Source organism: Takifugu rubripes, chromosome 2 (genome assembly GCF_901000725.2).
Source record: "Takifugu rubripes chromosome 2, fTakRub1.2, whole genome shotgun sequence".
Lineage (NCBI taxonomy): Eukaryota > Metazoa > Chordata > Actinopteri > Tetraodontiformes > Tetraodontidae > Takifugu > Takifugu rubripes.
The window spans coordinates 6157080-6296809 of record NC_042286.1 but is presented as its reverse complement, the minus strand read 5'-3'; the positions used below and the strand labels follow the sequence as shown (position 1 = coordinate 6296809).

At 46.0% G+C, this 139730-nt stretch overlaps 3 protein-coding genes and 1 long non-coding RNA gene across 10 annotated transcripts; 1 reads left to right on the top strand and 3 right to left on the bottom strand.

Moving 5' to 3' along the window:
- Window positions 1-51614: 51614 nt before the first annotated feature.
- On the bottom strand, window positions 51615-81472 carry stxbp6 (syntaxin binding protein 6 (amisyn)). Of its 3 annotated transcripts, none has more exons than XM_029832569.1 (7): window positions 81127-81472; window positions 76375-76593; window positions 60528-60658; window positions 60266-60431; window positions 57996-58079; window positions 54570-54727; window positions 51615-52791 (listed from the first exon to the last, which is right to left on the bottom strand). In XM_029832569.1, the coding sequence occupies exons 2-7, from the start codon at window positions 76526-76528 to the stop codon at window positions 52768-52770; spliced, it is 717 nt and encodes a 238-aa protein (XP_029688429.1). In that variant the 5' UTR covers window positions 76529-76593; window positions 81127-81472; the 3' UTR covers window positions 51615-52767. The 3 variants fall into 3 exon arrangements, with proteins under 3 accessions (XP_029688429.1, XP_029688425.1, XP_029688432.1); XM_029832565.1 differs by having other exon boundaries at window positions 81218-81471; XM_029832572.1 differs by lacking the exon at window positions 57996-58079 and having other exon boundaries at window positions 81218-81468.
- Window positions 81473-89132: 7660 nt separating this feature from the next.
- Window positions 89133-90532, top strand: LOC115248417 (uncharacterized). The gene is made up of 2 exons (XR_003887310.1): window positions 89133-89501; window positions 89638-90532. It is a non-coding gene; the product is annotated as an uncharacterized lncRNA (long non-coding RNA).
- fermt2 (FERM domain containing kindlin 2) lies at window positions 90152-116140 on the bottom strand. 4 transcript variants are annotated; one of them, XM_029832112.1, is made up of 17 exons: window positions 115902-116140; window positions 114324-114481; window positions 106645-106878; window positions 101981-102109; window positions 100070-100102; window positions 98398-98623; window positions 98179-98281; window positions 97887-97994; window positions 96417-96551; window positions 95949-95998; window positions 95398-95522; window positions 95201-95307; window positions 94911-95129; window positions 92958-92978; window positions 92128-92252; window positions 91902-92043; window positions 90152-91816 (listed from the first exon to the last, which is right to left on the bottom strand). In XM_029832112.1, exons 2-17 carry the CDS (start codon window positions 114478-114480, stop codon window positions 91643-91645), a joined length of 2088 nt encoding a protein of 695 aa, XP_029687972.1. In that variant the 5' UTR covers window position 114481; window positions 115902-116140; the 3' UTR covers window positions 90152-91642. The 4 variants fall into 4 exon arrangements, with proteins under 4 accessions (XP_029687972.1, XP_029687978.1, XP_011616942.1 ...); XM_029832118.1 differs by lacking the exon at window positions 92958-92978 and having other exon boundaries at window positions 115902-116139; XM_011618640.2 differs by lacking the exon at window positions 100070-100102 and having other exon boundaries at window positions 115902-116139.
- A 2025-nt stretch (window positions 116141-118165) lies between these two features.
- Window positions 118166-132355, bottom strand: ddhd1a (DDHD domain containing 1a). 2 transcript variants are annotated; one of them, XM_011618649.2, is made up of 14 exons: window positions 131160-132355; window positions 130020-130196; window positions 127310-127411; window positions 124985-125113; window positions 124256-124403; window positions 123052-123161; window positions 122775-122881; window positions 122435-122697; window positions 122054-122129; window positions 121839-121988; window positions 121580-121644; window positions 121321-121493; window positions 120534-120731; window positions 118166-120459 (listed from the first exon to the last, which is right to left on the bottom strand). In XM_011618649.2, exons 1-14 carry the CDS (start codon window positions 131935-131937, stop codon window positions 120263-120265), a joined length of 2673 nt encoding a protein of 890 aa, XP_011616951.2. In that variant the 5' UTR covers window positions 131938-132355; the 3' UTR covers window positions 118166-120262. The 2 variants fall into 2 exon arrangements, with proteins under 2 accessions (XP_011616951.2, XP_029688564.1); XM_029832704.1 differs by lacking the exon at window positions 127310-127411.
- Between the last annotated feature and the right edge of the window lie 7375 nt (window positions 132356-139730).

The window sequence follows — 139730 nt, the reverse complement described above, 5'->3', positions numbered from 1 at the left end:
GAAGTAGGGCGCTCCCAGCACGGAGCAGAAATACACCAGTTTATCTTTGGAGAGTTTAAAAAAAGAATTTAAATATATAAATATTGCTGTCCATGCTGTCTATGGACATGTCTCCGGTGGCAGGACGTGTCCCTGGAGACCAATTACAGGACACAAAAACTCAAACACATGCAAATTCTTACGATGTGTCTCACATGTGATTTAAACAAAAGGAAAAAAAACCCGGCGCTGCATAGGAAATACAGCGACACGTATAAGGACACGTGTTGCTGTTTCTGAGGTGTAAATTAGACTGAGAAATATCATCTTAGATCCTATTTCCGAGACACCAATTTACACATATACACCAGAAAGCCCTGACTGTGCGCCAGAGGATGACTAAGCTAGCCACCGAATGTGAATGCATGGAATTCCACTTGACTGTAAGAGATCAATTGTGCTCTGAATGCCGTTAATGGTGCAAATGTGTGACTTGGATGGGACGGCGGCGGCCCCGGCTCTGGCATGAATCAAGTGTTGATTGTGTTAATTACTCTCTCCTTTCTCATGCCAGCTCGTCTCTGCAACCAAAACGTGAAACGGACACAAAATTATACTGCAACATGCTGGCTGGAGCAACACAAATTGTACCTGAACAGTAATTAGATAACTGAAGGTTAGTAAGGGATAAAAATAGAGTCTGAGGAATCGTGAACTATCTCTTCACTAATGCATGTTAGGCCACTTTGGCTCCTACAGAAGTATCAGATAGCATTTAGCCAAAAACAATACAACAGTGATGGCCTCAACATGCACTTTTATGGCAACAGCAGACGAGCTCTGAAGCCCCCGTACATACAGTTATTATTCATGCACTGATGCAGCTGCAACACGTTTAAACTCTCAGAATTCGGGGGGGTTTATTCATTAATATTAAAAGCTGGTTCCTAATGAGCAGCAAGTCATAAATCACAGTGGCAGGGCTGGTGTAGATGTCCAAGAGGACAGCGAGGGTGAAGGAAGGTGCTGCAGCTTCAGGATGCTGATGCGGTGGAATCCTTAAAGAAAAGCCTTAATGGTATTCAGGGATCAATAAGGCAGCAGTGAACAGATGGTCTCTACCTGCTGAACCTGCAGCAGTCCAAGGATGGCCCGAGGATGACAGAATGTCTACAAGTCCAAACCTGTATGAAATCGATTGAACTCACCGCCACAAAAATCATCCAATTGTTACAACACCCTTTCCCCCCCCTAACTAAAAAGCTCGGTTCAGTCCAGAGATATCCATATCGATTGGCTGCAAGAATACATTTTGCATTGTGTGCTCAGTTAAACGAGGGTGGCTCGATTCAGGCGACGGCAGCACTTTGGTAAACGTTGAGAAAAGGGGCTGACCCGAACGCTTCAAAGCCTCGGATGCTCCGCCGGTGCTTTGATATGTTAATGCATGTCCACGTCCATGTGTGCATGCGTTGCCTTTTGTTCAAGAAACATGCATCGGCATTTTCAAAGGCAATGAACGCAACAAATCTACATTAAAGGAGTTACGAGCAGACGATATGAGCACGTGCAAAAGCTCTGCTGTGCTGGATAAATGGGTGGAAGCGCTGAAGTCCTCAGGACGGTCTCCTCCTGTCCCCTCACACGTGTTTTACGGCTGGTTGTAGACTGGCTTCCTTTTATCCTTATTGATATTGATGTTAAATATAGCAGCAGAATGGAGGCTCAGCACAGTCTCACTCGTCTGTGAGTAACAAAGGTGAAAAGGGTTCCAGAGGCTGCAGGCTTGTCTTTCTAGTGGCACGTTAGAGAGCTTTGGTGCCATAGTCCTGCAGTGCCACCTCCTCAGGCAGGAGCCGGAGCGGGAGCTCCCCATGGCCTGAGGAGGTGCGACTGGAGACAAGCTGGTCTCTTTCCAAACAGAGATTTGGGTTCACATGACCTGAGCGAGCAGCTGTCCCTCCAGGGGCGCCCCTGCAGCCTCGTGCACGGCCGTGCAAGGCATGATTTCAGGAAGCATGCCCAGAAGTGCAACCCGGAACAGCTCTGAATATTCAGACTCCCCAAACTCTGCAAATGAAGGTATGATATAAAGCAAGACGTGCTAAATTTGTCATGATGTGACTTCCAGTCTGTGTTTTGACATTTTATCGCTTCCCTTGCAATTCCATTCTGTCTGACACGCTCTTCAAATCAGAGGAAAAGAAAATGGCTCAAAAAAAAACAGCCACACAATACACCGAGCGTTCCCCGAGATTGTCTGAAATCAATACAACAGCATATTTGTACCAGCCAGTTTGTTGTCAGGGGGGGATCTAATAAACAACGCGGCAATAGCGGTGAAGGGGGGGGACATCTCCGCCGACTCTGATCTGTGTGACACTCCGAACCTCGGCTGCCAATCTGCCTCACGGCCACACCGTCTGCATTTTAGAGACAGGAGCCATCAATCGTGCTCCTGAATCCGGCTACAGTATTCTCGTCTCTGCTGAAGGCGTGTGCACGTGTGGCGGCAGGACCTGGTTGTTCATCAAAACTGCCTCACTACCCCACTGCTCTCTCTCCCTCTCTTCAAATGGGCATAGGGGAGGGTTTTAATTACATTTTGTTTTATGAAAAGGATTAATCCTGAAGCACGGCGCTGCCAGGGACCCCCCCCCCCCCCCCCTCCATGAGATGCTGCACATCTGGCAAAGTCAGCTTGATTATCATCTCTCTCTCTGGGATATTGGGGCTCCGTACCCCCCCTTTTAAACTACGACTATGGTAATTTAATGACATGCTGCCTGTGTACTCCGCAATGTTGGGCTTTGCTCTTAAAACACCCGATTTCATCACTGTAATTAATACTTTAGTATGTAAGAAAGTGTGTCAAGGGCAGCTGACTAATATATACGACATATTAATCCATCACGTGAGAATTCATTTAGATTAATCCCTTTCCAGAAACACTCACTCACCCATATTCCATAATTGTAACTGATATATAAATAAATCATAACAATACAAATAAACAAAAATATAGAACTGTGTTGGGGGCGCGCTGTGGTTCAGTAGCCAGAAGGCTGCTGGTCTGATTCTTCCTGGAGCTTCTCTTGCCATGTGTAGTTCACATGTTCTTCCTATTGGTTTTCTCCAGGTTTCCCTCTCAGGAGAGACAAAAACACACACTTCTGGTTGATGGGAGAACCTAAATTGCTCCTCGGTGCGAGCAAATTTGCAGCCTTCCACACCTTCATATATTATTTTACTGGTTTGGCTGGCAGCACACGGAAGAGACACCCGCACGTGATGCCTTTTACACACAAACAAACGCTCCTCTGTTGTTCGTTACGCTCGGTCAATCTCGGCTCCACGCTGGCCTTTCACATGACTGAAGTAGAGTGTGAAATTTCAGCTCAAACATTCATGAGAGCAGACCTGCATTACATCACCTCTGTGCCACATCACGGGCGCCAGGAATGAGAACGAGGAGTCGGGGGCGGGCTATTGCACTTCGGCAGTGGCGGGAAGCAGAACAGCGAAAGAAATTGAGAAAATGGTAAGTCAGGGGAGCAGAGGGTGAGGATGCGTCTCTCCCAGACTGCTGTCTCTTCCAGCTAGCCAGACGTGACTTCACTGCGGCTTCCCGGCACGCAGATGTGACCTCACCCGTGCAGACGGAGACCGCGCCATCCAGCATTAGCTGCTGTCCTGCTCAGCGGGGAACCTGCCGCAGTCATACAAGCTGTTTCCAGACTTTGATAAATCATGCAGTGTTTACCACCGCACGCAGAGCAGATGAGAGGCCCAAATCCTCCCCCACAAAATGACGAGGGTGATCTGCGGCTGTGTACTTCATCAGAGCCAGAGGAGCAACCGTTGGCTGCACAGCTAGAGATTGGAAAATGTCTGCGTCTGATCAAATATTTGGGATTTGATATTTTCTGTATGATTCTTTATTTAAAAAAAAGCCCCAAAATTCTAAAGTCACCTCACAAAACTTTGACTGTAGTTTTCATGGTGACACACTTTCGGTGACCTCGTTTATCGACCCCATTCTACGTCTTTTGCCATTCTGGTTGCCTCCTCTCCTCCACCTCTGGGTGCCCGCATCTGCCAACCGACCAAACATTCCATGTCACTCATTTTTTCCCCACTAAATAGACGGCGCTCCCTCTAGACTCATATCGCCCATCGGCCAGCCAGTTTGGTCTTTCGTGCCTGACATCTGAGTGTACAGATTCCATTTGAGTCTCTTGGCCAGAGGAAACAATGGAGCGGAGGGAGAGCTGTTTAGTCATCAGGACAGACCGTGTCTGATGCAGGAGGTCCTGATGTGCATACTGGTGGACACCAGGACGGACGGATGAGAAACATGAGCAGGTAAGCAGACGCAGAGACATCAGCTGTCAGCTTGGTCCCATAAGTGATGATTTCAAGGCCAGTTCGGCTGAGGGGTCCAGGGCGCCGCTGCTGACTCACCCCACTGCTCATCGACTTTTGATTCCACCACTTTCAAAAGTGGGCCAGCAGAGAACTTCTGTGAGTTTATGTGAATGGTCTGTTTGAGTGCACCGGCGCTCTGTTTAAGCACAGTCATTTTTGAATTTCTATCTGCATAATGCATCACGAGGAGGCAGCGGCGGCCTGCTTGCCCAGATGTGTTCAGGGAACATAAACTAGGTTGATAACCTGAAGATAACCATCAATACATTCTCTGTAAACTTCTCCCGGACTTTCAGATGACATGAGAGATGCTGCAGTTTTAGTGTGGATGATGCTGCATTGGAGCCACACATGTCTTCATACATGTAATAACGCTGTGTGTTACACTGTAAAGCTCCTATGAACCAGGAGACCCAGGATCCTGTGTTTATGCTAGAATATTTCTTGAATTCCAACCTGATTAATTTGCCTGACACGTTAAAAATGAGCAGTGTGTACAGGCCACACCTCTGGACACCAATAGCTGCTGGACTGTGTGGCTCCTTAGCTCATTCTGGAGGCTTTTATCACCTCCTGCATCATTTAGAACTCTACACATTCGAGAGACGTTAACACATGTCGTGCACGGTGGCCTTTGTACTTCAGCCTGGTGTTGTTAAAGGTAGTAAAATGGCTTCTGTGTTGATAAAGATGGCACTTTTCAGGAGCTGCTGGCCTGTTTTTCTCACATCAACCGACTCACACATCAACCGACTGAAAGAGGAGATTTCTGCTGTATCCTGCCACCGCATAAACACTTCAGGAATGCAAACACACACTCACATCATCAGTCCTGACAGCTGTCTCATACGGCGTCATGCCAGTCGGCCACCAAAGTCGGCACCATAAATCTGATAGACGAACAGAGCGTTAACCAATGAGGGCGCGCTGCAGACAGCCTTTGTTTCTATAAATCTAGAGCATCTCCCCTTCTTCTTGTCTCCTTCGATTACTTATTTCTTCATCAGTGGCAGAGCTCAGCTGCCGCTGATGTGCTGTACTCGTCTCTCGTCTCCAACACCCTTCCTTGGAGATGCCGTAGGCTGTTCGGGATGAAAGTACACTACAAAAACATACATGGAGCACGCTGCCGTGCAGACATGCAAATGCAGCTACGGATTCGTGGGTGACATACACCAGACAGACAACACATGTCCAGAGACCCAGCAAAGACAAAGATGGACGGGGATCTGCTGATTTAGACATAACAGACATGTCCAATTTCATAGTACCCACGATTTAAATAAAATAAATAAAAATGACCATGAAGATATTTTGGATTATATTTAGATTTAAATCCTTAGATACAAATTAGACGACTGAATCCGGATCTGATGCTTGATATAAAGACTTCACTATGATTCCCACCCTGCTCGCTCTAATTTCCCGGTAGTGTATAATCTGTCAGCGTTAACCATCCATAGCTGATGTTTATGGTTTGAAGTCAGGGAAAATTAAAATAATCGTACCAGCACCTTCCCCCCAATGAAGGATCCAGCCTGCAAGACAGGCTGATCGACTATCAGACATGAACTACCCAACATGTGTTATAACTTATGATTGGGATATTAAGAGATAATCTGATGCAGCTCTGCTGCCAGGTTGTTCCCCCATGTTTCTTCTTTAGCCTGAACAAACTTCATTTCCAGTTTCTATGCTAAATTTTAAATACCTCTGTAACATCGAATCATGGGATCAGTCTGATTCGCACCCCTTCAGCCACTGGTGTCTGGATTCTTGTAATGAGAGTAACTGACATCTTAAAAAAAAAGAGGGAAAATAAGGAAGGATTAACAGAACAACTAGAATCCTAACTGGGATAAACTGTTTGCTTCCCGATGATGCCAGTGTGATTCATCAGTTGCCATTATAGCTGCGATGTGAGAGCCAATCTCTGCACTCACAGGAAATTGAGGTGGTTTTTATTTAATAAAGTTTTTTCACCACTTCATGTTTATTTCCCCTCTGCACTGTTTGTGCTCGGGCACCTGCTGAAAACTGAGACCGTTTTGAAGGTGGCGCGGCTCCATTTCCATCAGCAAATACAGATTTGTGTGCTCTACCGATCTCAGTTTCTCTTCCCCATACTCCCCTCCAACCGCAGCAAAGTCCAACAACGTTTGCACAAACCCATCTGACACCTTTTTCCTGGATCAGAATTACACCTGGACGGTCTGGGGTCGATCCCCATCCGACATGCTCTGCTTTGTCCTTCCGGTGCCCTCACATCCTAATGCAGTCATTGGCATTCCGGCCAGCAGCCCTTGAATTCGGCATAATACCGACGTGTCATTCAGCTTCACACCTCATTCTCAAACATTACCATACAAATATAGCAAAGAGAACTACAGGATCACAACTGGTGCTGGGTATAAATCTAAGTAACAGCCAGAGCAAACCCCTTGCACCCCAGGCCTGCCGAGGATTCCAATAAAAGTAATGAAAAAGCTGCCCATTACCAACACAGAGGTTGGGAAATGGGATAAACTAACATGATAAATAATTCCATTTCATTGATAAGCACATTCACTGAGGGAATTAAATAGACAAACTGCATCGGCGCGTATTTCCAGGCTTCGTGTTGAGATTCCAGGTTCAAGAGTTCAGGAGTTTATAACAGAATAAAACAAACAAAAAAATGTTATACAAGCATGCTCAGTGGTCTGGATATGCTTCTGATGTAGTGTTTGCATAGATAAGGGGCTGTATAGAAATAACAGCTATGCCCCATTCATGTGCAGCTCTCTCAGTCAGTTGTGAGATTAAGGACTCGATCCGAGTTCTGCTGCCTTCAGGGAATCAATACGAAACATATTGCAATCTGTATTTTGAAATCAATGACTTTGATTCCAGCGGGCAGATATTAAATCGCCATGAAGAACAGTGGTTGTCATGACAGCAGGTATTATGAAAAGAAACGATGCCCAACTAGCAGAGCTATTTCTGACAGATTAGTTCCCAAATGCCTTCAAAGAAATCTCATCATTGTAATAATAATGATGTTTTTTGAAGATTATAGCAGCAGACAGGCCAGGATAACACCTCTCAAACCCATCCAGTTGCTGTGAATTCCTCTATTGTACCGCTTGGCAGATTTCTGTATTTTCTTAGCAAAAAGATCTAAAAAAAAAAAAAAAAATAGAGAAAAGGACCCAGCTGTTTTCAAAAGGGGTCTGGATTCTTTGTTTTTCCCTCACTGATGTTGGAGATCAGTAATTCATGAGGATTATTTTTGTCCAAAATGCTAAAATCCAGCACTCCAAAAGAAGGAAACACAAAAGACAGAGAATTTGCAGCTATTTTGACTTTAAAGAGCTGCAACATTTTGGGATTCATCACACACGCGGAAAAAGACAACGACCCCGAAATGTTTGATCCGCACGTCTCCCCCTCCTCATTTGGAGCTGGGCTTAAGCGCGCTGAATGAAAAGCAGCGCTATCTCATTGTCTCGAAAGCAGATTATCTGTGACTTGGAAACTCCTACTTTAGGCTGTGCAACACATCGCTGCGCTGCATCCGAGCCGTTACCCTGTTTCACTGCCTGAACGGAGTCGCGTTAATCTGCCTCTCAGTGCAAACCCACTGGAGGACGGTGGGATCTGCCCGTTTGGATGTTCTGCAGTGGTGCAGACTCATCTCTGTTCCCAGTGAGAGCTGGGCCGCCGTTCACGCATGCACCCGCCCACCGCCCACCGCCTGACCGCGTCCTCATCGTCCACATGTACAGGAGAGGGTGGTGGAGAAGGTGAATACGCAGGGGCTCATCAGCCATGGTTACCCTGTCCACCTACATATAAATGAGCTGTTTCTGCCCTCAGATGCACCATTTTGTTGCATTTTTAATGCTTTGTATGTCTGTAAATGTTAAGAAAAGGTGAATGTGTTATAAAGGAAAGAGGCAGGATTTTCAAAGTGTAAAAAGGGAAAACTGTTGGTTGGATCTGAGGAGAAGAGCAGCGGTCATGTGTGTGAAAATGTGTGCATCCCACGGACCTCCTCCCCCCGCGACAGCCCTCCCTGATGAAAACAGCACATCCACCTGAACAGAAGACAGCCCCAGAGGGAGGAGGAGAACACTGTTAATTCATGATCCACCACTGCTCAGCTTCCACATTACCGTCTGTGCATTTTAGAGACTCTTAACCACAGGCGAGAATGTTTATTCTCCCCTTTGAGACTTCAAAACCGCCTCATACTTGTTAGAATTTCTTTATTCCTCCATTGTAGATTATCTGACAGAATACTGCAGAGTTCTGCTGTATCACTCTGGCTGAGGGCTGCAGGCGCTGCCGTGCCTCAGTAACAGATGTATCTTATTTAGAACTGGTCTTGTACCAGTGAGGATGGGGGGGGGGGATGTCAAACCGGGCCTCTCTGCTCTGATTCCTCTCTCTCCAGGTGCCGTCTGGATATTCCAATGGAAATCTTGCCTTTTTCTCCACGTCTTTCATGATGGCACATTTATGTAAACGCAGTTATTATTGAAGCGTGGACGGAGTGATGGATGGTGCTTTGTCAGAGAGCCATAATTGTGCTAATTTATGAGCCATGGTAATTTCATTAATTAACATGTCGGTGTGAGGTAATAAAAAAGACAAGAACATACCAGGCCGGGCTAATTGGGAAGCTGACATTAAGGGTTTGAGATTTATAACGCCTGCCGGGTTTTGACAGGGATCACACTTCAACTGAGACAAAGGAGGAGCTGTAAGTCGGTTTTCACGTTTAACTGTCAAACAAAGGCGGTCAATCCAATCCCGTGCGTTTGGATACAAATCCTTACACGGTGCAGTTAAACTCCAACCTTTAATCAGGACGTTTCTCTGAACCTCTGCACATGCTGAGCAGATTGCCGTGCTCCGCTAATCCCACTGGATGATCCTGTCTTCTTGTTAGACTCAAACAAACTGGAATGACACCCCAATGACCTTCTGTTTACCTGGCCAATATCAAAGTCCTTGTTATCCTGCGGTCCTGGACAAGGACGCACCCATCAGTGTTATTCTGGTGAACTTGCAACGACTTTCCGTCTGATAAGCACGGAAGGAAGATTCCAGTTATTATCAAACTGATTATGGAGTTAAGATGTGTGCAAATTCATTCGTGTTCTTGCATATTTGTGGCTGCACCAGGGGACAAATGGGAGATGCTAGGAAGTGTTGGCAGGATATCGACTGTAAAATTGAAATTCATAAGAATATTTAAAATTACTAAGCATCGAACATAAAGTCCCGGTTAAATGAACAAATTATTCAGACGTCTTTGTCTTTTTCAGCTCTCCTACTAGCTTCTCCTGGAGGCAGGCTCTCGCCTGAGTGTGGTCTGTTACCCCACACTCAATTGTTGCATGTTAATTGAATGTCTAATTTTATCCTCTCCGAGGACAGCACTGGGGGGGAAAGGAAGTCAGGGTGTAATGAACATATGGCCGTCATACAGTAGCTCCTGCTATCTGTCTCCCAGCTCACTCTACAGTGAAGCTTCCTCCTCTGGATTGGAGGAGAAGCGCCGCCTGCATGTCAATGAGCCTGATTCCCTGTTTAACTGGCGGAGTGCACGGGGGTCTCTTGTCTCGCGAGCACGCACCAGCCGCCATCTGCACCCTGAATGGGATGCTCGCAGGGCGTGCGCAGCCGCATGTGCGCGAGGGTGGAGGCGAGAGGGCTTCTGGCAGGCCTGGGCTGCAGTTGGTGCTGTACACGCGCCTGTCTTCCAGCCTGCTGCTTTGAGGAGCTGAGAGATCATTGAGAAAAAGATCTATTTTTAGACACAGAACAGGGAGGGGATCAGCATTCGCTGTGCACACAAAGACATGGGTGTGTGTGTGTGTGTGTGTGTGTGTGTGTAGCTGTTGATAGTCTATGTTTGATAGTGATAATCTTGCAGAAGAGGCACCAGCTATCTGAAACTGCACACACAATCCCATAAGATCCACATCTTAAACAAATACGCACAAACAAATCTGATGCGATCCTGTTGTGCCTGGAGGTGGGCCTGACAGCGGTGTTGGACTTACATCACACACACACACACACACACGCACACACACACACACTCCATAGCAACAGGGAACGTGATGCTGGTATTGTGGCCCAACCTTTTCACGTTCTCTCTCACTGGCTCCCTCCCTTTGTCTCTATAATCCATGTCTCTCATCGTGACAGGTGCCAGTGGCGGCTGAACCAGGCTGCAGATTGATGATTAGAGTGGGCAGAACGCAAACGTGGACCCGCTCCAATCTGAGGTCACGTCTGCTGGTGAGGAACAGTTTGGTGATGGCAATCCAGAGGTAAGGTTCATCTTCTGGTCATGCAGAGATGATAAGGTAATAACGCAGGGAAATGGAGAAATTTCACTGCGTTATTTTTTCTTTTTTTAAGCAGTACTCATTAATATGGTGCCGGACTGCCACGGCTATTAGTGGAGGCTCTATAGGATGCTTTAAAACCAAAGATGAATAATATCATGCATCTAGAACAAAGTGAATATTTAAAACAGCAGCTGGAAACATAAAACATGCAGCTTTTTCGACCATGCAGAGCAACAGCTAATTATTTAGCCCGTCCTAGTCCATGGCGATGGCTTTCCACTCGAGCAGTGGAAGAGTCCATTCCTCTGGATAATTCTTTCTGGAGTTCATCTGACATACACATAGAAAAAAAAGCCTCATTAAGGTAAAAGACTGATTATTATGGTTTCTACAGTATATCAGTGATTTACTGAAAGGTTGTGAACCGTAACGATGGACTAATAATATCAATTCAAGCTTATTAATCAGCCCCTTTTTCAGCTATTCAATATTAATTACGCTTTAAAAAAAAGGGGAAAATTTAAGTTAATTGGTGTAAACCACAGTCACCGAGTACCATCATGCAGCCTGCAAATATGCAAATCATCTTAGCCAAAGCACAAAGCTCATATCAACACACAGGCAAACGCACCAACACACCCCCATCTGCATCCATATGAATAACAAGGCTCACATAGAAACCACAACAATTGCTGCGGAGGGAATGATTTCAAACACTGATATCAGTTCCCACTCCCCTTCTACACATGACCTCCAGCCCCCCCACATTCATCCCCACCTTCGAAATAGCGTCGTCCTGTGTCCTGACCTTTCTGACTGATTGTGTGCTGACCCGGTGAAAAAGCAAAAGGCATTCTTTCTGTATTAATTATTCATGTGCGATGAGAGGCTCTGGCTTCTCTCCACCGCCAGCCGAGAAACAGCAAACGACTCTTTGTGTGCTGATGCAGCTACAGTCTAATTAGCACCAGGGTGCTTTTTTATAAGCAGAATTCAGAATCTGCGCCATTTGAGACTCATTCGCACGAAGCTGGCTGTGATTTGGAGTTATAATTCAAAGAGTATCCCTGTTAGCAACGTTCCTGATTGCTGTGAATAACAGGTGATGGTGCAGCAGCAGCACAGTCACACAGCAACATCAAATATTGGATGCTTGGTCAATAGCTGAGTGTATGTAAACACACTCTCCAATATGACTAAAACACCAAAAGTGTTTCCAAGAGTCTCACTAAATGCTTCGTCTGAATGAAGCTCTTCTCCCGTCTCTGAGTCTCAAGTGATGCTCCGCCGCCGTGCTCCCCCCCCCACCCCACCACTGACAGGTCTGCATGACACCTCCAGGAGAGTCCCGAATTTAAACTCCTTACTGCCTCGCCATTAGGCTGACAAACGAAATGGGGGCTTTAAGTCGGCAGAGCCGGCCTCAAAAGCTGGTACAGAGTGGATGGAAGGAGATTATACACAGCCCTCATCTCGCTGTTACAGGAATCGCTGACAGTCGGGGCGATGCGGAGCGTCACGCCTCTGATGTAGAAAGTGTGGAAGTTCATTACCCCGCATATCATCACCGAGCACACTGCAGAGCCCGCAGCTCTCTGCGCTCCTCGTTTCTCTCGCCTCTCGTTCTGTCTCTCGCCCTCTGTTGCTGGAGCTGATGAACGTCTGGGGAGCGCGGTCTCCCTCACACACCTGAAACCCCTAAATGTGTCACTGTTTGGTCTGTCGGGCTAAATAGCTATCTCAGACTGCAGAAGAACGTCGTGGTGAATAAATCCACCCATCCGTGCGTCTTATTTAACCGTTGCTCGTTCCTAATCAGGGTCACGGGAGTCCACGACAACTGTCGCTAGGGGACAGGCAGGAATACACCCTGGAAAAGTCACACACTCTGGAGCCTCCAATCAATCTAATGGGCATGTTCTTGGTCTGTGGGAGGCAACTGGAGGTGGAAACGTGCAAAATCAGAGAAATGTCCCACTCTCTTCAATCACACCCAAAGGAGTGTGTGTGTGTGTATGTGTGTGTGTGTGTGTGTGTGTGTGTGTGTGTGTGTGTGTGTGTGTGTGTGTGTGGACATGCAGGAGAAAACAGAGAAAAAAAATCCCACCAGCTCTGGAATAAAGGTGTGTGATGATTAATAGTGTTGAAACCAAAGTGGTATTGATTTAGCTCAACCAAACCTGGGTCTGAAACATGCCTGACTGAATTTAATCCAGTGTTAGAAGCTGCAGTTCAACAGGGGCAACGCAGAGCAGTTCAAAAGCCTCTTTAAGGTTACATAAAAGTCACTTCCAAGTGTTTAATCACCAGCCGGAACTGCACTTTCATATAAAGCTGACAATGCTGCTACGTTGTTTATAATTTGATGTGAAAGCTGAGCCATAAATGCTGATGATATGAGACCACGTGACCTCACGCTGCACTTCAAGCCCTCATACTATCCACCAAGCGGCCGCCGTTCCGACAGTAACGACGTTCGGTCTACTCATGTGAAAAGTTCCCGCGGACGCCACCGTTAATCCTCCTCAGCTCACACCTGTGTGGCACCGTTGAGTCAGACCGTTCGCCTCAGCATCTCCATGGTGACTCCAGTCCTCTCGCCAGGCAATGGGGTCACCCACTCAGGCGAGCTCATTAGGGGCTGTTGTCACACTGGCCATGCTGCCCTTGGGTGTGTTTAAAGATGACACTGCGTGCGTGTGTGTGTGTTGGGGAGTCTAATCAGATATAGTGAGACAGCAGTGTGTTGTTAGCAGTAGCTCCCTGTCACATATTCATATTTAATGCTACCTTTTATAAACAAGCAGAGATATGGAGCTACACTGGGGGAATCTTCAGCTCCAGACGCCCTGCACACAGATGCAGAGGCAGCCAATGGGCAGGCCTGATTTTCAGTCCTTATGCTAATGTTGACAAGTGACAGCAAATGAGACAAACAAAAGCCGAAACTCTCCAAAGGAAAAGTGCAACTTTGGAAGACTTTGGTCTGGTTGTAATGAGATTGTTTCCCCGTCATTTGCTCAGAGCTCGCCTCAGCCTCAGGGGTCTTGTCTTTACCTATTAATCAGCGATGACTTTCTCAGAGTGTGGCAGAGCTTTCAATAATAGATTGGAAGGGATGTCACGTGACTCATCCACGCAGCTGTTCAGACGAGAAGGAGAAAAGATTCGGGCTCCCACTCCCACCAACATGATGATATTACATGAAGGCCCGCGGGAGCTGCTCTTATTCCAGCCTGTCCTCACACTCGGGCCTGTGAGGTAATCTAGTAATCTTCAGAGTGAGATTGGATGAGAGCCTCGCCTCACTTTCCCCCGAAAAATCAGACATCATTCCATTTCTTTCAATTATATCTGCCTTCGACCTGTCATTTTTTGACCTGCAGGTCTCTTGTCTTGGCTGTAATGTCACTATTTTTTCACATTTTTCACAGAAAAACTTAATAATTAAGAATGAATTGGGAATCAAATATGCAAGGCTCGCTGTTTAATTATACACACATAGTATAAAAGCAAGTCTGGGTATCATATGTGTTGATAATGGGCAAACCAGCAAGCTATGATGTGCTATAAACTCAAGAAATAGCTAAATGAATGCCAATAATATATTCTTTTTGGCAAATGAATTGAAAGTATATTCTCAGCATGTTCACAAAATGTGTATTTATTTTTTCTTAAAAAAAGGAAATCCCTGCAACTATGGCAAAAAAATGTAGCCCAAGGGGTCAGTTAGCTTAGCCCGCGAAACTGTTGTAAACAAGGCATTACGTCACTATGTCTTGACATGTCTTGTCTTGATAATAATAATTGTCTTGACACATTAGTTTGTGTCTAATAAAAAACACTAATGTGTCTGTTAACGTACTCTCCAGCTAGAGTTGCTACCTTCCGCAGTGGAATTAACAAGATGACAGAGCTGCTCAGGCGAGCGTGCTTGGGCGCGCACCTACACCTCTGATCGATGCTGCAGCATCTGTGATCGGTCCAGTCATTTATTATGCATTTCCTCCTCCACATTTCTGTTTTATTTCATTCCTACGTGTAGAATAAACGGCCTGACTCGACGACAGGCTGATCAAATGAAAATGGACATGCAAACGCAAACAGACTCGCACAATATACTGATCTAGACGCAAACGCAGAGTGGCACGAACAAACCAGGGTGCAGCTATAAGCTATATTTACGCAATATCCAATTAACATCCCATTTCTGTTGATCTATGAGACTCAACATGATACAGATGCAAACCCTCCTTTGTTGCCTCTCTGCTCCATGAAGGGAGCAGATTGTGCCGCCCAGCCTGCCGAGTGGATTTGCTGTGACGCTGTCTCTTCGAGGGGCCTCGTGAAGGGAGGCTCAGCTCCTCTCAGAATGGCCTGGGAGCCTGTCAGTGGGCTTCCTGTCAGCACACACTCAGGCCGGGGACGTTTGATGTGCCACGCGAGGATGAAAGGGCAGACGGGAGAAAGGGATTGCAGGGACACCAAAGAGGAAGGTAAGAACAGGTGAAAACTGTTGGCACAAGAGTGGCTGGTGTTTGGAAGACGGGTTTTTATGTGACAGATGGTTTTCAAAGCAGACGAGCAGCGTTCCCACAGGAATAGATGAATAGATCAGCGGGCCTTGTCGTCATCGCACGCATCAAGATAGATGTGGTCTTGCTAATCTGACCAATGTTGAGCTGAAAAGCCTTTGTTGCATCACCTCGGTGTGAAGAAGCCATTGAAAAGGAACAATTTTACAAATCAGGGCCTGCAATGTAACACGAGAGTGCAACTGATTTAAACACAAGGTCCAACTTTATTAGGGGCCTTTTTTTGACTCAAAGCAGAGGGTAGCTGGGAATTAGACCCAAAGTCTGCAATCAAATCAGACCATTTATGTTCTCTGCGCCGCTGATTTCCATCAGAGAGGCTGCGACTATTTAAACTTTAAATAAATGAAGAAGAGAGTAGAAATAGAACCGTCTTGTGGTACTTTTAAATGCCTGCATTCCTGCTGGCCTCATTCCATGTACACAAATAGACTCACACAGTCATACTCCATCATCACCACACTGCATTGGATGGCTCATTTAAAGCCTGCTGAGAGCTTCTGTACAACAGGTCTTCTTCGGTGGTTCGCCATCGCTTCCGCCTTGCAGCGTTGCCTCGGCCACGTATTGGACTCGCTTCTTTTGAAAAGGCTCAAATCCAAACTGTTGCTGCACCAGCACAGATTTCAACATCTTATGTCTTGAAGATCAAACCTGCTTCAGCAGAAGAAAGCAGCAGATGCTGCTTCAGAACGGAACGATTGCCGCAGTCCGTAATCGGCGAGCACGCGAGGCGTTGGTGGTCTCCCCGTGAGCCCCGGTGCTTTGGGAGGGCTCCAGCCACACTCGAGGCACTGCGCCATTTGTTGACCTAATTAAGAATTCATTGGCCACTAATGATGAGTGCTGACCTCCATTTCCTGCACCTTTGTCTCCCTTACAGAGCAGTAAATCAAGCTAGAGGGGCGAACCTGACACGCACAGGCAGAAGAGCTGAAGGATAAACAGGATAGGTCGGAGGAAAGTGAAAGAATTAGGAGAAGTCAGTGAGTGAGAACGGAACTAAAAGAGTAGAAATAGCTGGGCTCCATCCAAAGCAGTCATGTAAAGATGTTGCAGGAGACTGGCATGATTCCGGAGCTTCAGGGAACGCCTCTGGGACTGACAAACACCCCCAGCCCGCTGTCTGAGCTCTGTTATCTGCTCAGCAGGACTCTATACACCATTCTTATCCCAGCGGGAAGAAAAGAACATCGCTAATCTCCCCCAGAGGGAACTTTTCCACCTTGGCATTCTGTCGGAAAGTAGATCCCAGTTATTACCACCTTCCTCCCGACACATTGAGAGAATTACTGGGCGGCGCCTGACGTTAATGTCTTGTTTTGCAACTTCACTTCTCCTTTATGATCTACCTGGATCTACATTTGCCATCACCGCTGCAACTCTTTATGCAGCAGCTGGCAGAAAATGAAGCCGTATCGTCGGCGTAAGCACATCCCAGTGCCAGAACAATGTCGAGTGACTCAAAGTGCCGCTGCTTTCCTGTCACCATGGGGAGGACGGGAGCCAGGGCCGGGCGAATATGAGCTGGACAGATTGCTCATTCATGCAACGTGGCAACACAGGCAAGATCCTTCAGAGTCTCCTCCCCTGCACGCGCACGACCCAATGCACCCCCGGTGGCATGCAGACCGGCACGCCGCAGCTCCCAACATGCGCGCGCACGGGCACGCGCGCTCTCCCACACGCAGCATGATAGATGGGAAAAGACACAAAGGTCAGCAGTCAGCAGGGCTTCACTTAGACAGGACTCGGCTTCTTTTACATCACCTTGGCTCAGGAGATGGAGCTGACCCAAACCGATCCCCCCCCCCCAACAGCCGCTGGGGTATCCAGCATGTTGTTTCAAAGCGCCCCTCCCCAGTTTCCCCGTCTTTATTCAGCCCGCATTCGGTGATTTACTGTCACAACCTGACCGGTTCCCCGCTCCCCGTCCTCCAGCTGAAGGAGGGCTCCCATGTGGCTGTGAATGACACACACATTTATCCCGTCTCCGTTTGCAGATCAGCACTCCCGTCATGGCGGCGGTATATCCTGCTGAAAAGACGCCCTCAGGGGGAGGTGATATACAGAAGGTATCATTCAAACCCACATTCCACGCAGCAATATCCCACCCCCGGGTTCACGCACAGCAGTAATAGAACCTGTAGCAGGGCAGATTTGTCGTTGAGCGCCTCTTAAATAACTTTGTCTCCACATGCACAATCGCTGCCAAGGTCCGAATAAAGCTCCTTTAATTGTCCCGACCTTGGCACAACACAAAAAATGTTGGAGGTAAGAAGATCTCCATGACAGCCAGGGCCGGTCGGAGACTTCTGAGGGAGCGCCGTGTCCATCCATTACATAGTTGGACGTGTATACACATTGTACAATACTTCAGAGTTACCCTCAGGAAACTATTTTGGTCTGGTGTGTTTTTATACTTGAATCCGGTAGCTCTGGACTCATCTGACAAAGCTACTAAAGCGGCTACACAACAGGCCCAGCTACAGAACACATCGCGGGCTCTCTGACAAACAGACCAGCTAACAATTAAAGATCCATATATTTTCCAGAGGAATTTGTGTGGATAAAAATAGAGCTGGAAGGAAAATTGGATTAGCGTGGTGCCAGGAACTCAGGCTGGAATAAGCTTCTTTTCCACCACTGGAACTTTCAACTCACTTTTCCACAACAGGAAGTCTAAAATTAGTTCCGGGGTAGCTTTTGGGACTAAAAACGGTCCCTTACAATAGTCGGTTTGCTGAGAACATTGAGCAGTGGCTCAACTCAGGAATAGTTCTGATTGGCCACATGCACCCTGGCATTTCAGCTACATCAGGAAATATTCCTTTTAAAAATGGAGCCTTGGGAATTCACAGCATGAACTTCAACAATCATGCCACTCATTTTTACAGACAGGAACTTAAATTATGTGTTGTTTAAAGAATCAACTGCCATTAATAACTATATAAATAAATTCAATTCACCAGCATAATTAAATTTGTGATCAAAGCTCAAAAAATAGTGCTGTTTTAATAAACATTCGGGGGGGGCATGAAATGGGCCAAGGTGGTCTAAATATGTGCTGGTGTGGCCTGAAATCGAGCTTGTTGTTCTTCATGCAAGTGCACAATGAATAAAAGAAAACACATGTTTCTCTGGGGGTGAGATAGAATCACGGGGCAGCTGGTCAACGTGGAAACCTGCAGGAGGAACAGCAAACACTCCTTATCTCATGGTGTACGGTTCCTTCGGGACACCTGGCAGGGAATGTGAGGCTAATGGGCAATAAGCTTGGCAACCTGCAGCCTCGGGTTGGAAAAGAAGGCTTAAAGTAAAAGGATTGAGGGAGTTTACATTCTGAACAAGGGCTAGTAAAGTGGATTACACTGTAAATGATGCGGGATCTTTTTACCAGCTTGTCTCATGTCTCATCACTCATCAGCATCTCGGGGCTGATTTGCAAGGCGTGTTACGCAACCCAGGAAGTGAACAGCTAACATGTGAACCAACTCACTCGCGTGTTTCCTGTTTCAGATCACTCACATTTTCCGCAGTAGACGAGACAGCAAGTCGCATCCACCGTATCTACAACAAATATGGAAGAAAATATTCTGGGATCCATGTTGGACTGCAGAATAATGGGATGCTCATATGTTAAAAAACACCCCAAAAAGCCTTCGGCTAAATAAAATTCAGGGAGATGGTGGTAAATATTGCCTGTTTTCACAGCTATGGAGCAGAGATGTTCTCTTATGGAATAGATGGTGCAATTAAGCCTTGGTACCAACATCGAGGGCAGATCAACTGAGAGGGAACCCGCTGAGAGAGGAAGATTCTCGCAAAACAGCTAGAGGGAGGACAGGAAAATAAGAAAGAGAGACGAGCCATAATGAGTTAGACCTCTGGGCTTCCGAGTTCTTGGTGTTGGACCTCCAGTGCTACAGTGGCCCTTTTAGGACAAGGAAGAGTCTGCTTCGACTGCAGATGCAAAAGGGACTGCCGAGGCATTACAACAACACCCATTTCCTCATGTATTATGCATGCCTGCTCAGCATATCTCTTCCAGAGAATGGCAAAGCAACAAAAGCCCGTTCGTGTGGAAGGCCCGTTTTACATGTGCAGTCGGCGCAGTTTAACTGATAATGTTCAGCGCGCGTCGAAGGAGGTTTGATCCAAATGTTCATGCTCTTGTTCATGCGAAAGCATGACAGAGCGCTTTGTCATTTTTCTGACAATGATGTAATGTGTCAGGCAGCCAATTAGACAAATCTGCTCTGCACCAGTAGGGATTTATTTTTTAAATGACAACAAAGTTGCAGAGAAAAGGAAGAGAAAAGGTGCAGTTTCACAGGTCTGAATCAAAGTGTAGTATCTGACCCGTTCTATGCAGGCTTTACGGTTGTAAGGCCGTAATGTGTTTAACTCCCAACCTAAGCACAATATCAGGACATCCTCCACATGTGGGACCGGTGGCCTTCTTCCTTCTACAGGAACCTGTGGGCCCCTGGTACCTCGCACTAGGAAGATGTATAGCCTGAGACATCTTCAAGTATTCCCTTTTTTTAGTCATAACTGAACAATACACCATTGAGTTGACCATACGGTATAGCGTGAGAACACCAGAAAAGAATGTGTTTACTGCCCTCTATAAGAAGGGGGAATTGAGGTTGACTCCCCGGAGTTCTTCACCATCGGGACCTCGAGACCTCCCTCGGACAAACTGCAGTGTTCGATTGATGCCTGACTGTTCTCTCCAATAAACATCTTTGATAACCAAGTCGGTGTCTGCGAAATTTCCTTCCTCATCAACACATCTCGGCAACCACCAGGAGAAGATTCACAACAAAAGTCCCCAGAGTTTGAATTCAACTCTTCTAATGATGTGATGCTCCTGCACAACGACCTCTCCCTAGCTCTAATGTATGCTAATTAGAGGCTAAAGTTAACAGGCTTTCAATAGCAATTTCCTTAGTTGTGGAGCTTAAAATCTCCATAAAATGAATGCACAAAGCAAGTAATAAGTCCGGTAAAATCTGGAGTGCATCCAGGGCTCCATCTTTAGGAAAGTCTACAAAAATCATGGGTGGTATATTATGTTATGTCTCTAATTTGGTGATTTGTGTTTAGTGAAATGACACTGAGCAGATGGGTGGTGCTGCAGCCCCCACTTTTGGGTGAAGCATTCTTTCAAGGCTCTTCAAAATATCCCTTTTTGCACGTGTAACTCCAAGCTGGTGGTGCTTTCTGATGTGATTTCATGGCAGCCGTCGCTACAACGCTTCAATACTAAAGATTAACGTCGTCCTAAAATCAATAAGCAAATATGAATTGAGAGGGTCCTGGGGAGCTTAATTCATTACCAGGTGACCCGGTGACCCCCCCGATCTAGATCCATCAATCCTGTTCAACCATTTGAACCACGGTAGAAAAGACAAAAAACATCCTTTATGGTTTTTCATCAATTATCAGCTGAACGGTGGTGCTTTTATGGTGATTCTTAGCATCATAAATGATTCACCAAGTCTGGTTTTGAACATTTAACTAATCACTTAAGCAATTAAGGAAGCCAGATGACTACAATCTACAGCACATGAGCTTGAAGGACTGAAAACCACCACAAATGGGTCCGACCACAAGCAAGCATTTATCAGATTTATGTGTAAAGTGCCCGTTAACTCCTAAAGAAAAACAACAATGTTGTGTACGGGAGATCACACTCATAGTGTAATAAAGACCAAAGGAATGTTTTATGAGTGTGCAGGGATGGTGAATATGAAACAAACCCATTTATCTGCTTTATCTGATGGATGAAATCAACAGATCACAGCTGTCAGAGCTCCATGGTTACTAAATCAGAGCAGCTGAAGATTTACAGTGAACAACAATCTAATTCTTCACACTGGAAATCACTAACTGGGCTGGCCAGGATCTGTGTCAGGGGTCAGGAAGTAAGGCGGCCAAAAATATGCCGTTCCAAATGAAGTAACATCACTACAAATTGAGTACTTTCTAAAAAATAAAAAATAAAATTTTTTAAACATTGGGAACATTAGCACTAACCGCTATTTGTAACCCTTGGAAATAGTTCCTAACTAAAGAAAAACCATTTTTAAAAAGTTATGTGCACTAAGGAATTTTTGAAGCGCGCTGACAACTGGAAGACATTTTTATTTTAAAACAAGCTATGACTGAAGAATATAAAACCCCATGGAGAAATCTCCTCATGTTTAAAAGCACAGGGATGATGCCAACACACCGGGGGAACACATCTGCATGAGGATTCGCCAACCATCTTTAGCGCATTTCAGCGCCACGTCAGGTTTGATGTCCATAATCTGTGTCCTGGCTGGCAGCCCACTACTTTCATCAGAGAAGGAGAAGATGCTTTTGTGTTGACGCTGTCACATCCCGCGATTCTTTAATCCATACTTCTGAAATGACAGTTTGGCAAAGGATGAAAAGGAATGATTGGGGCGCGGAGAAGCTCATGCGTACACGGCGAGATAACGGCGGCAAATGTTCAAAAAGAAACGGAAGCCTTCGTAGCTGCTGCGTACGTGTAAAAAAGATAAGATGTGCGTGGATTCAAAACAACTGGCGGAGTCAGCGGTGTAATTAATTACTGTTTTACTGTGACAAGACCAAATCCCGAACACGTGACCCGCGGTTGTAATGGGAATTTTCCAGCTCTTCCTGCATTCATTAAAGCTAGCAGTAATTAGCTGCTTCCGGAGACTGCCAAAAATACATCTCCTGAAATGAATCTCTCTCATTTTGGTCACTTCCCTGAAGTACAAAGAAAAATCCCCTCGCTTGACCGTTGCTAACGGCTACACAGAAACAAAACTAAAAAAGTTTGCACATGCACGCTAAGCCCGTGACAATTTCTGCTCCACTATCATGTAAATCTGAGAGCTCAGGAATCTTTAATGTGGCGAGAGATGCTTCAGAACCACATTAAGCTCTTCGCATCAAAGAAGAAGAGTAAATGGTTTTTTCGGGGGCTTTTCACCGAGGAGTCTGAGACAGTACGGCACAACTGCATCTCAGACACCACTATTGAGCTATCGACCTAATAATGTACAAAGGGCCCCTTGATGTACAATCTCTTTCAGCCCTCCCCTGTCAGATTCCTTTTTTGTTTCCTTTTCTCCTTTTTCTTCTCCACTCCTGCCACTTTACCAGGTCAGGAGGAGGAAGCTGGTGAAATAATGCTAATTTTTTTCCCCCGTGAGAGGCTTTCTCATCCATCAGGTGGGAGAAAAAAGCCTATTCCTGGGTCCAGGGGGAAGGAAAGAGCAGAGCGAGAAGATTATGAAGAGGCCATGAGAGAGTTTCTAAGGAAAGGCAGGAAAAGAGTCAGTGGCAAAGGTGATTACTGCTGCGGAGAACAGGCGTGACTCTCCTCACTCAGTGGGAGGAAGGACAAGCAGGTGATAAATGCAGCGGGGCGCCGTCCCAACGCCAGGAGAACCTTTGCTTACATACTTCCGCTTGTTTCTGCAGAGCTCGCAGAAAACAGCAGTCACAGCAAACACTTACCTGAGCCTCCGTTTCACAGCCACTAGCGAAGGAAGCGAAGGGCGGCGCTCAAAATGATGATGCATGAGCATGACTTATGTTTGGACTTCTACAAATTAGGCATAAAATTACAATAAATGTATAAGTGAGGAGTGGATTTGTGAAAAATTGTTCATTTATTTAAGGTTATATCGAGTCCTAATACTGAAAACAAGTCAAGGGCAGCTCTGCGCTCATGCTAATGCACCTTCTGTCAACGTTCTGTCCCTCATCGTCCTCAGAGCGGCACCGTGGGAACATACTAAACACGCCTCCTACACGTTCAAGCTGATAAAACCATGTGACTCAATCAGCGACGGCTCCCCCTTGCTGTCCACCACAGACAGGTGAAAGGCACAGCTAATGAGATTCCCACCCGCTCAGCAGGAGACGTGCAGGGGAAGATCAGAGCGCACATGCACACACGCACTCACACACACAAGGACCAGATGTGCAGAGTAAACAGGACGATGGGCAGCAATGAGGCCTGCACGAGCTAGAAAACAGTCAGCATCAATATTAGAGATTTTATATTATTAAACAACCATCTCACGTTTAAGGACCTCGGCGCTATTCAAACGTTTAAATGTTGACCTGACTTCCTCCCACACGGTCGCAGCCACAGATGCGACTTTCCGCCCTTCTTTTCATTTTAAATTACTCAGTTAATTTATGGCGCCGCCTGACGCCCGAGTCTCTTCCCATATCCATCCGCCTCAACATTGGTATTCATGTGCAGCCGACCGAGTCGGAGCGCTTGTCACACCTCCCAGTTCAGCCAGCCCAGAGCTGGCACAGGTTTGGGGGGCCAAACACCAAGATAGAGTCCTCTCGCCACGTCCCGCCAGCAGGAGCAAGGTCGGCGGTCACCAGCGTGAGGGTGACAGGTCGTCCTGCTGATGTCGGCCCTTTTTTCCCCCCCAGTTTTAGAGGTTATGACAGGACCAGAGAGATCCAGCCTTGACGTGATATATCTGACGTGACACCCCGATGTGGGGAGGGGGTGGGGAGGCCATAAAAAATTCAGCTGACACCTGCAGACGTCATCATCTGTTACACAGCATCAGCAGAGCCGGTTTCACTGGACCGTTTCTGGGTCCTCCTACTCCATGGGCCGGACTGTTCCGAGTCCTTCTCTGCATCTCTAACTTGGGAACTGCCAGATCCCCCCCCCCCAGCTCTGCTGCCTCATATTGGGCAGACATGGGTCACCGTCAACAACACTGAAGACTCGCGTTTAGGCAGCAGCTCCACCAGTTTATCATGAATGGGAGGAACGGTGGCCACTTCACGAGCGGCGCCAGCGCTCGTCCTGGAAGCCCGGACGTGGAAACCATGGATAGCTTGATTCATATGCTGCTACCCTGCACCGACGCTGCCCTTGACATGAGATTGTTTTGGTTTGTTGCATTAGTACGTGTCATTTCTAAATGCCAGCGCTAAGCACAGCAGCATTTCTTGTTTATTTCTCATTTTTGCAGCTTTTCTTTTCCCTGAGAAGGAATATAATTACTTGGCCCGAGGCCGTAAACTGTCAAAATGATTTATACATATGAGCTAAAGGTCATTCGTCAATAAATCAATGGCGTTTGTTCCTGCGGACTAACAAGCGATCTGTCAAGATGGGATTTCACAATCATTTAGATGACAAGCTCGCTTTAAACACAGGCTAAAGTTTACTCACGCGTATGATGTCATTGTTTTAGCCCATCGGCCACTCAGCTACCTGAAAAAGGCTGAAAGGCCACCACATGATAACACAGTCCCACTGTTGCTGCAACTGTTGCTGCCAAAGATTTACTCTTTACAGCCTCGCAGACAGGAACCAAGGTTAACGGCCAAGATCGGACCCTCAGGACCTTATTGGTCCCTCCAAGACCTCTAAGAGCCCGTCTCTTTGTGAAAGGGTAACCTGACCTCAGGACAGAGATCTGGGTGGGAGTCAGATGGGGAGAGGCATGAATGAAGGTCACGCACAGTCCTAATCTGTGACTCTTTATTTGTCACATCGATCAGTGCAACTCAATCCAGACTAGACCAAAGATTCCACCGAGCTCCAGCCAGCCTGGGTGATTTAAGCATCACAGAATGAAATAGATCCAAATGAAACCGCTAACTTTGTTGTTCCGTGATAACGAATGAGTTAAACGTGTTACAATTGTCCGTCATAAACATGTTTTCCCTCCTAATGTATCAGATGTCAGTAGAAGACCTTCACCTCCGCTAGTCTACAGTCTTCACGTCCTCCTGAACAAGATTCAGAACTCCAACTGAATCCAGAAGCTGCAGTTTTGTGTGGATGAGTAACTGTGAATTAACTTATATGTAAAGCACCTATAGGACTAAGAAACATCAACATAAAAACAGTCCATATACCCTGAGGCAGGGAGTGTTCAATAAATATCAGCAGCATCCCCGACGTATGGATCTATGCACACGTGCTGTATAAATAGACTGTATATAATCCACAGTTAGGGTTCCAGTTACAGTCGGTTATCTGACATGTGAGGGTCCTTACTAGCTTCATTACTTGATGAAGTGGGACAAAGAAACACTTGGAACTTGTTAGCTAATGTCCTTCCCGCCTGTCCATCAGATGATAAAAGAAAACTCCCTTTTACCAAAGGCAGAACAGTTATGTAGCACATTAAATGTGTATAATTGAAGTCACCACTCTTTGATAAGAGCGCCGCTAATGTGATAATACGACGGCCTCGCTACCCGACGGCATCACCAACGTTTCAGAGTGGAGCCTGCAGACATAGAAAAAACAAGACACTATTTTTCACTGCCCTTAGGTGTGTGTGTCAAGAATCCGTCAAGTGCCTTCATCCACGCAGCTACCGGCTCTGGATATCACAGAGCCTTTCAATACTTCCTTCCCTTTTGCTCCCAGCTCTCATTTTAATCACACCATGTCACAAATATGAGGATTATGAGATTTGCATTGTTTCCACATAAAGGGGACTGGAGGGCTTTTAGGTTCTTTTTTATAACAATGCTAAAGAAAGATGCTAAATGTTGCATGGCCAGACCAGAATTAGCTCATTTAAAACCAAGCGGAGGCTCTGGTGGGACTTCAGAGGGGATACGTGGCAGCAGCAGACCCTGCTTTGTCCGGCTAAGCTCTGCCTCATTAATAACCTCACAGAGGAAGCCAGAAGTAACTGACGCTTCTTATGATTTATAGTGCGGGAGCCTTCCTTAAGAGTGCATTTGTGCTGCAGCTTCATGAACCGGTGGTGAGTAAACCACTGATGGAGCAGTGAAAGGTCAAGGTTAGAGAGATGGAGCAGGGAGAGGGGGTGTGCCCTCCAGGCTCTCTCTGCAATGCTCTCCATTCAAACCCTGGAATGTGTTTGACTCTCTGTGCTCCTCAGTCGCTGCTATTTCCAGATCAGCGTGCTTACAGAGATCAATAGGTACCCATCGAGCATGTATCCCTCCTACTGCAGTGCAGGGAGGGGGATGAAAGGAGCGCTAAGTCATTGTGCTGGAACAGATTGTCCCTAACGTCTGTGCGGGGTTTACAAGTCTGGGGACAGTCAGGCAAAGACTTAAAAGTTGCTCCTCTTCATCTCACCATCCGTTTTAGTTGAACTCAGAGAGCCGAGGTGCTATTAAAGAGAGAGCGGCAAATGAGAATTTAGGGGGGAGATGGTGGGATAAGCGATTAAATGAGCAAGAACGCCAGTTCAACACAATGAAGATCTGAAAAAACATCCTCACTCTGGTCTGGAATTAATGGAGAATGGCTGTTAAGATGGTATAAGACCTTCAGGGAGTCTGAAAACAACTGATATGTCAATGACCGAGGAGGAGCACCAAACTGAAAGAAATGAACAATCTGGACAAAAAGGGAGCGCTGTAAAAATCAGCCCTGGGGCATGAAGGAGTGGGAAGATAAATGCAGCACATTTCAGCATCAGCACCAGAACAAAGTCGAGATTTTTTTCTGTTTGCAGCAGCAAAACTCAGCGCTATCTCGGTTCACGGGTCGGGGGAAAGATCAGCGCGCGATCGCGTCGACTTTGCGCTGCTGCTGGATTTGAAAACTTGAAATTGGTTTGGATTAAATCTCCTCGCAAAAGCTTAGCATTAATACGCCCCATCAGCCTGGAGGGTGCCTTGTATCTCCATGCACAAAGATTGGTTCATTTTTTTGGTGTAATTATCATTATTATTTTAATTATTTTCTCTTGTTTTAAATTTTTCTTGTGGAGTAAAAGCATGAGTTTGATGAGATTGTCTTGTACAAACACTTCTCCTTCAGAAACCTCTCAGCTAACAACAGAGATCGAATTAAATACAGATTAGATTCAAACAATCAGAAGCTTTAAATTAGACCTGCAGAAAACGCTGTTGTCATCAGGACGCCAGTCCAGGAAGTAACAGAGGAGTATTGATCTTTCCTCAACACACATTCACAATTATTAGCACTAATGTTGCTAATTGTGTTGTCCATTTGAGTGCCACCAAGTTTGTTTTATGGTCTGTATCACTGTGGCACGACAAAAGGAGAAAGAAATATTGCGATGGAACGTATTATTGTGAAATTCAGCTGACATAGGCCGCTCGGGGCGACGCACGGGGAAAAGGACAGGTGTCTGGCGTTTGAGGTCACACCGAGCCTCAATATCTGATGAGTTTAGAATGAGAACATGTTGGCAGGTCACTTCATTTCATCCAGTTACAACACCTCAACGCCAGGCTTTGTGACCCTCGACAGTGCTTTTTAAAGGACATCAACTACACCAGCAGAGGGGCTTTAAACAGCAAGGAGGGAACCTCAAGGAAAGAAAAGGTCCGGCAGCCCGTAAAGACCTCACAAGAGCACGCCGTCCCTTTCCTCCGACGGAGTAAACCGAATGATAGATCCTTTGTCACCTCATATTTTATTACAAGGTTAGCCAAAATGTCAGCTGCTCTCGCTGTCGTGGCATTTAGTTTTATGGCTGGAGCATAGCTACGTCAGGGTTTCTACTTCCATTTCAGAGGGGTGGCGGCAAAATGGAGTTGTGATTTCCAGAAATTGACGCTGTCGTGATAAGAAAAATGTAATCAATTCAATATCCAGGCTTTAATGTTAATTCAGAGTAAGACATGCAAATAATTACCTGATTCAAGCAAATTATGAGACCCAATTAACAAAAGACACCAAAAATAGGCACTTGGAAGTCATTAAAACTGACAAACCACACAGAGAAAACCCGACTTATCGAGCCTCCGGAATATTCCTGACCCGTTCAACCAACACGGTTGCCTCATAATTGGTTGTAGATAAATCGGATATACCGCGCAGGCAGCGTGAAGCATCATTAACCCTCTATAAAGATCCGCGGCTCACTTTATGGACCTTGTTGGCAGAAGCGTTTTCTGTGGGGGTGATTTTTCAAGGCCCCATCAATACCCCGTGGCAGCCCCGGCTCCAGAGGCAGAGGAGTGAGTGATGGGGGCATGGCCGTCACCACGCAGGGAAGGCTAACGCGGACCCGGCTCCTCTGCCTCCTTCTGCGCCGCACGCGCGATCACATGAGGAGACGTGATATCTGATGGTTCTGTTCTGTGATCAGCGCCCCCCTCATGTTCGAGCGGTAAGAGGGGAACCTCCCTTCTTTCCCATAAATGGCCCACAGGGCGTGGGTGGATGGTGTTGAGGGTGGTGGAAGACCGTGTGTTTGGGGTTGAAGGAGTCAAGGTTCCCTGGAGAGGGGAGGGTGTTACGTGGGAGGGGGGATTTCATCTCCAGATGGGTGAGGTGAGGGGCGTAGTGTCTGTATCATGCTCCTCTTCGGTGAGGCATTTCAGGATGCCCCCCCCCTCACCCACACACACATGCACACACCTTCCTCACCCTAAGCCCCTTTGGGCCATCCTTCATTCTTATTTATGAGCCTCCACACGGTCACTCTGCTGTACCATCTCTGCATCGATCCCTCAAGGTCGACAAGAAGCTCAGCAGCCGGCGGGCTGCACGCATGAAGGAGGGGGGGGGGATCTGCTGCCATTCGTGTGTGAGGGGACAGTTGCGGCTTCCGACAGGACTTCCGCCCATCCTGTCCAGGAAGGGGGATGTGCCACTGAGGGCCATTACCCCAGGGTGCCACGCCCAGTCATGCTGCAGAACCATATCAAGGTTCCCCAAGAAAATCTCTCTCCATCCTTCTATCTAATGGCAACAATGCCAGAAAGCACCTCGACGCCATTCTGACTGCAGGTCAGCTGGTAAAAGCACAAATGTTTGCACGTTAGCAGAGTGATTGTGTGGAGGAACACTCATTAGCCGCCACCCTTCCAGCTCAAAGCTTCCAGCGTCTCCTGGACGTAACCCTGCGTTCTACATGTCAGGGCAGCTGCAGCCTTCAGCCGCTGACATCCTGACTAATCCAACACAAGTTGGTCCTTCAGCACCCTCCACGCTGCGTCCGAAGCAGCAAAGTTTTCAGACGGGCTGCGAGCGAAAGTCTGCGGCGTCATCCCTCCTTTCAGAGAAGTTTATGGCCTCTGTCTGGGAGTGAGCAGCTGAAGGTCAGAGGTTAACACGGAGGGGGGGGGGGGGGGGGGCAGCGGCATTCAAGTTGACGGACAATGTCATCACTGTAGCCCTGCAGGGAGGGGATGCTGCGGGTAAGCAACTTCCTGCTCCTCCCCTAGGTGGGTGAGGGGTAAGCTCATACACCCCCTGCAGGACGGAGGCGCCGTTGCTCCGGAACATCTCGGTGGTGACTCGGTCTGAGTCACACCTGGCTTCCTGTTTACTGCAAATGTTTTCATTTCGTCTCAGGGCGTCACGGAGACGTAACATCTGCACAGAAGCATGTGACATGAGATGTTAGCATGACCTTTTATGACCTGTAGCATAAATTCCAACAGCGGTTCCCATTATTTCCATATTCCAATCTGAAGCAAGTGTACATGGAGACAGAGACACAATGGAGGCGCCCCCACTATGACAGAGTGAGGTCAGCTCATTTCACTCAAAACTCCAATATTGATTTAGATCACAATATATGCAACAGATACTAAATAATTCTCTGCTGCCCCAGTTTCTTTCTCCATTCGCCCCAAAACGCCAATGAACCATGAAGTTGCCAATCACGCCACTTTACTGGCGCGCCGATGATTGCTTTAATGCCGTTTGCGTTACGGTGCTGTTGGTGCACGAGCACGGAGGTCATTACGCAACTCCTCAGGCAGCTGGAGACAATCAAACGCTCCATTATACGAAGGGCGGCTCTGCAGTTTTGTGGTGGAAAACACAACTTCATCATGCAGTTGCTCCAATAAATGAACCACAACTAGACAAACCAAAGCAGGAGGTTTATTAATATGAATCCGTGCATTAAAACCAACACTGAAGCTCTATTTTTCCCACTTTTCTAATACTTTGCTCCACATAAACGTGGATATTTTTACTCGCTGCCTCTTCCAGCTCCTTGTTGTTAGAATTTCCTAGTTTGAAGGGAACTCCACAGATGGTGCTGTTGGAAATCACACCTGAACTGCTTCCAGCATGGAAGGCTCCCCGTCTGTAGCTGCCAAATGAAGACCTTCTGGGGATGACTTCTAAAGACACAAATGCCTGCCTCCTTCGAGACAGCAGCGCCTTCATCCACAACATTGGCCGCGCACGCGTGTACTCAGTCCCACTAATATCTTCTCTCGGTATAATCTGACCAGACAATATGCTAGCACCAAAAATGGGTTTGTTGAACCAGCATGGCCTGCATGTAGCAGTAAAAAAAAAGCTACGGTAAGCTTTAAAAGAGCTTTGCGGGGAGAATGAAAGAATGCTGAGAATAAATGTTTACTCTATAGGATGTGCCGACCACAGTGTGCTGCGCTGGTGAATAAATGATGAAGAGGAAGGAGGCCCTGCTGAGCTCGTCAGCTTTGGGTTCCTCTTTTGTGTGTGCGAACTTGACAGTATAGACGGCCAAGGTGGATTCCCACGCAGGCTTCTTTCATGAAGTCAACATTTGTGAGAGCTGGAAAAATCGGACCATTGCCGAAATGGGTCGATCCGCACCACCGACATTAGCCGAGCTTCGAAACAGTTTGGATCCGTTCACATACGAGCGTGTTGGTGCCCCATGATGCACCAGGCGTCACCTGTGTGTGTGCGGAGTTTAGCGGCAGCATTTTATTTCTGCTATCGCACTCTGCCGGCTTCCTGCTGGCTTTTTGAACGGTTTTAACCCCCACCCCCCCCACCTCCACCCCCGCTAACAAGCATCCCTGTCATGTGTGCAAATAAAGGTGGGAGGAACACCACAACAGATGCAGTAGGATTGCCACAGGCCAGGGTATAAAAGATGTAAAGAAAAAGTCAAATATGTCATATGAATGTGACATATCATGATATATATGTGATATAACACAGGGACAAGATTCAGACATTTAAGGGAACAGCTGCATGTTAAAATGAGAGGTTTGTCAGTTGTTTGTCAGTTGTTTGTCATGGTTTCGCCATGTTTTACGTGTTTCCAGACACCAGCCTGAAGCTCTGAATTACAGTGTCCTGACACTTCACTCCTATTTAAAAAAAAAGTCTCAAATATTCCTCATACATGCAACATTCCAGCTGACTGTGCAGCAAACAGTCGGTTGGCTCTTGTTTTCATGGCTTCCCTCACTGTTGGAGGGTTTCAGCCATAGCACCTGCAGCATTTTAGATGCTGCCTCCACGCCAGCACTCAAAACCAGTTTCCCACCCCCTACAGGACACCCTGGCAGCACTGGGCAGCTCCTTCAGTGAGCGGCTGCTCCACCCTCGCTGTGTGAAGGAGAGGGATCACAGATCTTTCCTGCCGGCTGCTGTCAGACTACACAACAAACAACAAACATAACGCCCGCTAGCACAACCTGAATATTATATATTCTGATATGTATATTGCATTCACCCTCTGTACTATGTACAGCTATACAGGGGCTGAGTATCCATTTACCTGGATTATTGTAAATATACATCCTCTTTGTATATTCCAAATTCTATTCTATTTTATCTTATTTGCTCTTGCTGTTGTTGCACTGTAAATTTCCCCGTGTGGGACAATAAAGGCCCTGAATCTGAATCTGAATCTGAATCTGAATCTGAATCTGAATCTGAATCTGAATCTGAATCTTCCTGTTAACAGCAGCACCTCTGGTCATCCTTGGTTGCTGTTTTGGGTTGTTTTTTGTTTTGTTTTACTTCATTTACAGCCCTCCCTCACACTGTCTTTCTGATCATCAGTCAACAACAACAGTAAACTGCCACCTGGATGGAATCCCACTGCCCCCTTTGAGGGTAACAACAGGTGTAAAACCGAATGGAAAAACACACACAACACACGACCTCTGCCCATGTCCATGGTGATTGACCTTTAGAGTACAAATACAGATGCACAGTCTTACTGGCAATACCAGTCCAATACTGGTACAGTCAAGTAACAGCTGTAAACCTGGGAGGTGCCCACAGCTGGAGATTTTATGACTCTGAGTGCAGGTATCTTGTATGAACAGCTGGAATGTTGATGACCACGAGTAAAACGCACTCCAGTCGGATACAATCGATAACAAACATGACAGAAGTGGATTGAAGCATTAAGTTGACAGCTGTCCGTCAGAGATTTACGCCTCACAAAGGATTAGTCTGTGCATTAGCAAACATGTAATTGCCCTCAACTGCTTCTCATTCTGATTCTATGAATATTTAATGCAACACAGTAATGAAACTGTGTTGAAGTAAATTTAGCACAGCGGGGCTAAATGGCTCTCCGGAGTGAAACTGCGCTAATTAAAGCACAGTATGAAACCTCCTTAATACAGGAGTTATTAAAACTTGGAGCCTTTATTGACAGCGGGGAAAAAGAACGCAACAACACTCACTCAGAAAGGGAAAAAATGATGCACATGTGCTGTTTTTCATCATTTTGTTTACCAATTATTCTGCTTACGCGCCACATAAATACCAGTAATGACTAGAACAACAATGCAGAAGGTAAACAAGTCATTTATATGCTAAACACCCCTGCAGGTCAGAGAAGGAGTTCTGGGTAACTGGGGGTGCGTCCCCTCCATCGTAGGTAACCCACGCGTGACCATAGATGCCAATTAGTGTGGTTTTGTGGAGGAATCCACGCAGGCAGGACATCAAAGGGCCTCATTCCGTGATTTCAGCTGCGTGTTCACATGCACCATCCTGGACAGATATTGATCGCCGGAGGAACCAAGAGGGGGAAACGATCGATGGCTTTTACATGAATGCACAACAAGCAGTTTTGGTGGTGAATGCAGGATCAGGGCCAAAGGGGTGAAACACACAGAAGTGCGGCGCTGCAATTAAACTGTACACACACACACACACACTCATGTTTCCACACATGCACTTTTTTTTGGCTTCCTTTTCTTGAAATAGGGACTTTGAGGGTGGATAGCTGCGCTCGAGCTGGCTACACTTTGCTGGAGAGATTGAAGAGGACGCCGGATAAAACCCGGTGATTTGGCTGTTCCAGAGAATCAGCGCTCCAGTACAGGATCCTCCCAATAGGGCCAAAATGCATCCCTCACTTCCCGCCTCACACACATCTGCAGCCTTCTCTCTCCAGATCTACTCCTGTTAGCGACTGGACGGACGTGCAGAGCAGGCACAGGAAGATGACAGACTGGGTCTAAATGGCTTCTAAACGACTTAGAGCTGATGAATGTCCAACCGGGGCAGATAGAGAGGCAGACAGACGGACAGGCAGACGCCGGTCTGCGTGGCCTCCACGGCCGAATGAACAGATCATCGGAACCACCCACAGTATCAGGCATCAGCTGCGGGTCTTGAGCGCACGACAGATGTTCATCAGAGGTTTAGGCTCCCGCTGTGCTGATGTGGAGGTTTATAATCTAATCTCTTCATTTCCAAACTATTTTTATGTCCTGTGCCTCAGATGCAGCGGTCACGGCAGCGACGTTAAAGCAGGAGAATCCTCCTTGAGCATTTTTTGAAATTTTCCAACAAAACCTTCTGCCATTGTGCAAAATGCTGAACCAGGATGACAGATAGACGGACAGCAGCAGATGGCCAAAGAAAGGGCCGCTTCCTCGTCAAATAGATTCGGAAAAAAATCCTCTCTTCCAACTTTGATTTCTGCATATACAGCGCGTATAATGTGTGCATAAATAATCCGAGCCATTCATTTTTTATTCATGTAATACAATATTTGTGTATAAATTTTGCATACGTTCCCCCTTCATACCGTATTTATGGTGCTGTTCGCTTTGTCATTTATTATTAAAAATATTGGGAGTGAGATTCCGGGAGTGTCGCCTACGAGGATCGTGGGTAATGGTGTTGTTGTTTTAAACATATGACCTTTTTTGCACGCATCAGTAGTGACCGAGCATCATTTGTTTTTGCCTGCAGCCACTTCACTATTTAAAACTTTGTCTTCCTTTTAGCTGAAACCCAAATTGAACGCTATCTTCTGAGAGTTTGCAGACGTTGGGTGTAAAGTTGGCAGAACCAGAGCTGCCATCTAAAATATTGACTGTTATCGTAGGAATAACATTGTTGTGTGGACATTTTTTTAGCAACCTCATGAAGGAACATCTACAGCCGACCAGATTCATTCCAATCCAGTCCGAGTTTCATGGCAGCTGAAAACACGAGCGTGTAAAAAGTTTTTTCCTCCTCTCGTTCTTCTGTTACTGCACATTTACCAGCATGTGTAATTATGCTCTACTCCTGTGTGGGGTTAGTCACTCCAGCCCTTTGGAACACGCACCAGCACACGTGCACACAAACAATCAACATCTTGCAGCTGGATCAGAGGTCACTAAAGGCACCCAGTGTCAAAGCAGATCACAATCGAACTCGCAGTTGATCCTGAAGGCTTGAGCCAAAGGCCCCGTCAGCTCTGGGAGCCTCTCAGCCCATCTCAAGTCGGAAGTTTCATACCGGATCGCTCCGTTTTCCTTCAAGAGGCGAGCGGCGGCGAGCGTCCGCGAGCAGCTGGAGTCTCTGCTTGGTTTGACACGTGTGCAGGAACTCACGACCCCTCAGCTCGGCGCTCACAGCCACGTTAGTCACCACGGGCACCGAAAGACTGCCCTGCCACAGCTCCGTCAGCTCGGGGAGCAGCATTACATCACATCTGAGTCAAGATTATTCCTCCGACCTTCTTCTTCCTTTGAAACAAATGAATGTGATTCGAACCAAACGCTGCGGAGAGCTCTAATTCATTATTGATGTTGCTAATTTGTTGGTGTTTTTAACGAGTGCTCGGATTTTTGTTAGTTTTGTTTTCACACTACTTGCAGAAATGGGGATTAATCGCACGAGACTGAATTCATTCATTTTGAAAATGGTAATCTGATGATTATGATGCGATACGGCGTAGCTGCGGGATTACAGGAATTGTCATAGTGACGGATGCTTCGGAATATTATCATTAGTCCAGTCTGTGAAAACACAGCAGCGGCGACACTGAAGACGGATTCACAAATGCAAATATCGGATTTGACATTATTCTCTTATCAAAATATCCTCTGGAAATAAAGAAATCTGCCTAGAGAGGAATGATTTGATGTGCTGGGGTCATCGATGGTTCTCACAGAACTGCCAGACCGGATTTATCTTAGCTAACCCTGTTTTAATGAAAGCTTACACCAAGCTTACACCTCAGATGGTGTGTTTCTGGGCTTCTCCACACACAAAAGTCAGATTCTTTTGGTCAGAGTACAATTAACCTGAAAACCACACACCTGATGGACACAGCTGAACAGGTTTGCATCACTCTTCGGTACAAAAGCAGCAGCAAAGATCCTCTCACGCCCACCGAGGCGTTATGCCCCCTCCCCAACAAAGCCTCCGATCTCCGAGCTGGAGCCTGTTCTGTTTAATACTTTCACAGATGCTGCTGAAAAAGATGGTAAATCGGGGCTGCTTTTCAGAGCGAAAGGTGATTATGAAGAGATTTGATGAAAATCACAAACCCCCGTCTGGAGCTTCGGAACGGGGACAAAGCGTCCCTGCACCTGCCAGCAAAAGGTCATGTTGGCGTTTCTGGCCAAGACATGACCTTTAGTGGTTTGTGAGGTTGAAAATGTTTTTTTTAAATGTCTACAGGAGCTCTGTATTTAAGTAACTTCATAATAATAATTAGAGATGAAACACATCCAAGTACAGTTCAGATGCAGAATCAGTGAACTCCACATTTCTGATCATTTCTCCATGATGTGATCGTTGCCCAATCAGGAAACCAAACTGCAACCTGACTCCGCCCACACGTGCACCAAAACGTCACAGCAGGTGTGAGAGGCAAACGGCCAGAAAGGTGAGTGAAGCCTGCAGCCGTGGTCGCACCGGCTCGTTTTTAAGCAGAAAGCTTGCCGACGAAGGTCAGAGAGTCCTTGAAGGGATTTGCAGTCCTGAGCTAATCCACACATCTAATGAGGAACAATCAGCTTAGACGCTAAAGGCAAGCCACCGATAGCTACCCCTGTGTCAACACAAGCTCTCCAGCAAACACAGACATACGCTATAATAACACATAATGTGGAGTGCAGGAATATGGGCTGGATACGACTTTGGCGATATGGGGATGTGCACCACAGAGAACACACGTCTTCTCTTCCCTCCTCTCTGTCTGCACCGATGCTCTGGACAACATCCATAATGCGGCACTGGATTACCCCCAGAGATACTCTTTCACCTGCTGCTCGCACACTATAACTGGATTTGTGTTTATCTCCATTAAATTGTGCGTTTATCTCTATTAAATGAGCTTGGACGACGATGACAACTTCCTCTGCTTCCCCCTTGGCGCCTTCTCCTGTACCTGAACATCCAGATAGAAAACTCGGCACCTTCCTTTCATCTTGGACCCATTTCCCCCGTTCCTCCCTCCCTGTCTGTGCGTTAATTTGCGCTCTAACACCTCATTAAATCAGCCTCAGCTCTTCGTTCCTCACTTTCCTGTGTGTCTGTTAGTGTGTTTGGGTGACCCGTCCAGCTTATCCGGGTCATCAGTTCCAGCTCCAGCCGATGAAACCTGGTCAGGTGCATCAAAAACTCAAGAAATGGCCAAAAGTGTGAGGTTCTTGACTTCCAGGAATGCGATCTTTCGGCATCTTAATGGGTTTCACTTTCCCGATCTTAAGATGAGGAATGTTTCCATGGCTCCGTCAGCGAGGAAGATCCCACCCTGATCTACTGCGACAGTCTCTGTCTTCCTGTCTGCATTCCCATCTGGTCAGCTGCCATTTTCTTATTAGTTGCATCTCTGTTTTTCCCTTTTATTTTTCTACCCCACTTTGTTTTTCCCTTCACCTTCTTCACCTTGGGGGGGGGGGGGGGGGGGGGGGGCGGTTCCTCCTCCTCCTCCTCTTATGGGAAAGTAAGCCAGTATCTGTTTCAGAGGCAGAAACAGAGAGAAGCAGCTAGTGGACAGCTAGAACCCACCCCACCCCCACCCCTCCCCCTCCCACCTCCGTGCTGTCTGGATGCGAGTGGATGAAGGTCATCCATGGCTGACTGAGAGCCAAACGTGCCGCTGCTCTTCCTCAGCAGTTCAAACAGTGACGCGCTGCCTTGTTTTTGCAGCTGTGTCGGCAAACGACATCAGTGGTCACCTGCAGTAAACTGATACGGGGGGGGGCGGGGGGGGGCGTGTGTGGGGGTTCTGGGTGCCTGTGGCTGCAGCATGTAATGGCGTAATTGATGCAGATAAAAAAAAAAGCTTCATAAAGGAACATACACATATATCCATCATCCTCAAGTTGGAATCCTCACCAGGGTCCACAAACTTCCCAGAAGGACGATCAGAGGATTCTCCAGTGGAAGAGAAGAGCTGCAGTTATCTGCATGTAATGACTGTATGGAATTACCCGGCAGCAGCGCTCCTATTCCCCTTCCAGAGAGGTGAAAAAGTAGATCGCCCCGCCCGCCGGCACAATTAATTCTTTCATTCTGTCGCATTACGCAGCTTTCTGTGCATTCATTTTCTCCCCAGAGGCTCACGGACGTCTCCGTCTCGGCCTATAGAAAGAAAATTAACAGGGCAAATCGCTCTTAATGACTCTAAATCCGCTAATAAAGAAAACGAGCCCTCCATCAGTCAACCAGGCAGTTTATGTTTCACACTCTCGCCCCCCAAACGCTCTGAAGTAATGTAAGAGAGGACCTCGGGGAAGACTTAGCAGCTCCAGAGCTCGCTGGCTGTGTTCATTCTCTCCCGTAATCCCTCTCATGTTTCAGCCTTTTCTGCAGCGCGTCAACAGGAAGCAGGCTCGGATTCTGCTCTTACTGCATGTGGCTCTGCTCCCCATTCCTACCTGGACTACATGCATTCCCTGTCACGTCCCTGCTGCACGATGACGTGATTACGTGAGGAGCAGGTTGCGTGTTCTGGCAACAGGGGTGGTGTATTGACCTGCCTTTGACGATCATCATCATTGATTGATTGTGTGTCTGACATAGCTCAATCCTTTATAGGAGGCCACCGCCACAGGTTGAGCTGCTGATCCAGAAACAGAATGACAGCAAATCCAAAGTCACACCAGGAGGATATCTGGAGGATGCACGAGAGGACTGGGATTGGGTTGTGGGTTTGAAGGCTTTTGCTCGGCTGTGGGGTGGTAGCAGGGGGTAAATAGAGCAGGAGGGGCGTTTGAGTTGTAAACTAAGCGTAAGCCTGGAATGTCTTCATCAGTGGTTGGTTCAGGGCTGCAGTGCAGCACAGACAAAGTGTTCCTAATAGGATCCCTGTGGGATTCCTCAGCAGCTTTTCACAGGGATGCAGCACGATCAGCAGTCAGCGCTGACAGAGCCGGATTCCAAACCCAAAGAGGGGGCATGTTGGTCCGTCCTGCTGTCTCTCCCCGCACTCTCACACTCATACTCACACACACACACACACACACACCTACACACACTCTCTAGCTTAATTCCCCGGCACACACAACAACCAGACATCCAAACGTATCCGTCAGCTCCCCCTGGAGCGTTTGGGGAATGTGGAGAGTCAGGTAATCTGTGATTATTTGAACTTGCTAAATGTCGGCATCCTCTCGCTCCTTCCAGAATTCTACCTCTCCCCCGCCTGACCCATGCTGGGCCATTTTGTCGTCACACACTTATTCGTGGGACAAGCGGTCGGTCCAAAACTAAAGCAGTGATGATGAAACTAAGCTTGATTCAGCTCGAACAGAATCAAACTGCCCGACCACTAAATCATCTGCTTGTCAAACATTAGCGATCGTTTGTGGGGTTTTGGGTTTGCACAGAGGACGTGGAAACATTAGCTGGCAGAATTGTTCTCCCAGTGCAACCCGACGTATCTCAGAGCCTGGAGGACGGGCTGGTCAACATTATACGAAGTAATTAACCAGCTCCTCTCTTTAGCTAATTGCAGATTGGAAGTGCGATAGTCATTACCAGCTCCCATTTTCTTGCCAATGGAGTTCAGCAAAACTAAAAAAAGGGGTGAACGGTGTGTTTGGAATTCATCTGCTGAAGCTAAATTAGACTCTCTGGATGTCATTTTACTTTTATCCCGCTTAGATGAAACTGGAAAAGCTGCTATGGGAGGTAGAGAGACAGAACCAGCAACAGAACCCGAGAACAGTCTGGTTCCGGGCTCGTTTCGAAGCTTTTTCTCCTGCTGCGGTTTGAGTGCCAAAGGTACAGAGAAAGGACACATCCTCCTTCTAAAAACAACCTGGCATTAGATCAGTGGGGCCCCGCTAAAATAGGCTGCCACCATGCCTGGGATGATTCCAGTCTGTTGCAAAGCTTCTACTTCAGGAAGGGTGGAGGCACAGTCAGTCTGGGGCTGCCATCTTTCCTCCTCATTCTCCCTGTTTGGAGACTTTCCATCAGCAAAAGCTGGATTCGAATCCCTTGTCCCATTAAATGTCTTCTCCGAATAAAATAACTATAAGAGTAAGTGTGACGCACTCTTTAACAGAACAGAACACCAACAGTTCTGTTGGGCTCACATCTGCTTGGGGATCAACACCTGCAGAACTCCGTGTGTGAGTGCGTGTGTGACAGAATTTCACGCCACCTTCACTCTTTATTTGCTGTGGCCCTTCACCTCTCCGACTGTGTCTGTTTACAGGCCAAGGACACCCACGCAGCACATTCAGCGCGTGTCATAATCCCAAAAGTGGGTGAACACGTAAAAAGTTGGCGACGTCCCGACACTCTCCGAGCATCACACAAATAAATATCTTCAAGGTCGGAAATCAGGCCAGGTGGCCGTTCAAAGAGATTAAGGACAGGGTCCTTAGAAAAAAAGGTTCCTTTGATTTATCATACCACGCCAGTTGCCATGGTGATGGCTACAGGAGAGCAGCAGTATGATGTTATTAAGAAGGGATATGGACAGCCAGGAGGTTTAGAAGGGTACTTCCAACTCAAAGAAAGACAGGAAAGAGAAGGACTGTCTGAGGGAGGGAATGTGGGAGGTGGGAGGAGAGAGAAGGAAAGAGAGGAGGCAAGAATGAGGAATAAAACCCCCACTGGTGCCCTCTGACAGATGCTAGCCAAGGCGGCGTGCCAGGGAAGCGCACTCTTAAGGTGACAGAGTGTGCTACCGTGGAAAAAAAGTGTTCACGCCATCTGGCAAGAGGGATTTGATCAGGTTGTGGTTCTTATATATAGTTTTTATACATAGTGCTGCAACAATAGAAGCCGGTACTAACGGCAAGCGCTACGCTAGTAGCACTGGGTACTGGACTAGGATACGCAGAGAGACACTGGGTGTAGATGGGATTTGTTCAAGCTGCAGATTCAAAGCTCCCTGGGTAGAAAACTGGACCGGAGGAGACATGGGGTGGGGTGAAGGGTGGGGGGAGCACGCTATTCTGTAGCAAGAAGCAATTAATTTGGTATGCGCTTCACTGGGGCCTGCGAGGTTAGCCTTAAATGGACCACAGCCAGCTACAGAGACCAGGCTTAATTGTTTGATTGATTGGACGAGACTGCGAGGCATATTTCTGCGGCACCTCTGCGCCGATCAATGAGTCAATGAGCGCCTTGCCAAACCTCACAGCTTCCCGGACTCACGATTCAATTAATGCGGAGGCCTTGGTGGCCCCCGCACGGGATCGTGTTACAGCCCTGGAGAAAAGCCCATTTCTCTCCCATTGAACCGGGGGCTTATTTCCACAGATAAAGGCAAGATGGCACGGCGCACGCCTGAGCCAAAGGGGCTGAGAGGAAGAGGCAGATGGGGGGGGGGATGTTGGCTTTATTAGATTGGTACCAGACACTACATACTGTATCGGACACAAATCGAGTTACCCTCCTAATCTGTCATTTAAACAAATTATCCCGGGTGGTGATGCATCAGCAGTATCACTCGCCTCTAGGGGGTTGAGGTGAGGAGGGATGGAGGAATGGAGGAGATGGGGGGGTTGTGATGGATAATAGAGACACAGGAGAGACCGACACTTTGTGTTGGACAGATGAGGAAAGGTGATCGCGTCTAAAGCATAAAAATTCCAGAACACATTGCCGGTATTGGTCTTAAACCTACTTATTACATTAGAATAAAGCAATAATGCAATAGTGGGGGAATCAAGGCCGGTCTCAGAGGCGTGCCGCCTCTTATTTGACCTTCCGATCCGTAACACCCCCTCAGCTGCACCTGTATCTGGCGGCAGGATGCTGAGCGAACACAATCCAGCACTGCCGCCCCCCATAGGCGCCCGATCAAAGCGCAAAAGGTCAGACTTAATACGGCGACCCCTGTGGCTCACGCTGCACCAGTGTGGGTCCCTACTGGGTCCACGGGTGCCCCATTAACTATTCATTCAATCTTTTATGTCTTTCTCAGCATGGGACAACCTCAGCTGCCTGTGGTGTGATGTACCCCCCCCAAGCGTGTAACATACATGTATATTCCTGCAGCAAATGTAGGGTCACGCACGCACCGATAACTGGGAGCAGATTTAAAGATTTTAATGTTTTTCATTAAGTGGCTAATAGATGTAGAAAGGAACAAAAAGAATATAGAAACCCATGATGCTGCGGTGGTGTTACGCTCGAGAGGACTGGCGGTCAAGTGTGGCGGAACCCCAAAGAAGGCAGACAGACACGGGAATTAAAAAAGTAAACTCTGAAGGTTTAATGAAGCAAAAAAACCAGGAGGGAAGAAACAAAATGAGAGAGGCCGAGACAAACTATAGGTGCGTGATGCGGCAGACGAACCAAGTTCGAGATCCAGGGGCGAGAGTCTGTGGGAGAGTCCAAGTGTCCAGAGGATAGGAGAAATCCGTCCGAGGAAGGGGAAGAGGAAGAGGTCAGAGGAAGAGGGGCTAGGAAGGTTGCAGAGGAGTCTCTGGAAGACGCAGGGAGACGCAGGGAGTCGCTGGGGAGCCTGGAGAGATGCTGGGTCCACGGGACGTGTTGCCAAAAACATCAGTAAGATCAAGCACAGGCCTGAGTGCATAGGGGCCTTTTATGGGTGCAGAGTCGTTTGGGCGGATTGGGTGCAGCTGCAGGAGAGGGCCCAGGTGGTGGTGGTTGAGCTGATTGCCCAGGAGGAGGTGGGGCCAGAGTAGGAGTCACAACAGTACCCCCCCCCTTACGGGAGGCACCGGACGACCGCCCAGGAGCATCCGGGTGCTCCCGGTAGAAGTCTTCGAGGAGGGAGGGGTCAGCGAGATAGGATGGGGGCACCCAGCTCCGGTCTTCGGGGCCGTAACCCACCCAATCCACCAGGTACTGGAAGCCCCTTCCCCGTCGGCGGACCGCCAGCAGCTTGTTAACGCTCCACACCGGCTCTCCGTCCGACAGGACCTGTGGGGGAGGTGGAGTCGGAGCAGGAGGGGACAGGGGGCTGGTGGAGAAGGGTTTAATGAGCGAGACGTGGAAGACCGGGTGGACCTTGAGGGCGGCAGGGAGATCCAAACGGACTGCAGAGGGGTTGACGATGCTGCAGATGGTGTATGGACCAATGTAGCGGGGGTTCAGCTTTCTGGAGGAAGTCTGCGAGGTCTGGAGGGGCAGGTCCCGGGCCAACAGCCAGACCTTCTGGCCAGGCCGGTAAGCAGGGGCCGGCCTCCTTCGCCGGTTGGCCGAACGCCGGGACTGCTCAGTGGCCCGCAAGATGGCTTTGCGGGCAGTCTTCCAGATGCGCCTACATCGGCGGAGATGGGCCCTGGTAGACGGCACTGCGATCTCCAGCTCCTGCTGGGGGAACAGAGGGGGTTGGTAGCCCAGGAAACATTGAAAGGGGGACATACCAGTAGCAGAGCTCTCCATGGCGTTGAGGGAGTATTCCACCCACGGCAGGAACTTGGACCAGGAGGCAGGATTGCTGGTGGTCACGCAGCGCAGGGCCGCCTCCAAAGCCTGGTTGGCCCGTTCGGCTTGTCCGTTGGACTGGGGGTGGTACCCAGAGGACAGGCTGACCGTGGCCCCAATCCCCTTGCAGAAGGCCTGCCACACCCTAGAAGTGAATTGGGGGCCACGGTCAGAGACCACGTCAAGGGGGATCCCATGGAGACGTACCACGTGGGAGACCAGGAGTTCAGCTGTTTCTGCAGCAGAAGGGAGTTTGGGGAGGGCGACAAAGTGGACCCCCTTGGAGAAGCGGTCCACAATGGTCAGGATGGTGTCGTTCCCCTGCGAGACGGGGAGGCCCGTCACAAAATCCAGGGCTACGTGAGACCAGGGTCGACTGGGGACGGGAAGGGGGTGCAGAAGGCCTGCTGGCGAGCGATGGGAGGCCTTGCTGCGGGCACAGACCGTGCAGGCGCCCACAAACTCCCGAACATCCTCTTGGAGGTTGGGCCACCAGAAGCGCCGCTGCACAAACTCCGCCGTCCGACGCACGCCCGGATGGCAGGCGAAACAACTGGAGTGGCCCCACTCTAGCACCTGCGGCCGGACGGAGGAAGGCACGAACATTCGGCCCTGAGGCCCGTTCCCAGGATCTGGCTCGTCTCTCTGGGCTTGCTCGACGGCCGTCTCGATCGGCCAGGAGATGACCCCTATGACCCGGGCCGGGGGAACGATGGTGTCAGGGTCCCTGGGGGCGCCGGGGAATTCCTCCGGAAACTGGCGGGAGAGGGCATCAGCCCGGATATTCTTGGAACCAGGACGGAAAGTGAGGGTGAAATCAAACCGACTGAAGAAGAGAGCCCAGCGGCCCTGTCTGGGATTGAGTCTCTTGGCCGTTCTCACATAGGTCAAGTTCTTATGGTCCGACCACACAAGGAACGGGTGCTTTGCTCCCTCCAGCCAGTGTCTCCACTCCACCAAGGCTCCATAGACCGCCAGAAGTTCCCTGTTGCCCACATCGTAATTTCGTTCAGCCGGATCAAAACGGCGGGAAAAGTAGGCACATGGGTGAATCTTCTGGTCTGCCTCGGACCGCTGGGAGAGGACTGCCCCGATGCCCGCGTCCGAAGCATCGACCTCGACGATGAACTGCCGAGCGGGGTCTGGATGGGCGAGCACCGGAGCCGTCGTGAACCTGTCCTTGAGGGCCGAGAAGGCGGTCTCAGCCTCCGGTGTCCAGGCGAAAGGGCGCGAGGTGGAGGTGAGAGCGGAGAGAGGGGCAGCCACTTGACTGAACCCTTTGATGAACCGCCGGATGAACCCGGCGAACCCAAGGAACCGGCGAAGCTGAGTGCGGTCGGTGGGGCGTGGCCACTCCACCACAGCCTGGATCTTGGCCGGATCTGCGCGCACCCGCCCCTCCTCCACGATGTAGCCGAGGTACCCCACTGAGGCGGAGTGGAAGACGCACTTCTCGGCTTTGATGAATAGTCGGTTCTCCAAAAGCCGTTGTAGGACCAGGCGAACATGCTGGTGGTGCTCCTCCATGGTGCGGGAGAAGATCAAGATGTCGTCCAAGTAGACCACCACAAAGACGTTGATCATGTCCCGGAGCACATCGTTGACCAACTCCTGGAAGACGGCGGGGGCGTTGGAGAGGCCGAAGGGCATGACCAGGTATTCGAAGTGCCCGAGGTGTGTGTTGAAGGCGGTCTTCCATTCGTCCCCTTTCCTGATCCGCACCAAGTGGTAAGCGTTGCGGAGGTCTAACTTAGTGAACACCCGGGCATGAGTGAGAGGCTCGAACGTGGAACTCATAAGGGGAAGAGGGTACTTGTTCTTAACGGTGATGTTGTTAAGTTTGCGGAAGTCGATGCAGGGCCTCAGGCCGCCATCCTTCTTGGCTACAAAGAAGAAACCTGCAGCTAAGGGGGATGACGATGGTCTTATGATCCCAGAGGCAAGGGATTCAGTGATGTAGTTGCGCATCACCTCCTTCTCTGGGATGGAGAGATTGTAAAGTCGACCCGTGGGGTAGGGAGCCCCGGGGAGGAGGTCGATGGGGCAATCATAGGGCCGGTGAGGGGGAAGGGACAGAGCATTGTCCTTACTGAACACTGGGGCTAAATCATTGTAGATAGGGGGAACACCAGTGAGATCCGGGGGAGTGAGCGCGGGCCTGGGATTACTGGATGGAGAGGGCGGACAGGGTACTGGAGGTGGTCTGGGAGGAGCTCTGGAGCTCGGAAATCTCCCCCTGGATTGTGGGGAAGGCCTTGGTTAGCTCCGACTGAAGGGAGGAGAGCTGGGCAGAGTGGGCCTCCACTCTTCTTTCGAGGGGGGAGGGTAACGTGGGGGTCCTAGGGTCGCCCGGCTGCCCCGGGGTTCCACCTTGACTCATCTTGGCTTGATCTTTCTGTTACGCTCGAGAGGACTGGCGGTCAAGTGTGGCGGAACCCCAAAGAAGGCAGACAGACACGGGAATTAAAAAAGTAAACTCTGAAGGTTTAATGAAGCAAAAAAACCAGGAGGGAAGAAACAAAATGAGAGAGGCCGAGACAAACTATAGGTGCGTGATGCGGCAGACGAACCAAGTTCGAGATCCAGGGGCGAGAGTCTGTGGGAGAGTCCAAGTGTCCAGAGGATAGGAGAAATCCGTCCGAGGAAGGGGAAGAGGAAGAGGTCAGAGGAAGAGGGGCTAGGAAGGTTGCAGAGGAGTCTCTGGAAGACGCAGGGAGACGCAGGGAGTCGCTGGGGAGCCTGGAGAGATGCTGGGTCCACGGGACGTGTTGCCAAAAACATCAGTAAGATCAAGCACAGGCCTGAGTGCATAGGGGCCTTTTATGGGTGCAGAGTCGTTTGGGCGGATTGGGTGCAGCTGCAGGAGAGGGCCCAGGTGGTGGTGGTTGAGCTGATTGCCCAGGAGGAGGTGGGGCCAGAGTAGGAGTCACAACAGGTGGAGGGGTTATAGAAGGAAAGGTTGCCCTCTGATGCTAATCTGATGCTAATCACTCATTCCCAGGCTCCCAAAAGGCCCCATCGCAAAGATCAGACTTCCTAAAGATATTGGATTTTTTTTTCTTTTGAGACAGTAAAGGTGCCAATAAATAATTAGCTCCAGAAACACGAGAATAAACAGAAACCCGAGCAACTTCACTTCCTCCTAATTGCTTCTGTGCGGCGAGGATGTGAGCAGCTTTTATGCTGTGCTGGAGAGCAGCTCGACGCTCAGTGCAGCATTCTGCTTTATTCCCTCATCAAGCGGGGGGGGCGGGGGGTCTGGCTGAATAAACGCAAGCATCATCACAACACACACACACACACACAGAGTAGAGCAGCATGGGTGTGTATAGCTGGCAAGAATTGCTGTGGATAGTTTACTTTGTGCAGGCGTGTGCACGTGTGTGTGTTGCAGTCACCCAGCCTGGGTGGCTGCTGAAATATGAATGTGTGCTGTAGCTTCCCTGCCTTCCCAAATCCAGGTCTCGTGCTGCTGCGGCCCAATAAGCCCTGACGGGGGGATTCGGGGGAGGCGCGAGTGTTCCGGGAGCATCTTGTGATGCCACTGCCGGCAAACAGTCGGTCGTCCGGTGCTGGTTTACAGAGACGCTGCATATGAGGCTTTTCTCCAGATGCAGCTCCAACTTTTTCCTCTGCACCAGTTCCGACTTTTCCTGTGCAAAATCAGCAGGAGAAAAGCCTCCATCTAACATTATATTGAGGCTGCAGACATTGTTTTGCATCTTAACTTTACTTTTCTATTTTTGAATTCCTTCCTCGGGCTTCATCTTTGTCTCTTCCTCTCTATCTCTGGTTTCATCTCCATCCTTCTATACTCGCTGAGACAGCCGTGACATGTTTCTAACATTCCCAGGCCGGACAACCCGCCAGCTCAGCTGGGACGCTGTGATCCGGATCCTGAAAGCACGGGGGCTCTTTAAACCTCCACTCGAGGCTGGATGACAGGCTAGCCCTCCCCTTCTTTCTTATCTGGGAATAAGACTAGTGCTGATATTTCAGCTGCATTGCAGTCCTCTCAGAAACAGTCATATTTCACTGGGGGGAGGAAGATGGATGGAAACAGCAAAGGCAGCTGAGGACAGTGCCCAGGCTGAGGAACGAGACAGAAAAGTACAGAAAGTGAGAAAAGGTGCCAGACAGAGTTACGAGCAAACTGTATTTGAGGGTCTGAAGGTCTTTTTCACTCTGAGTCAGAAGTTTGAAGATAAATTTTCTTTAAAGGAGCCTCTGGCTGCAGATGCAGAGCAGGAGGGAAGCTTCTGCTACACTAGCAGAGGTGGGGCCCAACACGTCGATGCCTAAACTATATGTTAAACCGGACAGCTCTTAATTTACAGGCCTGCCTTGCGTGGACAGAGGCATCATCTGGGCAGTCAGGAGGCTTTAACTGACTCTTCCTGCAAACTGAGCCGCAGCGGTGAACTCACTTCCCCGGCATCCACAGGGAGGGAATTAAATAAGATGGACCTGAAATCATCAGACAGTTGACCTATAAATCCACAAGTGGGCCAAGGGTGTGGAGCAAAGCGTGCGGAGCGCTAAAACAAATAAATGAAAATAAAGATCTGCATGGAAAATGACAAAAACGGAAAAGGAGGCAGCTGCCTGTGGAATAAAAATATTAAGGGCTTATTCCTCGCTGTTGTCGGGCAGGACAAACACGGACCCAGACAGAGAGCTGTGGCACAAGGGTGTGTCCTGTTCGGCCCACTTTTCCCCCAGCAGTCCCTGCGCTTGTCTGGCTCGTCCTGGCCCTAATCCCCTCTCTTAGACTGGCACCATTCCTGCAGTCCCCCGTGTGCAAACTCACCCCCCCTAAATCTTCTGGACTGACCAGGTTATTGAATTACATGTAAAAATGAAAGAAAATTTGATTGCATTTGGACTTTCTTGCAAATCAAAAACATGACAAACACATCTGATGATATTTGTTGTGTAAAATGGACCTAGCGGTGAAAGCTAAGCTAAGCTAATTTTTTTCTCAGGTGGGAGATGTCTACTGGGAACCCCCCAGGGAAGGAAGCTGAGGTTCCAACTGGTAGACAGGAGGGTCCAGAGGAAGACCAAAGAGTTTACACGAGTGGTGGGAGAGAAGATGTGGTGCTGATGCGTTGCTGTGGCGACCCCTGAGGAGAACAGCCGCTAGCAGAAGACACCAGGAGGCATCAGGAAAGATCAGCTGTTGATATCCCTTCCACCCCAACTTTGTAAACTATTACCAAATGAAATTAACGCCAGTCAGTTAGTTAGTTTTCTAAGTGGAGGGAGAGAAGAGAGGGAGTGAAGGCTGTGGGGGATTTGAGCTGCAAACCAGAGTGTGAGCGAGGGAGATTGTCGAGGGCCAGCAGTGGAGATCTGCAGTGTGACCATACCCAGAAAATTAGATTAACTGAATTAGAGGGATTAGATTGACTGCAGCTGGATCGGACCTGATGCCTTGAAGAAAAGAAAACAGACGGAGCAAGAGAGGGGAAGTGGGGGATATTAGGGAGAGGGGCTGGAGGACAGGGAGAGGAGGAGAGCTGGAAGTGTGAACACATAAAGAAGTTAGGGAACTGGGGGTGGGGGGGGGGGTGCTGCATCAGGGAGACAGCTCAGCAGAATGAAGCATCCCGAGTACACGTTAAGGGTCAGAACGGAGGAGCGAATTCACTCCTCAGAGGTTCTACGATCCTGCAGCACGGGGCTCATCCTGCCCTGCAGCTCCCCCTACTGGTGGATCATGACCGCAGCACGACGGGTTTCATAAGTGTATTAAAAGGAGAACACAGCAAAAAGGAAGTGTCAAATAGTAATATTTGGGAGCAAAAAATGACATGATTGCTGCTCCCCTTTACCTCTGGTGAGTTTTGGAGGATATTAGTACATAAATCACCACTTTGGCGCATCGTAGACAAACCAGAAGTGACAGATTTCATTATTATGCTGCTGGGCATTTGTGGCCATGCAGCCTGTAATGATCACTTTAAGTCAGCAGGCTCAGATTCTCAATCTCACAGTTTCTCACATAAAAATACTGAATAACGAAAGTAAAACAGCGAGTCACCACACAGCGATTAAAGAGTGCATGTACCAGCACTAAAAGCACACAACACCTGTATCAACGCAGGAGAACCAGCTCATGCCAGTACTGTATCCATGTGATCAAGCAGCAGCTCGGACCGCTTCCTGAGGACGGAGGGAATCATTGCCTGTCACAGCCTGTTTGGAGCCAATCTGTTTCTCTGGGTCGGGAATGTAGCATTGAGATGGAGTGAGAGAGCAGCTGCCGGATGAGTAATGATGCCACGCCGAGCCATAATACGCACACAGGTAAATAAGGTGGTGTTCAGAAAGGATTAACAGCACGTATGACTGAAGAATCGACAGGAAAAGGTCATCAGAATGACGATGAAGGCAGCGAGTTTTCACCTCCCCTGAGCAAGGTGATCGCGTGCTTCCGCCTCCATTCGTCTCCTGAAACCAGTCTCATATGTGGTGGGAGTGCTATGGCTACATCAGAGTAATTAATGATGCATGATCGACAGGAAGTCAGAGGCAGGAAGGAGGAGGCAGCCGTTCATCACCTCTGGACACAGCTGCCGGGTCACCAAGGCCAGGGCTGATTTTAAATTCATGCAAGTCCTCTCACAATCAGCCCCAGTCAGACACTCGGGGAAACAGAGCGCTCACTTCTGGAATCAAACACATAAAAGAACGTAACAAAGTAAACAGGAGGCGATTCTCCAAAGGTCGGCTGTATTGTCTCGTTCTGTCAGCGATGACAATAATCACCCATCAGGAGAAACTAAGAGTCAGGGTCCAAATGGAGATTGCACAGCAGCAAGCCAGGATGCCGGCTCAGCCGTTTTACAGTGTTCTCAAAGAAATAAACCCCCGCAAATCGATGCAATAACAACTTTATGGCGCATGAGCCAAATCACCAAATCACAAAACAGGTGTCCTGGAATTAAATGTTCAGAAAAAAATGTGCAGCGAGGTTACCGTCAGCACATAGAGGCAGACTTTGGCAGCTTTCTGTGATGTAAATCGGAAAAACAAAGGTGAGAGCAGCGAGTCCACAGTTACTGCCAAGTCCAAAGATTAAGACTGTGCAGAACCTGACAACACAGAAATCTTTACCCGCAATAAAGGCAGCACAATTAGTCTGTGGGCTGGCCAAAGCGCCTATAAAGTGATTTATGACTAGCATAATATTAAGCTTTACTTTCTTTTCACTGAAGATATCCATTTCTCCTGTCTGGAATTCCTAGCAACAGGAAAAATCCAGTTATAGCTCAAAGCTGTTGACTTAGCTGTGAAAAACAAAAGCAGGTTTGTGCCAGTTGGGGAACTGTTGCCGAGCTTTGTGTGTACTAATGAGAAAGAGAGATGCAGTCCCAAATCACTTGGCCTTCTCACCTGTGAGTGGTAACACTGTAATTACTCCTGTGGATCTATGGGGATGTTGGCAGATTAAAAAGGAAAAGCCCTGAGGCCGGCTGGCCGGTTATTCGGGCTGTGAACCGGGTTCTCCTGAGGTGACACTCAGCAGAATCTACCTCTCAAGGTCAGACAAGGACTGTCGTGTTCTGCTGCCTCATCTGCACATTCGGCTGTCCAGGCTATTATAGCAGTGGACAAGGTGTTAGGTGTAATTCAAACCTAGATTTTTGAAGACTTGAAATAAAGCTCATACATGAGAGTGTGTTTGCCAAAGCATAAATACGGTTCCGCCTGTCTACATTCATTTTTTCCATTTCTTGAGACTGGACAAACATGTTACAATCAGCACCAATGTATCACTAGCAGGTATAAACTAGCATCAATGTATGCATCAGACTGAAAAAATACTGTGCTAATCGGTCAATAACCAATAAACCAGTGTAAAATGTTGGCATTCGATGGTTTGCAACATTTAAAAAAAAGAAAAGAAAACACCGCCCTCTTGTGGTTTTTATGTGCAATTGCAGAACCTTCACCAACACCACACACGGAAGCTTTTAAGTGTCGCCTCCGGCTGGTCTCCCTGCTGGGCTGCCAATGTCAGAGGGCTGACTGAGGGGCCACAAAGATTTGCTAAAGGTGACAGAGTAAAAAAGGCTGTTATAATGTACTCACTCTCCACCATCATGCACCAACTACACCATCTCTGCTCCTGCACAGCAGATTGATCAGCATCATTAGTGGGGAGATTAAAATACAAGTGGGTGCAGAGGAATATAAATCCTGTACTTAATATTCTGTGATAGATGAATAATGAGAAATATTGAGGTCAGAGCTGAGTAACGGATGCAAGGCTCTGGTCACTGAAGGGTCCTGGAGACGGTTTTGGTCTGTGGGAGGAAACTAATGATACAAAAACCTTCCTGGACCTTATTGGCCTCAGCCATCACATTAAATGAGGTAACAATGATTTGCTAAAGAAAGAAAGACAAAAAAAACAGATGAGTTTGTTTCAATCAGATTTTATTTGACATCTCGCTAAGCTGAAATATTTGAAAACATTGTGATGAAATTTCACTGAGCAGGACATAAAATGACAAACCTGGCAACTACTGGCTTATACAACAATGCAAATAAAACATAAAAATGACGAACAGGACAAAGTACACTGTAAAAATTCAAAACAAAAAAACAAAAAGTACAAATTCTGATTTCTGTTAAACTACAGAAAAGTGTGAGGAAAACACGAGGACGCGGACGCACGTGGAATGTTCCAGTTCAAACTCAAGTAAAGCTGCTGCACAATCACAAAATCACTTATAAAATTTGAAATCTTAAAAAAAAAAAAAAACTGTCAAAAACAGCTTGTACGCGAGGGTAAAGAAAAGCTAGAAGAGCAGCCAGAGCGATGACATAACGTTTCTGACTGCTTCACACAGCTGCTGTTTGCAATTTAGCAATACACACTTCATTAGAACAACTATTCAAGTTATAGCAAACGCATAAAAGAGTCATTTAAAACTATTTGGAGATGAGAAATTAGCCCTGCGGCTAGAGAGAGCGGTAGTGTGTCACTTCAACGATTTTCTGACTGAGAAAAACACTTCAAGAACATTTAACTGTGTTGGCAGCTGGACTTCGTGGTCATTTCTGAGGGTTACATTTATTTAGCTAATATACAGTTTAGCACATTATGGAAAAGATACATAATACTGGTTTAATGCAGTTTGAAATGGACAGAATTACTGGTTTTAATGGAATTTTCTGGAAATAAATACTTGAAGTTAATGAAGGTCAGTGGCGCTATGCAGAAATGTATTTACGTCTGCTGTCAACATATATCACCTCCTGCTAAGGGTAAAATGACACACGTGGGTGCCACAGATCATCGCTCATAGATCAGCTGGCATCTGTCCGTGAATGAGCCCCAGACGGGCCGTTTCTGGTGTTGGACGGACGGCTGACAGACTGCTCGGTACTCTGATCGCATCAGAGCCTTCTGAAGTAGCATTCTGACCCCTCCTGTGATGCGGCATTCCAAAGACATTAAAACTGTGGCACTGTGAACAAAAGTTATTAAACCTTTTAAAAAGAAGAAAATCTGCGTCCTTCTGTACAGTGGCCAGCCGTCGGCGTCTCCCTCGTCCCTGGCAGCGGTCTAACACTTGTGCTTCATGGCGAGCTGTGGGGGGGGGGGGGGGTGGAAACGGGGGGGTTGTAAAATCATTTTAAACGATGCTTTTTAAACGGTGCTCCTTGTGTCTCAACACAAGGAGCACGTTGCGATGGAAGAGAGGAGCTAAATTCTACAGATGGAACACGAGGGGGCAGAAGAGCGCCGCACAGAAATGACAGCAGCTGGTCAGATATGGGAAAAAGGAACAGCCGCTGTCACACAGCGAGCAGGAGACGCAGGATTGCAACAGTGATCCATGGGGACGAGCTGGGCTGAAGGTGACCCGCTACACTCCTCCGTGCAGCAGCGGGACGCTCGGCTCCGGCGGAGGCGAAGACAGGAAGACTGCATTTGCTTCCGTCTGTCGGGCCTCCGTCAAATAAAATGGGTAGAATTCACAGCGGGGCTTCTTTTTTCCAATAACAGACGTTTACTGTCACTCCTTTGGATTGTCATTTTGTTTTACAGATTTTACAGTGTGAAACACCTCCGTCTCATAAAAAGGAGGAATGTTTATGTCTGCATGGAACAAATTTCATCTAAATCCAAACTGATTTCTGCCCACGTTGCCTGAGTAGCTGATGAAATGTGGAAAAACCATAAAATAAGATCCAGCTGCTGACATTTTTCCCGGGAATTAAACAGAACCGAATATTTCATTGACAGCTGTAGGAACTGGACCGGTTTTATGTTCTAGCTGCTGTTTAAAGAAACTGACAATGAAATATTGAGCATCTCTGAACTGCGGAGGTGTAAGAAGGTCAAGCTTGGCAAGAATCCAGCAGCCTGATAGAGTTTATTAAGAGGAGCAACATTTCTCTAATGTAGAGAAATCAACTTGTTGCACTGATTCATGTTCAAGCTTTTTTCTTTGATGTACTGACAGTAAATAAGATCAATAGCTCTACCAGATATGATATTGATTTTCTGGTAGCATCGATGCTAACTGGTTTGCTCCTCCAGGCACCTGGTTCAGGCTGAATGGGCATTGTTCTCTGGTGACCTGCTGTTGGCAGCACACATGATTGTGGTGGCGTATTCCCCATTAGCTTCAGCTCAAAATGTCAATGGGATTTACAGGTTAAGAGAAATTTAGCATCTCCCACCTGCTTCTCTTTTCAGTCAGTAACAATCGTCCACGCAAATGTCGATGTTATTGAATTTAGCATCGCTTAAGAATAAGTTGCACCAAAGGAAAAAAACCTTGAAATTCTGTAGGCTTAAAAGGTTTTGTGATTCAATCGAGTTGACTTCACTTGATAAGAAATCTACAAATTAGCATAATCAGCACAGCCAGTAAGGCCCTCTCTCTTCTTATGGGCTTTACTTGCCCCTGAGATGCATCTCAATGACTGTGCTGTCACTAACCACGAGTGTGTCAACACCGCAGCCCGGCAGGTTTGACGGCGGCGGCTACAGGAATCATGATAATCAGCCGCACTCATAATCCACCAATGTAATATTCTGAAGTCATTATGCTAACAGCCTCATTAAACCGGGCGCATTTAAGTTTTCCATACGAGGAGGAAATATGGAGAGGTGACTGATGGAAGCAGCAGAAAACTGCAGGGGGGGGGGGCAAATGAGTGGGAGAGAAAAAGAACATTATCTTCTCAGAGCAGAGGGCGCTCCGCTGAGAGCGTATGAAGTCAACTGTTTGATGTTTCGGCTGCGCCAATAATGACTCGGCGTTTTAAACGGAGGAGGAGGAGGCCCCGTTTACTCGCCTTTGTCTCATGGGGACAGCAACGCGTGCCGTAAGGTACCCTGAAGTATCACCTCACCTTGTGTGCGGTGACTGCGAACTGTTCGGCGCTGTTCATCATGTCAGCGGTTCGGTCCTCGGCCCGGCCCAGTCGCTCGCCGCGCTCGTTCAGGGCCTGGCTGGCCTTCTGCACGGCGCTGGTCACGCTGTCCGCAGCCGAGTGCAGTATGCTGTTACCTGCAGGCGGGGGCGGGAGGGAAAGGTTCCTGTGAATCGTTAGCACAAACCTGGAATCCAACGCCTTCGCGGGTTAATGGTGGCGGCAAAACACGCGGGACCACAGACGGCCTCATTAGAGGGGGGAGCTGCACCGCAGCTGATCCAAATCAAGGCAGGATCAGGTGATTTAAGGTCGGCTTCCAGGAAAGCATTTCAGCGCTGCTTTCCTTCAAACTTTCACTTTTCCTGCCCTCTCTTATTGCTTTCCCCTCTCCTGAAGTGTCTCATAACAAAGCGGGCCTCGGCAGGGCCGCCCCGTAGAGCCAGCGAGGATAGAAGACAGAGCTCGTCCTCCTATCGCCCCGGCAGCCCTGCGGATGCTTCCACCGACAACCCATTAATCTGCCACACGTCGGGAGTTCTGCTGCTCCGTACGACAAGCGCTCCGCTTCCTGCTGCTCGCCCCTTGTCAGCAACACAGTATTTTATATTTTAAAGGGAGGTGGGGGAGGTCAGCACCAGATTTTAAATGAGCCCATTCCTCCATCTGTGGAGTTGTGGTCAGATATGTTAATCAAAGCAACGCAAACTGAAGCCCAGCTTCACGTTTCCAACTCAAAATATTGCACTTGCTCTGCGTGGGGGGGACCCCACAAGGATAGACTTTTTTCTGCTTGCAGTCGCTCTGCCAGGACGAACCGTGAACTGATGTTGAGCCGGCCCGACAGCCATGTCTCGTCTCATGACGGCAAAATCAGTACATGCCTTAGTTACATGATGTAAACCCTTAAGCAGGCGAGAGCAACCAGCCCTCATCCGTGGCCACGGGGACGCTGGCGCCGTTATAACCAGCAACACCAATAGCCCCCAGTCTGGTCCCTGACCTACAGCGCCGCTCCGAACCAAAACATTACTAACTAATCGAAATGGGTCACGATAAAGGTGAAAAGCAAACTTAATCAGCAGCGCTTTAAGGTCAGAAAACAGGACTAATTCTGCAGCAAACTGCATCCGTGAAGTATGAGGGTCAAATTTAGCGTCGCAATAAACGGCCGTCAGCTCCTATCCTGAACCTAACCCAGTTTAAGGGAGAGTTTAGCAGAGTATTCCATTATCCATATCAGATCTCCAGTTTATGACAGAGGGGAAGCAGCAGGCAGGGCCAAGCTTGAAGGGGCCGACTGTATTAAGACCTGACGCTCCAGATTCTATCTGCTTCCACAGAAAGCTGCAATACTGGGAGGACGTGTATGACGGCACGAAGGCGGGGGGGTGATATATTCTGACGGATAATTGATCATCGCCGAGCTTCCCGGCAGCCTGGAAGCAGACGGCGAGAGCAGCTGGTGCTCCTGCAGGAGGAGTCGGCACCGTCAAGTCAAAGCGGGTTTGGTCGAGAGCCTTCTGAGGAGCAGACGAGGGGATGTCTGGATGTTGATGCTGACATCACTGCACAAAATAAAGGCGAGTCGAGGAAAGCCACACGAAAAGTTGCTTTACGCACTATAGAACCGAGTTCTGCTCCGCTGTGGCAAGAACCCGTCTCTCCTCGACTTCAAAAACGATAAGGCCTTTTCACCTTCTGACAGATTCCTCTTAATCCCCTCTTTCTCTGGAGGAGGCTGGGTAGTAATATTCCCATCATGCTCGGTAAATCTCCCACCCTCAGCCCGGAGCGCTCTTTCCCGGAGTGCACACTAATTTCCTTTTCCCTGGCACCTTTTTTTGTTCCCTCCCCTGTGCTCAGAGACCAGCAACAGGCCGCAGCGTGGGCTCCCCCAGAAGAGAAGGTAATTACGAAAAAGACAGGGTGGAGACGTTACGGAGGGCTCGCAGAGAGGCTGCGGCGTCACCAGCGGAATAAAACACGTGTGGGAGGCGATTATGTTCCGGCGTGATCCGAGAAGCCTCCGCGGCTGCAGAGCAGCGCCTCTTTTACACAGCGGGCTGCATCTATACTGCTGCAAAGGTCCAATCCCTGAGCAGACGCGGCGCGGCTGCCTCCATAATGCACCGAGCACTGTTATTACACCCGGAGCTCCTGAGACAATCGACATCCGGCACAGAGCTTTGGCAACCAAATCACACAGAACAGGAACAATGAGCAGAGGTGAACACGACCGGGAAGAGGAAAGATGGTCCATGTCCAGCCTTCCGGCGGGAAGCATCAGATTACTGAATGCAGATGGTCATCAGCGTGAACACGTAGACACCAGCAGCCGTGACCCTACACCCGTCAGGGATCAACAGAGAGGAGAGAGCACCTCAAGGAAAGGATGCTCGTGAGCTTCCGCTGGATTACATTGCATCCGTTTAGAGTTTCCATGTGGGCGTCTGGAGGTAAACATTTGTTGACATTTCTTTTTAGTGTTAAGAAATTTCACAGCGCCTTCCAGCAAATATCCTGACACCTATTCACTCAGATGTGCATCCCCGCCTCCTGTCACCTGCCGTTTTAATAAAGGGTATGTTTTTGATCAATACATATGCGAGTAGAGGAAGTTTGTGATGCTCCATGGCCCCGAAGTGATAAAGAAAGTAATATTAATACAAACTAACTGAAGTTGTTGCACTCAGAGAAAAGCTGCAGCGTTATGCAGAAATAGAGCTGCCAAGTGAGTCAGATGAACATTTTAAAATGATGCTGGATTTAAAAATACTTGTATCATCAATATCATAAGGGGACACAGACGTGGTTATGCAGCTCCGGCTCTCTGATGAAGTCTGTTGCAGTTCAATTAATGCAAATCTTGACATTATCTGCAGTTTCTGTAATGAAACTATGTAAAAGGTTAGAGCAGGGAGCACTCCTTCCCCTGGTAACCCTAAATCAGCCTATTACCTTTTTACCAGCCACTTTTACCCACATTCATACGCGGTAAGTTCTCTTCCTCCCTGTCAATGGGCACTCGCACACCTTTAATTCAGAAAAAAGTGGCCGATTTCAATTTTTATCGTCAGCATTTGTTGATTTCTACCTTAAACACTCCTCCTAAGTGCAGCACGCAGAGAACTGCTGATCGTCTTTGAGAATTCTGCAGGTCACCGCCATTGTTATTCTCCTTGGTAAGGATATATGGAAAAGGGCAAGGACAGCCGGCATAAATCAAATTTGGATACAAACTTTAAAACCCTCTCAGCACGTATTCAACTCCCACACTGTGACTACCTACGCCAGGGAGTGCTGACCTTGTGACCCGACAGAGGAAAGCTCAGTGTTTGCGCTGTAAATATTAACTGGAGAGCACCTGCTGCACGGAAAAAACAGGCCGCCGCGTCTGCTTACCTCGTCCTTGGAGACGACCTCGTCCACTTACAAATTCTTTCTTGGCTTTTCTCAAATAGACCTTGCAATGGGAAATGACTGAATCTACAGCGTGACGAGAAAATATAAAAAGTCAATTTTGTTGTGCTTCAATTAGCAGCGTGTTAATGGAAGGGGGCTGTTTTGATATTACAGTTTTATGGGTCTCGGGAAATTTCATGCCAAACTTGTTATTGCATTTATTAACTGAAAAAGTGTTAAAATGATCCTTAAAACAATTAGTTTGCTCTATGAGGAGGGTCCTGAGGGTTGAGACTGTTTGTTAATATTAGCTTTTTTCCCCAGATCAGAATAATCTACCCACACAGCCCACGTCTGTTAAACAAGCGGCAAAGTCATTACCCTCCCATTATATTGTTCCCCCAAAGGGTTTTAAACCCAAGTTTACATTTTCAGATGTAATTAAAAGTGTCGATGATAAATAGGTTATCGTCGATACTAATGCACCATAGTCTCTTCTAAATCAGGCCACATAGCTTCAAATTGTTGTTTATGGTTGTCCAAGTAAACATCTTCACTGTAGTGATGTAGCTGATATTAGCCGAATGCCAACAAGGGCTAACATTTTTCCCCTCGTAACGTGTGTGATTCAGAGTTGAAAGGACCGTTAGCAAATATGATTCCTTTTGTAAATAAATGTTCTGTTGTAGGAAGAAAATATTGCATAAAATATTGTAAAAGTTGATGTGATTGTTGGAGTGAACAGGGAAAAATAGCCATAAGCCCAAGGTAAACACTGCCCTAAGCTGCAATAAACTATTGTTCTGATGAATTAAACCTCCCATTTCCATGAAAACCATATCAGATCACCTCACGAATGGCTGAAGCCACTTATAATATTCGCACCATAAAAAGGTTTTGAATCTTTTGGGCATCAACTCAGCTGATGAGCGCCTCCCACAGTTATGGTCCCACACCTGAGCAGCGTCATGATTTTTGTTTTGCACTGGTGTGAGACTTAAACTGGAGCAGACAGAGCTGGGAGCAAGCTGGAATTTTACAGGAGTGACGTCAGGTCATATGACCTCCAGAAAATAAACTGCACTGCAGGTATATCAATCGATGTTAAGCAATTTCCCTCTGTTGAGCTAACATATGCTAAAATGTGCCACTTGCAACCCCTAAAAACAATAAAAGTTGGTATTTAAAGACAGCCAATGCTTTCAAGTATTTGACTAGCTTGACCGAATTATGATGCCAGTAAATTAATCCAAAAACTTATCATGCAAGCTAGCTTTAGCCTGCAAGTGAAGGGAGAAATCCTGGCATTGGATGCACCCGTGTCTACTGGAGCACATTGGTACCAGGTGCTTTTACACCAGTTAAAATAATCTAGGGCAGATAAGGCCAATCGGCTCTCCCACTCTAAGCAAATTAAGCAAAGGGTGATCACCTGACTCTAACATATCTGCCTGTTGAAACACAGCAGAACATCACGCTTTAAGGGCCGTTTCTTTCTCTACTGGAGGCTGTGTGAGCCAGAGAATGCTGGGTTGAGGGTTCTTGTGGGACCAGCACCACAATCCACCTACACACAAATGCACACATCAATACAGATATGCCTGAGGTCACTTAGAGAGTTAACTATGTGTGTTTTTTGAGGTGGGAGGAGGTCAAAGAGCACACACCAGAAGCATTAATGTTTACTAATTAGAGAAGATTCCAAAGTTAACAGTTGTTGTTAGACATGGATGCTTCGTGATTTAGTCTTGTTTGGTTGATGGATGACCCGCTGGACTTACATGAGCTTCCATGAATAACTCCTGATAAAACAGACTGAATGTGCTTAAGGAGATGCGGAGGTGTGCAGATCAATATCAGATTAAATGCTGTACAATCCTTCACTCCTGAGACCACTGTCACAACAGACGCCATTTTCAGGCAGGAAATAACCAACTACGCAGTTTCCGGAAAACAACGCCAAGACATTTGGGAATTGGATACACTTTTGCTTGGTGGGCTACAGATCGTCCAATCATTTCAAAAGCAAAGGTTAGAGGGCAACACTCAGGTTTCTAGTTAGCTGTTAAAGCTCTTGCTGTTGTTTTCAGGGACATTATTAATTGCAGGAAACATTTATTCAAACAAATAATGAGCCAGGCACATATCAGAGGTACGTTCTGCTTGAAACCAGCTGACGGTGACACCTCAGAATGTGCGGGGGCGTTGCAGGAACACAACGTTCTGATCTGTTGTCATCACGCTGGGTTAAAGTGGAGCAACCATCTTACCCCCCAGCAGTTTGGACTGGCAGTTGATGAACTCTGGCTTCCGTGCTGAGCAGTAGCGCTGGCAGGTGTGGTGGAGAATCTGGATGAAGGTGCACTTCTCCCCAGATGAACCAGCGCTCCACTGGTCAAACGCGTTTTCAAACATCAGGTCGAATTCTGGACAGTCCTGGGAGAGAAGACCCAAACAGAAGTGCTTAAATTCACCCCAAAACATCTCTGGGCTGCACAAACAGTGAACAAAGGGAATAAGGAGGCTCATTACTTTGTTGGGATCGATGCCGTTGACCTGCCGCAGCTGATCAAGCGTCCACTGTGACCTTTTGGCGAAGGAAGAAGATCCTTGGAACTGCTTCACCTTAGTGAGGGAAACGTGGGCGGGCTTCTTATTCGTTACTGTGGAAATAAAAGCACAATTTCTGCTCATGATTTCATTTGCAATGCAAACAAATATTAAAGATGTGCAGCCAAAGTTTTCCCGTCAAGATCTGCCTTCCTGAGCTCAACAGCACGTCTTTACAGGCTGAAGCTCACATTCCAGGCACGGGCCTGGAATGCACTGCTGAGCATTGATTCTTGTTTCCCATCTCAACCACATTTTCCATTGTCTCAGCAGCACAGAGCTGGGTCACGTCCACTGCTGTCGTGCGCCGTTTTCCTTCTTCCAAATCGAAACAAAGTAGTATTTGCCTTTTTCAGGAAGCCCTGTGAATGGCCTCCCACTCCCGTCCTCGGGAATGATTCAGAAAATAAAGGCTGGGCTGGATTAACAGTAGTCGGTAAGCAAACGCTCCAGAAGGGAGAGATGTTTGGATCTTTCTTTGTTCATCAGTTTGAACAGCTGCAGCCGATAGCCGAGGTGCTGATCCGAGTGTCGGGCAGCTTCAGGACAGGTGGTCCAACAGTTTTCTTTTATTTGATGTATTTTTCTGCCCTCTTACAAAGTCACAAGCATGATAGATGAGACTGATCCGACCAGGTCTGGGGTCACGCTGAAAGCTAATGGAAGCTCCAGAAACCAGGAAATTTCATAAAGTGGGTGACGGCTGAAGCTAATAAAGCGATGAGCTGAGCAGTCGGGAGTCAGGAATAATGATTATTTTCTTAATTTGTTGCACTAGTTCGCACTGTTCACTCCACTGTAGGAAAGTGCTTTTAAATTACCCTGCTGACACCTTCTCTCTAGCTTTGAGGGTGCTGTTTTGAGGACTCCACAAAAAAAGATATATTTAAACAGTGTACTATTGAAGTTTATAGTGTGTTTTTTGATTTAACTGAGACGAGATCATCTTGGCAGGGTTCTATTACACATCTCAAATTAACCTGTTTCTGACCTCACAAGTATAGTGAATTTGTCCTTGGGATGTCTGTCAAGGTGAGCAACTAACACTAGTCGCACCAATAAGCATGATTTTGAGGTCACAAACGTCTCTGTATATGATATGAATAAACTGGATTACAAGAAGCTGTGTTGAACGTGTGACCTTGACCTTTGACCTCCAGTTGCAGAGAAAACAAAAAAACTATAAACCAACATGAACTCATGGAGGTATAAATATTTACATGAATGTAAAATAATAATTGTAGTGACTGCACATACTTATAATAGATTTAAAACAATAAAAGGGTGATTATTAATATCAGTAAGCCGCAAGGCTGAACATGAGAGTGGCATGTTCCTGCGTTACCATACTGACGTGTCTAAATCAACCAGGCATCAGGCGCCTTGAAAACAATCGTCCCGACTCCAGAAATAGATCAACAGCTGCAAGACGGCAGAGAATTGACATGAAACACACGAGAACTGCATCAAGTCCCACACTGGGAGCTAATATGTTAATGAGTTGGCTAGTTCTCACCTCTTAATATGCCTTTGACTGATGTTATGCTAAAATGCATCCTAATCTGGAGATCAAGTCGACCGAACATCAACATTAAGGTCTTAATCAAACTTTGATTCTCTCAAATCAATTTCACTTGTAGCTGTTGACACCCAGATTGCCTGGGTCTTCCTATGCTAAACAATTAATGAAGGTTAGAGGAGCTTTATTGAAGTGTGTGTGTGTGTGGGGGGGGGGGGGGGGGGGGGGGGCTCACCGACACCTTCCACTGAAGTTATTATAAAATTGAGGTTTGTTTCACACCAGTTACATCATGCATGTGTTAACAAGTGTCACAGGGCGCTCCTCATTTACAGTACGAAGTGGATCGCCTTCTTGAACAACCCTTCCGTAAAAGCCTGGGAACAAGGAAACGACCACAAAGCACAGAGAGGATGCAAAATCCTTTGTTTCCATGTGAGATATCAGAGGAAGACCACGCTGGGGTTCCTGCTCTGCTGCTTTCTCATGCGCTGATGCTGACATGCGCTACTTCCTGCAGTGGATCGGTCACATGTTGTGTTTGGCTATGCAGGCGCGCTGCGAAGGGAACTGCAGCAATCGTGTGCTGCAGACTCTGCAAAGCAAACATTCCGAATATCAGCTTTCCCTCGAAGAATTATTACCACAACCGGTCACACACTCTTTTGAGTCATCGGAATGAATGAACACGATAACACATCAATAATCATAACACTGGAAGGGAAATTATCAACAGACACTGAGGATTAGACTAACCACACGGGGATAGAATGAGTACGAGGACAGTAATTGCCAACTGTCTTCTGTTTTGAGTGTTGCATTGCCTCGATCTGACTCTCCGAAAGTTTTCCCTCCTTCCACGGTCCAGAAGACACCGGAGAAGCTGCAGCTGGCACCAAGTAGGGTTCCCAAGAAAAAGCAAGCTGCAACATGAGGTCTAACTGCTGTCAATGCATGACTATAATCAGGCGAGTATGAAATATATGCAATATTCATGTGCAAAAGAAGCTGAAATCCTTAGCATTTATGCTCTAATAACGACAGGGAAAAAAAACTAACGGCATGTGTAAGTTTTAATGAAAAGATGAATCGGCATTTGCAGAGGAAAAACAACACAGTGCAGACAAAACATTAAATAAAAGCTTTTAATATGCTGGTAATGAGGGCATTGTCTTGGAATTGCACTGTTCAAAGTGCACGGTTCCCAGCTCTCTTATTGTATTGCCACTTGTTATTGAACTGGCCATCTGAGAACACGTTCTGCCACTTTTCTCTGCCTGTAACTACAGGTCTATTTTAACATGCCCCCCCACCTCCCCGCTGCAACTGGAACTCGCCGTTATTGTCAGAAAGAAGCTGTCACTGAGCGAACCGCGGCACCGGTTCCACCAGCAGCATCGCAAACAAAGGCGCCTATAGTCTATTCATGAGTGGAACAGTGGCTGCTGTGTACAAGCACTCAACACACCAAAGTATTGCATATATTGCGATTTAGAACAAGCAGCGAAAAGCTTCATTCCGTCAAAGCAAAGGGTGGAATTTACAAAATCTTCACTGAGAGATTGCGCAACGCTTTTAACAGCGCAACACAGCAACAAGACCAGGAAATAAGGAATTATTGTTGAAAATTAGCATTTCATTAACCCCGACTGAATATGAGAATCACGTTGGTAGCTAGTTTGAGTCTTTCGGGGGGGTTTATAAGTCATCCTGTTCATCTGAGCTGCCTTAAAGAACCTTTTGGGCTCTGAGAACATAAAGTCAAATCTTATATCCATTCAATTAAAACGCTCATCCAAGGATGGCTCATTAGAAGGGTTCCAGGGTTCCTTGATCAATCATCTGCACTTCAACTCTGCATCGAACATGGCTCCAGAAGAGTCAGGAGGTCTTAAGGAATTTACTATTTCAACAGCATTTCAACCCTGAATATCCTTTAGATTAATTAAACTGAAATTGAATGCAAAAACCCTCTGAAGTGTAACATGGGAACACAAACGTGTATGGTAATATGACGCCAGTACTGGGATCCTGCATGTCCATACACACACGTTGGACATGCAACGTCGACTAAGACAAATTACATCTTGTGCATTTTTCTTTCTTCTCCGCATTTTCTATGATTAACCCAAAGGGAGGTGTGGCTTCCAAGTCTAAATTAACCATTTACCACTGCTGACAAGAACAAAATGGCAACATTTAGATTCATATTATAACTCGCTATATAACTGAATTATTACAGCAATATTTTTACCCAATAACCACATTCATTAAGGATGAAAATGATCGTATACTATTTTTTTAAAAACTTCTCTTGATGTTGGTGCTGTAGTTTACAACTCGACAGCTAATTAATAAAGTCTGGGAGAAAGTCATTAGCAAGGGAGAGAAACAAAGTGATTAATGGCATATTTTGAGTTGAGTTTGTTGCCTCGTTACTAATTTTAATCCAGAACAGAGCAAAATTCACCAGAGTCCAAGACTGTAAATGTGTTTTCTGATCTTTCCTGCACTCTTTTTTATCAGGAACAGAGAAAGCATGGTTTCAAATCTCGCTAACTACAAAGGATAGGCAACTTTGTCATCCTGCAAGTCTGAAGTGAGATCAAGACCACAAAAACATGAAAAAAAACAATCCCATCAGCAGATCAAAATGTTCAAAATCCTGGCCCCTGCTGCTGCACACGTTCACGAAGACAGCACAAGGTGTGGCCTGTGTTCCACATTACAACCCCCAATAGTCATTGATCACCCGGAGCTCCTCGGACCACTTAATATCGCAGCTATTCACGCTCAGGCCTCAGCTTACATAGTAGACATTCCCCAGAGCCACATCCCACAGATACCAGGAAATATTTAATCATACAGAAGGAACCTGTGGTTCTCTTGCTACTGCAAACCTGTGGGACAATTTTCACATGTGTGGGAGAGGTTTCAGTCATGTTTGATGAGTTTCAGATCTGTGGGACAGTTCAGTTCCTGTATTAAAATGGAAGTTAAAAGTCGGTTTCCAACAACACAAGGTAAATTCAGCCACTACAACTAGATTGAACCTGCTGGATAAAGACAGTAAATGACTGTGCTGACTGCCTAGGGAAAAAAAAGACTTCATAACAACCTAATCTGGATATTATCACACACCAGCACGTGCTGGTATTGCAAACAGTCCTAATAAAATGCATTCCTCAACACTTACTTGTTCAAGATGACATAAACTCACACGCCTGCAACAGAAATCTCTTAAAAATGTAAAATTACAAAAACGCCTGTGGAGCTGCTGTGGAGCTCCAGAAGAGGCTTGTTTTTAATGCGAGGTCCTTGCCCATCTGTATTCTTTTGGAGCCTTTTAGACTGTATGTGAAATGAGATCCTGCACAGATTTAACTATCCAAGAACATCCTAATGTTTGTTGCATTTGGGAACGCCATAAAGAGGCAACGAGTTTAATGGATGTGGCTGTAACGGTGGATTTCAGCGTAAAGATCTGGGTTTCTGAAAAAGCGATGAAAACGAGTGCTCTGTGTACGATGCCGCAGGGCCCTTTGTTTTTTCATCTTTGATATACTGTTTGTTTTTTTATTAGATGGAGACCAAAGAAATGTTCTTGTTGTTTCTGCTCCACACTGAGTGGATTCAAGTGTACTGGGAGGACTGGGGGTGGGGAATGTTCAGAATGTCTTTTCCCGTAAATATCCTATACAGCCTGGAAAAGAATAAGTTCTCATGAGGCAACATTCATTTAATACTGCCATTGTTAATAAAGGTCACACATAACATGTGATTCCTTGGGATTTTAAAAGATCTCCATCTGATGACCTGCAAATGTATGCTTCATGCATATGGATGCCTGCAAAAGCACTGACTGTAATGTCTGCGGCATTTTGAGGTGGATGATAGATGGACTGTCAAAAAGAGGAAGGATGGATGAGGAACAGCTGGAGAAAGAGTCCATCGGTCTTCGAAATCTGCTGCAGGCTCCTCAACAGCTGTCTACCTCCAGCTTCAGTACAGTCCAGAGTGGTGAATATTAAAATGATTATCGTAGCAATTAAATCTTTGCAGCCTGGTTGATTTAATCTCCATGATGAGTTATTATGGTTATAATATATGGTAATCGTGATGTAAGGCCAGTGTGTGTTGCAGTACTTGTATCAGATCACTGAAACTCATTTTCAGATGTAGCTCACAAGGATCGTGGTCCAAACAGCAACTTTAGGGGATGGAAATCCCCCAAAATAATTCCTAACTTGATAAACGGTGTATTGAGCCAGGGATCTCCTGTAGCCTCTGCCCTTGTTGTAAACCCATTAGTCCTGTTCTATGTATTACGTCAAAGCAGCGTGAAACATTCCCAGCTTATTACAATGGGGCTACAGGAAAGGCTGGATGACCTGACCTTTGGAATACAAAGCTGCACACTAGCAACACATTTATACATTGAATTATCGAGGTTTGAGCAAAGATTTGACTTTCTGATGTTATGAGAATAAACTAAACACACTGGATAATGAATGAGGTAAATTTCCATTGTCTGGCTGCATGTCAGCTATACAGAGATTAAGGCAGCAGACTCTTTTTAATGTTCGCAGTATGCATTAACATGAGTGCAACAAATCAGAACTGAAGCTCAGCACAGACAGTAATGACCATGAAACTCAGACGAAGATAATAGCTTCATTTGCAGCCATTGATATATCTAATCTGGGTCATGGTGCCTTTCTGGACAGAAAGATAAATTGGCTTTACCAGCAAAAGCCTGTCCAAAACAATTCAACCCAAAACAAGTGCTCCCATCTTTGGAAAGTCCCAATACGTCCTGAGCTAATCTCTGCTCAGGCAGGGACAGAAACGAACCTGGTATTTATCTCCACTCCTGACAGAATCAGGAAAACAACCATTTTTCTGCAGGACTTTCGGATCTGTAGCACATCACACATCTTCTCTCCTCCCGGCGCCCCACCAGCCACAGTGTGCAGCTATACGGGACTGTCAGGGAGCACGACGAGGTGTGGAGCCACGCTTTTATTGTGAAATACCAGAGCCCAGCCCACCCATTGGCTGACAGAGGAAGTCTTAACGGTGGAGCTCCAGAGTCCCTGCAGTCTGCTGTCACCAGATTGTTCAGCCACGCCGCTGCCTGGTGAGGCCGAGATGCCATCGCAGCAGTCTACATCCTCTTTAACCTTTAAATCCTGATGATAAAAGTTTGCCAAGGGCCTGCTGCTCTCCTGAGCTCCTGCTGTGAGATTATACACTTCTTTTAAATGCAATAGATTAAAAATGCATAGACCCTACACCTTTTATGTCACAATCAGATTTGATTTATTAGCAACGTTGCCATCTGGTCACAGGAAGTATGAAATTACTCAAGCGCTTAAGTGCATTAATGCATACAAGTGAACAATTTTACTATTGATGGGATGCATCAGGTTGCCAAGACACGGTTGCTGGGCAAATCCATGCAGCTGCGGATTAACAAGATTTGTCCATTTGTACATGGAGGAAGGAGGGATTAAAGGATGAAAAATCTTTGTAGAGGTGCTTTGTCGCCCTGCTGACACCAGGCTGCTTTTTCTTTGTTAAAAATCTAAAATGAACTTGTCATACAGCACAAGGCTCACATTTACAACCCCAGATTTGCAGTCAAAGACAACAGCCAGACACATGGGAGAGGAAACGGGAGCGCAAAGAGATACGATTTTGGGGGCAGACGTCACTCTACAACGCGCACCTAAAGTTCCATGGATGTGTCGCCCGTGGGTGACGTCTCAGAGTTCCTCGCTGAGAGAGAGGTGAACTGGTGGGTGAGGAACATATGGTGTTTTTCTGGGGCCTAGTGAGGTTCCCAACAGGCAGCAACTTCCCAACCAGGTCTGTTGTAGACACAGAGGAGGACTCCAACAGCTCCTCTGGGTGACCTTCATTACCACAATTAATACGCATGCCACTCACAGGCACACTAGGCTGGGGCAAGAGTGGCACTATGAGCAAGGTTAGAGGATATAGGTGGTGTGTGTGGGCTACAAATAACCTACATTGTTGAATTTATATTCCAACAATAAGAATGCCCATATTAGAAAAGACTATAAAGCTGCTGTCTCTGGTCCCAAGAGCCTGCTGTGCATGAGAAATTTAATAAAGTAGAACTCCTAATCCCAAACTCACCTGCCTAACCAAAGAAACACCGTAAAATATCAAATCCAGAAGAAGGGGAGGGGCAAAAACAACCCTGACTCAATACGTTTGGGCTTATTGCAATAACAAAATAGGGAGAAATCTACATTTTCTACAAATTAAAAACCTGAAAATGCAAAGTAAGTGTCATATTTGAAGCAGAAACACTGGAGACGCGATAAGCTGTCAAACAACAAAACGGTTGAAGTTGACGATGCTGGAATAGATGCAGTTCTTTACTTTCTATAGCCATAACAAAGCAACCGGTTCAGAACTGGGGAAACTGTCTGGCTAGATGTAAGAAGCAGAACCAAGTTTGTTCTGGTGAAGAAAGTGAAAAGAATGATGCAGAAATCACTTTATAAAATGTGCTGCTAGCTTCTGATCTAGACATGGAAAGATCTAGGTTGGATGTTCTAAATGCCCACCAACCTCCGTTTGCTCCTGCTTTGTGTCATGATCCCGACTGTAAAGCAAATCAATACAGGAAAAAGCTCATTGCACAACAACTAATAGGCCCTTTATTTAGGAACTTTTATTTTCTCCAGTAAAACTGATCGATCCAGGACTACAGAGGTCAAACAAGGTTAGAAGAGATCGCATCGCAAACTGTATTTCTTCACAGACCGATCCAGGAAAAATACAGGGTGGAGAAAGCCTTGGTTTCATCGCTCTGCGGGAGACTCCGATTTGCACCTCACGAACTTATTATTCATTTGCCGACCTGATTATCAACAAGCATAAGGAAACCAGTTCGCTTGAAAAAGTGCAAGCACAGAAAAGAAAAGCCACGGGTTCTTCAGGTCAATATCTGTGAAGGAAAAGGCTGAAATCTGGGGGATTTTCAGTGGAGCACATTGGTCTCAACAGTAACTGGAGCTCAGATGTGTAATAGTTGAGCATACTGTTCATTTTGGCCACTGCCATAGTTTTATTGACATGCAAGATGCAGCCAAGCCAAAGGGAAAGTGGAGCGCTGCTTTCTTAGGTTAAGTAACCTTGGCTCCCCAGCCACAAAAACACTATAAAGAACCCCCTGATGGCACGATACCAACATGCAGATGCAAGAAAAGGCATCATAGATCATATAATTATTTATCTGTCAACCCTTGACAAGGTTTTTTTTTTTTAAAAAAAAGCATGCTCATTAATCACATTACAGTATTAGCAATAATTGCTTCCAACCTGAAGACTTCGCATAAATATCAATATAAGGCTGCTCTATATATTATAATGTACATTGTGCCAGACAGAAAATGAACATGTTATAAACATAAGCATGTAAATAATCAGAGATAACAGTTTCCTGGCTCATGTGATGGACCCTGGAAGGGAGGCTGTTATTTGTCTTCCTTAGCCTGAAATTCTGAGCTTAGTCCTTCTTTACTAGAGATAATAAGCCAGATGAGGAAGTACAGCCTGGAGGAGATGTAGGAGATGAAGACAAACAGATGTTACATGTAACAAATATTTCATCTAACAAAGAGAAGTCCAAAGGTGTTCCAGTAAATAAAGGGAGAAGGGAGCGGAGCAATTAAAAGGAGTGAACATAGATAAAAGCTGTTTTAGATCAACAGATACATTTATGGGCACGTGCTATGAGCTCTCAGCAGCTGGATGAAGTCATTCTAAAGAAAAGGGAAAATCTCTAAAAGGGTTAATTCAGTTTTGTTTAACAGACAACACCAGTACAGTTTCATACAAACTTTATTTTCTCACTAAAATATTGCAAACAGTCCGAGGGCATACCGTTCCAGCTTGCAGAGTTCAGGGGCAGCAGAGGGAGACGGGGCCGAGCGTCACAGACTCACGGTGGTCTCATGTTTGAAGAACGGCCCTCAAAGCATTCCAGAGATATGATCACAAGGACTGAACTGATACGAGGCTGCGGTGATCTCCACCTCTGAGCACCACCGCCGGCTCTCCTGCTGCATGGGTTTCTGCCCTTTAAACATGATTGAGACGCTCACTGTCTTACTGATTTAAGGTCACTGACCGAGAGAAAATCTTTCATACTGAACAAGTCAAAGAGAATATTTGAGCCAGATTTCCATCCCATGTGTCAACATATAGATACTGTATGATGTTAATAATGCATAGAATACACATTTAATCACGCCCAGCAGTTTTCTGTTGTGGAATTGCCCTGGAGATGTCTTCAGACTATGAAGATTCTGTCAAACGTTTAGCTTTGGTGAAACAAGTGGAAACAACTGGTCAGTTGTTGCCTCCTCCTTCCAAAGACTTAAGAGAAAAATGCTTTTTTTAAACTGGCTGAGCTGAGTCAGACAGGAAACCGGTGCTGCCTGGATTTGTTTCTGGCAACCCACAATGCCTTTGTCCAATAAAGTCGTTTATTTTAATCTCAACAGGCTAGCTTTTATCTGATCACCACAACCTGGCGTCCTCTACGCGTCTCTCCAGAATAATGTCTGATGTGCTCAACAGGGCCTGTTTACTTAAGCTCACTGTATTCAGTCCCGTCTGCTCCGGGTCTCATGGCCTGATCTGCCAAAACGCACATGGGATGATTCACATATACGTTTGGAGGAAGGATTGAAAATGTCCCCAGCTGCATAATCCTGGGTTGAATTCTATCCGACGCATCCAAACTAGCAATTTAAGGTGTTGGAGTTGGCATCGTGGCAGGACAACACAGTCAGAGGTACGTATGAAGGTAGAATCTGATAAAAAATGTGGAAATAAAGAACTGATTAATTAACTGTCCCTCTACAAAAGACAAATCTAATCAGTAAGAGTCAGCTACCTTTATTACCATACAGGCTAGTTTTAGCATCAGTATCCTTTACAAAAACATCTCCACTGCATTAACTCTGACAGATCCGTATAAAAACACTAGAAGGGTAAAATAAGCAGGATTCAACATCAAAAAGTTGTCATGTGTTGAGAAGAACCTCTCAAGTGACACAATGTAGATCGGATTATTGATGTTCTGATGGGTTGGAAGTGGATATAAAGAACTCAAATGATTCTCAAACAAGTACAACCATAGAAATCATAGAACTAACCCAGTGATGAACAGAAATCACTACCAGGCTTTTCCACTCGCGTACACATTTATGCACATTTATCTAAAGAAACAACAGGAAGGAAACTTCAACATGTGATGACTGAGAGGCTTTTTATACGATAGTGTTTGTTGAAATGTTCTAAATGGTTACCATTGCATTAGAAAGATCTCGGCAGCTCAGCTACCCAGTTAGTTAGATTTAGATTTAATGGAAAGCAGCATCCGTCTCCAGTTTGGACTGTGGATGATGTATTCTCCCTTTAAAGAGACTGATAGAGTTAACTTCAGAGGCGCTGACTCAGCAAATCTAAGAGCCTCAAAATCAATACGGGCAGCCTTGAAATGATAGAAAAATCATCAGGCTCAGCAGTTTTACAACTAGGACTCAGATATGACACCGAATTCATTATATATGATGATATTAATCCAGCTGAGCTCCCTACTATAAGGCTAATGCTTTTCCAACAGCCTTCTTCCGTCTTGGACAGGGGCAGCGAAGAGGTCTTTAACAGGTAATGAGACTTTTCCCGACTTCATCAAAAGCTTGACTTTGGCTTCACTCTCACCGACATTCTCAGCCAGTAAAGTTTCAAATAATGTCCATATTAGAGATCCAGGGTCCATGCTGATACACAAAGGAGCACCTCAGTTATATTTAAAGTTTTCAAACAAGGCAGAGCAGTCCTTAGGGTTAATGTGCAAACTTTCCAGTCTGGCAGCTTTTTGTATTTGTGCTGGCCCGGACGCAGTCGCACCGCTCAGAGCTTTATTAGCCTCACAGCGCAGGGCTGCATGGAGCTAACAAGAGATACAGAGACAAACTCCCTGTGAGCAAAGACAGAGATGAAAAATGGGAAAAAAAATGCTCAGGAAACGAAATAAGATTGCACAACACATTTTGGCAGAAAAGGGCAAGGTACACACCAACACACAGGCAATGGAAATGTGTCTTAACCACAATAAACCCTGACAGGAGATTGGAAAAGAAAAAAAAATATTGTTGCAGAATGAAGAATTTTGGTTCCACACAATAGTTTCAGACTTGGAAATACAGTCTCAACATAATTTATGTCTCTTTCTTACTAATGTTGCATCCACTGTAAAAGACAACAGCGTGTTTTCCACTTGTTTCTAAAGAGGTTTAGGTCACAAGCCAGAAAAACAAAATCTAACAGTCATGGTTCTGTCATGCACGTTAACCTCTGAAGACTCTTCTAAGCCAGGAAAAAATAAATCCTGCAGATTAATGGAAATTGTTTGCAATTAGAATTTAAGACTACTGGATGCGAGGACCCCTGAAATCCCCCGATTTGTATTGTGATATTAACAGCCTTCTTACAGCCACTTCCTGTCCTGAACTTGGCAAGTTTATACTGTGAACAGCACTGATACTGTATGTCGGCTCAGTGCATATCAAATTTAAAACTCTGTTATAATAAGCAGTGCCCAGGGACCCAGTAACGATTGAGCAGCACCACATAGATTGTGCTGCGAACACAAAACAGCCATTTATATAAGAAAAAAAAAAAGGAGTTATTGTCCAATTTCAGATTTTACCGTCGAGTGGAAAGAGAATGATCAAGGGGAATAATTTAAAGATGAAAACAGCAGGTAGAAGCACCAGGTGAAGTCGCCTTCAGGCTGACTCGCATTACTTTAATTTCTATTGGTGGTGCAAATGCAGCCAAAAAAAAAAGTCAAATAGTTCTCAGGGGCATTCTCCTGGTGGGTAGCTGCTATAACGGCATTTCTGTTACGATTGGATGCGAAAACAAATTTCCTCAAAGTTCCATAGAGTCTTAAGAGATTGCGGCTGAAGCTATAGACCGAAAAACTAATGAGGGTGCGAAAGAGTGGATTAGAGTTGAGGGAAATCAGCAACCACTGACGACCAGCGTGTCAATGAAACAACGGCAGTCAGGATACAAACAGGCAGGAGCCCCAGCAGCTGGGATGAAGTATTGTTGGAGAAGCAGGTGGAGAGGGGATGATGGACAGGTCTGGCTGGATAGTAAAGAGAGCTGTCAGAGGCGCTGGGGCATGGACTGATTTCCCACATGAGCCTGTTCTCTCACACACAAGCCGGCCGACCGACACTGGAGGTTTCTTTATGCAGCAGGCATGCCTGAGTACACCTGTGCCTTTCATCCGTATCCCTCCACCTGCTCTGTGTTTACTCTGAGTCAGCAGGAGGAGGACAGGACACCTATACCTTCTTTACAGGGAAAACAACAAGTTTGAATAAGAAATGGAAACTTTTGTTTGTTGCGGTGTCTTCTAGATCCACCCTCTTAGCTCCTGTAGGGGAAGCTCAGGTCACTCGGCATCTCAAACCTTTTTGGCTTCCAAAAGGATCCTCGTGTTGGCCGGGAGACTGGAGGAGGGGGGGTTGAAGAGGGAGCAGACGTGATAAGAAAGGGAGAGTATGAGTGATGAAGATGCTTCATGTTTTCAAGAGCCGTCTGGCAGAGAAAAGGACGGAGCTGCTGCTGAAAAAGCCCTAATTAGTGGAGATAAAGACAGACAGGGCTCTCTCTCTCTCTCTCTCTTACACACACACACACACACACACACACACACACACACACACACACACACACACACACACACACACACACACACACACACACACACACACACACACACACACACACACACACACACACACACACTCCTTCACTAATCCTCGGTAACCAACATTTGCTCAGACTGTCAGACATGTATAAAAAGTTGGATACCTTGAGAGCTCACAAAGATGATGTGCAAAGAGAAGGAGCTGGAGAAACCGCAAACGTAACGGTATCAAGAAGCCGTTACAGGATTCTTCCCACCCCCAGCATTTAGATTAGTGCATGTGTGCATTCTAGTGTCAATCAAGATAAACTTCAAACTCTGGTTTATGTCTGGCTCTCATTCCAGGTTTGAATATACATCCATATTCTAGATAATGGAGCAACATCTGCTGCTGTGCGTAATGTGACACCAGCTGGTTAAAGCAGAACAGCATGTTTCCGAAGGTGCTGTTTTTTTTGACTGCGACTCATCCGTTAGGTGCCTAAAATCCACTTTTCAGTTCAAACAACAATAACCTTGTGTGCAGATCGATCCTGCCTCCCCCAGCTTGCTACATCTGTTCACCAAAGCCATGTTGCGCAATCTGACGTCAGGATTGCCATCAGCACCGGACTGGCAGGTCTTCATCCCAAATGTCTTAAGTCACCGCAACTTTCAGTAATTCATAATTCCAAATTTTGAACGTGCGCAAACTGAAAATTGTAAATATGGCAGGAACAAACAGGGCAAATAAGCAGCAACCTCAAGCAAATGGTGCCATGATCAGCCTGTTCCTGTGGGAAATATCCAACATGTTTCCATTTTCCTGGAATGAAAACAATGTAGACCAATAGGTTACTCACGTGACCTTCACAGTGTCTTGTCTAGCTCAAGCGGTTCACATCACACCAGCCAAATATATTCCGTGGGCCCTGCGGCGTTTTACACCCGGGGCCGAGCCATAAACGCACCGCATGGAGTACAGCGATCAAAGGAAAATCTCCCTGTCCAACCCAGTCCACGTCTGGCTTTGCTCCTGCACACACTCATGCATCATCCTGACCCCTGATGCTGCTGGGAGAGCTTTAACAGCCACCACTGGGTGAACACGCATGCATAGCAAAGGACATCTACAGGTCACAAAAGTCGCACAATGTCAGATAAAAACTACAGGCAACATTTGATCTTTGTGCCTCTCAATGAAAACAGAGGGTTGTCACAGTTTTGTTTATTGTTTCTATTTTTTAATCAGTGACTGCTCACATCCAGACATCAGAAATATTAGATAACACCTGTCTGATACGCAGCAGTACCTTGGTCCTCGAGGCCTTGTTTCACTGACATACCTTAAAACTGAACTTTGAACTGGGAAACTCAGCGGTTCATAGGGACAGCCGTCATCACAAGGTCAGTTGCATAACGTCCATTTTACATTCCAGTCAAAATGGCACTAAACATTACAAACAATGGCCACATAAGAAACATCCGGTAGTCCATTTTTGATAAAGAGGTACAGTATATTTGCTGAAACTACCATGACTCTCTTGCACTCTTTTCAATAGTACAAATGGTTTAAGGCATATGATTGTGGAACTAGAGCAGCAGTAATGAGCTGGTGTTTTACTCTGCTCGGTTTTAAAGTAGAGAGCTCCTGGCTCTCCGTACAGCGTGGCTCCTCATACTGTAGGCTTCCTTTGGCTGTGACATACACCACATTACATAACTCTGCCACTGTACGGCCCTCAGGCCTCAGCTATCCGCCGCTGCAACCGGGAGATTGTCAGCAACCCCCCCCCCCGCCCACTCCCACGTCCTTAAACACATACAACACTTTCACAGTTATGTACAGGGCCAACTCTGGGAGTCACACACAGCAGCCCTTGTGTCTCTAATGTGCTGGGGCACAACACGGTTTTGCACTCATGACTTGGTAGTGTAGCACACCCACACGTCATTGCTCATCTGGCATCACAGTTTTGGCTACAGTACAAAACAGCCTCTCCTTCTGGTGAATATTAGCAAGAACATGACAATAATAAAATAACAAAATGTTTTAATTTTGTCCTGTTAAACTGATATTCGGCAGCCTGAATCTATATGGTGCGATCTGCCACGGCCATTAAAAAGACTTGAGATTAAGAAATGTCACAGATCTTCATTAGCATTCAGGGTGGATACTGGAACTAATGAGCAGTAGCTATTTTGCCAGTGAATGATAAGCATGGATAATTCAATTAACAAGCAATATCTTTGCTGGGTTTCAACATGGGGAAAACAAATTTATTTAAGCCTTCATTGTCTGGAGAAAAGCTGCTCAATTTCAGGCAAAAATCTAATGTGTTTAAGAAGGATTGACCTACAGCCCAACAGTAAATTCAGTTAGCCTTTCATGTTATTGACACTTTAAATGCTAACATGCTCATTAGTGTGAGCCTTGGAGAAAAAATTAAAGATGATGTGAGAGAAGAGAAGAGTTTCATTGGTCCACTGACCTGAGAGGCAGATAAAGGTCATGTAGTCTCCTTGACCACCAGTTGCCAGGAAGGGTATCTTCTTTTTCGTCCTCCTCTTCACTTGCACAGCGGCCAGCATCTTCTCATCGTGGGGTATGAACACCTCCTTGCTGATGGCTGACTTGGCGCTCATGTTGACTCTGGGCCCAAATGATCAGCTGGCAAATAAATGAAGTGTTGGACCAGATCCACTTTTCGCTGAAGAGAAAAATAAACAATGTCCGTCGATCATAACTCATAATAGGCATATATAGTATTAACTCTGTTAACACAAGTACACAGACTATCATTTTTATCCTTAACAGGACTATAAAAACACATGTTCACAGTAGAGAGGACACACAAAGCACGTTTTTGTTCGTTAAAAGTGAAAACTGAAATGGTTTACATTAGTAACCTTGGCAACACAAACCAAGTGACTTAAAACTTCAATAGTGTTTTTTGGCCCCGTCAACAAAGTTGTCAGCAAACATTTCTTCCTAATATGGGCATAAGAGACTAAATTTATAAATGGTAAAACATAAACAATAATTCATTACTCTAATTCGGCAGTGTGGTGAGAGTTTAGCAGAAAGATGATCATTTAACATTTTGCAACTTTTTTTTCTTAATTATACTGTATGTACATCATGTCCCGGTAAGTCATTGCAACATTAATGCATGTTATAGAATAATAAATGTCATTATAGAATAAAAGACACCAAGGCTAAAGTGCAAGCCTGAGATAACATCTAATAAAAAGGTAAATCCTTAAAGCCTTTTATGAGTGCAGTCCAGCCAGTGTCCTCCCCTCAGACTAGAGGAGAACACATGTCTGAATACCAGCGCTTGTTCCTATAATGACGCCGACAGCGTCAGAATCGTTGCCTCTCTCAATATCGCAGCCCCTCTTCATGCTCCATCTCCCTAGGCACTTATGCTCTCCCTAAATCTGGGACCGCTTGAAGGAAAAATGAGTTTGGGTAAAGCTCTTAACAGTGCTGGTCCACCTCACCGACGCAGAGCAGCAATTACGCTTTGTTATCGCAAACCAATGTGAACCAGTGACTTTATTCCTGAGTGGCTGGGAAATTACTGAAGGGACGCAGCGGTGGGGCCGATGTGTCAAAACTAGGCTGTGGGTTAAAACACATCATGGAATCAAGAAGAAGTAGGTCAATAAGGCCCAAATGCTCTGGGGAAGACTACAGTGTTTAATCATTCTCTGGGTCACACTTGCAATCACATGAGACACATGGAACACAAGCACATGCCTCACAGGCCGCCACGCACCAAAGTGTCACGCTCAACCAGTCAATGATTTACTAGTGTACTGTAAGGAAGAGCAAGCCGTGCAGCAAAGGATTCAGCAGGGACGGCGAGCCAGCTCGGATATACGGGCTGAGGGAGGAATTTGATTCATAAACTTTCATTACATGCAAAAACCTGCAGGACGAGGTCAAGAGTTGTGGATTTGACAGTGAGGGCAGGTAGAAAGACACAAACAGCGCATCATAAACCAGCTTCCAGAATGCTCCTACCCATTTCCTTTCACTTTGCTCTTTCACTGGCGCAAGCAGAAGGAGAGAGGACAGTAAATCGGCTTCTGGTTGGACTAGAGGATGTCCACATCCCCAACACTTCAACAAACAGACTTAGAAAGGGCCTCAAAATGAAATATTAAGTGTAAAAAAGCCTATTTAATCAAGCTGAATGGACTCAGGCATCAGTTAAAGCCATGTAGGACTCGTTTGTGCGACGCATGTCATACTGGGCTCTAACAAAGCCTGCGAGCCTGTGCCAGTCCAACCCCAAAGTGCTTCAACTGTGCAGCATTGAAAACGTCTTTGACGTTACCTCCCCTAAACATCATTTCCATGACGATCCTAGAGAATTGGCTGAACTCAAAGCATTTCAACACCAATTCAAAATGGTGACAACCCGTTTTTGTTGGATTCAAGATAGAAATGGGAATTTCATCACATCTAAACCAAAGCATGGACTGTTCAGATTTTTATTCTTGCTCTGCCACTTTTGTCTGTTTGTTTGTTTGTTTTCCAGTTCACTCCTACTCTCAATTATGGGATGGCACAAACAACAAAAGAAGAAAAATCACGGTTCATTCGTGAAAAGTCACTGATCGAATCCTCCCTGAAGCCCGTGTCGCTCCTGTTCTGCAAACGGAGAAGCCCCTCACACATCCCGCAAGCTGTCACCATGCAAAGGGGAGCACAAATCCCCCCCCTCAGGTGGCCCACTGAAGCATGACAGGCGGGAGGCATGAGGCGATGGGGGATGCAAGGAAAAAGCCAAGAAGAAAGAGGCAGAAAGGAGCCTCCAGGCAGTGAAATGTAGCCAGCCACAGTACATAGCTTATGGTTTGACTTTCAGCTGTCTTACGCAACATTCGCAGTGCACGGTCGAGCACTTGTATCAGAGGGGAACCTAGGAGCTGCTCCACCAGTGAAAACAATGTACTTGGATTTTACAGCCCATTTCACCTCACAGCCCCATTCAGAAACACGTCATTAAAAGTGTCTACGTTGCCAAACAGTCAGAGGTACCGGCTCTTGATCGGCTCTGGCCCAGCGTGTTTATGGGAAAACTGCTTGATCTGTGCTCACAGCTCTCCAGGGAACTCCCTGGAGTGTGCCCTTTGAGTAAGCTCCACAGGATTTTTTTTTCTTTTTCATCAACACGTTGTCTACACTCGAGAGCTCCTGGGAAAGTGCCCCTGCAGAAGGGGGGGGGACACAGGTGGATGGACCTTATTACGCTAACCTGAAGCTATTTCATTTCCTTCAGCTGACACACAGAGTCCTTTTATTTTGCCTTATGGCTCTGCAAAATATTCATTTTATCTTCATCTTTCCACATAGGTTGCATATTTGGAGATTATTCTCAGCCGTCCAACACACCACATCCACATATGTCAAATGGTGCCTTGAAAGAAATAATGGAGGGACCTCAGGGAACTCTTCAGCCTGTGATGCATCATAATGTTATTTTCGATTAGCACAGCACATCAAACCACAAATTAAAGACTTCTGGAGGTGAAGAAAGAAAAAACACAAATAATTCTGTCACAGATCCTTTACAAGTGTTGCGTTCCAAAAGCAGAAAGAATCCCGTCTTCAGTTCATTGAGGGAAAAAAAATCCCATTGTAATTCAGAAGACAAGACAATAAAGTCAGCAAGAAACAGCCAGTAAATTTCATATTTCTAAAGGAGTGGACAGTGGAATGTGAAACGCTACGCCTGAAATAACTTTATAGGAAGCACAGTAGTTGCCAAATTCTGCTTGAAAACAAACAAGAAGGTAAAAATATTCCATTCTGGACAAGTCTGAGGCCTGACCTCGCTATCCAGGTCCAAATCCCTCCATCTGAATCAAATCCACATGCACGACAGATGCAGAACACTTTACCACTGGTCCACGTGCAAAAATGTACACCTCAAAATGTGGACTTTCAGTCAACTTTGGAATGTTCTTCTCCAAAAAAAGATGGCAAAAAGCAGATCTCTCTCATTTGATAGGGGACAAAAACATAAAGGCTTTCTTGTGGAGTCATCTGTTGGTTCAGGCTAGTTTGTACCACAGACACAGGGTCTGACCATGAATCAATGAGCGACACCACAGGCCCCCCGAGTGAGCTTATCCTTTACACCTGTGCACCTCCTGGTGATAAACACGGGCGGAGCTGAACATTAGTGAGTAACCTGCAGGAAAGCAAACACAGAGCACTCTCGCTTCTTACATATAGCTTTTTTTAAACCATAATGGCTGGAAAAAAAATCACAAGGTAGAGACATAATGTGTTTGCATAATGTGCAGACAAAGGTGAGCTTAAAGCACAGTGCTAATAATCAATACGCTTAAAAAGAACAATAATCAGTAAAACTAATGCAAACATACAAGAGAAACTACTGTCCCTCTTCTGACATCTATTCTGGGGAGAGAACAAATGGTGTTGATGGACACACATGAGAGGGAGCCAAATCGACACTTTGATAACTGTAATTGGACACTGAAATATGGGGGAGGCATGAGCTTATCTTTCATGGCATGCGGGAGCAAATTAAAGCAAGAACTCCTGCATACAAGGAGCAACATTGTATTCCTGGTGGAATATTTAAGATCACTGGGAGGCAGAGTGTTTTTTAGAGATAGATCGTCAGACATTTGTGTCAAGTGCTCGATGCAGATCCTCAAAGTCGGCCAGATCATTTCCCACGCAGTCATTTTTAAGATAAAAATGAACACACGCCCCATCCAAACTCGTAATTTTTTCCCCCCAAGTTAAAAAAAAAAGCCACAGTTTTGAATAAGAAAATCAATTTCTAATTTGCTCGATTTGGGCAGCCTGCTTTGCTTGCACTTTTACTTGACAACTCTGAGCAAAATGATGTATTCATGGTTAATCTGAAATATTGATTAATATTGATTAGTCTCAACACCTGCAGTCCAGAAGATCAGCACCTAAGGTCCACTATTTCTGCCGAAATACTCCCTTTGGAAATGATGTTTAACTGTGATACGATTCTTTAAAGTAAAACGTGGGGCGCAAAATGAGCGTTAAGGGGGGGAAAAGACGGAACGCAGCCGGCAATCAAATTGGACAACACCCAAATTCACTTTCATAACCACCATGTCAACCAGCAAGATCGGTGCTAATTTTACCGACCTGAACAGATGCCCGAGTGTGTTTATCGAACTAAAAGTGGGCAAAAACACATGTTTTTGTTTCTTACCTTAGAAATGTCAACAGTCAACAAGCCAAACCCGCGTGCAAGAGTTCCGACGCAACATCAAACAAACTGCGGTGCGGCTCGCGTCACTTACCGATGGGCGCGAGCAAACGCGTTCCACGTGCGGACCCCCGTAAAAGCGCTCGTCCAGCTGCTGTCACACTTGGGACACTTCCGGCAGCCTCCGGCTCGCGCTGCCCGGGCGCATTTCCTTCGAACACCCGCGCGTTCGGGGACGGTCGCTGGTCTGTGGGCGACGTGGGGAGAGTTTGTTTTCCCTGCTGCAGCTCCAGCAGAGTGGCTCCGTCTGTTTGACTGTGTGTGAGTGTGTGTGTGTGTGAGTGTGTGTGAATGTGCGTGTAGGGAGGGCCAGTAGCAGGTTCCCACCACATCAACTCTCCCGCCCATTACGCACCGTGCCACCCTTCCACGTACAATAGTTTTCTGGATTTTTTTTAACGGCAGGTAACACCTGCTATTGAAACTCTCTTCAAGGGACGACAGGACACTGTGCAAACAAAGAAACATGAATATAATTTAGAGTAACTAGTACTAGTACACACGCAAAAATGTGTGGTTGTTTTTTAAACTTTCCATATAACCAGAAGCTAATGCTAATAGCCCGATTTGGATTATTATGTTTTTCAGACAGCATATTTGTCTGTTTGAGCTAAATCACCTTGGTTGGTGTAAAGGTCACCAGTTTTATTATTTCACTATGATTAATGTGTTCGGGGTGATCAAACAATGAGACTTGGTGAGACCTTAATGTGTCAGGATGACCTTTATAGCATAGAATCTTCAAAATAAACTATATGCCTGGCTTTTCATATTAGCTAGCAGAATTTTGAATCTTAATGATATATTTTTGCTGCTAACCACCACCTTGGTAATATTATGGGCTGTGAGTAGGTTGGGGAATCTGGAGGAAAATAGTGAACCCACTTGTTTATATTTTCTTCAGGAAAATTCCAGATGTGCAGAATGTACAACTAGATGGTAATCTGGTTTAGTTTTTCCGTATTTATGAAAAACAAAGCATCAGCCAGTGTTTTCATTTGCTGGCTCTGATCAGATAAAATGATTGACAGCTTGTGTTGCATTTGGGCAATTGGACATATGAACCTGGATGTGAATTACAGGCCTCTGCTTCCCATTCACCGCCACAGAGACTTCTCACCATGTAGTGTTCCATTTTTTCATGGAAACATTTGATCCAATGAAGTTCTTTCTGTTCTGTCTGTAAATTATGCCGCAAATGTAACATGTTAAAGACAGTATCCTTGCATTGAGTGATTTTACTTTTGCTTACTTGTCTTTATCTTATATTCATTGTGTACAGTAGATGCCCAGTTTAAGACAGCAAACATGTTCATCAATAAAGTAGGCTTCGCTTGGCTTCTCCGAGCTAAGCCACACAAGCCTAGATAGCATTGCATTAGTGATCAACAAGTCCTAATTCACAGGATATGACTAAGAGAGCAAGGATTCTCTCAGGAAGTATTGGACATCATAGTAGTCATACCAGGAGATTCAAAGAAAGTAGCTTTCATTGTGCCATTGCTTGTTTAGACATGCCTGTTGCAAAGACTTGCTATGTGAGGCGAAGGAGGTGTTAATGCTCGAGAATGCACTAAACCTCCAGCAGCTGTTGTGACTACCATCAGTGTTGCCGTCTGCAGCAGTGCCAACAGAAGCCTGCAGCCTAGGAACTCAAACACAGAAGTGAAACTGTATGGAAACATTCTGCAGGACTGGTGCTGAGTCATCCACGCTCCCCACAGAGCTCTAATTCCTCTCCTCACTGGTTTGGCGTCCTCTCTGTCTTTATTTTTAAGTCGCAGGGTTATTCTCTCAGACAGTCTTTGCATGCTTCAGTGTCTTTGCCCTCAGGGTCACAGCAGCTGATCATTAGCATTTTCTGGGGGGAACATGGCAAAGCTATATGATGTGCCGTTGTGGGCAGAAGCATATTTGCTCATATCTGGGTCAGCAACACCAATAAATGTTCAGATCATATATAACTGTCCAGGCAAATATGGGATAAGAAATAGAACCCAAGCTGTTGAAATGTGATGAATTTGTCATAAAATGTCGATAACCTTTTATCTGTGCTACCAAAAAATGGTTCAAAAGCAAATAAGATTCCGATATTCCTGTTGCCCCCAGCTCGTGAAATATCCTCAGGATCATGTAACGGTTTGTCAGGCTTTGTGCTTCCCCGGTGTGGCGGCCAGATCAACCATCTGCTGGAGCATGTGGAAATAGTTAATTCCAGTATTGAAAAATATTTCCTGAGACCATGGACTTCAGATTATCCACTTTGATTTACGCAGGTCCTTTTGTGGACGGGGATCTGGATGGGGGATGTTTCTGGGCTCTGGGACGCTGCTTCGAGGAAATACTGTATACAGAATGTGACGCTTTATTGAACTGTACCATCTGTGTTCCCTCATGAGCAAACGCTCTCACTGGAATGAGTCACTTTTTCCAGGTTGCGGGATAACGGCACGCTGGCCGAAAGGGGAAATGTTAGCTCTTGCACATCGCTCCGAGACGGCCTCAAGCACAAGTCAGCATTTGTTTGACTCTCTGTCACGTTTGCTTCAAAAGGGTTTTAAAGCGCCCAGAATGACCTATTAGTATCTTTTACTATTGTCACTTTTAAAGTCTTTTTTAAATGTCTTTTTTTAAATACATATATATATAAATCACACCAAGGGGCTGCAAGGTGTTGCCACTGGTAGCCGACCTGCCACTTCCGTCTTCTGAGTAGCTCAGTAACAAATCCCATTTTCATGTCCCAGTGTGACACGTTTCATACTCTAATCTTGTTGGAATCTATTCCGTTCCAGTGAGACCCGGTCTTTGGTCTTCTTCTTGGCCTTGCATGTTGGGGTGCATTCTCCTGGGTCCGTGGGCTGCTGTCCGTTGGCAGACAGGTAATCAGCTGTCGGGAGATCCTGCGGTACAGTCGGGCTGACGCCTGTTGAGCCATCGGGGAACTAGGCTACTGGTGTCTGCTGGCATATGAAATCCCACTGCCGGCCAGAATCCTGCTGATCTGCTGGAGCCTGCTGGCTCCTGGAGCTGGCTAGCCGCTGGCTGCCAGGACGTGGGCTGAAACAAAGCCATTAGCTGTGCTCTGAATGTCTTCTTATTGTTTGCTTTCCTTATTATATCCAGAGACAGAGTGAAGTTCATTTTTGCACCGTTTCTTGTGTTTTCATTTCCCCAAGGATCGGCGCTGTTGAACTGTGGTGGTGGAGTGCCTGGATGTTATGGAATTGCATGGACAGGAGTTCTAAAAGATAATCAACAAACATGCTTATTTTAGTAAATTTGGGAAACAGGGGCAAAAGAATCCCTCATTTTCCACTGAAATCGGAGACTGAAGGAATTTTGGGAATCAAACAACATTCTCCGCCCTCTTTAGTCAGGTTTTAGGAAGAGACGCTGAACTGCTGCTGATGCTCGAAATGTTTTTAATGATGCGTTAGAGGCATTGGATTTGTAAAGGTTTTGTGTTGCTCTGTTTATGGATCCTAATGATCCTAATATCTAAGGCTTTGGCACTGTGGATAACAATCTTTTGTTAAAAATTCTCTTCAAGCTTGGCATCTCCAAACAAACTGCCTCTTGATTTGGTATTTAGAAAGTAGGACGCAATGTTTTCCGATGGTTGGAGTTATTACCACCTTCCTTCTGGTCATGAAAGGTGTATCTCAAGGCTCCATCTCAGGACCCATTTGTTCACGAACTGCATTAATGATCATTAAAGTGTGCAAACTTGCCTCATACCATTTTTATGTGGATGATTCTGTAATTCACAGTTCACGCTCAATCTCAGGCCTTTGAATTTCTCCAGTCACCCTTGACATACGGAGATTAAGAAACTAGTTTTAAATGCTGAAAAAGAAATAAATGCTTTTTCCAAGGTCACCTCTTCCTTCGGAGAACACCCCTCAGGATTAATAATGGATGGGAAGCTTTCGTTCAAAGTTCACATTAAAAATTTGATCTCCCAATTAAGGTTGAAGCTGGATTTCAGAAATGAGCCGTGTTTCTCCCTCAGAGCTTGGAAGCTTCTGATGTCAGATACCTTTTTTCCTGTGACTTGATCATGACCATGTTGCAGGTAAGTGTGCTTCAACCAGGTGGTTAGTCTCTGACTCGTGGTTTCTCAAGGGTTCACCCACCACTGTGAGCTGTATGCTAAACTTAGCCAGCTTGATCTGGTTCCCACCTGTTTGTGCGCCCTTCTTCGGAGGAGTGATATCCGTAATGCCTTACGATCGCATGGCATTTTATACTTCTCTGCCCATTGTGTTTGAACTGAAACGGGAAAAAAGCGTTCCGTTTCCCTCCCCCCTCTCCCCCAATCTGAAGAGAGACTGTCAGGACGGAAATCCATAGAATAGTGTTTTAAATTTTAAGTGTTTTTAAATGTTTAAATTGCACTGTAGCAGTGGCTCGTGCACTTGTCTGATATATGTGTATTTTAATGTTTTTCTGTTGTCTGTTCTGCTGCCTTTCTTGGCCAGGTCACCCTTGTGAAACGGGTCTTGATCTCGATGGGCCTTTTATCTGGTTAAAGAAAAGTTAAATAAAATAGAAAAATAGCTCTCCCAGACGAGCTGAGCAGTGTAAAAGGCCAGCGGCAGCTTCCTGCCAGGGACTTTTGGAATGTTTAACAGCCAAGCGTTTCCAGGGAAACACCGACCTGGGCAGCCGTTTGTTTGTTCTATTCAATGTGCTCAACTAGTCCTAAAATGACTTTTTACACATTATTGACTTTTGCTGTTTATTTGCATACTGGTTTATTTATTGAATTTTCACCAAAGTTAATACTGTTATAAGTCTCCTTTAATCAGTTGCACCGTTTAATGCAGCTTGACTTTGCATTAGCTCATCGGAGGAGGGAGGGTTTGCCTGGGAATTTCTATAATTCCATAAACTTGGGATTTATTCATTCTGTGCAAGGTTAAAGGTACAGTGTGTATCTGACTAGTGCCCCTTCTACCTGGAATTGTACATCACCTCTGTGCATTTCAACCTAAATTACCCAGAATAAAAGGTTTCCCCAACCGCAAGCTTTCCGTGAAAAAGAACGGAGTACAAGGGTAGGACTTTTCCCATTCCCAGAACTTCTTCAGGGGCGGCGCCGTGTGCTGAAGAACCCTGATTGTTGGACGCTTGCAGCACTTCTGTACTTCCGTTCACCCACCACAGGCGTAAAAACTTGTTTAACTGGAAATAAAATTCCTGGGAATGTTGGTGGAAAATGGCTAAATAAGCCAAATCAATTGTGTATTTGCGGGGTATAGAGCAATGAAGATCCCTACTGGAACGTTCACGTTTACCTGTCCACAGGTGCGTTGGGGTTGTACTCTCATGTCGTCGGAGCATTCCTGCCTAATCAGGTCCTCCACAGTGTGATGTCACGCTGCTCAACAATCACAACAGTGTTCCCAACAGTGTTAGGAAGCTACATCTGCAGTAACTGCACGACGGCTGTTTACGAAAAACGTAATCGTTACCATAGCGATGACATGAACTTCTTTTCTTTTCTACCTTCCCTTCAGCCCTCTAGCTAAAAAAAAAACTCTGGAAGGCATAAACATCCCTCCAGAACGTGATGTTAAAAACATCCTGGCTGCGTTAGGAGAACGAGGCGCCTCAGTCCCTATGGTGAAGAAGGTAAACACAAGGAGCTGACGATAGAGGAATGGAACGGCGCGATGGGCCCTCGGCACGACCGCAGGCTGCCTCTCCGCTCCACATATGGCCAGATGGCCGGCGCCCTCTTTCTTATTAGCCTGCGTGTTTTCCTTTCTCTGTCTGACTGCTGCGCTAATCAAACAGCGAGTTCATGTGGTTTCGTTGTTTACTCCTCACAGTGACTCACATCACATGCTGCTGACATGGAGGCTCACTGGAGGAAGAAACCGACTCTGACCAGGCATCCGTGCCTGAGGTGAGCCGCTGCTTTGAGCTCTTTGCTTTATTTGGGATCAAAGCAAAGTCATCCAAAATCCTTTAGTGTCATTCTCGCTACATTTGTGGAACTTAATGGAGATGGAGAGATGGAGGGCGTATAAAAGGACACGTGGACTTTACTCTTAGTTTCAAAGTCCAGTGTAACATGTCATTAAGATTGCTTGGAATAAGCTAATATTTACAGCTGGAATCTAACATTAACATTAGCTACCAAGTGAATAGTAGACTTTGGACCTTCCATAACAAACAGACAGGCAGTTTTAATGCATTCATTTCACACTTTTGATTGGCTTTCCAGGCTTTGTAGCTCCAGCCACAATCTCTCCTGTGTTATTAATATCAGCTAGTTCTTCAGTCAATTACATGCTATTTTCAAGCTAACAATCAATATTTCATTAAATTCACAATATTAGTTTAGAAATAACACATCAAACGCGATGAATACACAATAAATGTTGAATTCCTTAGTTATGGGAAGGAGGGGAACATGATGATGGTTATCGAGCGTTGCCAGATGATGAATAAGAGAAACTAGAAAACGTAATTAGGGAAGTGAAATCACTTACTGGGAGATGACGGCTGCTTTACAAGAGAGGAACTTTAAAGCCTAGAGTGGATTAATAAAAGAAAGACCTTAGTGTGTGTTTCTCTGAACCCTCTCTTCCCACGTGCTAATGCTATCATAGTAACATTGCAGCAATACCGGAGAAACATTTCATCTGACTTTGCCCACAGGCAGCAGCTTAACTCAGGAGTGGAAAAGGTTGTTTTGGCTTTTTGAATCAATGCTGACACTCTTGGGTGCAGCTCAGGCCAGATTTCCAGGCAGAAGCCTCCATAATGGACCCTGCACCGCTGGACACGGCCGTCTGCTGGCGGCTGAATGATGGCTGAGACCGTGCAGCTGCAGAGGTGTGGAGCATTCTGTAAATACAGATGGACGTATAAAGAGCAAAACGCGTGGTCAGAAGTGTCAGGGGGCCCAGAGGCGTTCCTCTCATCATTACCCTTCCTCTCCCTGCGGCGTGGACGCAGGTCACTGAGACTCACAGATGTGTCCAGTTATGTGTTGACATCTGGGAGCAATTAAAGGAAGATAGGTAATGGAAATAGTGGATGATAAAAGCACTCTCCAATGGGAATGTGTTTAAAAACACTGTGTTTTTCACAAACGCTTTGGTTTCTAGGAATCTGCTCCTTCTCTTCTTCTAAATTCAGCCTTCCTTTTACAAAAAAACCCAGCCTGTCAGCCGTGCTCCCATCATGCCCCGGGCAAAGATAGACTCCCCCACCCCTGCCGGAAACCAGAAAAGAGACAATCAAATGGTTTTCTTCTTCCAGATGTGCAGCAACGACGAAGCCAAACAAAGCAGATTGAAGCGCGCGAGGGAAGCAAATCACCCAATTTTGTGCTAAAAGCCCCCCAAAAAAGGTCAATTAGAGAAAAGAGGATTACACTGAAGAGGAGACGCATGACTCAAATGTGATCGCGCTGCGATACACAACATCTGCTACCTCTCACACGTCCAGGATGTGCCAACAACCTCTGCGCGCTTCAGGAAGTGGCGATGCAGACGTCAGGCTCATCTCGTGGCATGACCTCATCAGCGGAGGATGAGGATTGAATGACGCGCTGAGGATGTGAAGACAAGGCCACGGATGAAGGAAGTACAGTTGAATGTGACCAATAATGCGGCAACTCCAGGAAAAAGAACCTGTTTAACTCCTAGGAATTTTTTTTAAGAAACTGGTGAGACAAGAGTCTTGGCAGTCTTCCGTGTTAAGCCGTGACTGGGCTGTTTCCATGGAAACACATGTAAATTTTGCCAGACAGTGGCAATAAAGCATGGGACAGTTTTATTAATGCATTCATGTGGAACCAATAAACTTTTGGCCTTGGAAAAAAAAGCCAAAAGTAAAGTCGGGATAAACGGGATCCTAAAAGTACAAACTACAAACTCCTGCTTACCTGAAACTGTTTAATCCTCACCTGCACCGTCGTGGCTGACGTCTGCAGCAAGTAAGAGTTCGACTTTCCTTGAGAGGGCTGACGTCAACCGGGACTTAAGCCCACCTCTGAATCTGAGCCGGGGGGGCTACACGGCGACAAGAGCTGCTTTCATGTTTAGACTTCCTGCGTTCTAATTGTTTTCACATGGCTCGATCTGTAAATGTCATCCTGGAGCTTCCTCTGGTGATTTCTTCCCTGTCACATCAAGGCTTCTCTAACCCCTTCCCCCCATCCTCTCATGGGGTCTGAAGAATTCCACGACTGGGAGGAGCCATCTCTGAGTTTTCCCACATACGCAGAAGACAATGGGCTCGGTCCCTCATGAGTTTGGGCCCCGTACAAGGAAGACGGAGGAGCCTTCCTGAAGGTATGCTTTCACACACATGTCCTACTTCTGCAGTCACGCTCTGCACTTGTGAGGATTTCTCTGAAGATGCTGTTGTCAGAAGCCCCCCGCCCCCCACTCTCAGATTATGACTTTTCTTTTCACGATGTTCTTGCAGCCTCCTGCTCTGATGCCGAGTCCAGGAAAAGAAGGCAATCCAGGTGTTGGAAGGACATTTCAGTATAGGAGTGATATCAAATACTGGAAATGTATCGATCAGTTTAAATCCTTATCTACAGCTAGATGTGGGCTTTGTTGGTGTGACACTTCAGTGGGCATCAGATGCTCTAAGCAACTCTTCCATTATCGCCACCACCAACACCTTCACATCCCAGCTGGTGACAGATAGACATGTGCCGGCGCGCGTGTGGACAGACTGCCTGCAGGCTCTCACTCATATCATCTCTCAGTTTCTGTTCGGGTTCCTCTGGGATTCCAGGTAAACTTGTCAGATTAAGGAGGAACCGCCGCAGAACTCCCCCCATGAGCCTGCAAGGGAGAGCAGTGACGGTCGCTCACTGCCCTCTAGTGGCCAGAGGCCACAGTGCACCTTGTGGAAACGCGTCACTTTTCACAAGTTTATTTGGAATATTAAGACTATGGTATCAAACATTATACATAGACAAAAGAAATGATTTTTAAATAAAAATTACTTTATTTTTTTTAAAATAAATGCATTTTTTACAGTCAAACGGAGCAGCAGGACATGCACTGCTGCTTCTGACACTGGAGACAAATAACATCTGAGAAATTAAAAACTGACTACTTAAGCTCCCCTCGCCCCCCTCATGTCTGTTGACTTTAGCTGATTTGTCTCAAACTCCAGGGTCTCTCCTTCATATGGACACGGTTAAATGCCACTCTCTTATCATTGACAGATCTGGACCAGTAAGCTTAGATTTATCTCAATAATTACTGTGGTCAGTCTAAAGTATAAGCTTAAAACAAATTGAGGACATGATTGACAATGTGATCAACGAGTGATAGAAGAAGAAATAAAAAAAAAAAAAAAACCAAGCAGAAATGCAAAATGGGCACACAGAGCAAGCATACATATCTGTATTAAAAATAAAATAGAATGTGTCAACAACAAATATCATAGTCAAACCTGGAGTTTGAGACTAGTGTTATCTTCATATATATATTCATAGATATCTTCATCTGAAAACTCAGTAAGACCACAACATAAACACATTTTAGAATACTAAACATGTCGACAGTTGGCTCCCCCACACAAAAAAATCCTGTACAATTCTATAAAATGTGTTTTTACATTAGTTACAAACAAAAATAATAATAATACTTCATTTACTGAAACTTCATACAGAGGATAGAAGAGAGAACTTGCATATTCTTCAAACATGACCTTTGTTGCTGGTGAGTAATGGAAATTAGAACAATACTATAATGGTGAGACAGACGGATGATGGGACGCGAGAGAAGCGAGCTGTCCTATAGTGTAGTGCACGTGCATGATGTCGGAAAATTCACTTTATATGGCGCTGTTGATATGCAGCTGCATCTGAAACGATCTAATCCACGGGACGCCGTCCTCGTGCACTCAGCTGTAGCGTCTGCACACGTGCTAACGGTTAGCGCTCTTCTGTGTCGTAACTGTCAGACCCGGGACGTGCTCGCTTACATCAACAGAAGAATTCATCGACAGCTTATTCATAAACTTCCAACGCCTTCAGTGTTGTTACTGAAGACGGAAAAAAGCAGGACAGAGTGTAGAAGGGGAGAAACCGCGATCTTTGGGATTAAACGATTGAGCGTCTGATTGGTTAAAAAGGCTCGTCATGGACGTAAGTTGATGGGATCGGCGCAGGAGGACAAGAGGCAGGACGTCAGACAAACTTCCTGGGTCAGGTTTGTGTAACCACAGTGGGTCCAAAGTTCCATCTGGACTGAAGTCACCGTGATATTAGTGCTGTAACAAATGACCTTTTTGCATTCATGGAAGAAAACATTAAAATAATGTCACCTATGGCGATAACGGTGCTGCTCTGGAGTCTTCAGCTCAGCTCCAACAATAAAAAGAAGGGATAAAATAAATTCTATCCACTGTGGTTCCACCGACCACCTCACACTAACGCCTCCCCCTCCTGACGGTCCAGGCCGGCTCAGACCCAGCCGCTGGTCAGCTTATAGAACATCTCCTCATCTAGAGACTCGTTCTGGTCCTTGGCACGGGTGGACAGGAAGATGTAGCCGCCGATGAACTCGTGCACCACCTTGCAGTCCACCTCCGCACAAATGAAAGACAGACTGGGCTCGTCTGCAAACTCCACCGTCACCTGACAACGACAGGAATGACACCGTTCTTCAGCTACAACGACCAACACGTGATGGGGCTGTGATTCTCCTGAGTTAGATCTCTACCATCTTGATCTCCCAGTTGACGTTCCACTGCTTCATGTTGCTGAAGCGCCAGGTTTTGATAGCATCTCCAGTGCCGGCATCCATCCTGATCAAACGGTTGTAGGTGATGCCGATCAGCTCCTCGCGCTTCCCACCCTGGAACCTGTGGGGAAGAGGAGGACGCGTTATCGGTGATGAAGATGAGCCAGGATCGAGGTGACCGACATGTCCTCCTCTCCTCACTTACTTGGCAAGAAAATGAGTGATTCCAAACTCGGGCAGAGACTGCCAGGCCTGGATGAAGCGCATCTTTGCTTCGATGAGACTCATCTGGGCCACGTTCTGGTGGGCTTCAAGGATCCGGGCTGAAATCTGAGCAACACACCACCGACCTGTCAGTACACTCGTCTCCTGGGATGGTCACGAGCTCTATTCCCAGTGCAAGTCCCACCACCACACATCCACCAGTAGATGCACACGTCATCCAAGAGGTTCCATAAAATCCTCTTCACCTTTGTGAATGAATGGGCTCTACAGAACCAGTACGTCACCTCTGGGTTCACCTTCATGATCCAAGATGCAAACCAAACTGGGCGATTAGCAACGACGCCACATCCCAACCCTCCCAGATGAGCTGCGTTAGAAGCCACTACAATAAACTATAGACGTCGATTCCTCAGTTGACCATTTAACCACAAACCAGAAATAACTCAGCAGCCCCAAGTTGAATTTTCACATAAAAGAAAAGCAAAACATTCCCAAACAAACATCTTTCCCCACTGAATAACTTTATTAGTATTAGGATAACATGTGCTAATCCGTGCACAATTAATTCTGCATTGTATTACTACTAGAGCTAATAAGCAAACGTTTCACCTCAATAACAGCAGCTTTTACTTCTAACAACAAAAAAACTGCTAACAAGCTTCTACTCTACAACCATCTGTCGCTATAATATTAGAGCTGCACTAATGATGGTTAGAAGGCCAAAACAGACACCAGCGTGTTTAGAGATGATTTAGTCATGCACATACACCCATCGAAGGCAAGAATGCACCCCGTAGAGACTGAACTTACCAGGTCCCTGATATAGCCTGGCTGAAGATGGGAGGTGGGAGGGAGGGATATAGAAAAATGAAGGTGATGCATAAAAAGATAGAAAATAAGCAAGTACATTCAATTTTTAGGGAGGTAGGCCATTACTGGAATAAATAGTGAGGAAGAAAGTCTGTGGGGTCTAGGAGACAAAATCAAGTAATGTTTACATAAGCTGATTTTACACCTATATAGTCATATATATATATATATATATAAAAATTAAAAAGCATCGCACCTATTCATTGTAATTCCCAATCTAACCACGGGGCGGCGGTATGCGCCGCTATCAGCCTTATCGCGCCCATCTAAAAGGGTGACTCAGTGAAATTACAGTAAAATGGTCCAGTTTAAATCCCAGACTCAGGCTTTTTCTCATACACTCCACTATCCCCTTCAACCTAAAACACAGTTGGTTTTAAATTAAACAACCTTTTGTGCTTAAATTTGACGTCTTACCACAGGATTGAATCAAAACTCTGACCCAGACGCCACATGGCGGCTGCCCACAGGTTGTCAAAGAGTTTAATGCAACAAGATCAATTCTATTGTGCTTTAGGTCCCTCCTCCCTCCTGATCATTTTTCTTTTGTCATACAGAAATCTCCAGACATTACTAGACTCCAGACATGATCCACAGGGTGAAGTCTTCTCATGCTAATCTTACAACAGGATGTCCTCTTTATGGGGAGTAGGGAGGGGTCACAGCTGACTACTGGCTTTTCCCAGACACTTTTCCCGCGCAGCACTCCCTAGCACGGCTCATTTCCTGATGGCCCACGCCCACCGTGGCTACACATGCGTGAGTTGGCGGGCGCATACATTCTGTGCATAAACCCACTACTGTTACATGCTGAGGAGCCACTATCAGGTTTGTTCTGTGAGTCAGGCTGGAGCCATGTGTGATACAACCACAGCACAGACGCTGACCCATTTCCTTTGTCAAAAAAACAAAATTAAAAAAAGAGGTCAGTAATTTAAGGTTTTAACTCCAGTGATGTCCTGAGTACAAATTGGTGACAGGAGTCCCACATAAATGCGTAATTCAGTGCCCAGTAGAACCATTTCCAGTTGTATTTCCTGTGTTAAAGGCACATCAAAGACAAGAAGGGTGGTTTGTACTCGTGTAAACACCTGAATATGATTCTCCAGAGTCCCAGACTCTTTGAGGATATGGTCCAGACCCTTTCTGAATAATCACTTACTGTACCAACACCTTCCCGACATTTCTAACCCCCTAGCAACTTTCCACCTAAACAAAACCAGATTGTGCGAGCAAGCTAATGGAGCTACATGGAGGCTAACCCCCACCCACCCCCCAACAATCGTCCCTGGCTAACACAGCCGTGACAGCCGTGTGCTCAGCTGCTCCACTGCACACACAGCAGCCTGTTGCTAACATGCAAATGTGCTGGGTAAACTGTAGACTGTGCTGATGATTACATGTTAATTCTCTGTGTTTAAATCTTATATTTGTTTAAGAGGTTGGCCAATAACGAGTTGATTCCTTGCTGCAGCAAGCATGTGTTCACAGACAACCCCCTTTTGTGTGTGTGAACAAAGGCAAGAGGTCGCAGAAAGTATCTGTTACAGTCTGACGTCACCGACTCTACTGTAGTAATGCTGAGGGGATTGTGACTTCCCTTACCCTGTTCTCCTGGTACAGTAAGAGGAGAGCGGTGGAAAAAAGGGAATAGGAAGTCTAAAGGGAGAGTAGGAAGGATACATTCCAATGCAAGACAAGGCTGATGCCAGGAGGCACTCATCTGGGAAGCATCAGATGCTGCTCTGACCCCACAACAAACACATCAAACAACACAAAAACACACCAGAGTGTGTAGTTCAAGTGTGTGTTCTGCCTTCTTATATTGGACCCTGCAAACTGCTGTGGTGACAGCTTATAGCTACACGAAGGACTGCGGTCTCCTTGGCTTACCTGCTTGTTCCTGTATTTCTTTAGATAGCGAGGAGACACCAGACACTCGGGGTTGATGTCTGTGCTGATTGCCTCGATGAACTGAGGGTCGGGATTCATGTGCTGCATCTTCAGGAAAGACAGAATGTTCTGGACCTCGAGGTTGTACGAGCTGTCTGCCATGGTCTTGCCTTTGGAAGCCAAGCGGCAGGCAGCCATCCACTGAGCATACTGCTTTTCCTGCAGGGCATTTGGAATAAGTCACAAAGACTTCAATGGACGGCGCGTGGTGGTTAAAAGTCAAGTCCTACCGTGTCGCAGCGAAGCCAGATCTCATTCATGCCATCTGCCACAGGGATTAGCAACTTGATGTTAAATTTCTGACCTGAGATGTTAACATCTGGAGTTACCTCACAACCTGCACCCAAGAGAGGGTCAAAGGTCAGACCGATACCACTAGATGTGACCCGGTTACAACAGATAAAGCACATATTCTGCGTGGCTGCACCTCTGAGATTCATTTGGTGGGCTGGTGTCCCATGAGCCTCCTCTTTACTCTTATAACAGGAAATTGTGATATCCTTGAACGTGCACCAGTACTGCTTATAGCCCTTCAACGTCAGTTTCTTGGGTCTGTGAGACAATATCAGAAAAGATGATGTTAACTCACACATGGGCGAGAAAAGATCAGAGCACAGTAAGAAAGAAAAGACCCTCAAAGACACCCCCCCCCCACCCCTCCATAATGTATTGACTTCATGAGACAACTACCTCGGGGCCCGTGTGCCTGTCAGCAAGGGCTTGAAGCCAAAAATGATATCGGTTTAAAAATATGCATCGTCCGATTGTAATCACTTTTGGTCTCAACTGGAAGCGCAGCCTGTAAGCGTCCTCTGGCAACAATGGAGCCCATTCCACTGATTTAAACCAGACAACAGCGCTGTGCTTCTACCAGATTTCTTTTATTTGTAGTTGCTGTTATTGATAGTTCTGGATACACAGAAAATAAAGGTTGCCTTTGCACGCACTCGGAGCTGAGGCTGCTAGAGAGGAACTTACTTGAAGACTTTGACATAGTCTGCTAGCTCAGGAATAGATGTGATGTCACCCTGAGGGGAAGAGACACACAATGTCATTAGTGCAAACCTGGAATGTTTATATGTAAAAAGAAGATGAAAATATCAGAGCAAACTAATTGTGGTTCAGTTTCTGCACATTTCCCTTTAATAATGCTAATAACGATAATAATAATGGCATAAAAGGCAGGACTTTCTATGTTGTCTGTTGGGTGTGTTCAAGAGCTTTTTTGTCTGTGGGAAACCTTGCACTATTGTGGATATTAATTAACTTCCCCTGCACTGGATCAGTGCACAGGCTCTCTCTGGGGTTTCCGCTACCATTTAATTATCACAGATGACAGCAAACCTCACCACAGGGCAGAGAAAGAAAGGGCCGAGCCCAACGCTAACCCGTGACTGCTGAGACAACACAAACACATGATGACTGCTATCAAAGGTGCAATGGTACCAGAGTGTTGGAGGTTTTCCCTCCCTCCAGAGTAATCTCCAGGTCTGAGAGGGCTGCGTCCACCTCGTCCACCTCTTTCTCACTGTTATTCATGTGGTTGTCTGATGACATGATCGACAGTTTGTTGATGTGATACTGAGGAGAAGACGACAAAGCGACCGTTAGGGTGTTTTTGCATTTAAATCTGCGTGTCGGTGGTTTGTACAACTTTGGTACAACCCATTAAAAACCCCTTCAAGTAAGACTTGGCATCCTTTACAACACTGATTTACCTCAATCAATGCCTAAATTAGTGAACATGTGATTGTTTTCCTCATAATTTGAGTCACATATGCAGAATAACACATGTTGATGTACAGCATTTATAATGTGTAACCGCCCCACCACCAATATGAATGAACAGCTGTTGAGACAGTGAGAGATTTATAGTGTATGAGGAAGGGAGAGACATGCAGAGCTTTAGACCGATAAGGTTACAGAATGTGGGACAAAGGGCTCCATTCCAGTGCGACAGGCCTTTGAAAACGACATAACTCACTGCTGTAGTGCTGCGTCTCCTGTGCATGTCGACATGTGGGCATGTTTATCTGCAGAGGTCCAGACCTCCACCACCATTCTGCCCCAGATCGGTCACCTGTCTTGACTCCTCTTTACCTTAATTTCTACAGTACAGCCAATGACCAACATACTGAGGGCACACAATCGGGGCGCTTTATTTAGAAGTTGTGTATCCACCGCCATCAGCCAAACACCCCTGAGGTCAAACTGAAGTGGAACACGTGAGTGAGTAGCAAAGCGCTAACAGATAGATGGTGACAGGGGAGCTGCCAGACCGAACACTCAGACGAGATTAGGATCTCCCTCATCTCATGCGGCGTTACAAACCAGTTTGGTGGGATTTGAACTTGCAGCCTGCCTCGCAGTTGCTGTATCCATGATGGTTTAAAGACTATTTGGGTTGGTTTATTTGACGGTGTCATGCTTTGGGTGGGTGGTCTGGGTATGTCACTGGGTGCCATGGCCCAAGATGCTCTATAATTACCACTGGGGGTGAGGACAGCGCGGCGTCCTCAGGTCTCTGCACTCGCAGTTTAAGAGAGTTAGAAATAGAAGGGGTACCACCCACATGCTGCAGGGGGCTACCTGAGGAGTTTAAAGGGGCTCACATCTGTACGACTGCATTCCCGTCTTGTCTGTGAAGACAAACATGTTGCATCTGGTGCTGCCAATAACTTTAAAGTTCAGTCCAGGTCAGCTCAGCTCAGCAGCTGCACAACATTTTGGATTTTTATTGTTCTGACATTTTCCTGTTCTGAAGGATCCTGTCTGGTTTATCAAGCAGTGGATAAAAAGGTGATGTGCCCAGTGGCCAGGAAAGCAGATGGTGGGCTTCAAATTTGGACCCGCATAAACGCAGACTAAACATTCAGAGCACTGGCACACATGCACATCCACAAGCACTCTCTGTACCTGCAGGGCAGCAAACATCATCATTTCCTCCTCCGTGCACTCAATTTCCTCCAGCAGGATGGCCCACTTGGCCTGTTCATACAGCTGGTTCACTCGGATGGCATCATACTGCGAATGGATTTGTCACAGATGTTAACACACATCCAAACAAATACTGAATAAACACAGATTAGCATTCTCTGAATTTGGGTGCACCGCTGCTTAGAAGGACTTTCCTGACATTCTACCTGGCTTGATAAATATCCCATAAACATGCATTAGGATTAAATTATAGTGGGTTATTTAGACATACCTTGGGGTTGAGGTCAAAGAAGCTGTGATATTTGAACCTCAGCAGCAGCACCTCGTTCTCTTTAACGTCCTGCTCCATCAGAGACCTGGAGGAGTCCAACCACCTGTGAATCATAAATACGTGTCTCATTAAAAAGAATAACTCTACATCCGTTAACTGGCCACGGCTCTTCTGTCTAGCTCACCAAACCACATGTTTACTAAGCAAAACTCATCTCACCCCTGGTTGATTTTGGCCTTATCCAGAAGGGACTGGGGTTTGTACAGTTTGACCAGGATATCTGGTGAGGAAATCGGCTGGCTGACAGCGAGGATGCTGGGATTGCCCTCGGAGAGTGGGCTATCCCCAAACCAAGCCGTGGTGGGGGACAGTGGGCTGCCATCTCTGGAGTCATAAGTGGGGGTCATAGTCTTACTGTACAGGCCAGGACTGGAGTAGATGCTCCCTAAAAACAAAACAGAATTAGTTCCTCCTGTGCAATAACCACTTTAAAAAAAAGATCAAAATTGGAATTGTTACAATGACACCAAGTGGTAAATGCTTCAACTAAACTAGTGAACGTTAACAAATACTGCAGCATTGTGGAAAACTGGATGAACACATATCAAAGAGCAGTGGCTGGACACACCTGCGGTCTAGCCAGCAAGTATGCAACATCACGCGACTACAAGCGCACACTTTGCAGATAAGCGTTTAAACAATGTCCTCCTGCTGACAGAGGGACATGGATCAGCATGCAAATGCTGCAGAGGAAGATGGTAATCAGTCCCAAATTCCAAAAGAACACGCTCTCTGCACACAGCACACATTTCAACAAGTGGCCACAGAGGAGAGGGGGAAGCACACAGATACATGGATGTTAAAAATAATAATAATGCAAAGTGGGAGAAAATAATCGAACTAAAAGCAATGGCTGTTTAGGGGTTGGGCTGGACTCAAACACCACTGGAGTGAAGCTCTTTGCATTTCCTGTTGGCTGGCCTTGTGGAGTATTTTTGGTCCTATACCCCCCTCCCTTCTTTCCCTCTCTCATCTGTAGGCCCTAGGTCAAGAAGCAACACTAGCTAAACCTCTAAATCCCTTCTAAAATCAGGAGGTGGGCTGGGTCTTATTTGTGAGTGTGCACGTGTGTACTTGTGATTGCAAGTGGAGGTCATGAGAACAGGGTGCAGGCTGTGACCACCCATCCCTTGTGGGGGAGGGTGCTATTCAATGGTTCTTTCAAGGTTTTTTCACTAATGACGAGTTCATCGGGTCGGGGAGAGCGCTCCCAACTCCCATAGGGTCTCTTGAAGAATCCCAAATATCCAGAGAGATGTATAAAGTGGAAGTTGGCAGCCCATTAAAAACAAAACTCCCCCCCCCCATCCTGTTTACAGACTCTCCAACACAAGCAAAAGGAACAAAGAATGTTAGCATGATTTGACTCCCTAATGCTCCCACACCGAGGATTCACGGAGGGCTTAGATGGAGGCTCTAGACCACCAAGGGCTGTGAACACGCGGAGCAAACCAGAAAAGGACTTTTAATAAATGATCCCGTCTCTTGTAGCTAATATTTTCTACTGAGCCATTTGCTGGGTTTATGATTTTGATGACAAATGGGGAGGAACTCTTTCTACTCTGTGACCTTCTGCATGCAGAGATTAAATACTTAAATAAAAACACGTGATTAGCGCTGCAGACAGTGAGCAGGACTGCAAAAGTTCCAAAGTGAGCTTCAATGTGCATTCCATGAGGAGGCATAACTATCATGTGACCACAAGAATCAGCTGACTTCCTCTGGATGGACAGTCAGGTGATTTGGCTGCTGAGTTTAAGGGTTATGAGAGAACAGTGAGGGCGGGGAAGCAGTGCTACAGAGTGCAGGACAGAAAAGGAGCAGAGCTTACCTTTGACAGGTCCGATGTATATAACCTCAGAGGCTAGGATGGAAAAAGAAAGGGTGAGGGAAAGGAGGAGAGGACAGGTGTGGAGGGACAGGTACAAACAGGAAATGGATGGATTTAATAGGACAGATGAGGAAAGTACTGTTAGGACAGTAGGAAAGGTAAAGAAGTACAGAACAGGGAAAAGCTACAGCCCTTCCAGGGGGATTCCCAACAACTCAACGTAGGTCATGACTCATTTTGGTCTTTTTCAGAGGAGAGTCACTCCGGACTCGGTCATTTCCACCTGCCCTCCGCATTCAACCCGGAATGACTGAAAACAGGCACACATTGGTCGGTGTGACCCATCCTTCAGTTTACAACTATAAAACACTGCCATTCCACACAGAGATGGGAAACATCAGCAGATACACCAGACACATCAGGCTGTGACAAGTCTGAGGGGACTGGAAGGACTGGAAATTTGGACCGCATCCCAGGTCATGACAGGAAGCATGAGAACAAAGTATAAATAGCTCTTATGGAGACATCATTAACAACTCTGCAGGTTATAGTAAACAACTAACTCCTATAATATAGACACTTATAGGTTGCGACACTTGAGGCTGGGATGTTGATACGAACATGCTGTATTGAAGCAACTCGCTATTGATTCTGAAAGAATCCGTGATGTCCAATGATGTCCTTTACTTCATCTGTGGATTGGCCAATTTGCAAAATCTTGTGATTCCCATCAGCAGACCTGAGCACACAGGTCAGCCCTTCTCCACGAGGTACCAAATAACATCTTTCCAACTTGGTCATGAACTCCACTGTAGCATGTGACCTGACAGGAAGGATATATAAAGTGGTTTTTTGAGACAAGATGCACTCGTGCAGGAAGAGCGGTGGCAGTCCAGGGTTCTGGACGTTCCTGTCAAAACCACGCTTCATCGCACCATCTTCCTGCATTAATACGAAGTTTCCAACTTGATATAAAGTTCCCAATTTGACATTCCTAATTACCCAGTGTGTGGTAGCAGAATGTACTGCACTTTATTTCTAACTGTGAGAATTCTTCGCTTGAACCAACTCTGTTCAGGCCTTTTCCCCACTAACACGAGAGTGCACGCTGAGCTCAGTGAAAAGAGCCAGAAGACATACCAGAGGACAGGACAAGAGACTCTAACTACACAAATAGTCCTATTCAACCTGTCTTATAGCATTAGCAACTTTGTTAAATGGCAACTCTGTGACAGCAGTGCTGCCTGTTCTGCTGCGCCCTCCGTTATTGGCGTGAAGAGGGCGGAGGGTTCTATATCTGTATTTGTGTTGCCTGGTTTGGGTTTTAAAATGGCAATGGGACCAACTATGTGTGGAATCTCAGCCATTCTTTACACCCTAACCCTGCCAAGGAGTAGGAAGCCAGGGTTGTAGATTTCATACAGACCTTAAACACACACAACAACCAGGTGTTTCAGTGGTTCAAACCAAAGACGCAGTCACACACAAAAGAAACATTCTCACATTACTTAGTGCAACCTGCTATGTCTGCACATCTGTCCATCGTCTCTTAACGGCCACTTATTCCCATCCAGGGTGGTGGGGGCTGCTGGAACCTATCCCAGTAGTGACTGAGCAAGATACAAGCACACACCTCTTGGACAGGTTGCCAGTCCATTGCAGGGCACACACAGCCCTCAGTCACACTCAGAGGGCTACCAAGAGTAAAAAGAGAAGAAAACACAAACCACACACAGAATTGCTATAAGATGGCTGTCCCGCCTTCAATGAGCCCAAAAACTAAATCCCACTGCCCAAAAATTAGATTTTGAACCTAAACTCTTGTGTAGATGCTATTTTTGCATGAGATTTACAGGTGGAAGCCTTATATTTTTGCTTTTGCTCCCCATGAGTTACAAGAAAACAACTCACCTGAACCAGGGGTTAACAGAGGACCCTCCAGCTCCAGATCGTCCTCCTCCACCTCCTCCAACTTTTTCTTCTTCTTCTTGGGATCACGAGGTTTACGCAGTAGAGATAATTCCTCTGGGTGGCGGATATCTGGAAGAAGAGAGAGTGATCAATTTCATCTGATATCACGTAATCCTGCTGTACCTCAGCAGAATAACATCATTTGCCAGAAGAACAAGCTGCAAATTAAAACAGACCCTGTCATGAGGCGTGCAGACACAGCAGACTAGTCAGGCAAATGTAATTAAAGCAGGGCAGTGAAGAAGAAAAATGGAGTAGATGGGTAAAAACTCTAGACAGCTGTGCACATGAGGGGTGGAAAATTGCAAATCCCCTTTCTCATGGACCCGACAAATCTTACTTTAACTGTAATCCCAAACTGAGACAGCCCAGAGACGTCTGTCTCGTATGTACTCAACTCCAGTAGTCACACACGTTAGACAGCAATCAGCTGCTAACAGGTAATAGATATTCCACAAAACAGTATTTCCTTGTATAGCGCACATTGAGAGGACATTGTGCTGCTGCTGTGTGGAGCTCACCCTGACACCATGGTGGATATAACGACTAAAACAGAGCAATAGCTCTTCTGGGTTTCAGGCTGTGGGCCAAGGAACCATCAACCAGTGCTGCAATGATGTTTAAAGATGGAAATTTTCTAATCTATTATTTGGACAGCCTCGATGTGTCAGACCCACAAGAAATGCTGCTCTTCTATAAGCAAGCCCATCTGGACCTCAAATGGAGAGGACACCTCAAAACTGAATACAAGCAAAAGTGAGCTGGTATTGGATCATTTCAGTTATGTGGGACTGCTGCGAAGGAGCCCTTTTCTTATATCTGCTGAAAGAAAGAAGCCTTTGTTTTTGTTAATAAGTATTACAAATGTGTGAAAGACTGACTCATGAGGTTGCGTTGGTTGCTGAAGAAAGCAGATGGGGAGACAGAGAACCTCTTGGAAGGAAGTCTTGTTTGGTTTGTGTAACTAAAGCAAAAGCATTCCAGGAGTTTTAAGAACTACCAGATGGGAGTGCACCATGTCTCTTTACCTCCTTTCTCTCGCGCTGCGGCTCTGCTGCAGCAGTGGAGCGTGATCCCTGTGCCCTTATACAGACATGCGGGCTGCAGACATGCTGCTGAGCTCCAGTCCCAGTGAGGGAGGCCGAATAAGCGTGCGTATCCGACTGTGCGTACGAGGGACAGATTCCTTTTAGTGAGGCATTGTAGAGGCATGTGGTGTAGTGTCACTCATATTAATACTCATGATCTCATTGTTACTGAGGAATTGATTCATATCCAAGGTGGAAAATAACTGTGTGACACTTTTAGGACCAGTTTTTTGCTCTTGTAGCAAAAAACGTCTCAGTTTTATTTGTTAGATTCATTCTAAATTTCATTTATTCAAAGTATTAGGGCAGCAGAGTGGAAATCGTGGTCAGCTAAACTTGATTTTTATGTTTATTGGCAAGGTAATCACTACAGAGGCCATAGAGAAGAAAATAAATAAATGTTCCATTCATATCCTTCACCCAGCCAAACATTATAGGTAATTTGTTTTGGTGATTTATGAAGATAATGTGAGCATGGCATAAATATATACTTGCAGATATTTGTGGTGGGTTAGAATGTTGACAAAACCCCGGTTCATTTCCATCAGCAAGCAGAAAGGACACGCTAAACAATAAGCCCCAAAACTTCCATCTTGCAGATGTGGCAGTAACAGGGGCCCAGAGCCATCTGAGATGGGTTAACCGAGAGCCTGCAGGCCTCACAAAATCCACTCCTCGGAACGTATGATTCACTCCAAGTGAGTAAGGTCAGCCTTAGAAGAATCACAAACACCGTCAGAGTCTAATTTTACAGCCCGAAGTTTTCCTTACAAACAGTTTAAGACCCTACATGGATGAGAAAAATTAAACGGCTCCCGTTTTCCTCCTGCAAGCTTCAGCGTTGAGAGGCCGTCCTCAGCTCTCTGGAAGGATGACTAATCGATACAGATGAGAAAATAAATCAGAAGGTTTATTCCAGACTAAAGAATGTTTGAGACTCACAGGTGGACGAACAGTAATGAGAGAGGGCTCTAGTGTTGAAGCACAACACTTCTGTTTCTGCTCTTTGTCCGTCTTTATAACAGACATGAGGAGGAATGCCAAAGTCCCATTTACGAAGGATAATACTGTACTTTAAATTTGGGCCGGGTGAGGCCAAAGCACTCTTTCTGTGTTTTGACAACAGTGACCAAACACTCGGACCAATTGAGCTCGCCAAAAGTTAATGTTCAAACTTCCGAACCACAACCATGAAGCAACACACAGCATGTGACACACACATCTGGGTCGTATGGCCAAACATTTCCAGCAGGGTATTATTTCAGGATTCTGGTGGTTTCGTAGTATATTGTGCTTTTCCAAGTCTTCAAGATTCAGAACCAAAAATTTCCAAACTTCTTTAAGCACTTTAGCATATTAAAAAGCTCTCTCAAATCCTCCAGTGCTCTGACATTTGCAACATCCTTTTCCTGCCTAATTCAATATCTGTCCAGTCTTTGTAAGATTCAAAGCAGACGGCACACAAATTACAGTGCTGCTGGCATCTGGGTCTCAATCCCCCCCCCACACACACAAAGAGTTAAATGAAGTAAACTGACTCCTGTTACCCTAAAGAAGCTCTTTACTGGACCAGAAGTCTTATTTTGGCACCACCTGAGCCTACTTGGTGTCCTAGAACACTAAAATATCTTCTTGACAGATCAAGAATGACATATCCATGTACTGGTTAAGAATTAAGCCTGACTGATGTCAACCCTAGCTTATTTACACAGCTAAATGACAGAAGCGAATATATTTGCTGATTCAATGCACTGTGGTCAGATGAGACCTTTGATAGATTCTCTAAGAACTCTTAGATTTGCTGATAATATTCTGTGACTATGAATGGAATGCTTTCGCTTTTTAATCGGGCGGTGAAGCAGGGGATGCAGGGGCTGCCAAACGGGCTCGGGTCATAACAGAAGTAGAACTGAGTGATTTCCATCAAGGACAATGCTGAGTCCATCCGAGTTGGCTGACTCACCGCGTCTGTGTCAGGACACAGCTGCCATGATTTGGAAGTATTAAAGCAGAGAAAATGGGTTTTTCCCCCTGAAACTTGAGGGCTAACTTTCTAAGTTAATCTCCACCGTGTAGAATGAAAGAATAACCTGAACGTATCACCAAAGAAGGCATCATTCATTATGTTTTCTCTGCCGACAGAAAATAGGGTGTGGACGCGATGCCAAATTCTACTCAAGTGAACTTATTTTAGGACGTGAAACTGAAAACAGCCTCTATTTGACCAAATGACTCACAACAAAACCAAAAACATAGTTCAAATAAATCAGGATGTAAAAAAAGGCCAGTGACCTGGAGTTTCCACTGAATTTGTCCATCTGTTTCTATGTCCCAGTATCTCCATCAGTCTTTGTGCAGTGGAGAATAAAGACCAGCTGGTCTCCAGCTTCACTTTGCTGCTCATCTTTAAAAGCTGCCCCACAGGGAAAAAAACTACAGGAAACTCAAAAAAATAAAACATTTGTGCTCATGAAAACAAATATATCTTGAATATATTCCTTTATAGTTTCAACTCTGATCAAGTTGATTCTGATTAATCTGTTTCCAGAAATTTTGGACCGTAATACAAAAAAAAAAGTCATTAAACTTCCAGTCATTAAACTGCACATGAGCCTGAGCAATGTCAGCCCAAAGCTATTTGTCCCAAGTGTGTGTGAAGCAGAAAGCAGATATATTGCTGGCGCTGCCTGGCAGAGAGAACGGATAAACACGTCTTTTTGTCCTTTTCACTCTCTCTCTCTCTCCTCCCAAACAGCTTTGCTGCATATTAAATAAAGCGTGCACTGTTTCCACCACCATTAATTGCGTTTTTCTCCAGACCGGAATAATCTTATAGAGAGGCTGTCAATAACCCGGATACACCGGGTTATGTCTGTACTAAGGAAAGGTTGACATCTCAGGAGTCACTGGGGTCCAAGGTGAGACCCCTGGCATGCCTGTGACGGGACATGATGGTGCCAGTGGTGGCTGATCGGGCGTGACCTCCCCAGCTACTACTTACACCACAGTTAAATTTAGGCATGTAAACATGATATTAATAGAGGAGAAGACAGATAAGCAATGCAGTGAGGAAGACTAGACTATTTAGATGTACATAAATTGGCACTTAAGTAACTGTGTGTGCAATAAACTGGTAACAGATTGATAATTTGTGTTTAGTAAATATTACTGTTAGACAGAGTGGAGCCTGGATACAAGGGCATCACTTTAGAACCAACAATCGACTGAAAGTATGTGATTTTTTTCCGTGCATGCAGAGCTACTGTTTACTACAAACAGCCAGGTATTAAAGCAAAGGGAGAGGAAGGAGACAGTCTGCGTTTACACGAGTTTAGTGAAAACAGTTAGTGGACAGCAGCAGTTCACAGGATCTGATTTTTTTGTTTTTTTTAATTTATGCAACTGTTTCATGCACCACTTAGAAATTGAATTTTATGACTATTTTCCACTTCCCAGCAAAACCTGCTGAAGCTTCAGTAGCTGGTTATGTGTAGCTAAGTCACTCTTTCCACTTACTGAAGGTCTTGCAGATGTCGGACACGGCCTTGAAGACGCGGTCTGAAAAGTTGACCTTGACCTTCATGTGCTTCATGTTGGGCAGTTGCAGGCGCAGTAGCTTGTGCTGCGGCGTGAAAAGGAGCCTGGCATCAGCTTGGATGCCGTATTTGTCCAGTGTCCAGTGGGTTTTCAGCAGCCATGTCTTCTTCTTCTCCCACCACAAAGCATGGTCTGACCAGTCCTTCTTCACATCTACAAACAGGAAGAGAAGCAGCGTCAGATTTGATCCAGTTCGCCTGGTGATGAGTGGCACAGATACATTTAAACCCTCTAATCTCCATCCTCAGACTGAAGTGAGAATGACTTGGTTTGTTTGTTTGACAGTGCAAGTGTATCAGGTTTATTATTCCCACCGTGAGCCCTGTGAAGAGGACCCAGCCACTGAAAAACCCCTACAGCTCTGAGGCTCTGCATAATAGGGACAGAAGGGTGCTCTCGACATATCAGTGTTCTGTGTGGTAACAAAACCTGAACCAGCTGTTTGTCAACATGGTCTCTGTGCAGGCAGCATTATGATGGAGCCTCCTGACACCTCTTTAGTGTCCGATATACAGCACAGTGTGTGAACACAGCATACTTACAGCTAGCTGGAAGACTTTAGGCCCATTATACTTTCAGACCTTCTAAATTGTGATGTAATCACGCCGGCATAAGTGCAGGAAGGCACTTCCCAAAGCACTGTCGCATTTTCCTCCACCCACACACCTCATCAATGTTCCTCTAGTCTCTCCTCCCTCTCTCCAGACGCCAACATTCTTATTCTTCCCTTCATCAAAGCAGCTGTTCGTCTCGAAAACAACGCCCGTGGTTTCTGGCTTGGCCCCGTTTTTTTTACTTGAACACACTGGTACACTGTCAACTAACTACTGGTGCCATGATTGGAAGTTGAATGATTGGGATCAGGAGATGAAACATCAGGGCTTGTAACTGGAAACCGAGGCTGCCGTGATGCGAGGACAGCAATCTGGATGACACCAGGGAATAAAATGCCAGCAGAATCTGGTCTCTGACACTTCAGTGCATCTGTGTTTGCGCCGGTCTGTCTGTCAAACTGGTGATTCTAATACCTTTTCTCCAGAAGGAGGAGGAGGAGTACTCCAATGAAAACATCCCAGGCTCGCTTTTTATGGCCTGGGACCCTGTAAGCGCGAGGTTTGGCTGTCAACGCTTCGCACTGATGCTTCAGCTGTGCAGAGCCCAGCTTCAAGGCCGACACTAGAGGATCTGCACCCTTAAGTGGAGTGAACCTATTAGAAGGTTAAAATAATGAGGGAGCAAGGACAGAAAATAAAAATGAAGACCTGGTGGTATTTTCATAACTGTGCTCATAGTTTTTCCTCTTACAACCTTGTAATTTCTGGTGTCTGGGAGCGATGCAGAGCAGCTTGCATTAATATTGGCTCGGGAATTCACCACAACCCATGTTCCATAGAAACGCGTCATCATCTACCTTATGCCTGTGGTGAGTCACGACTATGTGTCTGAGCCAGTCCCCGTTACCGTAAACATCTCTGCTTCCTTGTCATCAGACACCAGAATCATACGACTGGGACCTTTCTCCTGCTTCATGCCTGCTTGGACAATGATTCCACGTGTTGTGGCTGGACAGGACAGCTCAAGTAGGCATCAACCGGGTCCTTTCAGCAACAAGGTGGTAACTCTATCCACTAGGAGGGCGGGGAAGGAGCCAATGGCGAGTCCGTGCTAAAAATACAGCCTGCCAAGCCTGACGTAATGCAGCGGCCAGAGAAGTGGAGCCCTAAGTAATTGGGTGCATTAATGTGGACCCACATCTACTCAACAGATTGGCTGGTGTGTGCGTGCGTGTATGCGCGTGTTTGAAAGTCAAGGGGAGGGGGAGGGACGCGATGTGGCAGAACCATGTCCTCTGATGAATGTGACAGTTGCTGTGTGCTAAATTAATTCAGAAATTTGACCAAACCAGCTTATTTTCATTCAACTCCATTACCAGCGCAGGTCCCAGCGAGATCTTTCCTCCATCTTGTTCATTTAAATTCAGCACCACTTCAGACTCGTGAAAAACCAGCAAGGTAATGAGCACAATGAAATTGTACTTGTACTGTTCCACAGGAGGCAAAATCTCTGCAGACTTCTTTTTTTGAGGCTGCACAGTAAGTCAAAGTGCCCCTTATAAGCTCTCCTCTCCTCCTCCCATCACTCCTGTCTCCATCCCTCCCAGCACCGGTAGTGTTTACTTTAGGAGACAGCTATGTTTATGGAGGAGGCATGTCTGTGAGGGGGGGAAGGGTTGGGACAACAAAGAAGAAGATGAGGAAGAAGGAAGAAGAGAAAGGGCATGAAAAGGGGATACGTTGATATCCAAGTCGGAGTCGGCCAAAGCAAACATCCAGCTACAATTCATTTTTCCACACTAGCTATCAGACATTGTATAACAATTATAATGTAATAATTGTCTGCAAGCGTGAAATGTATAGCTTTAAAAGGACCTGCACCTGTGACAGAGGCCATTACCATCCAAGCTCTATCCTGCATGATCGATGAAGACGATGCAAGAGCAGACACGTTTAAAGTCAGGACATTTTCACCGTCCGTCTTCCATCTCTCCCCTGCACGTGTTTGAGCCATCAGGGCTGAGCGGTCGGCCATCAGCGATAGCCACGACCAAGCAGCTCAGGCGCTTTTGTCATTTCCAACCATCAGCCGATAAAGACGTTACAGCTGGGTGAGGCCGGCCGTGTCGTTTCCTTGGTGACTCCTGGCTGACGCCATGAGAGCGGCGGTGCAGAGCAGATGACTGTTTTCATACACAGCAGTATAAATAAGTTTCATATTTGACCCTCTGTCCATTGTCAGTGTCCTTTGAGCCAGACAGGATTAAGATCAGATGAACCTGAAGGTTTGATGAAGACGGGTGTCCTGCTAGACCTGCTAGATCTTGCTTATTTCTGCTACCCTCTTTGGGTTTTAAGCATTAAAATCCTTCCTCTTTCATTTACAACCCAAGCAGAGCAAATTTATCAGGGTTTAGTTCTGTCAATTAAATTAGCAGAGCTGGAACCAATAATCAATTTATCACAGGCATTAAACATGCAGCACACAGTAGTCCCACACTCAGCGAGCAGGCATTTAAGGACAGAAGAACACGTAATGCAGCACTTCAAATCAATTTATTCCTTAATGCTGCAAAGTTATACAAGTCTTGATGTCTGTTTCTGCTCCATGGTACGCCTTAACCTTGGCAGCTATGACTTTCCCAGTCTTGTAGGGAAACATACAGTAAATAACAATTCACTTTGCCAACAAGAGGACATCACAATGTCCACTTTGTTGTGTATCAGATCATCTGCAAACCAATGTGTTGTACATGACCTGACCACCCTTTAGAGACAACACTAAGCAAAGTATGTAGAATAAATATCATTCAATAACAAGCAGTGGCGTCGTGATAAGATTATCCAAATCTCTTAAACTGTAGATTATAAAAAATACTAACTTCACATCCTCATTGGTAATAGAGATAAGTGAAGTGATGTAGCAAGATAACAACACCTCAAGGGACGTTATAAAAGACAGTAATCAATGGCAGTAATTGATTTGTGCTTGACTGAAAACCAACAGTGAAGCTTTCCGCATGAGGGTGGTCAGCGCCAGAGCTGGAGGTGTAGCAGGTGATTTAAGAACATCCAAGAGTGTGCTACATCACCCGGGAGACAGGTTGCAACCATATCAGGCCATTTTCATGCAGGAACAAAATGGGGGATCTCTCCCTCCACCCTGATAGGGGTTTATGAAATTAGGAGTTCAGGGACCCGGTGGTATAATCACATTACAGAGGAACTGCTGAGATCAATGGAGCAGATAGGCAACATTCATCTGTCCATCCATCTAGTCATGTGCATATACTGCCAGATTTTCCCCCCAGGACTTCGATAAGTCATTCCACTAATACCCCTGTGGATCCAACAGGAAGTACACTTACTGCCCAGCTTATGGCCGCATAGGCACCGGGTAGAACTACTGAAATGATGAGGCTGCCCCTTTAATAATCTAAAGCTAAAGTAATGCTCAGAATACTAGTCCCAACTATAGATTCAGCTTGTTCAAATTAACTGTCATTCTAATTGCCTGCAAATCTTTAAAAAGACAATTTGCTTAAGGAATACCTACTTCCTCATCCAAAGGGCTCGTACGGCTAATACGGGTGGAAAGGAGTGAGCATAGAGCATAATCAGTGTAGCATCTTGTAAGTGAAACAGGAAGGCTCTGGCCTGGGCAGGACCACTACTTATACTAACTGCTTCCTGTCAGAGAGATTAGGGTGCAGGATGATTACAGGCAGGCAGACAATGTCAAATTTCATAAAGCAAGACTTATACGACGTGTGTGCAGCCCCAATCGATGGCTCGTTAATGTGAGGTGAGGAGAGGAAAAGTGCTTCCAGCCACCTATCGAGTGGATCTTCCAATATCCTGGTGTGAGATAAAGAACGTAGAAACGTGGGCTCTTCACAACTTAGACGTCATCAGGACAGATAGGGCTACGCTATCTCAGCTCTCGATCCTGCCGGGGACAGGAGATCCATCGTTCCTCATAGCGAGGCCAGGAAGGTGGGAACGTGAGGACAGCACAGGGGGTAGGGGGCGCATTATAAAAAAGGAAGGAGGAAGTTGGGCATCCTGTGCTAAATCACGTCTGTTTCCTAATGGAGCAGGGACGCAGCTGACAAACCTTAGCCCTCTAGTGCTGCTAGACCAGACACCATTCATGGCTAAACAAACCTGCTCACAGGATATTAAAGAAAAGGGGGGGAAACTGTATATCTTAATTGTACAGAACAGTATTCATGAGGTAAAAAGAAGGCTCTGACTCATGGATACCATTAACTGCGTTTTCTTTTCATACCAAACGTCTAATGAAAATTTGGGATCCTGCCACATGAATATGTAGGTCTTTAGAAATTTAAAAGAGGGGGGAAAATTCTTTGTGGTCGGCTGCTGCTACAGCAGCCAAACGGCAGACTTGTCAGTGTGTCAATCACATCAACAACTGAGAGTCACACCACGCTAATTAGCGTTCCACATCCTGATCATTGTTGGACAAAAAGCACGCCACTTTGAACAATACGTACTTTCATCATTTCTAGTTATTTCGGTTAAGCAGACATTTGAATGGACAGAGTCCAAAAGCAAACGCGTGGCAGGTTAAAAGACTTGGATATGGACAAAATGGAGAAAGCTACAGGAGGAGGGTTGGGGGGGGGTGAAGCAACAGAGAATCCAACAATGACGGCAGTGACCAGAGCACAACATGCCAAACCCTGGAAGTCATTTCCTGCTTCATCGAAGACTTTTATGGAATTCTCGCAGCACATCCAACGTCAGAGTGAGGGAGGAGAGGTGGAGAAAGAGAATTCTCTCTCTCTCTCCCACCCACCCACCCTCCTGCCCCTTTTCCACTATGAACAACCCCTCTTCCTGAGCCGTCTGGTTCGAGGTGAAACAGGGTACCGCTACCTCAGAGTGGGAGCAACAACATCCTCAGTGATCTGCTTGCTCAGTTTTTCTCTGCGAAGGCAAACCAACAATAACTTCCTCACCTGATCACAGAAGTCAATATTACTACTAATGTCCACTGTAGTGCAGGATTGTGTAATTGCGTTGTGGCAGCCTGTGTCAAGAATGTGAGGGCGGCCATGGTCAACTAACACTGAAACTTTAAATAATAGTGGTGATAGTGCAGCTGGGACATGTTTGAGCTTCCAGGAAGCACATCAAGCATTACAGATCCATACAAGATAGTGGTAGCTGATGATAGCGCCGAGTCTGCTACTGCTTGACCGGAATGAATTTTTTATAAAAAACTTATTTAAAAAAGGCTGAGGATTGAGCATCATGCAACATCATGTCTAAGAGATGGCTGTATTTCAGTATTGGTGAGGACAGCACGTTCAAAAACATCCACAAAGTCGGAACGAGCAAGGATGTTGGTATGAAGGATAAAAAGGGTAAAGGAGAGGTAGGTGATCACATGGTCTCAAATAGTCCTCTCCTGGAGGCCCGCAGAGAAAATGGGTGCATTTGTTGATCAATAGCTAAGTGCCTCTCTGGCGTTCGTATATTTCATCCATTATCGAGAAGCATTTGAAGCTGCAGCGAGAATGGCAGACCTTCAGGCTGCAGGAAGAGGTGAACTATAGGAGAGCCACGTGGGAGAGCCATCGAACCAGCCATCACTGACCGCAGCATGCTGCTTACATATGGAAACACGCACACAAATACTATTAAGCAAGAACCACGGTCATTAAATGTAAAAAGATCGACACAAACCGCATCAAGACGGTACACAGAGCAACAAGCCAACCTCTGCATTGATGTGACAGAGTAAAAGAGGTAGGAAAAGACAGCGATTTGTCCTTTCAATGTCAGAGTGATGTCTGCCAAAACTCTGGAACCTACGTACCTCTTCTCACAGCGCCACCAACCTATCTGTGGCTGCGTGAGAGCGCCCGAGGTGGCCGGGGACGCCTCTGCTGTCAACAGCGGGAGCTGTGGGATGCATAAACACCTCACAGGAGACCTCAGACGTCCTCTGACAACAAGAACATTCAATGGAAAACATGCCTTGAAATCCAACTTCTCCGAAACTTCATACATTCCTTCCATTGCTCAAAACAAGCCACCGTGGGCCGTGACGTGCGCCGTCAAGCACAGTGTGTGCTCAAGTGTTGTGGAAAGGTTAATGATTACAACGGAGAACAACCTCTTGACTCGTGGTGGGCCAGAGAGTGCAGCAACAGGCTTTCACACTCAGCATTAATAAAGCTGCAGGAAAATCTGATGCCAAACACCCACATTTTCTGATACACAACTAACCGCCACTGAATCAAACACAAAGACCTCACGCCACCAGAAAACAGGAGGCCTCAACAAAACCGCGACATCATTATAGAAGAGCCTTCGAACCAACTCACGACTTTATGAATGCTTCTTTTTCCAACACCTTTCTGACATTCCACCACAAACAATAGTCCGCTGTGTTAGAGCTCAACTTTTATGACACGGCTACTTGTGAAAGACCTTCCTGACGCTGCAGCGAAGGCAGGGGCGAACCACAACTCCAATATGAAGCTCCAGCGCAACTTTTCCAACAGATAAGGCAAATTCATGTCGTTCCACACGCAGAAGCGCCACTGCAGCCGCTCTGTGAAAGATGCTAAACAGGCTGAAAGACCACAGGGAACAAAGACCTCAATTATGTGGAGCCCTGACAGAAGAGCTAAAAACAGGTCCACAGGCAGGGAATAAAACCTTGGAGCGCTGCAGGAATGCCGAGCATTTGAGCGCCATCTACACACAACGCACTGTCAATCCAAACGTTGCCACTGTTGAACCTTCTCCAGCTGCCATCAAAGTGGGCAGCGTTCAAGAGTTTGGAACAAAGGACTCTTGTGCTTAATTGCAGCCAGCGTTGAGGAGCGTGGAAGCGCAGACGCAGAAAAGTACAGAATAGTTTGGTTGGAGGGAAGCTATGCAAAGGAGGGGCAGTGGGAGGAAACCAAAAAAAGGGGAAGTGAACATGCGTTAAAGAATAAAGCTGGGTTAAACAGCGGTTACGAGCCCTTTGAAAGGCATTGACAATCAATTTCCGATGCATACCAAGTTTCTCCACAAGCTTGAGCATCACTCCTCCGACGTGGATTTCCCCGGTCACCCTGAGCGACACGTCCCTGTTGAGGTCAGTGACGTGCATCTTCAGCTCCCACGTCCCATCGGCGTAACAGCCATCGGGCATGCGGATCCCGTCCAGGGCCATCCTGCGGAGCACGTACAGAGTCAGAGAATCTATAAGATCCTCGTAAACTGGAACAGAACTCGCAAAACACCCGAAACGAACAGATATAAAGCAAAACCAATGCATGCAAGGCTTCAAAATGAATTTATAAAACCTGGGGCTCGTTTTTCTGAGCACGAGACATCACAAGTAGTGGAAATGAACTTAGAAGTATCTGGAGGGTTCTTGAAGCACTTGGAGCAGATGAATGACTGCATCTGTGCTGCTATCTGAAGGAAATCACTGTAGATAACACAGCTTCTGCTTGACATGTTCTTTAGGTTTTCATTCTCATGACATTTTAAAGTTTTGCAGTATTCGATGGACATCTTGCAGCCATTGGCTCATAATTACTGCTGGGACTCTGCAAATTAAAGAGTGTGGGTTTAATATCTACTAGGACAAACACAGCTATTGAGCTGATCTAATAATCACCAGTATTTGGATAAATCAATGCAAGCCGGGATGTGGCCCTAAGTGCCTGAGATGAGCAACATCCTGCACAGTGTCCTTAATGTCCTGAGATATGTTGTCCTTGGGAAACGCAGACAGCACTTCCTTGGTACTGCTGTCATTTCTGTCATCTTTCATCCTCATTTCCCATTTTCCTGAATCAACACCCTGATGGATTATGGATGGAATCCAATGGTGCACCCATGAGAACCCGTGTGCAGTAGCTATATTTTCCAGCATAAAATCCAAAGTGTCTTAATCACTTTGGATGAAAAGCAATGTTTATAATGATACACTGTTTTACATTGTTCGAGGTTGCTCATTTGCTCCAGGCATGAAGTTCTGTAGAAATGACTTATCAAATCCACCATTGTGACGTGACGCTGGTTTTCCCCAGTGAGCAGTTTACCTTCCAGGATGATTACACAGCATAAAAAGCCAACAAAAGGGAAATAAATCGACTTATTGCACACCATGTCTAATGGAAACAGAGGTTCATGTTTAAAGTTAAACTAAAGCCTGTCAATGGTTTAATGCCAGCTGTGTGATGGACAGTCGCCTGCCAATCAAACCAACCGTTAGATCAATAACCATGGTGGGGGGAAAGGGGCCACAGGGCCGCCAATACACGTCTATTTGGGGCATTCTTCGGGGCAAAAGTGCCGGTTCACCTGTTAAAAATAACGGTCAGGCTGCGAGCCAGCCGAGCCTGGTTAGCTAATTATGCAAGTTCGAACAAGAGCTCCGCGGCTGCGTGGACGCCCGCTCAGAGGCTGGTTAAAGGTCCAAGTTCAGATCAAAAGTGTCTAAAATAATCCAACATACTGGAGGGGAAAAGCCGCCGTCCTGGGCCCAAAAGTGAAATAAAAGCGAAGGAAAGACGACGACAGCGGAACCTTCTTCGTACTTTCAGCGGCGGCGGAGAGCGAAGCTCTGAACACAGCACTCACCTTCGCAAAAGAGGAGAAAAAACACCAAAAGAGTCGACTGCACGGCACGAAACTAAGTTCCCCCTCCTCTAAATCATGTAGAAAGTTGTCTTCTGCTCGGAAGAGAAGCGTAATCCCCGGAGAAGTCACGGAAGAAGCTCAGTATCCCAACAGTTTTCCCGTGAGCTCCGGTTTAATGGAGTCCAGCCGTCCCTCTTTCTCCCTCCCTCTTTCCAGCAGCGGATCACGTCACTGCTCCAATCCCACTTTTCCTTTCAAACTGGGAGCTTACTGGTGCCCAGTCAACAGACAGGGGGACACTCGGGAGCTGTAAGTGTGAACTGTTGCTATATTCTCCATTTATCAGCCCACTTATATCTCCCAGACAGACCCTTTCGATGTGCTTCATTGTCCTTTAAAACGTGTTTATCACTACATTTTCTTAACCTTCGAGAACATTCTAGAGGATTTTGTTTTTCTGAATTGCATTTCCCCCGTCATTTAAAGCACATTTTTGTCTTAAAAGGATGCAAATAAAAAGTAATAAAGGAACTGATTTAGACCCATAGTCATGAATGCAGTGATTGATCACAGCGTGACTAGGTCCTGGTGGGGCTCTTGGCCCCGTGTGTGTCCTCATCCTGGGCCTTTTTCATCAGCAGATCAGACAGTCTGAGGACAGATGTCTGTCTCAGAGGTCACCGCTGTGCGGCTGGAGGCGACTCCAGCATCGTTGTCCCTCCTCGCGGGGGTCCTGCTGCTGCTCCGGCTGGTCTCCACCAGGCTCTGGCCACTGCTGCTGGGACAGCAAACCGTCCAGCGGCCGTGCGTGCACGTGTCATCGCGATGGAGGTGGGCTGACCGGGCTGGAGGTGGAGGTGACACCGGCAGAACATGGTCATTTTGTTGCATTAGATCTCATCAGAGATTGACGTGATATCCTGACAGTTCATAGTCCTTCACTTTATATGTGGGTGCTTTGTCGCATCTGATTCATCAGTTGTTAAAATCAACCGTACGAAATCCCCCTCCGTGCAAAATCCAAAAGCCTGAGCGAAGATAGTGGATGTGCAGCTCTGGTCTCTGGTTCCCTTTTATGGCAATAGCTCTGCTGCTCTGCAGCAACTTTCAGGAGCAGCAGAACAATGAATTTTTGGATTAAGTTGCTCTTCTTAACTAACATACATGTTACTATACATGTTAATATTGGACTGGTGCTGGAGTTAGAAAGCAGGAGTCACATGTTTACCACCATTACATCAGCAGCATAGCTGTCATAAATAAGGGCCATTTTTGACTTCTGTCATATCCTCCATGAAGATGTGCTTATCTACAGGTTATTTCTTATTTTTCTCCAGGTAAAAGCTCTGATACCTTTATAACCGCCGACAGACACGCGTGGTTCCGCAGTCAAGAAGCATAAATCATCAGGGCTTCTGGCTCGTATCCCCCCCACCTGTGAACTCACTCAGCTGCGATCGTCCAATAGAGGAATCTGGCCTCCAGACTACCGTCAGCTTTCAAAGCCATTTATAAGCTCCTCCTGCAGTTCTGGCCATCTCGTTGGTGTCTGGGGCCTCCAAACTGTTGCCTTTTATAGGCTGTATTTTAATTGCAGAGTAAACATTTGAGTGAGATTCAGAACAGGAGAGTTGCGCGCATGGGTGGGGGCGCGCAGGCTCCCGATGTTGGAGAGGAGGCAGAGGATGTGGGAGAAAGGCTCTGCTCTTCAGGAAAAAAACTTTTTGTCTATTTGAGGAGGGCGATTGGCCATTGGAAACACGTTTTTAACGCTACCCTTATATCGATCACGTGACACAGTAACAGAAAAAGGCAGAGATAGTTACATCACTTAAATAGCACTGATGGAGAATGAAGCACCAATAACAGCATTATAAATGAGCGGCTGCCCCCTTGTGGCCACATATAACATAACTCCAAATGCATCATTTATGAGACGCACCTTTTTTCTAACTGTTCCCATCTGTGAGTCCTGCCTGTGCAGATGTTGCTTCCCAGCATTAAAGTGCTTGTAACCCACATGGAAGCCGCCTGCGGAACAAAATGCAGCCTATTCAAGGCACATAAGTCAGCTTTTGTTGCTAACATCAGGGGGTCGCCTCGGAAAGAATCCGATCCAAGTTCGAGACGAACAAATAAACCTTTTGTCCTCCAGAGCAGCGAGCGCATCTCCGAAAAGTCAGCCTCCTCCGCGACAGCAGAGCCAGAATCCTACCATTTTCCCCTACAGTTATCTGTGGGACGTGACACACGAAGAACCGTAGTATCCAAAAAAGAAATGCTTTAATAAAAGGAAAACAATAGTGCTTAGAATGGCAGTTAGAATCCATTACAGGCATGGGTTATTGCACAGCTTGAACAGACAAAAACAGTTTTGCCCTATTCAAAATTACAACAAAGGTACACACAAAATGAACAAGTCACCCAAAAACACTCAAAACAAACTGCTTATTTCTTCCCCCTTCAGTAACAGGCCAGGCCTGGAGGAGGCCTGAGGTGGAACATCCACGGGCACGCTGCTTTTTACTTGACAATGGCTTCATAACCGGTATCGACATCAGTCATTCGCTTAAAAACACAAAGAGAACATGAACAGGCATGCCCTTATGCAGATGGCGTCTTTAACCATGACACAAATACTGGGGGGATATTATTGCTGTTGCTTTTATGAAAGGTTGCAGTAATGTTGTGTATACCTAGAGGGGGGAGGCAACAGGGGAATGTTCAACTATATATGCGTTACACACCTGCCTGCCTTTAACAACAGCTTTCTGCGAATGAAAACATGCAACTTTTATTATCAGCCAGTTTATAACTGATAGCATGCCCTTATTTCTCCCTGCTTCCAAAGTAAAGCACCCTTTAATCCACAGTTTGCAGGGAGATTTTCTGTAATTAGGCCTTAAAAAAAAAAAAAGGTTGTGTTTCCTTGATGGACCTGCTCAAAAGTTGCGGTATATCCTCAGTTTTGTCTGCAGCAACATGTTCCACAGCAGACTGAACCCAGTGCTTAAGTTCAGGGATTGATCAAAAACAGTTTGACACCAACAGACATCAGCCTGGAAGTAACTCCACCGATGTCCTAAATGCTGCTCTCACTAAAGAACACAGTGAAATATACGTGTTGGCACTCTGCTCCTACTAGCATTCATTTACCATTAAGTCCCCATGCAACTCTTTTTTTTTTTTTAAAGAATACATAACAGGCATTTGGCCCTTCATTGTTTCTTGTTTCGTGGACTAAAGTGAATACCTAATGCAAGAGTCAAGAGTCTGTGCACGTCTGCAATTTTAAATATGCTACTAGTGTCCATTAGACCCATTTAGTGGGATAAAAAAATGCATTTAATGCAATTTAACTGTCCCAGCAAACGCTAGCATAGCCACCGCTCCCAGGGGGGACGTGTAAAACGGTGACACGCAGGAAAGGCAAATGAGATTATGGTTCATTTTTGAGAGCTACAGCTCACAAAAACCTCCAAACAAACTTCAGTCCTTAACCGGTTTCTCTACATGGGGGCCAGGGTCAACATGAGCAACTAATGAACCAGACACATAAATGCTGCCTGGCCACAGGATGATGTTCCAATCCACTATTCACAAGAGCATTACAAACCACCGGGAAAAATATTCCTTTTGTTTTAAGAAAAATAACTTTAGTATCACTGGTGTCCTCTGGATATTAATATAAATCTATAGGACAGAAAGTCTCTCTATAACAGAGTATCCACTTAGAATTATGGAATAATAAAGACTGATTTTGAGCTCCTGTGTGATTAGCAGCAAAAAAAATCATTTTTTTTGGGTGGAGTATAAAAATTGGTTGTTTTGCATTTAAAATGATAAACAATTACAAGTTTATCAATTTCTGATGCAATTTTACAATAATAATTCCTAATATTACTAATGGGAAATAAACTAATCATATAGCCTGGATAATTTAAAAAAAGATCATGTTAGTATTTTAATTTTATCATACAGAATTACATCTGTTTTAGTTTAAAGATTCAGATATTTAATGAATTGTTCTGGGTGCAATAAACTCCTACCGGTCCATTTGATTAGTCATACTGGAAAAAGGTGCACCTCCTTAGGGGTTTTTAGTCCAGTACTGTCACCCTTAGGGTGCACGACTGTGTAGTAACTTCAAAAAAATAGAAAAGAAAGTTCAGTTTGTAATCATTGATTGCCAAGAGAGAAAAAACTAAATCGCTGAAAAATTATAGCAATATTTTTTTTAGTAGATTTTGAAATTACATGCATTTAAATATAAATTAATCAACGTATGTTGTGCCTTAACAGTTGGATGACCTATTGAAGACACAGATGTGCGTTTGTTGAAACACCCTCAAGCTTCTGCCTCAGTCTGGCTCTGACGCGTCTGCTGCTGCTGCTGCTCCGTCGCAGCTCGGCGTCTTCTGCTTGTATATGAAAGTCAGCAGGAAAAGTGCGATGTCGTGTGAGCACCAGTAGCCTGTGTGCGAGGTGACTGCCGACCAATAGCGGCTCTCCACCAGACCCTCTCGGAGCTCAAAGTCGATGCGCCGCTCCAGCTCCACTGGAAGACAGAAGAGAGGCATCAGCATGCGCTCAGAAAACGAGATCTATTTACTTAATGACAGCTGTACTAACGTGTTGTGTCAGCGGTGGGGGAGGTGGGCCGAGTTATGGTTGAGAGCCCATATGCCGACTGGCTTTCTGCCTGCTTCGGCTCCTCTTCCTCAACGTTTGCACCCCCCTCCAGACCTGAAGAGACTGAGGGCTGACTGTTGGAGCGGGAGAAACGGGAGAAGAGGATACCTCCGATGCCTTTGCCGATGCTGGCCGCTCCTGCAGGTAAGATGGAGATGGTGAGGGGGAAGTAATGAGATGGGAGGCAGGGTTGTTCTGCTTCCTGTACTAAGGTTATTCGCCTTCTATCCACATGGTGGCGCTGTTGGCGGGAGAAAGATAGATTTTCTGTAATGTGTTTGTGCGGCTATTTTATTTGGCTTTGGGCCTGAGCTCCCGCTAATTCTCACCAAGTAAAAAAAAAAAGGAACTCATTGTCACGTTTCTGAAACAGAAAAATGAGTTCATATTTTTCACTTATGATCTGAGATGATCTGAGCTTTGCTCCAGGAAGTAGCCATCAGAAGATGGGGAAACTGTGGTTATAAAAGGATGAATGTGGTCAGCATTCAGCAGGTGGGCTGTGATCCTTAAACAAGGCTCAATTGGTACTAAAAAAAATAAGTGTGGCAAGAAAGTATCCGTCAGCCCACTACAGCAGCAGCAGCAGCCTGAACCACTGGTTCAAGGCAGGATAGATCCATGCTTTCATATGCTTTACGCCAAATTCTGATGATGCCATCAGTATGTCACAGTTGAACTCCAGACTTGTCAGACCAGTCAACATTTGTCTCAGCCAGTGTCTTACCCAGTATGCTGGCCTTGCCCAGGCTGGTGATGGACTCTCCGTAGTACCTGCGGGTGAGGACGGGAGATGTGCTCGGGCTGGGGATGCTCTCTGTGTCAGACGTGGGATCTTTGACCGGGTTCAGGTAGGTAGGCCTGATCTCATCGTAGGGCGTGGGGTTACTAGCACTACACCTGACAACCAAAATAAAGCGCACAAATTAGAAAAATGTACGTAAATAAGCAATGCATATATAAAATGTGATGGTAAATTCTTTTACCAGTGTATCTGAATGGGTGCAATGTTGCTGTAATGTTTCAGGATGAGCGGCTCCAGTCTGTAGGCCTGAAATCACAACAAAACATCATAATTTGTGAGTTTCAATAGCAAACAGGCTCCAACCCCCCCTAAAAACAATATTTCCTTTTAAATGCACCTCTTGAATTGTAAGGTAGAAGAGAGACACAAGTATTGATTTCCTGTCATAGCTGTGAGAGAGAGAGCATCTGTAATGGCTGGAGTATTTACGGAAGACTGACCACAGGGTCTGTGGGGTGGAAGACATTGAAGAGCCTGCTGCAGATGGTGGTGGGCAGGATGTGGTCCTGGTGGCAGCTGCTGCCTGGGCGGATCCCTCTTAGAGCCAGAAACACTGCCAGAGGAGAACCCATGCAGAAGAAGTTCTCCACCTGAATGGAAAAGACTATGTTAGTGTCCCGTGAGCAGAAATAAGGGTTAAAATAATAGATTTTACCTTAAATTTGAGGGCTGGGGGAGCTGAGGGTTTGGAGGCCTCCAGGGTGAGCAACTGGTTTTCAAGCTCTCGTAACCTAAAGTAATCAATAATAAATGGTTAAAACATAAAATGCTGAATTTTCCTCTGCATTCCATAAAAGATACTTAGGTGGCATCTTGTGGGGAAAAAAACTAGCTGATCTACACACAACAGGCTGATGCACACATGTGAGTGAGGACAGTGTGGAGAGCTGTCCCATCACTTCCAGTTGGAAACCAAGTCAACATAATTCCAGCCAGTCAATGCTTTACATAAACAAACTCAACACTACCTCTGATTATTATTCAAATCATGATTTCAAATCAGGTATTCAACCGAAGACTGCCAGAACGGTTCTACCTCGTCCTCGTCTGCCGCAGCTGTTCTATAAGGTGCTGCTCCTCGTAGGACATCCAGTGCAGTTCCAGCTGCTCTTCTACGGCCTGATGTTCCTGCAGACAGAAACGGACGGGGTCCCAGCCCGTCATGATGTCGTAAGTGATGACGCAGCCCAGCGAGTGGGACACGATGGACACTTTGCCTCCCCTCTCCTCAAACTCCGGGTTCCGAGAGCAGAAAAGAGTGTACAGTCTATTTAGCTCCTGTGTCAGGCCCTTGGTGATCTGGAGATGAGGAAAGTGTTTCAGTAAGACATCATGTCTCAGGGGCGGCCGTTGAGCCCAAGGTGTGGGTGACTTACTTCATCCCGATAGAGGGGGCTGTTGTAATACATGATGTCCATTGCGCTGCTGTTGAGAAGATCTCTGAGACCTCTCACTTTGTCTGGGGTTATTGAGTCCACAGTATCTACAAAGCAAACCATCAACATCCCAACATAAAACATAAACCTACCAAGAGAGCTCAATTTGAAATGACACCCGCAGACGCACTAAATTTATAATCACGCTGACTGGGACAAGTTGTACAAGTTTCAGGAAATTAGCGTCACAAGGTGTTACCCACTTTCACACACTAACCTCCATCCAGTTGGAGTTTTGATCGCCATTCGACAGGCAGGAACTCCACGTGTTCGTCATTGTGGTCCAAAAAGTGCTTCTCCTCCATCTTCCTGCCACACTCCCTGAGCCTGAGTGAAATCACAGTTAATTCATCAAATTGATGCTTTATTTAGAATCGTCTACAGGATGACTTACTTCCTGTATATGTCAACCATGCTACACAATGAGGCATTTGTGTTCTTGCAGAATTTGCTCATTGTCGGGAAGAGAATACATTTCACTGATGCAGCTGAACAAACACCTGCATGTGTGCACGCGAGCTCCTGTACAGGGGAGCATTAGCTTTTAGGAAACAATAAGTACAGTGATTGTGATGGGGAGTGCTGATGGGAGAAATGGAGCCTGAGAAAGGCTGTTAACAGGCTGGACTAAAAATCACCTGATGTAGATTTTGTCAGGATTTTTCCTGGAATCTAAATACGAAACATAAAACAATGACATAGTTCTTTCTGAACGCCTTTATTGTGGCATCAATCAGACAGTGAGACTTGACTTAATGGGGTTGGCTAAAAAAAATGGTTAAATGTTTTTTGTTTTGTTTTTTTAAACATGACAATGTTCTAACCAGACTCAGACAACCAGGGCTGATATCTCCTCTTGAACTTTTATGCTGTAATCCTCTGGGAGCTGTAGTAAGGCTTAGAACACTCTGCAGCTTGACTTGGTCTACTTTACCTGCTTAGCTGCTCTAAGCTGTGAGCAGTGACCAGGCAAGAGTCTAAAGACACAGAGACACACGTGGCTCTGGTCCACCTGTTCAGTAGAGCTGGGTTTGGGGACAATACAAGGGGTGCCTTAAGTTTCTTTCAGAACTTATAAAACGGGTCCTGATGGTTGTATTTTGGCACGAGCCTATTGAAACAACAGTCTCTGAAGGATATATGCACCTGATGATATGGAAGGAGACGAGGAGCATCCTACATAGCACTGTGCTGCAGAAGCAGTGCTGCAGACCTTATTAATTATTTAAATCCGGGATTGTTTTTCATTTCATACTCTGCACATGCTCTGAACTAACTCAGAAATTCGACTAGATGCAGTGTGCCAAGAGGGAAAGGGGGAGGACTAAAGAAGATCTCCAGAGACAGCAGGTCAACAGCAGATTTTAGCAGGAATAATGAAAAGGCAAAACCTCACTCACATGATGCGTTTAAAGACTTACATTCCAGTGTTTTTAATGATGCGTCCCTGATCCATCTTCTGCCCGATCCCGTGGACCACAAAGACCACGTGTGTTGTCTGAGGGGGTCTGTCCTCAGGTGACGCCTCCTCGACAAAACCTCGGTGGAGCCGTGTTCCACTGCTGGAGGCTGCAAGTGAAGGGTGGGCTCATTACTTTCTTCAGTGACTGAATTTGGTCCAGTGATTACAGTTCTGACATTTCTGCTGCTTTATCCATATTACATTAACCTCAGTATTCAAAACACCGTACACTGAATCGCCCATTAAATTCACTACGGACCTATTGGCCAATCTATTCATGCGCCATGAGACAAGCCAAAAGACCCATCTGTGGTGTGGAGAGTACTAAGCAGATTTTGCCGCCCCAAGCATCTGTGTTTCAGTGGCGTCCGAGATCACTAGTGTCAACAACTCCTCATATTCTTCATCAAGGAGGACACAGACGTCTACAGAGCTGAAAGATGCAAACTTCAGCCTCATGATCCATGTGGTATATGATCAACTTTTAAGTTACGCTTGAGCCATTTGACCTCAAAAGCAGCCAGGCGTTGCATGAGTTAGTGGGTTAATCCAGTTAAGTGTAGCAAGTGTGCCCAGTGATGATTAAACAGCTGTTGAATAGTAATCTAGACAAGTCACAGTCCTCTGTTGACAATGTGTGATGGGAAATTTCATTTACATTTATACAATAGTTGCCTAGGTTACCGACCTTTGGAGAAACCCAGTTTCTGCGTGACGGTGCGAGCGATTTTGGAAGTCGTGGCATCGCTGTAGAGGTACACCTCGTCCACACTATGCCAGTCCACGTGGGTGCGGCTCAGCTTCAGGCTATGGATGGCTGTAGTGGCAGGTGGAAGAGGAGAGGGGTGTGAATGAAGTGAAGAACAGGTGAAAGGTAGGAGGGTAGAGGGAAAATACAAAATGAAGGGCAAAGGGTCAGACTGACGTCAGAGGAAGACCAAGTAAAGATCATCTAAAATGCAGTAAAGGAAAACCATCCCAGCCCAATCAAATGTTCACAGTGGAGCATTGATCTGCAGCAGGAAACAAAGCATCCAAGGTAGTTTTCTCTGTCAACTGGACTGGGTTTCTTCTCTTGAAGATGTTTCGCCTTCTATCCAGAAGAACTGAAGAAGCCTTCTGGATAGAAGGCGAAACGTCTTCAAGAGAAGAAACCCAGTCCAGTTGACAGAGAAAACTACCTTGGATACAATGACCTGGATGATTGAGAATCTACACAGAAACAAAGCAGCACGCTCTTGCTTGTCTGTCCATCTGTAAAAGAATATACATCAGCTGTGCTGATCTGTGATTTGTACTGTAGAAAGGGGCGAGCAAGAGCAGAGATATGGCCAAAGAGGAGCTATCTGTAGAAGCTAAGAGTGATAAATGATTGACTTGAGAGGGTTATGTGTGTCTCAGCAGTCTGTCCTATAGATGCCCTGTGCAGTCATCTTCATTTAGGCTGGAGGACGCTGGCATGAGTCCAGGGCGCGGCGTCACAGCTCTTAGCACTGCTTTGCAGCAGTCCAGGAATTTTAGTCCTTCAAATTTGGTGGAGTAAAATGTTAAAATTAAGTTTACATTAATCTTGGAAAAAAAGCTAATAAATGCTACACGTTTTTTTGCATGTTGCATGTTAACAGTGACAGAGAAGCCTGGTAGACTAAGGTCTAATCTTGTCATTTGCCAGACGGGGCGATGCAAGCGTGAGACATTATTCCACCTCAACTTTAAGCCAACTCCCCTCTGAGGACAACCCGAATAAAGACTGTCCTGAAGAACTGGAGCTACAAGGATAAAATGGACTAAAGAGCAGACCTACAAAGCGTGGGAAGTTTCCTTAGACAGATTAAACTGAAGAGCTTCTAAAACCGTTCAGGCATAAACAGAGGAAACAGTTTCCTGTGTCATTATCTACTGTTAATTTTTGCAGGTCTATATATAAAACACTAACCAGCAAAGACAACAACGTGCTACAAAGAAAAAATCACGCTACAGCAGCATTGATGAAAATTCAGAGAAAAAAACATCTACTTTCATTTGAACTCAAACAGTTTAAAGTGGTCTTCTATAACGCATGTTATTACACAAGGTAAGGTGAAGCCACTTTAAAATGTTGAGCTCGATTCAAAACAGTTTACTGTAAAACAGGAACACCATCAGCAAACCATCAGTTCAGTTTAATTTAGCTGATCAATACCAAGCATTTATTTGAAGGGCTACCTAAGTGAAACTGGGGCCATGAGGATGGAGGAGGCTTGGAGGCTGTTCAAGGACACTTCCTGTTTTACAATTAACAACAATGCATTGAGAAAGGGAGGGGAAAGAGCAGGAATTAAGTGTACAGAGGGACTGGACCAAGAGATTTCTAGAGTGGTGAAGGAAGAGGAGGATGTTTTTGAGCATCTAGCTAACACTGCTAGGCTAATACCCCCAATATCTTTCAGCTGTGGATGGTCAGGTTAGACAGAACTGGGGCAGGATGGACCTCTACAGCCCACAGTGCGTTAGCAGTCTATACAAAGGCCCACAATAGCAGCTCTGTTGAACTCCTCACTTGTATGTGGCGCTCAGCAGAAAGCTGTGACTGCTCTCAGAGGCAGAGCTGGTGACAGTGGTCACCGAGCGGAGCATCCTGCCTGTACGGCTAAATGAAAGCAAGAGGAGAGGAGGCCAGAGGGATAAAGATGGGATTTTGGAGGACTTTAGCACACTCATTTCTCCCGTGTTTAACTGCGTTAGCCTGTTGATGCACAAGAATCCTCAAAAAGCTGCGTCGGCAAAAGAAACAAACTCGAGGTCACGGCAGGAGATTTCTCGGCAGAGTTGAAACTGTAATGGAGAACTGAGGGAGCAGCCTGGGTCCATTTCAACTGAGCCCAGGTTAAGCTCTGAATATCAACACTGACCAGGAGTAAAGGACATTGGGAAGGAAGATTTAGCCCAAGAAAAATCCAAGTTCTACAGGGCAGAAGGATATACGCTAGCAGGTGTAATACAGCAAATATACACACAAAACTTTTTACAGTACCTTGGCAGCGTTTGCGCTTGTGACGTGTGGTTTTAGCACTCGTCTGATATCCACTCCATTTGAACAGAAAACGGAGATAGAAAGGGGGGAGGTGGGAGAAGACTAACAACCGAGAGAGAGTGAGTAACGGCCATTGCTCTGGTTCAGTCACACAGTCTACCGCTGTCATCGCTCAGGTCAGCTTATCAAGTAGTGCCGTGCTGTTCGACCTCAGAGCGAGTCCGTCGAGCCGAGCGACACAACTCTGTGGTACGAGTCGCTATTAACATTAATAACAGCCAAAAAAAAGCAGCACTACCTGATGAGATGAGAGCGGTAGCATCAACATTTCAGAATCCAAAAGAAATATGATTTTTTTTGTAGACCAATATGTTATGCTGTTTTGATTTCCACACAATATAAAGTCAAAATACATGTTTGATGGACACCAAGCAATCAAACCTTGAGTCAAACAGACAAACATCTCATTGTATTTTACATTAAACAGGTGTTTTTCCCTACATTCAAAATCCTGCACATTAAAGATTTGCAATATATTGGGGAAAAACACACAGGACACTGTTGATTCATCACTCTCATTAATTTAAAAAAAAAAAAGCAAAAATGATGCACAACAATGCAACTTTGGTTAAAATCTATTAGTATTGATGAAGCTGTGCTTTGGTTAATCAAATAGAAAGTGTCCACAAGCCTCAACTCGGACAGATATCTGACTTGCAAATGTCCTTCAGCAGAGGTGAACGAAGGGCGTACCGCTGAGTGACCAGCAAGTTTGCCATTAATAAAGGCCACACATCCAGGAACAGAACACCTAATGACTACAGCCCAACCCTTAAATGTACTCAGCTTTATATGATCCTCCTTGACAGTTATGTCACACTAAATCACTTTAAACACCTATTTCCAAACCAGTCACGACAATGACAATGAAGAATGGTCAGTATTGTGCAACTCTCCCAAATTCAAACATGGCTGATGCTAAAAAACACTCAGAAATTCTCCCTGGGTGGAGTCACAATACAGTGTAGTCACAATACAGCATGTGGGAGCCTTGCCTAGCTGATAAGAGAGGTGTTAACGTAGACGCGCAGCTGCCTTAACGTGTTTTCTTTCCTTGACGTACAAGTTAGGTGAGAGAATGACACACCCCAATGCTTCCCCCACCCACTGTCTAGATATAGACCACGTTGCCCACAGTTTAAGGCTGACTTATGGTTTTGACATTGCAGTTTCATTACTGACACCAATTTCAGATTTGAAGAAGTATGTACCTTCAACAGCAGCATTTAAATCTGAGCAAGTGATTAAAAAGAGGAAGATATAGGACAGAGAGACTACAGATAAGGAAGCGAGAGAGGGAAGAATGCTAATGCGCAGCTCTCTTTATCGTCCAGTTCTCCCCTCTAATGGAGTTGCAATAGATAAAGTTGACATGTGTCTTAAACCGCCTCATATTATTAGCTCTCAGATATAATATTGCACTGTACAGGCTGTGAGACAAAGACAAGAAGCAAACAGACGGACGGTAACAACTGACGCCTCAGAGGCAGAGGAGCGTTTCAACACATGCACCTAATTATACAGGACTTCCTTGCAACAGGAGATAAATAGAAAATACATGTCTGTTGACCACGTCTCTGGGTCCAGCTTGCTTCTCCCTGAGTGCTGTGGCAGGTACAGTAGGTGTGGCAGGTATGTGTGGCAGGTACAGTATGTGTGGCAGGTACAGTATGTGTGGCAGGTACAGTATGTGTGGCAGGTATGTGTGGCAGGTATGTGTGGCAGGTACAGTATGTGTGGCAGGTACAGTATGTGTGGCAGGTATGTGTGGCAGGTATGTGTGGCAGGTACAGTATGTGTGGCAGGTATGTGTGGCAGGTATGTGTGGCAGGTACAGTATGTGTGGCAGGTATGTTTAGCAGGAGGTGCGATGGAGGCGTGTGTAAACATCAGCCTGGTAACCCACAGGGCAGGCAAAGGTCAATCTATGTAATATGGAACAGAGGCTTCAGAGAGTCCCTCCACTGATCTGCGTGTCCCTGCGTGTGCACTTCAAACACCTCCACCCAGTGTGACTGTTCACGTGCACTGCCTTCTGTTTCTGTAGATACTTGCACACTAAAGCTGAGCTGGGTCATTTGTGACTCAGTTCATGAAGCGACAGCGCTAATTTGCTCACATTCTCTGACGCTGGCTGAATATTACTTTTCAATTCTTTCCTACCAGAAGCATCATCTTCTTTCTCTGCTCTTCTCAGTTTGCGTGCCACAGTCATCCTTCTGCACGTTCATCAGCAGGAAAGGCCCTGGAGGTCTGGCTGCCTTGAGTAAAGTGCTGAATCAAAGGGCCTCTTTCTTATTCCCGTTCGCGGCTAATGTTAGCTCCATTTTGCCCGAGCGAGCCTCCTGTGATACAGGCGTGCCAGAACCTACTAGCTGCACCTGCTTTACATTAGGAGAATGACACGACAAAACCTGCGCTCGCATGAATGGATGCACGTGTCCCATTCGGTTCTCGTGAGCGTGCATCCACCCTGCAGCTGCCTGGGCTGTCATGTCCCTCAGCAGTTGGAACGCAGAGGGCTTTTGCTCTGCTCTTTTCTTCCAAAGATCGGCACTTTATGCTCTAACACATTGTGTCTGTTTTCATAGGCTATTGTGTTTGTGGATTAGATTTAACTGAAGTTGCAAAAATGCACGTTTCCTCTCACCGTCTTTGCTGTCGACGGTCTTGACGATCAGATCCGTCTCAAAGGTGTCCTGAATTTGTTGGCCACGGAAGTGATTGAGGTGCTCCTGCTCGATCAGATCGCTCTCCTCCTCTTCTAATGGAAGCCACGAACCATCGATAAACCATTGGCCTCTCATCACTGGAATATGGTCTTGTTCTGGATGAGAAAAATGGCAATTATTGGTGGATTTTATCAACAAAACCATGAGTGATATTGCGCCACCTTTGAATGGCAGACAGTGGCTTCACACATGCTGTAAAAAAAGACATTATAATGCTTTTAGATCCTGTCTGCCATCTTCTAAGTTTGCATCATTCCCAGGAAGTCTAGAATAGGCTGCCATACACTTTCCTTAACAGGTCTGGCCACTTTAAAAGGGTTAAATCCCAGGAGCCAAAGAGGCCAGGCCAGTTTTGATTACAGTCTTGAGACTTTAATTACCTGATTCTCTAGTGGAAAAATTGTTTTTTTAAGCTATTTTAAATATCTGCATTATTCGGTCATCAAGGAGAGCATAAAAACAGCTCCGGAGACTGTGCACAACCGTCTACAAACCTTGTCGTAAGGCCTTGCAAGAGCTGAGTTTTTATCTGTGTTTATTTCTTTGATACAGAGCAGGCACGAAGGCCAGGATATCCAGGGAAGTGCTTCCTAAATGTCACTGGATGTTATAGTCAAAAAGGGCTTCCATAAGCTCTGCCCCTTCCTGGAAAAATCCATCAATTAGTTAGCAGGGATCCCTTGGATCCGACTGACTGACTGAATTTAAAACTTCGTGACAATACAGAGCACAGAAAATAACAATGAATAATTCAAGCTCCATCAAGTCTGGAAGCAGGATATTATGGAGCTCAGTTGGCATGTCGTGACCATGCAGAATTTGGCTCCAACGCCGCCGTCTGAGAGGTGGATTACTTTATGGGTTTCCTGCGAGTGATGCATGCACATGTTTCTGTCATCTTTGGAAAGCAAGACACCAAATGAAAGCCAGAGCCAAATCTAAATATTGTATATGAAGGAGCACCTATGGTCGTGCACTTGAAGGTAGTGTCTTTGGGACAGACTAGCAGCGTCCCGTGCACGTGAGCCACACTCGAATCCATGTTGAATCATACTCACGCATCCAGTAGACAGGCTTGCATTCCCTCTCCTTGATGTCCACCTCATAAAGCCCTCCTCGGACGCAAACCGGATCGACGTTGATTCCAGCGCCGTCATGGTTGCCCTCATCCAGGGACACGGCGGACGTGTCCACGCCGCCCGGGCCTCCGTCCACGCCGCCGGCCCCCGTGTCCGGCGGCGCCGCGCCGTTCAGCCCCCCGCTCTCCACGCCGTTATCGCCGCTCTCCTCCACGCCGCGGCCGCCCTGCGAGGCCGCTTCCACGCAGTTCAGCTCACAGTATTTCCGGAACATTATCTCGATTGTAAGCGAGTCATGTCCGACGAACGGCTTCCAGTTTTTCTTGTCCTCTTTGTAAAACCAGCGCACCTCCTCCGGACCGAGCTCCGTGACCACATCGCTGAAGTGGTGTCTGGAGCTGTTGGACCTCGTCCTCTTTCTCCTCTCGAACAACGGTCCACTGTTGTGCCCGTCGTTGTCGCTGTACTCCAGGGAGCCGCCGTCCAGGAAGGATGCCTCCGAGCTGAGGTCCAGCATCAGACCGTCCTGGGCGCTGTGGTGCGCGGCGTGGAGGAGCGGCAGGTGTCCGTCCAGTCCCGACTGGATCGAGGACATCCCCGCCTGCATGTCGTCCATGGGACTCATCTCTGGACAGAACACATCGCTCCCGACTTCCCACTCCGTGTTGTTGTTCGCAGAATCAACGCAGGTCGCCGAACCTTTACCGTCGCTGGCTGAAGAACTTAATGTGGTCTTGGTGCCGTTGAAGATGCTCATTCCTCGTTGAGCGACCCACCCTCGCCACTCTCCCTGCACGCTAATTCACTCGAGCCACCGTGCCCTCCGCGCAGTCCAAAAAAACACACTACGAATATTAAACGAATTTGCTTTAGAATAAGCCTGACGATATCCAGTCGTCCCGCAGTTGTTACCACATTAGCATATTAGCTTGCTAGCATGCTAAGCGTATGAAGCCGGTTGGGGAACTCGAATGCTAGCCTTTATTGTTTCTCAATATTAAAACCCCCCTCAAACACTTTCCTATCACCGACTTATTTTAGTACACACAGATTGAAGAAAACAAACAACCGCAGTCACCATTTTAGTGTCCCTGTTTCCGTGGAATTTCTCACTGACTCGTTCAGACAAATCTTACACAGAAACGTCAATGTGTGTGTGCCCGCGTATGACTTGACAGCCGACGCGCAAGTCACAAGACTCATTCGTGAACGCGCACGCAATGGCGCCGCAACATAGGGCGGGGCTTTGCGTGGCTTTGGCGTCGTCCACGCCCACATTAAGCCGCGGTACAACTGCACTACTCAAGATGGACACTAGATGGGGACAAACAATCATTAACGGTTACGTGCCACGTTTCACGTTTTCAACAAGCACCGATTTGACCTCGCACTAGAGGGAAGCAAAGTCTTCTTCATTATAGAGGAAGAACTAAAGCGTATTTAAATGATTCAAAAAAGGAGCAAAACTAATATTACAAACTACAGCAATATTTCCACTTACTGGGACTTACAAAAGAGCTGGAACAGCGAAAGACAGCATCACTTACCAGTTTAAGAGTAACACTATATAAATTCACTTAAGTAGACTATTCACATATTAGACTATTCACCTATTAGACCTAAGTAGACTATTACTTGCTCTTATATATTAGACATGTGCTTAAAAAATGTCATTAATGTAATGCTAGCAGCTAAATTACTGCCTCAATAACTGTTGCTGAACTCTGAAGTTTACATTTTTTGTAATCTATCTCTTCTTGTCAACAACCATAGTGTTTACATGCTTGTGGGTGAGTACATTTATACATTACGCGGCTGTGTTTGAGTACACGTACAATGCATGCAAGTCTTGTATTATTTACACAAGTGCATGTGTTTGCATAATGCGTGTTTTGTGTAGCGTCACTTGTGTGTGTAGTGGCGATCTTGGGGACATGGTGCGTGTGTGTCTGCAAGGACAGAAGGAGAGGAATAGGAGGCCCAGGCAGCTGTATTTGGGATAAACAGACATTATCCTGCTGTGTTCTAATTTACTGCAGAGTGGGAATTAAACTTTAAACTCGTCTAACCCCTCTGTAGTCCAATACTTGATGCTCCTGGGCATCAACAATGACACAGTGTGTGTGCGTGTGTGTGTGTATGTCTGTGTTATTAAAGTAAAGTCGCATCCAAAGAGAAGTAAGGCTCCAAAATATATCAGGAGTTTTTAAATGGAGGAAGAATATTGTGTAGCTCAACGGTGACAATATCGTGCCCGTTTGGATCTGGGCCTGTAAAAGGGCACCTGAGAGGTGGATTAACATTAAGTGATGTTTGCACTAATGTTTTTCTCTTTGTCGTCTTTGGAGAGCACCAGGACTGAACGTCAGCCAGTGTCAGCTAAAACGAGCCACCCTTGTGCCAAATGAGGGTGTACAATTCTTGAAGGGTAGATGGGACAATTTGATTTACTGCAACCATTATGAAAATGCCACAGCTGTGCTGCCTAATTTGGATAGTATAACTGAGCAGCATGATGCCAAAACTCACGACGATCACGTTGATCTTTTTTCAATTATTCTTGATTAGGTATACGTGAGCGTGTCAGTGTGTGAGGAATGTCCTGCAGTCGATTCAACATAAACACTGATACATCGGTGTCGGCCAGGTGATAGTCATTAAATGCAGCTTTAACATCTTGTAATTACTTAATGCATGACTAATTGACGTCGCTGCAAAATGTAATCTCAACAACCATGGCGATTAGCAGGTAAAAAAAACAAAACAGTAAGATCAGGCCCAGAGCTTTCTCCTGCAGCAGGTTTACACCAGAGGATGACATGTGGCTTTCATATGAAAAAATAGTCATTTTTTTCTCTGGCAGTCAAACAGGTTGGCCTCTCCCTCCCTCATTTTCTCTCCCTGTTTTGCAACCACCAGGCCCACCACCTGGATGAGTGGATGACAAACAAACTGCAAATTTTCCTTCCAGTAACTGACCAAATAGATATTTATAACCAGCTGGTCCCCCCCACACCAACACCAGAGCCCCCCCTCCCTGAGCCGCGGCTGTGAGAGCTGCCTTTAAAGACCAGTTGGTTTACTTCTGGCTTTGTTCTTAAACAAAGGGAACTGCCCCTCATCTGCCCGTAATTGGTCCGACTTTTGGAATGCGCTTGATGTCTCCGCGCGAGCTTTCTCGGCCCCGGCACACAGAGTTTGCTGGGACAATGGAGATGGATGAGTGTGCAGGTCCGTCTGCACAATTTGGATTTTTTTTTTCTCCTTTGCATTTTCTTTCTTTTTAACTGTGATTGGGAGGGGAAGGGTATCCTCAAGAAAGACAAACCTGCACTCGGGGGAAAAAGAATGGCCTGTTGATTGATTTCGCCACATCTGTTGGGCTCTACCGCCTCACTAAGGTGGGGCCGCTGGACAGACTACAAGGCCGTCTGGGGAAGGTGTCACTAGCAGTTACGGAGGTGATGTTGACCATGGGCAGATGGTTGGCTGAGAAGGGGATCGCGGGGTGTTTACTGCATTATTACCAAAGGGAAGCAATTTGGAGAGTTCAAATTCCACTTGCAAGAAAGCCCCCCCCCCCTTTCTTGCATCCTGGAACAGTAGTTGGCAGACCACCAAAAGTCTGAACCACTAATTGTTTTCATTAATAGGAAAATAACCTCAAAGTGCTTTTTCTTTATTCTGAGAAACGTCATGGCATCATGATCAGGGCATGTACGCTGATCCCTGGTGTTATGTTCGCGTCCACTTTAGTCATGTTTTTTGGTGTTTAACAAACCCTGTCCTCCGAATCGAACCCTTTGGTTTTGGTCATGACTCATTTACTCCGGAGTCCTTCACCTTTCACCCCCAGCTCCACTCACCGTGTCACTCGTTAGCTACCCTGGATAAGTAAATACATGACGTAATGTGTGGTTTTCACCACCTCCCCCAGAGAAGACCTCCACCCTCGTCCAGAGGTGCTTAACAGGATGGGTGGGTGTGGTCACAAAAAAAGAGTTGCTACATCAGAACAAGTGAAAGGGCATTAAAAATATCAATTTTAGAGAAATATGTGGAATTGAGAAACAGCAAGGTGGGATTTGCACAAACACACAGAAGCTCTGGCTGGTCCGTCTGGGCCAGCGCTCCTCCGTCCCTGGAGCCTGTGGCTGACCTAAGGACCGGCGGCTCCACTTCCCCCCTGGCTGTCTAGGCTGCAGGTTCCAGGTGGATGATTGGGGCAGATTGACTCCAGCACACGACAGTCGTTCCCCGGTGCTGCTGCCAATTAACGATCTCCTCCAGGGCTACTAGAGCCTTTGTCATTCAGGCTCCCTGCTGCAATTCACTATTGATATCCCTCCACGCTGGAGCCTGGCCTGGGATGGGCTGGCTGACTGCTGTCCCCCGGTTTGTTTGCAGGACAGAACAGGAGCTTGTCTAGAACAGCACATGTCGCTGCCTCTCTCAGTTTCTGACAAGAGGACGACTTAAGATGACGTGGAAACCTAGTTAAAAACGGGAACAATTTTTCTTGCGGCCTTGCTGAATGCAGAGTTTAAAAAGTGCACCTTTCTTCTCGGACAATGATTACTCATTAACAGACTCTTTCTCGTTTGCTTAATGAGCAGAAAAATGCCGCAAAGACATTGAGTTTGGTTTAAGGAATCACGCGCCAGACTCCTCTATAACCACAAACGTTAGCAGTTTTCAGTGGACGCTTTGTGGAGCTTAAGGACAGGACTCACCGCCATCTTCAAAGGCGTGTTATGACGCACCGCCAGACCACGGCCTCTCTGACAGATATGTTTTTGTCTGGTCCACTAGAACAAAAGGAAATGCCATTTTATAACCTAGACAAGTGCGCTCGCCTGGTTTGTGTCTGCAAACAGAAGTTGTCACTCGAGTGGAAGAACCTGGCGCGAGTGAGTCAGAGCACTTCAACGAGGCCTTTAATGAAGCCAAACAGGAAAACGCGTGCATGACACTCTAAAGCTAGTCCCACTTTATAGCATTCCAACCAGGAGAAGAAAGTATTTGTCCAAACATACAGAAGATCCCTTTTAAACAGACAAGAGCGATGCACAAGGCATAGGAGTGTTTAAAAAAACAGGATGGCATGTAAATTACAAGCTGTGTAAATGATTACTTGTGGGTGATGCTGAACATTTTGCATTTTAAGGTGGCCGTTTAGGTATCAGTCACTCTTTCCTCCCTGCAAAAGTAAACTTGCCGGTAAAAAAAGGCAGCCGAGGAGCGGGGACGCGGCGGGAAGATTGATGAGGTGTGTCTTTATCCCTCTGTTTGTGCGTGCAGCCTGCAAGCGTACGTGCGCGGAGGGCCGTGCGGGGTGGCCCGGAGTGGTAAACAAGTACGGCAGCAGGGCGATGTTCCTCACACTCCACCGTCTATTAAACAAGGAGCGATTGTTACCTTGTTTGGACATCTCCTGCCGATTATTCTGCACTTATTATTCTTTGTTTGCAGCTACATTTTGGTGTCTTGAGCAGCTCTTTCAAATCTATCTGTTGATCATCAGTGTATATCAGAAAAGAGATGGTTCCCTTCAGGGGTTTGTCTGCATTTCTTATTTTATTATCTTTACATTGAGTGTTTTAAAGTGGCATTGTAATCATACAGTTGTTGGCTATAGATGGTATATGAAAAGTGGGCGGCATGTGGGTGACTTCATGCACATATTTTCACTTCCCGTGTGGGCAAAGAGAGCAGCAGTGCACTACGTTGCCTAGCTGTGTTTCCATATGGAGTTTGCATTAAAACATCATTTTAAATGAAGCAGCACAGTTGTGAGAGCAACACTATTCTATTTTGAACTACAGGTCAGCGGGGCTTGACATCATGGACTCTGGACTCTCCATTTAGCAGCAAAATCAGCTTTGTTTCTCATTGTCCCATCCAGGTCCTTCTTTTACCACCAAAGACTCACATTTGCTAATTGACCAGAAGCATAAAGCAAATGAAGCTAATGAGGACATCAAAAATATGTTTCCTTCCTTTAACTGTATAGGCCATGTTATATTGTGCTATAGTGGCAAGGAACACATTGTCCCCGAGCCGATTCTGGTTTTTAGATCTGTCTGTCATTTACAAGGTGAGTATTCTGCCCTCGGGACCTCTGTGGCCCTGCATGTGTTTACTACATGTGTTGGGCCGATCCTCTTTGTTTTCAGATGATGTTTCACACTGTCAGGGTTGACTTATTTGAGTGGGAAAACGCTCCTAGGGAATAGACTTATCCCACAGACAGCTTTGGAATGTTTTCACAGAATGGCCCCGGGACCCTCAAACACAAGTTTTGTCCAGACTTTGTCAAACTGCCCCTGTGGTAACCAGGCAAACATATACTGGATTTACCTGCCAGGATCTTGCATGTTTATGGAGAGTTGTTTCAGCTTTTTCACTACTGATTACATTTCAACCTATTGCGTCTTTTTATTCCTTTTGATATGCCAGTCTGGCGCTTGATGCTTAAAGTTAGAATAGTGTAGGTATTTTCACTATTACGTTCAACACATTGTACATTTAATTTGATACAAGTCTAATTGTAAAAAAATAATAATAAAGGGATTCATGTACAGTTTTACTCATTTTGTACCCAGTTTCACATCACTGACATTATTTTGGTTAATTTTCTTCAGACCTGAGCAACTTTCTCAGTTGTGCAATAAAATAGTCCCTCAGTGTAATTTGCATGGAACAAAAACTAAATGGAAAAACCTCACTGCCACCTTGTTGTCCACAGAAAGTATTATGGGTCTTTGCACGTGTGGAAGATGTTCAGCCACTTCACAGAGTGTGGATCCCTTTATAGTGAGTAATCCTCACATTTTCTTTTTCATTCGTCCTTTACCTTCTTTCTTATGAGACAATCTAAAAAAAAGTCCCCTCACAATCTTGCTCCTCCATCAGAATCTCTAATGGATGTCAGATGTGTGCGAGAGGAGACCATAGCGTGAGTGTGTTTCATGTTAGTTCTCAGCGTGATGAGTAGGGAAGCAGCTGGAGATGAACAGAAACCGCCCTGGCCTCACTTACAATACCTCCACTTTTTAAAAAGATTTCTCCTGTTCTTCCCAGTGTAATATATTGGTATTAATAAAGGCAAACAAAGGCAAACATTCTTTAATGAGAGGGAAGCGGAAGATGTTCTGGTCTCCCGGTGAACCAGACAGCAGCCTCTTCGCTTCTTCTCACAATAAATCTCATGGCAGCTTCAATGGCTGGATGGCCGTGCCCTGTGTTAACGTTTTCCTGAGCTGATTACAAAGGAGTTCAAGGTGAACTGCTCTGTTATTGCTTGCAGCCATGGTACCTAATAGCATGCTACGGCGGCGCACTTCAATCGCATGTGTTGCCATACAATATCAATTTGGATCTTGAAAGGAATTTGTTATTGCAACGTGAGCGCATGCGATATTGTTTCTGTTCTTTTTTTTCCCCTACAATAAATGGCGTTTGAGTGCACACAACCAAAAACCCCAGCTTGTGATGCAAGTGGGGTCCTAACTGCTTCGGATAAATGTTCTGTAAACGTCTGTGTTGGAAGGGTGCATTGCTGTGTGGCGCAGCATTTCATTTGCATTGCCTTCTCAGGCAATATTCCTCCGTTGGGATGATTTTGGGGTAATGACGGAGCAGGGTTGTCATGCCTAATGAGTGGATAATATATAAAGAACAAGAGAGCGATGGTGACTGCATTTTATAAGGTGGCAGTAAATAAATAACTCCAGCTGTTTTGGGATGCAGGACTACTCTAATGCGTCAAAATGCGTATTTCTCACCGGTGAATGAGAAACTGCCTCCATTTAATAAGGCTTTAGGGAGCCTGATGTGTGGGCCAGGCCGCAGCGCGGAGCCAAGAGAGTTGAAGAATGTGTGAATTTGTAATGAGGGAGGTTCTGAATACACCAAGGTGGTGAGGTTGTAAATACGATGCTTAAATTACCGCATACAACATTAGGGAAATCTTTCTTGTTTCCATTACCGTCGAAGGCAGCGTTTGCATTTCTCAGCAAGTATTTGAATCAGCTCAATTTTTCTGGGCTTCTGTGATTACTGACCACTGAAATTCAAAGAAATAAACCAAAATATAAAATGTATATTCTGAAAATAGAATATGGTTAGGCTATAGTCCATATTGGTTAAACAGGAGGTTTTGTTGTCTGTCTTAACTATGGATACAAGAGCCCCTTTTATAATTTCTGGAATCATATTTTAATGCAGGTGATTATGTGTTGTTCAGTGGGACAAAAAGAAACCCCCTCAGAAGAGTTCCATTCCTGAGGCTACATGAGGGCAGCTGAGGTTGAAGCAGGTTGTCTTATTTTTGGGGAAGTCTGAGCTGGCAGCCAGTTGCTCTGCAAGACGCGGGCCTCATTATATCTCTATCCATGTTGGGTGCTTAAGTCCATCTCCTCAGCGCCCAAATCTGTTTGTTTAGAGAGCCACAGCTTTTAAAAGCTACGTCTGGCCTAATGAGCCCATTATCTGCCAATGATCCACAAAGGGGCCCTCTCCCTCCCTGCATAGTAGCTTGTTCCCTCC

Excerpts from the sequence above, each read along its gene's own strand:
- stxbp6 (XM_029832569.1), bottom strand. The coding sequence starts at position 76,528 with ATGAGCGCCAAGTCAGCCATCAGCAAGGAGGTGTTCATACCCCACGAT. Across the intron at positions 60,659-76,374 it reads GACCTTTATCTGCCTCTCAG|TAACGAATAAGAAGCCCGCC; the intron begins GTCAGTGGACCA and ends TTATTTCCACAG. Across the intron at positions 58,080-60,265 it reads CCAGTCCAAACTGCTGGGGG|ATTCAGTCATTTCCCATTGC; the intron begins GTAAGATGGTTG and ends GTCACGCTGTAG.
- fermt2 (XM_029832112.1), bottom strand. The coding sequence starts at position 114,480 with ATGGCCCTGGACGGGATCCGCATGCCCGATGGCTGTTACGCCGATGGG. Across the intron at positions 97,995-98,178 it reads TCTTTGACCTCAACCCCAAG|TATGATGCCATCCGAGTGAA; the intron begins GTATGTCTAAAT and ends ATCCATTCGCAG. Across the intron at positions 92,044-92,127 it reads ATCACTCATTTTCTTGCCAA|GTTCCAGGGTGGGAAGCGCG; the intron begins GTAAGTGAGGAG and ends TCTTCCCCACAG.
- ddhd1a (XM_011618649.2), bottom strand. The coding sequence starts at position 131,937 with ATGAGCATCTTCAACGGCACCAAGACCACATTAAGTTCTTCAGCCAGC. Across the intron at positions 124,404-124,984 it reads GAAACTGGGTTTCTCCAAAG|CCTCCAGCAGTGGAACACGG; the intron begins GTCGGTAACCTA and ends CTTCACTTGCAG. Across the intron at positions 123,162-124,255 it reads ATCATTAAAAACACTGGAAT|GCTCAGGGAGTGTGGCAGGA; the intron begins GTAAGTCTTTAA and ends GATTTCACTCAG.